Source organism: Ochotona princeps, chromosome 2 (genome assembly GCF_030435755.1).
Source record: "Ochotona princeps isolate mOchPri1 chromosome 2, mOchPri1.hap1, whole genome shotgun sequence".
NCBI classification, from domain to species: domain Eukaryota; kingdom Metazoa; phylum Chordata; class Mammalia; order Lagomorpha; family Ochotonidae; genus Ochotona; species Ochotona princeps.
In genome coordinates, this window is record NC_080833.1 from 5,053,423 (window position 1) to 5,193,025 (window position 139,603).

The 139,603-nt window shown below is 57.0% G+C and overlaps 2 protein-coding genes across 6 annotated transcripts; both read left to right on the forward strand.

Moving 5' to 3' along the window:
* Positions 1-23,356: 23,356 nt before the first annotated feature.
* H6PD (hexose-6-phosphate dehydrogenase/glucose 1-dehydrogenase) lies at positions 23,357-46,573 on the forward strand. Of its 3 annotated transcripts, none has more exons than XM_004596071.4 (5): positions 23,357-23,571; positions 30,879-31,515; positions 33,332-33,449; positions 43,188-43,457; positions 44,128-46,573. In XM_004596071.4, the coding sequence occupies exons 2-5, from the start codon at positions 30,898-30,900 to the stop codon at positions 45,489-45,491; spliced, it is 2,370 nt and encodes a 789-aa protein (XP_004596128.2). In that variant the 5' UTR covers positions 23,357-23,571; positions 30,879-30,897; the 3' UTR covers positions 45,492-46,573. The 3 variants fall into 3 exon arrangements, with proteins under 3 accessions (XP_004596128.2, XP_058530789.1, XP_058530784.1); XM_058674806.1 differs by lacking the exon at positions 23,357-23,571 and adding an exon at positions 23,616-23,696; XM_058674801.1 differs by lacking the exon at positions 23,357-23,571 and adding an exon at positions 27,827-27,843.
* A 17,808-nt stretch (positions 46,574-64,381) lies between these two features.
* Positions 64,382-108,683, forward strand: SPSB1 (splA/ryanodine receptor domain and SOCS box containing 1). Of its 3 annotated transcripts, none has more exons than XM_058674820.1 (3): positions 64,382-64,582; positions 100,243-101,059; positions 108,284-108,683. In XM_058674820.1, the coding sequence occupies exons 2-3, from the start codon at positions 100,366-100,368 to the stop codon at positions 108,409-108,411; spliced, it is 822 nt and encodes a 273-aa protein (XP_058530803.1). In that variant the 5' UTR covers positions 64,382-64,582; positions 100,243-100,365; the 3' UTR covers positions 108,412-108,683. The 3 variants fall into 3 exon arrangements, with proteins under 3 accessions (XP_058530803.1, XP_058530808.1, XP_058530797.1); XM_058674825.1 differs by lacking the exon at positions 64,382-64,582 and adding an exon at positions 88,287-88,535; XM_058674814.1 differs by lacking the exon at positions 64,382-64,582 and adding an exon at positions 88,542-88,678.
* Positions 108,684-139,603: the final 30,920 nt, after the last annotated feature.

Consider the following 139,603-nt stretch of genomic DNA (forward strand, 5'->3'; position numbering starts at 1 on the left):
CTACTGCCTGGGGCCAGTGTCCCCAGAGAGACACCCCACCTGGGAGCATACACCACAGGGTCCCCGGAGCAGCCTTGCTGTTCCACAGGGTGATGATAACCAGGGTGGGGGGTCCCGGCTTACCCTCCAGCCAGAAAGGCTGCCTGGCCTTCCGCATGGCGTCCATGGTCCCGGGTAGCAGGTGCAAAGCCAGGGCTGGACACAGTTCTTGCGGAGACCCTTCAAAGCCTTCCGAAGGCGCTTCTGGAAATCCATGCAGTTTTCTCCCGAAGCACGTCCACGCTTGGTGAGGCTCAGTAGGCAGCGTCTGCGACAGTGACCATCCCAGGCTGGTAACCGCTGGCCGCTGCGGGCACCCGCAGCTGAGCGCTCCGCTCGCCGTCCTTCCCTCGCGCCGGCGCCTGCTGCCCCCAGCCCTCCACTGCAAGCAAGTCAAGTTGTCAGGACAAGGTGGTCTAAATAAAGCCGGGGACTCACTCGCTGCACCAATCAGAGCAGCGCGTGCGGTCCGGTGTCGGCGCGGGCTGCGCGCAGCCGCCAGGCGGCGGCTGTCGGGACGCGAGCGCGGGCAGAGCGCGCCGGCCGCAGGCAGGCAGTGGTGCAGGGGCTCCGCAGCCACCAGCAATGCTGACTTGGCCCGGGCTGGCGGGCGGGGGAGGACCTGCAGCAGCTTCGGGCTCAAGCGCTCCTGCGCCAGGAGCCCGGGCGCACCCCGCAGCCCCGGGCCAAGGCTGGGCCAGTTGGCGGGGGTGGGCGAGCAGAGGGTTGGGACAAGGGCTCTGAGTCAGCATTGGCGGCGTCCCAGGAGTCCTGCGCACGGGACCGAAGCGGGCACCCTCCCGCGCGTCCCCGGCCTTGCGCCGCCGCCTCCCTCCCCATTTCACCCTCCAGACACAGAGAGAGAGAGACCCTTTTCAAGCCCAACCCAGGTCTATGGAAGCCCCTGCATGTTACTGCATGGAGGAGGGGTCCTGGCACCTGGGCATGGGCAAGGACACCTGGGGAAGCTGGTGCTGGAAGTAGTCACCACTGCACTGCCCCTGCTGCCCCTGCCAGCCCCCACGTGGCCACTCTGGCCCGTCAAGCTGGAGAAGCCAAAAGAAGGCTGGCAGCCGCCCCTCCAAGTACGTTTGTACCTTTCCTGTGTCGCTTGACCTCCCCATAGGCGACCAGGGGCTCGTGGCCCTTGGTGGCAGGTTGCTGCGCAGGCTGTTCCCTTGGCTAATTGCAGGAAGGGAGCTCGTCTGTCACTCAGACCAGGCAGGTGGAGGCCCTTGCCCGGGAATGCCAGCTCTCACCCTGAGTCCCCGCACTGTTAAGGTCACAGACAGTCTGCATCCTGTTGATGCGGCGTCAAGTCCACAGACAGCCACTCCATCTAGCCTGGCAGCTTGAGGAAGGGGGCTGGGGTTGTGGCTGCTCAGGCGAGTCACCCGGATGGCACCAGGCCACGCTGACCTCAGGAGACCCTGGTGCAGGGACCTCCAGACAGCCTGGTGGACACACTGGGCTCAGTTGTTCACACCAAAGGTGTTCCTGTGGAACACCAAAGTTGCTGCTGTCGGCATTATTTCAAAGACGAGCTGAGAGGAAGGGGGAAGTGGCAGGTAGGGAAAGCAGCTGAAGGGGGTTGCACCTCACTTGGGGCAAGCTGACAGCATTTGACCCAGGGTGCTTTCCGCCCCAGAAGATGATTTGGTCTAAGACTGCATAAGGCGATTGTCTAGGGGCCATATTGTGCCTGCAGGGTTTGGGACAAGTGCCTCCTCTGCTCTGCGGAGCTGGGGAGCCTCCTGCCAGCGTGCAGGCAGGTTTTCTGAGGGGACTGTCATGTAGGGACCCACAGAGGTCACGTCTTTCTGCTGCCCTTGGCCATCATCGCCCAGAGGCTGTTGCTCGGGCTTGCCTGGGACATTCATGTCAGACAGGTTTGCTGCACACTCTTGAAGTTCATTTATCCCAGACCCAGAATTGTGTGATATTAAAAAAACGACACCTTCTTGCTTTGGGGGCAGTGGTGGGATTTAGGAAAACGTGGGACTTCAGTGCCTGGGACCACCTGGGTTAATGCCCGCATTGGCACTGCAGGACATTGTCCCTGATGCAGACCCAGCCCTGAGTGAGCCCAGTGGTTGGTGCCCCTGCCTTTGAGGAGGCCCTTGGCTGTGTGCACAGGAGTCTGGGTCCCAGGACCTCAGGCTTTCTGGGTATCCCCCCAGAAGGAGTGCCTCCCTGAGCTGTGTTCCCAGCTGCTCTGGGAGGGCCTCTGGGGGACCAGCCCCTAGTGCAGCCCCTCTCTCCAAGGCATTTAACAACCGCCCTGCTCTCCTGTAATACCGCAGCCTGCACCCCTTCAGTCACAAATCATCCCCTTTCGAATTTCTCTCCACCGCCCTCCTTGCCCATGAATAGGGCAAGGCGGCTGCACCTGCGTGCTTTGTACCCGAGGTTTAAGGTAGCCTGGAGAAAGACAGAGCTGAGGGCAGCGCAGCGCAGCCCGGCGCTGTCCCTGGGCTTAAAGAGCCAGCGAAGCCAACACAAACGCTCGTGGCACGAGGATGCGCGCGCAGGCTGAAACTCCCCGGTAAGTCTGCGGGTGTCCCCGCCCCCAGCTGCTGCGTGCAGAGAAACTAGCAGAAAGTGAACAGACGCCGTGATGCTGCCTCGCGTTTGCTTGGAGCCCAGCGCTCTGCGGTCCAAGGTCCCCAGCTAGCTGGACCCGGAGCGGGTATCCCCTTCTTCCCGACCTCCTCCTCATCCTCCCACCCCTCCCCTCCTCCTCCTCCAGCTGTCTCCTCCCGCGGCTGCTGCAGTCACTTGAAGGAGAAAGATTTCGCAGTACGGCATTCTTAAAGCTGCAGTGTCCAAATTCCCCTTCAAACCCCCAACTGCCACCCACATCCATTCACTTACCAGGGTCCGTGGCAGGGGGTAGGAGGCGAGGAGAAAGCGAGCCGGGGGTTTGGAGTCTTCCCAGGGACTGGGGAAACCGACTCTCAGGCCCCAGCAAGGATGAAGAGGAGCAGAGACCACGCGGTGACAGCCACTGCAGTTAAAGCAGCAGGGACGGACCGCAGCGGCGACTGCAATGGAGCCCGTGACTTTTTTTTCCTTTAATCACAAAATCCACAGTAAAATCTCCTCCATAAATTTACATCCTCGATGGTGCAAAGAGAAAACCAACATGAGAAATCACCCCGGTTTTTTTTTTTAACCGAGACATTCCACATGGTGTTTGCCCAGTATTTTTCATGGAGTGACTCCTGACTGCTGTGGGAAGGAACGTGCTGGAATCCCGGAGCCCAGAGTTTTTGTGAAGTGCAGCCCACTTCTGCCCACCTGCCTGCTCCTTGGAGGAGCAAGCTTTGCAAAATCCAAAGCAGAGGGCTCCCCCCTACACCAGGGGTATCTCCAGGTTGTGGGGGACCGGCAGAAGCATAGCATCAGCTGGGCTAGCATCCCAAACCCCAAGGCACCCCTCTCCAGAACTTACCTCCGAGGTCTCCAATGCCAGAGCCGGCAAGTTATGGACTGCTCGCTGGAGAGGCAGAAGCCGAACTAAGAAATGTCAGCTGGGTCCCTCCACCAGAACAGTGCCAGAGGGAGGCTGCAGCAGTGGGGATGGTCGGCCCCCCTCCCCCAGCTTAATTTAAACCCCTGACACTGCAAACCCCGCAAGAGGCACCCCTGCCAAGATCTGCTTTCCTCCCTGGCACATCCAAGTCCACAGCTCTGCTCCACCTCCTAGACTGGTTCACCTCAAGACGCTTTTGTTGCAAAAAAAAAAAAAAAAAAAAAAAAGCCTCCGCAGAACCCTTGAGCCGTCATTTTGGAGCAGGTGGGACTTGTTCAGAAGTTTGAGAATTCCAAGAAGGGAGAGCAGAAGCCAAGAGCAACCCGGAGCACGGGGTTCTCCCATACCCAGGGCAGAGAGGCAGGGACAGGCTGAGCCCTGGCCACAGGCAGACGCTCCACCGTGAGTGACCTCCCCGCTCTCCTTCAAGAAAAGCCCACTGAGGACACTCTGCCAGCCTGGGAAATGTACAAGATGGCCACTCAGGGCCCAGCGTGTCTTGCCCCCTCTGCTATTCCAGTTTCTGTACCGATCTATGGGCAAGTTCGTATAATTTAAGAGGGAGTCAGGAATGTGAGTGGGGACAGGGTAGCAGCCTGAAGTCCTACACTGGCAGGTGCGGTTCAGGTCGTGCAGGCTAAAGTCAGCCAGCAGCGGCAGGATAACGCAAAGCAGGTGCAGGGGGAGCGGGAAGATGGTGTGGCTGAGGCAGGGAGTCCCAGGATCACACAGCAGAATGAGAAAGGGGGCAGTGTGTGCAGGCTTTGGGAGAAACAGCAGGAACTAAAACTGTCCACCCAAAGACCTGGCTCAGAAGGAGCAGTAGGTAACACCAGTTTCATTTCTCTACTGAAGTGGGCCAGGAGTGTGTTTCTGGGTGTCTGAAGTGCCTAGGATGCAGGCAAGCTGCATTGCCCCAGGCCAGCCCTGGGCACGGCACCGTGCTGGCTGCCCTCACCCCCTCTCCCTCCTTCCTCTCGGACGTTGGTGGACAGGTGAGGCGCTATGCTGACAGACAGAGCCAAGGTCCAGGCTGCTGTATTCTCTTTCTCCTCGTCCTATCCGCATCCCTCTGGCTGCAGTGGGGGGAGGGTGCCCAGATTCACGGGTGTCATTATGGAAGACACCCCAGCGAGCATGTAGTCAAAGCTGTTTCACCCATTAAGAAAACTAAGACCTGAGAAATAGCCAGGCATTCCCCAAGGTCACCTGGCTGGTGCAATATGGCACCTGTGTTCTGTGGTCTTCCCTCCCTGACCTTGACAGTCACCTACTCCTTTGTTCCCCTCAGATGGAGGGAGGGCAACCCTTTGCCACCTGGGGCAAACCACCTGGAGCAGGATCAGACTCAGACACAGAACCCTAAAGACACGCACTCCGTTGTGCACACTCAGGACGGTCCCCTGCACCTGCTTCTTAGGGCTTCTTATATACTGCTGTCACTGTGGGCCTGAAACAGCTACAGGTCACTGTCCTGGAGGCCACGATTCCACAGCCAAGGCTCTGAGGGAGACCCTGTTCCCAGCCTCAACCCCCTTTCTGGTGGCAACGGCAGCCCTCGGCCTGGAGATGGCCACATTCCAGTGTCCAGCTTCTCTGTGTGTGTCCCCTTCCCTGCTGTTCCAGTCTGTTCTTGTACACACTTGCCATTGTCCTTGGTCATGGGGCCCACTGTAACCCAGGACCATCTCATCTGCAGACCCCAAACTGGCTCACACCTGCAAGTGTCCCTTCTCCATCCCCGGGGTCCAGCTGCGCCTTTGGGGGGGCCTTAATCAACCCATGACATCACACAATGCCCATTTTCATCTGAAGATCATGGCAACCAAAACAAATGCCCAATTCTGTTTGTGTCACGCAAAGCATCCCAGCCTGGAGTCCCAGCCACGCACCTGCCCCATCGCGCTGCGGCTCCCGAATCCGCACTGCTGACCTCACACCATTGATTTTCTACCCAACCCACAATACACATTGGCATCTTTTCCTGGCATTTGGCACTTCTGAGATGCACACTCGGTGCTCATCTAACCCAGGGCATCCTTCTTTGCCGTCTGTTAGCGTTCTGTTGCTGTGGTGGAAGACCTGGAGGTAGGAGGTAGGACCCAGAGGTAGGAGGCCCGAAGAGCACCACGTGAGCTCTTGGCAGGTCCCCTTGCAGTGTGCTGCATGGTGTTGGGATCAGAGGTGTGTTTCCGATGGGTGGCCCCTGTCTGTCTGCATCAGGACGCAATCAGGGGCTTATTCAAATCACTCTACAAAGGCACTTCAACGCCATCATCAGATTAAGTTTCCTCTTCTTTTTAAATGTATCGATGTATTTGAAAGGCAGGGTTACAAAGAGAGGTGTAGAGAAAGAAAGAAGATCTCTCATCTTCTGTCTGTTGGTCCATTCCCAATGCCCACTAAGCCAGGAACCAACCAGGCTGCAACCAAGAGCCTGGAGCCCCATCCGGATGGGTGCATAGTCTCGAGCACTTGGGAAACCTGCTGCTGCGTTCCCAGGTGCATTAGCAGGTTTCTGGATGGGAAGTGGAGCAGCCAGGCCACGAACCTGCACTCTGCTACGAGATGCTGGCATTGCAGGTGCTGACTTGATCTAGTGTGCCACAATGCCATCCCCGAGTTTTTGTTCTCTTAGGGACTAGGTTTCTGCCTAGTAAGGAAGGACAAACATACAAGTGCCCACTTCACCAGGCACGTCAGGAGTGGGGATCAACATGCAAGATCATCTGGGGTGGGGGAGTGGAGCAGGGACCATCCCTGTACATCTATGCTGACTGGTGGCAACGAACAGAGCACCCACCGGGGCAGTCAGGAACAGGCCACAGGCCTGCATTTTCAAATCAGGAAGGAGGAACACGGAGAAGTGTTGGGCTCAGAGATTAAGATGTGTGCGTTCCATATTGGGGTACCTGGGTTTGAGTCTCACCTCCACTTCAGGTCCAGTTTCATCCCCTGCCCAACCCTGGCTGTTGCTGCAGGTGTTCAGAGAGTGAGCCAGTGGAGAGAAGCTCTTTCTAGTTCTCTCTGTACCCCCAGTAAATAAACTGTAAGTCCTACTGTACAAGAGGTCTTCAAACACCTCACAGTTCACTTACATGGATTTCAATGTTTTTGGCATTAAAATGGGCTTACCTTTTAGTTCCAGCTTTCATGAACTCCCTGAAGTGCCTGCATGTGTTCGATTTCTTTGTAGTCTACATTCTTGGAACTTTGGCACAAAACAACCCTGTCCACTTAGACCTCGACCAAAAAATAAATAGAAGTGTGGTGTCTCATTCCTTCCTGGGTCTTCTAAGCTGGCACCCATGTGGGTGGAAGGCAGGTGCACCCCAGTATCTTTCTGCTCGCCTTGGGTGGGGCTCACACCGGTGAGCCATGGTCTCTCTCACTTTCAGTACAGCAGGCAGAAGCTATGGAAACGGCCAGGCAAGGACTGTCTGGAGCTGTCTGAGTCCAGGGGTGACCTCCAGCACTGGGGTCAAGGTCTTTCCCTCTCTCAGCTGAGGCAGAATTCTTGCGTGGCCAGGAGCAGGGCTGCCTGGATCCCAGGAGTAGGCTGGATGAACCCACGACTGCCAGGAGGTGGCCCACGTTTTAAAGCATGAGACATCTTTTGACCTTCTGAAGTGGGGGGAGCGCAAAGTGGGCCGATCCTGTGTCTGCCTTCCAGATGACCTCTGTGGCCTTGGCCTTCTCCACCCACACAGCACCACAGTCCGGGGATGGGAACAAGATAGTGGCTCCTGCCCCCGTCAGCAGCAGATAAAACCTCACCCGCCTCCCTGCCTGGGTCTCTTACGCAGGCCGCCTTGATAACTGGCCTTTGTTCCACCTTGAGCAACACAGTGTCAAAGCCAAGTGCATTCTGCATTTAGGAAGAAGCCTCATGCCCCTCTCCTCCACCCCCCTTTAGTCCCCAGGCTCCGGTCCTCCTCGTCCACAGTTAAGGGGAGGCAACCTGCTGCCCCCGACCATCCTGGGCCCCTCACACCCTTGCAAGCACACAGAAGCAGACCCCAAGTCTACGCCACCTTCCCCTGCTCTCTGACCCTGTGCACGGTCATGGACAACAGGGACTGCCTGACCTCATCAGAGATTCTCGCTGAGGGGTCAGTGTCCAACAGATCAAAGACCCTCGTGACCCCTGAGGGAATGCCGATGGCAAGGATGGCAGACCCCTGCAGCCACAGGAAAGGTATCTATGTTGCAGGGAAGTGTCCTGGAGACGCCTGACACCCCCTGGCTCCGGGCTCCTCTCTCTGTCCCATGTACCCCACATCTCTGGCCTGTGTCCCAATGTGCCCTGGCCACACCCTCTTTGGAGTAGCAGGGCTGCCATGGCAGTGCGTAGTTGCATGGCCGCACCCCTGCCCCGCTGAACTCCTGACTCCAGACATGCCTGGAATTCTGAATGGGATGCACCTGCCTCCCCACCTGCTTTGCTGGCTGCCACGGCCCCCGAGCTGTCTCTGGTCCACAGTAGGGCTCCATCAGAGCTGTGCCTGGCACACAGTAGGGCTCTAGCAGCATTTGTGATTGAGGGATGGAAGAATGGGCAGCTGCCCTCACTTCTCATCCTGGGCCCAGTGGGATGGTTCATGGGCCCCAGAAACCCCACTGATGCCCACTACCTGTAGACCTCTGGCCCCGGAAGTGACAGCTGGCTCCCCTGGAGTCCATGGCATGGCGCCCGGCTCGCCAGCTGCAGGGTCGCTGCTCTGGCTTCTTCTGCTTTTTTTTTAAATTTTTTTTAAGATTTATTATTTTTTTTTTATTGGAAAGTCAGATATACAGAGAGGAGTGACAGAGAGGAAGATCTTTTGTCTGCCAATTCACTCCCCAAGTGGCCACAATAGCCAGAGCTGAGCTGATCAGAAGCCAGGAGCCAGGAACCCAGGGTCTCCCACACGGGTGCAGGATCCCAAGGTTTGGGCTGTATTCAACTGCCCTCCAGGCCATAAGCAAGGAGCTGGATGGAAAGCTGGGCCGTCGGGATATGAACCGGCACCCATATGAGATCCTGGTGCACGCAAGGCGAGGACATTAGCCATTAGGCTATCGCACTGGGCCCCGCCGCCCTGGCTTCTTGATGTGCAGACACAGACCTGTCTTGAACTGCTCATCCTTGCACCACACACCCCTGCTGGTTCTGTTCAGAGGGCTGTGTTGGTCCAGGTCAAATCAAGGAAACCTGAACTCCACCCAGCTCTCCTGCGTGGGTGCAGGGGCCCAAGCACCTGGGCCATGCCCCACTTCTGTCTCAGGTACTTGGGTAGGGAGCTGGGTGGGCAGGGAGCTGACTGGGGAGTGAAACAGCTGAATCAGTGATCATATGGGGTGGCACTGGCAGCAGCTTAGGTCACCGTGTCCCTGGTTGCCCAGCTTCTGACCCGCTCCCTGCGGACGCACGCTTTGGAGACACAGACTGAGTTCCTGGCTCCTGGCTTTTGCCGGGTCCAACTTGGTCTCCTGTGAGCATCCGGGAATGAAGCATTTGGGAAGAGCTTACCCTCTTGCCCTCTCTCTCTCTCTCTCTGCCTTATTTTTGAAAGAATGCCAGTTGTGTCAGAGGGGGGCTTTCCCTAACAGACTTGCTGCTTACTGACTTCCTTAAAGACCATCCCCTCAAACAGGTGCAGTTACATTCTGAGGCCCAGGGTGGGCTTTGGTCTATGGATTTGGGGGACATCCCCCTAATATCTAGCCTGGCTGCCAGGCCCACCTGACTGCAGTTGCCCTCAGCTGGGTGTGGTCCCTGGGCACAGTGCCGGCCCAGCCCATTCTGCATCAGAAGCAAATTTGGCCCCTTACAGCCCTGCAAGGTCACCCTCACCACCTACACCCATGGTATACAGGAGGGGCTCTGGGCCCACAGAGGTCATAGGCATGGACTCCAGGCATGGGCTCTGAGCCCAGCTCCCATGGAGCCCCAGGACAGGTGCCAACAGAAAGGGAGGTAGGGCAGACAGATGGACAGGCCACACTGTGGACAGGAGCTACAACAGACAAATGGACAGGCAGTCTAGAGAGCAGATCAGTAGACCAGAACATGAGGGAATCGAAACGGGAAGCCCCGGCCCATCTCAGAGATGACCAAGAGCTTTGTGGGCCTCACAGGCTGTCTATGCCCCCGGACACAGCCCTGCAGTTCCATGGGAATTTTAGATACACAGGAGTGATTGTGTGTGTGTGTAGTTGGCACATGTTTCTACTGAAAAAAAAATCATTTGTTGTTGATCTGAATTTCAAATTGAATGGATAGCCTATGTTTTCTATTATTTTATCTATTTGCCAGACAGACCCAGACTAAGAGACCTGCCCTACCCTGGTTCACTCCCCAGTGCCCACCGTGGCCAGGGCTAGGCCAGGGCTGGAGCCCGGAGTCAGGCTCTCAACCGGGGTCTCTCATGGGGTGCCAGGAACCTGATTGCTTAAGGCATCGCCCCTTCTGTCAGGGTCAGTGCAGCAGAAAGCTGGAGCCAGTGATACGGGCTGGGACTTGATGAGAGATGTGGGTGCCCACCCCAGCTGCCTAACCACAAGGCCTCGCACCCAACCCCACCAGCCACAGGTTCACCATATGCTTGGTTTAGGATGGCAAAAGAGTAAGCAATCTATTCTAGAGAGATTTCCTTTCAAAATGGGTAAAATAAGGTGCCAAAGTGATCTTTTATAACATATGTAATCCGTAAGAACTGTGTAAATAACAGAAGCCAGAAATAAATTCTTAAGTAAATTAGAAGTTTGTCTTGTACCTAACCACCTTATGGGGCGCTGAGGTCCCTGGTGGACGCCCGCCCGGGGGGTCATCAAGCACCTGGCCGCCCCCCACCTGCCTCCTCAGCCTTCCTTGGCTGTGGCTTCCACCTCGCAGCTGCCGCATGAGCCCTGGGAGTAGCTGCAGGCCCAGCAAAAGATGGGGAAGGAAGATTATGAAAGCAGCACACGGCAGGCATCTGCGACAAGGCCTACCTGACAACTTCCACTTACATCTTATTGGCTGCGTTCAGCTGGGAGAGGGGGTTGGGGATAAAGTATTATCATGCACACATTCTCACACTGTATCAAATTACAGGTCTGTCACTCACCAAGAAAGGGAAGATGGATATTGGAGAGGACACAGAGTCCTGGATTTTTCTGGTGGAGGAAGTTCGGCGCCAATTTCCGGAACAACACGCGTGATTCTATGGCACCAGCTATTCTGTTTCATCCACTGTGTTCATTAGGGTGCTAAGCCAATGATGGCACAAGCTCATAGAACAGGGATGGGAGCAGGGATAATAAGATGACGTAGCAGAGTGAAATCTAATTGCTCCCTGAAGAATACATTCCTGAGCCCCTGCTATATATCCTTAGGTGGGAATTCAAATCAGGCTCTGGGCAGATCCCACTGAGTGGTGCCAGGCCCAGGTGTGTGTGTGGGATTCCTGCTAAGGGAAGCAGGTGTGCCGAGCAGGCTGTCCTGCACGGCCAGGTGAGGTGGGGACAGAGGCTTCCCCTGCACTGCAGTCCCCACGAGGAGGCCGCCAACACTGCTGGCAAAACCGAGGCAGCAGTGAAAATTCCCGCAGATGCACCTCGTGTTTGGGAGCAACTTCCTGCGCTTCCTGCGGTGTCCTCTGCCTCACACGGGTCCCCAGCATCCTGCTGGGAGTCTCCCATGGAGAACAGAAATCCCTGCCTTGCCTATGTTCCTCTCAGAGAGGGCAGGGGCTCCTGGCTACAGCAGTCCCTGGAAGTGACATTCTTCCCCTGTGGCAGGTGCAGGCTGGCGCTCCCTAGTGAAGGACAGGCCTGGTGTTTGACAGCTTGTCTCCAGGACAGATGAGAGAACCCCTGGGCTCCTCCCCCGATGGGCCTCCTGTGGAAGGCATCTTCAGAGACCATCCCTTGCACCAAGGCCCTGTGTCCTCTGCCAGTTCTCTGCTCATGGTCCACCAGTCCCCTCTCTGGGGCCTCCATGTTGCCTGGCAGCCTGCAGGCTGTACAAGGCCCGCCCGGCAGAGCCGCTCCTGACTGGACTTTGGAGTAGGAGGCCACGGGAGTCAGGGCTGGTCCAGGGGCGTGGCAACAGGCTCAGGCACAGCGGGCAGAGTATTCTCCAGCTGCTGCTCTCTGAAGCACAGATTAGCACCTGCTCCATTCACACTTCCTGCCTCACCTCGGAGCACCTGCCAGGGTGGAGGCGGTTCTCCTTCCTAGCAGTAGGTATGGGGTGTGGAGCTCCCCAGGCGCATAGGAGAAGGGGGACTTCGCACCCTCCTCACCCAGCCCACGGAACTCACAGAGCCCTGTCTCTGCGGTGCTTCATTTCTGGAGGGTTAGCGAAATACCTGCAATGGACACCCCGGCCCTTGGGTTCTGGGAATGAAGGTTTCGGAGAGCTTGGCACATACTTTAATTTCTGTGACAGGAATGCTTGCCCACCACCATCTCACACACACACACACACAGGATGTACAAGTAAGGCAGAGTCTGGGCTAAGCAAAGCCATGATTTCCCTTTCTCATCAGGCTGCAGACATGACGGGAGTCGTCCAGGCACTGAGAGGGGTGCGCTGTGGAGAACTGGCCCTTGCAGAGGCTGCAGCGTGGACTTGGCTGCTGTCCCGGTTCTGCCAGACAGCAGCCTTAGAATCCCCGTGTGTCCACCCCAGCCAGTAGGAGTGCGGAAGGATGCATAGTGGCCACCTGAGCTTGGGCAGCATGTAGGAGAGCAAGGAGCATCCTGGCCGGGCGGGACCATGTGAGCCAAGCCTGTTTCAGGTGTCACCCGTGGGATGCGGACTGAATCTGAGTGCCTTGTCTTTGCAGTGGGAGTAGTAAAATATGCAGTGCTAAGCCACCACTGTGATGCTGGCATCCATGTGTGAGCCAGTTTGAATCCCAGCTGCTCCACTTCCCATCCAGCTCCCTACTAATGTGCGTGTGAAAGCAGAGGAAAATAGCCCAAGTGCTTGGGCCCCCCCCCACCCACGTGGGAGGCTGGGACGAAGCTCCAGGCTCCTGACCAGCCTAGTTCCAGCCACCGAGACCACTTACGGAGTGAACCAGCAGGTGGAATAACTCTGTCTCTCCTCTCTGTAATTCTTTCAAATCAATAAGAAGTAATCTTTTAAGATAATTGACACGTTTGGTCTTGCTGAGTTCAGTGGTATTTAATATTCAGCTTGGAAGGGTCAGCACCGCCGTCTTTTCTAGAACTTTCTCATCTGTAAACACAGACGCTCTCCCTCAGACCTGGCTGGAATGTCTCACTTCTGGCCCTGCCCTGGCCCAGCACCAGCTACCATGAGCATCTGGGGGAGTGGACCAGCAGATCAACACACTCTCTCCCCAGATTTATTACCTTGAAAGAGAAAAGGAGAAACAGGGATATATCTGGTTCATTCTCCAGATGGCCACACAGCCAAGGTCAGGAACTTCTTCCAGGTCTGCCACGTGGGCATCTGGGACACAAGCACTTGGGCTACCTTCTGCTCCCCCAGTCCATTAGCAGGAGCTGGGTTGGAAGTGGAGCAGCCAGGACATGAACCTGTGCCCATGTAGATGACAGCTCTATACTACCACACCAGTCCTGGCTCCATTTATCTCTCTCTGTTTGTGTTGTTGTACCTTTAAGTAAATTACGATAGATAAATAAGCATTAACGATGAAAGGAAGACTTTGCACTGTGTAGGGAGAGAGAGGCCGGTGCCAGACACTGTACCTGCTAAGCACTTTGGGCCACATGGACACAATGCAGCAGAAAGGCTTCAGTCCATGAACTATAACCTTTTCCCACCTAGGGACTTCTGCTGATGCTCCCGCATCAAGGGACACCTAGGAGGCTTTTGTCACCTGCCCCAAGCCACACGGTCAGATTTCTCACCAGCGATCTGTGACTCCCCTGACCCAGGAGCCTTAGGTGAGCTGTTGTGACCTTGGGCAGGTTGAAGTTCTTCTGCACGGGAAGCTGTGCTTTGTGGCTTTGCCAGGCGCATAGGCGCCATCTGAAGATTGCCAATCTTAGACACTCTATGTCACGCACATTCCATTTTCTGAATCTGGATTTGAAAATCAATGACAGGTTGGGCCCGGCGGCGTGGCCTAGCGACTAAAGTCCTCGCCTTGAAAGCCCCGGGATCCCATATGGGCGCCGGTTCTAATCCCGGCAGCTCCACTTCCCATCCAGCTCCCTGCTTGTGGCCTGGGAAAGCAGTCGAGGACGGCCCAAAGCTTTGGGACCCTGCACCCGCGTGGGAGACCCGGAAGAGGTTCTTGGTTCCCGGCATCGGATCGGCGCGCACCGGCCTGTTGCGGCTCACTTGGGGAGTGAAACACCGGACGGAAGATCTTCCTCTCTGTCTCTCCTCCTCTCTGTATATCCGGCTTTCCAATAATAATAAAATCTTTAAAAAAAAAAAAAAAAAAAAGAAAATCAATGACAGGGACCGTCATTGTGGTGCAGTGGCTTAAGCCACCGCTTGCAATGCCAGTGTCCTGTGTTAGAGTGCTGATTTGAGTCCTGGCCATTCTGTTTCCAATTCACGTTCCTGCTAAAATACCTAGAAAAAGCAGCAGAAGATGTTCCAAGTGCTTGGGCCCCAGCCTCTCACATCGGGAACTCAGATGGAGTTCCTGGCCCAGCTCCGGCTGTTGGGGCCATTAGGGCAGTGAACCAGGGGATGGGAGATAGTCTGTCACTTGGACTTTCAAACAAATACATTAATCAGCTTTTAAAAACGCAACCACTGGGATCCAGTGCAGTAGCCTAGCGGCTAAAGTCCTTGCCTGGGGCCCAGAGGCGTGGCCTAGAAGCTAAAGTCCTTGCCTTGAATGTGCCAGAATCCCATATGGGTGCTGGTTCTAATCCTGGCGGCTCTGCTTCCCATCCAGCTCCTTGCTTGTGGCCTGGGAAAGCAGTTGAGGACGGCCCAAAGACTTGGGACCCTGGACCCGTGTGGGAGACTCTGAGGAAGCTCTGGGTTCCTAGTTTCGGATCAGTGCAGCTCCAGCCGTTGCGGCCACTTGGGAAGTGAATCATCGGACAAAAGAGCTTCCTCTCTGTCTCTCCTCTTCTCTGTATATCTGACTTTCCAATGAAAACACTAACTAAATCTAAAAAAGAAAAAAAAAGAAAGAAAAAAGGCAGCCACCGACATCACTCACAGCCCATCCTCGTGTTTTGAAAGCTTTGCTCTTAAAGCCGTCACATGCTGCTGTCTGCTCACACAAACAAGGCTTGTTTCTAGAAGAATCGGTTCCCAGACCATGGCACACACGTTCACTATGGAGGTGTCCTGGCCTTGGTGAGAAAAAGCCAGAAAGAAACGGGAATTGCAGGACTGCTGACGCCAGCACATGCAGGAGACACGATTGCTAAACAGGAATTTCTGCAGCCTGCAACTTTTTTCTAGCAACACATCTGTTACTCCGGGCGAGGTCACCATCCCCCACCCCTCCACCCCCACGCACTCCCTGCTTGCTTGGAGCTCCCCTGTGTGAATCCAAGCTCTGGAAGCTCTCCCCGAGCCTCTCCTGTAGAGGACAGAGCTCTCCTAGCAGTGCAGAGCCTAGGCAGCGGCTCTCACCTTCACTGTGACCCTGGCCACCTGCAGCCACACCCAGCACACCCTGTTTCCTTGCTTTCCTAGTGTGTCAACCCCTGTTGGTGCTTCCCTGACCACCAGGCCTTCTCAGTCCTGGAGGGATCACTCCTGCAGACAGTACGGGACTCCCTGGGAGCCAGCTCGCAGGTGCAATCCAGTTGACCAGACCACCCCCCATCCCCACTTCCCCGGGCCAGGTGCGGATGACCAAGGCAGCCCCTCTGAGCTCTGGGTGTGGTCTCTACCCCACCAGAGCTCCCATGCTGGCTACTGGAACTTCTCACTGTGGGGGTGGGAAGTGGTGTACCCTTTAAGAGGAGGGTCTAGAGCCCAGCATGATGGCTCAATTGGCTAATCCTCCTGCTTGCAAGCACCAGGGTCCCTTATGGGTATACGCTTATGTCCCGGCTGCTCCACTTCCCATCCAGCTCCCTGCTTGTGGCCTGGGAAAGCAGTTGAGGACGGCCCAAAGCCTTGGGACCCTGCACCCACATGCAAGGCCTGGAAGAAGCTCCTGGCTTCAGATTGGCTCAGTTCTGGCCGTTGTGGCCACTTGGGGAGTGAACCAGTGGATGGAGGATCTTGCTGTCTCTCTTCTCTGTAAATCTGCCTTCCCAATTAAAAAAAGAAGGGAAAAAAAAAGAGGCCTAAGCGAGGTGAGAGAGGTGATCACGTGGTTAGGGGTGCTGCCACAGAAGGGATTAGGTGGTGAGACCCTTACAAATTGCAAGAAGGGAACAAACTTTCCCCACCCTTTTCTGGTTCAGTGTCTCACCACGTGAGCTGTGACCTGTGGCCACCACAGTGCCATCCGCCCCCAGAGGCCAGTGGAAGCCATGCCAACATTGAGTTCCAGCAATGCAAAGTGACTCACAGCCCTAGGCCCCAGAGGCCCAGCCTGCCTTCAGCCTGCGAGCCGTTCCCACCTGCTCCATCGCAGGGATGCATGGACGGGCTCCTGCCCACGCTCCCACTCCCCTCCCACCCTGGCCCAGGCACAGAGTATGTACTCGCCTCAGGCTCTGTGTGCAGGAAACCAGGGCCACATCTGCTGCTCTCCGGGCCTTGCCAGAGCTGACGGCTGCCAAGGTGCAGCCCACATGCACACAGACCCCGCCGTAGCACGGAGCCCCCACGTAGCCACCAAGGGGCTCCTCTGCAGGCCCGAGGCCCGGGAGCCTGAAGGGAGAGAACAGACTGTGTATTTCTCTCATAAGGCAGAACGAACCTGCACTACCCACGACAGCCGCCACCCAGCTCCATGGCCCAGGCCAGCTGGCTCCCTCCCAGGCTGCCACCTGCCCCAGGGCCTTTCTGTGTGCTTTTCGCTTTTTCTTCTGCATAAGCAGGACTGGCCTCTGGCCCTTTGGTTTCTGTCCGATGTTCCCACTGGGAGGGGCCCAGCTAGGATGTCTTTATTGCCTTGGTGGCGCTGTGAACTGCAATTATTCACAGCCTGGTTACCGGCCTTCTCGCCAGATACATCCCCTCGGGGTAGAATGCAGCTCTTTGAGAATGGGGCTGTGGGCCCTGCTGTGCCCCCCAGAACCCAGTCTGGGGCCAATGGCTAAACACACAAGAACCCTCTCACCTGTATTTCCCACCTGGAGATGAGAGGGGCACACCGACATCCATCTACAGGGCTGGCCTCTGCAGTGCCCCAGGAACCGCCGGCTCGCTCACCAGAGGCTGGCAGGTTCCGGCCCCAGACCAGACGACTGCAGGATCAGGTCGGGGAAGGACCAGTGGGGAGCGGTCCCCTGCCCATGAGCTCCAGATGACCAGCCCCATGTTTCCCAGCAAGGGTGCCTTGTCCTTCCCCCAGACGCCAGGTGGCTGCAGCTCTCAGCCGAGCCCAGGCTGCGCTTGCACTTGGCGCGAAGGAGGCGATGCAGCTTTTGCTGCTGCAGTGGTGGCTGGGGTGGCTGCCAGCTCTTTTATCTGCTCATTTTATCTCCGGCCAGGAGCTCTGCCCTGCTCCTGCCTCCTAAGCTCCAGGCCGGGAACGCTGACCTTGAGCATTGGGGCCTCTTGCTCCCCTGTGCTGCAACACAACCAGGCTCCCCCTTCTTCTTCCTGATTCTCCCCCAACCCCCATACGGCCCCCCAGACAAAGCCTGGGGCTCCTTTCCTGAGCTCCGCAGAGGTTGCAGCAGTAGCACTAGTGGTCAGCCCTTTGACCTGGGGGCACAATGGGGGCTTTGGATAGTGTCCAAGAGGCCACTTGGAGAAAACACTCTTAGCCATGACCCAGCGAAGGGGGCTCCAGCACCTGGACCAGGTGGCCTTGGTTGTACAGGTGGCACCACATAGTCCTGGGGCAAACCCCTTTTAAGAACCAACATTTGGGCCTGGCGGCTAAGATGGCCTAGTGGCTAAGGTCCTCGCCAGGATCCCATATGGTCGCCGGTTCTAATCCCGGCAGCTTCACTTCCTCTCTGTCTCTCCTTCTCTCTGTATATCTGACTTTGTAATAAAAGTAAAATGAAAATCTAAAAAAAAAAAAAAAAACCTTAAAAAAAAAAAAGAACCAACATTTGCAAGAAGTGGAATCAATTGTGTCCATCAACCACTGCTTGGATCAACAAATTGTGCACTACCCATCCAATTAAATATTATTTAGCAACACAAAGGAACAGGGGGCTGACATGCCACCGTGTGGATATATCATGAGCATGGTGTAGAGGCGCCCACGGCTACAGCAGCCCTTCACTGTCTACTGGGGATGTGTTCCCAGACCCTCACCCTCAACCTGCGTCTGAAGACAGGGCAGGACCAGAGGTTAGATGCCTTTTCCAGCTGAAAGAAGTGCTGTGGTCATAGGTTTTGCATAGGTTTAAGGCATAGTAGCCAAACCTGCATGACTTCCTCATAATCCCATGGATAGATTCGTTCTGGGACTAGTGTTGTAGCACAGCACGTGGAGCTGCCACACTTGGGACGCCAGCATCCCACGCTAGTTCAAGTCCCAGTTAGTCCACTCTTCCAATCCAGCTCCCTAATGCACCTGAGAGGCAGCACGTGATGACCCTTGGCACTTATACAGAGACCTGGATGGAGATCCTGATTCCTGAGTTAGGCTTAGTCCAGCCCAGGCTGTTGTGGCCTTTTAGGGGAATGAACCCATTGAAGCTCTCTCTTTCCAATTTCACCTTTCAAAAGCATTTTTAAAATCTATTTTAAAAAAAATATTTAGTTGCAAGGCAGAGTGAGGAGTGCTGGCTCAGTCTCCAGTGGCTGCTATATTCAGGGCTGGGACAAGCTGAAACCTAGAACCAGGAACTCCGTCTGGGTCTCCCACACATGTGGCAGAGTCTCAAGCCCTTAGGCCATCTTCCACTGCTTTTCCCAGGAATGGATTGGAAGTGGAACAGCCAGCACGTGAACCACACTCTGCTATGGGGTGTTAGTATTGCAAGCCATGGCTTAAACTGCTGACCTCTGGGCTGGCCCTGCAAGAATCACCCTTTCCGGTAACTTCAGCATACAAACTTCCACCTTGTCACGTGAAGGCAGCGGGCCTGTGGCCTCTCTGAGCCAGCAGCATCATGGAGCTTGCGCATCGGGGCTGTTGTTGAGTGAAATCTGGGTCACGTGCACACAGAGCTCTGACGCTCCAACATGGCTGCTTAGCGTCCTGCTCGGGCAGCACACGCCATGTGGACGCACTGGGAACCGGGAAGAAGTACCACAGCCTGGGCAGAGCACAGTGGGATGGCATGAGATTTTATTTTATTTTATTTAAAGGTGATAAACTCTTCATTTCTAGAACTTCCTACTTAATATTTTCAGGCCACATTTAATGGTGGGTCACAAAGGGGGGTGGTTCTACTCTGTAAGGATGCTTCGAACAGTGGGTAGAAAAGGACAGTAAAAGATACATTTATTTTACTGCAAAAAATATCCAGAAACCCACACACAGGAGGCACTCTAACATAAAAAGTCACATATTGCCTGATTCACGTGTGAGGAACATCCAGAAAAAACAAAGACATAGGGCAGAGCCTGGGCAGTGATCCTCCATGTTTGCGGTGACTAGGGCTGGGTCAGGCTGCAGTCAGGAGTCTGGTCTCCCACATGGGTGCAGGGGCCCAAGAGGTTGGGCCATCTGCTGCTTTTCCAGACACAGTAGGGAGCTGGATGGGAAGTGGAACAAGCAGGACTTGAGCTAGCCCTCACATGGGATGCTGGTGTTGCAGGAAGCGGCTTAACCAGTGGTACCCCAATACTGGCCCCCTGTAGTATACTCTTTAAACGGGTGAGACATCGAGCATGTATAACATACCTCTGTGAAGCGCCCAGAAAGCCCACCCCCACCCCCAACCTCTTGACCATCAGGAGGGCCTGGATCCCACAGCGCCCTCAAAGTCCTCAACAGGAAGGACTCTTCTGCATCCGGGTCAGAGAGTTGATGCCAGGAATGGAAGGGGCAGGACTCAAAGCGCACACCTGGCACTGTGACATTGGAGATGGAGAAAGGAGGCTGTAAGCCAGCGGGGCTGGGAGTACCTTCCTCGGGAGCCGGTGAGGAAGCTGGGGGGCAGGGTAGGGTTCAGGCCCAGGAGTACAAAGCCCACAAACGGGTTCAACAAACACCAAGGAAACAACTCCCCAGGGAGACACAGCCCTGAAGGCCACCATGTGGCCCGGTGCATTAAGGCACCGCCTGCAACAGCAGCATACCGTAGCAGAGCGCTGCCTTGAGTCCCAGCTGCTCCACTGCTGATGCAGACCCCTGTTAATGTGCCTGGGAAAGCAGCAGGGGCTGGCCGAGCCCCTGGGCCCCTCACCCACAGGGCAGACCCAGATGAAGCTCCAGACTCCTCTGGTTATTGCAGCGGGGAGTGAACCAGCGGATGGAGGAGCTCTCTTTGGGTGCCATTTTGCCTTTCAAATAAAATAAATCATAAAGATAGATAGATAGATAGATAGACACAAATTAGCTCTGCCAAACTCTTACTTTAGGCAACAAGGCCCAAATCCTCTGACCTCCACAAATGTACAACAAATTGCTTAAGATGCTTATGCTACGAAATTGTGGTGATTCGTTGCGGCCGCAGTTGGAAACAGATCTGTCATCACATCATATAGAGTTCATGAAGCCAGTTGTACACTTGATCTTAGCCAAAAGGCCGAGAAGCGATACGAAGCCAGTTGTAAAAGCAGAGTTTAGAGGTTTGTCACACAGGGTGGGACAAAAAAGGTCTGATCATGGCTGACCGTGGATGGATGACCGCTGTGCCCACCCTCTCCAGCCCAAACACAGCAAGGAGCCAGCAAGGAGAGCTGACACCCAGAGGGAACCTGGAAATAGAAGCTGCGGTGCAATTTTATTCTAACTCCACGCCTGCCTGAGTCATTCATCTCTTTGGGTCTTCCTTTCCATGTCTGTGCAGCTGGCTGTACCAACAACTGCTTAGGCCTCCCCATGTTCAAGGCCAAGCAGGAAATAGTCAGGAAATAGTTGGAAAACAGGTCATTGCTAAAAACTGCTTCCATCACAGAACCCCAGGGTGGGAGATGAAACATATCCCTCATTTTCCCAACTTCCTTCATAGAGTTTGGGTTGCACCTTGTCCCTTGGGCCGCAGCACTCTTGGGGTGCCCCAGGATGAGGATTCAAATGCTTGTTTTGGGGAGCTATGTTCTCACACCCGGATCAGGGTAGTTCAGCACCGCCCAAGGGGGTTGCATGGAACAGCCCAGCTGGGGCAGAGGTGGAGAGTAACGGAGATGGAGGGGCGAGGTGTGGGAAACTGGGATGGGGACTCCTGCTGGGGAGCAAGTGCTACACCCTCAGCCCACGCCCAGCGCAGTGGACATACTATAGGCTCCTACCTGGGGTGATCACTGGCCCAGCAGATCTCCAGAGATGCCCTCAAAGTAGCAGAAGCTCACCCTTGCAACAGTACACAAAGCAATCCGGGAAGCTCACTCACCTCTCCTGGTCCTGGCGCTTATGGCCCAGGTTCTAGAGTATTCACTGTCCTGCAGGGATGGACTTGGTGCACTGAGCCTGAAATTGTTTTGCCCAGATTTTTGAGATCCCCAGAAACCACCAGGAGTCTGAAGCTGATCCAAGTACACAGGATGGTTTATTCAAGTTCAGCATGTCCGAGCCTGGGTTCTTGGTTGAGAGCAGGCAGCTGGCTGACCAACTAGCCAGATGGGACCAACACCCGTTACTGGAGCATGGTCCTGAACAGAACATTCATAGGGTTTTTATAGGGGCAGTCTACAATAGCTTGAACAGGGACAATTCACAATAGCCTGCAAGATGAGGAGAAATACCACACACTCCCTACCTGTCTCAGCTGGACAGCCCATGCCTCTAGCAACTAAGGTAAGCACCTATTTAATTACTTGGAGCCACCTGTGAGACTTAGGTGGGCCTTGATTCATTAAAGGTCATAGAGGCTGTTTGGCCTGCAAGCTCACGCGGTTTCTTAATAGCAATGAGCCATCAGCAAATGGTTGGGATTTTGATACTGAGGTTCCTCAAAATAACACGTGTGGACTACTGTCTTGATGAGGTAGCCGAAGTTTATTAGTGGCATCAGGCTTTTATAGACTGAGGCTCACGTAGGATAAGGGAAGAGGTACTGAGGAGCTTACGTAGTTCCCATAAACCTTTCCACGGAACCCATCAATTGTTTCCACACCCAGGTTTAAAACTATCTTTTTGTTTTGTATATCCCATTAAGTGTTCTCATTCAAATGATATCAAATCAGTTATTCTCATAAAATGATATCCTATCAATTGTCCTCCTATGTTCACTGTCCTTCTACGAATCACAATGTGCTTCTGCAACAGAGCATGGGAAACGCCCTGGTCAGCCTCCCCTTCAAGGGCAAGACATAGAGACAGACCAAGGACCTGCAGCTACAGCATGTTTACTCAGAGTGAACCCAGGAGCAGCTCCTGGCCAACACAGCAGAGATCACACGTTCTGGTGCAGCTGGGCTGGGGCTTATGCAGCACATGCAGTAGGTAGGGCTTGGGCTGGGCTGCAGCTGGGGCAGGGTCCACACTTAATCTTAGCCAAAAGGCCCAGAAGCGATTGGAGCAGCGTCCATTGAATTGACAAGCACAGGTGGTTGGGATCTGCCCTCAGCCAAGCCGACAGGGAACCAAGACCCATCCAAGGCTTCCTGCTCCTTCGCTGACCCCTGCTTTGGCCCTTCTGGCTCATTCCCAGCTGTGGGTGGTGCCAGAGGGCACCAGCTCCTCATCTCCCTCCCCCAGCCCCTACTCCGCGTGACTCAAAGCCTTCCTGTGGCCCTGGCGCCCGCAGCAAAGCCCTGTTTTCCCCTCCCTGTCTTGCCTAACATCCTGTGTGGTCATCACACTCAGGGCCAGCCACACTCAGTCCTGTGGGCAATGTCCATGGCAGCGATCCTTCTGCCACTTCCTGACACCATCTCCCCTCACTCCAAAAGGAACTGTCACTAGTTCCTTTAAAAGGCTCCGCGGAAAGGTCCGCTCCGACTCAGCAGAGGCGGCCACACCAGAGGTGGGTCTGAGAAAGGGAGGGCGCTGGGACCCCCTAAAGAATGGGCATGCGACACTGGGCAGTTTGGAGGGAAGGGCGCCGAGGGATCTCTGGTGGTGCTGGAGGTTTGGGAGCTGCGAGAGATGAGGCCCAGGCTGCAGAATAACGCAGGTGCAGGCTGTGCGTCTCCAGGAGGGAACGCTGACCCTGTGGACACCCTTATACACCCAGGCCGGATATCCTTCCCTGGCGCTTACAGCCATGGGGGTACCAGCCACCATCTACCAGGCACAGATCTGGAGGCAGGGCTCCAGTTTCCCCTGACCCAGATGAAGGAAGACTCAAAATCCCAGAGGTGACAAGGTAGCAGCAGAAACCGGAAGCTGTCTGGTAGGAGGAGGGAAGCGTGTGGCACTAGCGTGGGCCGTGACGCCTGAGTCACCATCCTTGGGCCCTGGAAATGGCACGGTACCGGCGTCTCCTGCAGATGGCAGAAGGCGACAGGCCTGGGGAGGTCAGGTGATCACTTCCGCGTCCCAGGGTCGCAAGACCAGGTCTCCTGCTGGACAAGGCCTGCTCCCTCGGCCACTTCCGGGGAGACCTTCCCCGAACGCCCCCTGCTCGACCCGCGGTGGACGCGGGATGCGGGCGTGGCCTCGCCTGTTTCCCCCGCCTCCCCCGCGCGCCCCGGTCCCACCCCAAGCGCGCGCCCCTGGCGCCCGGGGGAGAGCCTCGGGTTGCGGTGGGCGGGGAAACGCGGGGTGCCCGCCTCTCGGGTCACCCCCAGGCCTTGGGGAGCCATCGAGCGGCCCGCGACGCAAGCACCTGCTGGAACAGGGGGCGCGGGGAGGGCCCGAGCCCGCCAGAGCCCGGCCCGCAGCGCCGCGGCCCAGTCGGAGGAGCGCGAGGAAGTAAGCTGCCGCCCCTCGGCCGCCGCGGCTGGCCCGGAGCCCGGCCCCTGCTGGCTGGCGCACCGCCTCCTTCTGTGGAATAAAGGCCCCTCCGCCCTCTCGGAGCCCGGACAGCCGCGGCGCGGGTCAGGGTCGCGTCGGGGGTGGGAGGTGGCCAGGCGCCCTGCAGGGCAGCCCCGAGGGGCCGGCACGCCTGGCTTCTAGGCCAGGTCCGGCAGAGTGGGAGCCGCGTCCGCGCCCCTGGCATCGGCCCATCCAAGGCCACCCCGCGAGCCTGGGAGAGGTTCCCAGGGGTCGCGTTACGCCGGACCCAGGAACTTCTGCAGACGCCACGGCTTGCGTGGCCCACGCAACGGGCAGGATCGCGGGCTCTGTTCCTCGCAGTGATGCATGGTTGGTGGGGCTTGGGGTCCTTAGGGGGCGCATCTTCCGTTTCAGGAACTCACTTCTCCAGCGGCTTTCGGCGTCATGGTGCGTGTGGTTGCTCCACAGACAACTGCAGGAGGCGGAGGGGAGATCTCTGTTGTCTGCGGCATTGGTTAGGGCCCTGGCTTAGAGGCACACCAAAGAAACTCAAAGGAACCGTGCTGTTTGGTGGCTTAGTAGTTTCCAACTTTCCTGATGGCAATTGCATGGGGGCGAAATATCAGTCCACCAGGCTCGGGTCTGCCCCCAGAGCGCCTGCGTGGCTTTTCTGTCCCTGACCGGCTTGGGTGCTCTCTCAACCCATCTTCTCCCACCCACTTCCGCACCAGGACCCACACATTAACATGCGATTGGTTGTCCCCATTTCACAGCCAAGCAAAAGGCCCAGAGCTGCGGAGGGAAGAGGTCAGGGCTGCACAGCGCAGGCTTGGCCGCCTTTCTCTTTCATTTTGAGCGCCATACCAGGAGCGCCTATGGCCCAGGGGCATGTTTTCACAGCCCCAGCCCCAGCGCTCCGCCCTTCGGGTCACGGTTTCCCTTGTGGCTTGGCTGATTGACCTGGGGCTCGTTGTTCCTGGAGCTGCTGGTTCAACGGTTGAGATACAAGAGGTAAAATAACAGCTCTGGCCTCTCACTTTACCAGATAGCTTAAATTCAGAGTTCTCTCACCTCACCAGTTCTTCCAAGGGCCTGCCAGGTTTGCTCGCTTTATTTATTTATTCAGTAAAGATTCTTCATTGATTTACTTATTTGATCAAGAAAATGAAAGAGGGAGAGGGTGGGCAAGAGACCTTCCACCTGCTGGTTCACTTCCCAAAAGGCCACAGCAGCCAGGTCTGGGAGCCAGCAAGTCCATCCTGACTTCCACCTGAGAGGCAGGGCTTAAATACGTGTGCACTCCTCCACTGGCTCTCCAGGCCCCTTAGCAGGAAGCTGGAACCAGCTCTCTGACATAGGATAGCAGCAACTTTACGTGCAGCATTGCAGGGGAGGTCCTGCCCCTCTGGGTCTTGACAAGGCAGCTGAGCCAAGCACAAGATGCCTCCGTGGCGTCAGAAAGAAGGAGACTCGCTATTCAGCAAAGCAATCACAGGAGACTGAGGCTGTGCAGGCGGCCAGGACTTGGCAATGCGGAGCTCCCATGAGGGTGGGATCCCCTCTGCCTTGAGCCCAGGCCCTGCTGTCTCAGAGGAGCAGCACTATTGCCTGTGTGAACGCAGCACCTCCTGTTTGTCGTTTTGGGAATATGGTCAGACGTCTTCCAGGGAGGGAGGGAGGCAGGAGAGAGGTGGGCTCTGGGACCAGCCTGCCCGGATTCAAATCACACCCCCTCTTGAGCTGCCCGACCTTCCTTGAGTGATTGAACCTGTTTGCGCTTTCATCTTCTCCCACTGTCAAAAGGGGGTCGTCTAGTACCTGCGCCATGGGGATGGGGTCAGAATTGAGTGGCATGGTGTGTAGTTGCGTACAATTCAATGTTCTCTTAATCAGCCTTCCCTGTTGAATCATGTTGTCACTAGTAGCAGGCAGGTACTGATGTGTGCTGGGTCACAGAGCCAGAAACCACCATTAGCCATTGATTCCTCTGGATCATCATGTACATGTGTCAGGGAGAGACCATGTGTCAGGGAGAAACCTTGTTTGTTTGTTCAGCAAATATTTGTGGAGCTCATGGTGTGTTCTGGGCCCCATGTTGGACACCGGAAGTACCTGCAGTGAGCAAAATAACTAACAGTCCCTGTCCACATCAGCACGGGATGTTCTTGGGGGGAGGGGTGGTGGATGTGTTAGCAAGTGATGAGAGCTGTGGCCGGAGATACAGCCGGAGACCAAGAGGTGCAGGGGAGGGACGTACAGCTTCACTGAGTGCTCCAAGCCAGCCCCACTGGCAAAGAGGGAGCAGACCCGTGGACGGCTGCAGAACGGAGTAAGCCAAACAGAAAGAACTGCAAGTACGAAGGGCCGAAGACAGGGGACAGGCAGCGGGGCTTGGCGACGGCAGGCCAGCAGGTGGAAAGCCAGAATGGGGAAGCCTGGACAGGGACAACATGGTCCCAGGATGCCATACAAAGACACCTCTGATGGCTCTGCTGAGGATCAGGTACCAAGGGACCAGGCACAGCAGCAAAAGGCCAGTCCAAGTACCTGGGGTCACTCCAAGGGGGTGAGGATGGAGGCAGGGCTTGTGAGCAGTGTTTGGGGTGGGATAAATGAGGTGGAGACTGGAGGACACATCACAGGACTTCAGGATCTTTTTGTAAGAGTTAGAGAGAGAGAGCGCTAGCCCTTCTTGGGCTGCTTTACTCCTCCAAATGGCTGCAATGGCTGAGGCTGGGCCAGGTTGAAGCCACGAGCCTAAAGCTCCATCCGGGTTTCCCATGTGTGTGGCAGGGGCCCACATACTTAGGGCCATCTTTTGTTGATTTTCCTAGGTATGCTAGCAGGGAGCTGGACAGAAGTGGAGCAGCTGGGACTTGAACCAGCACTTGGCCAGCATTGTAGGTTGTGGCTTTACGTGCACCACAACATGAGCGCCACTCCCAGGTCTCTGGCCTGAACCCCTGAGGGATGGTGTTGCGTTTACTGAGGATGGGGTTAGGATGACTGCATTTGAAGCAGATAGGGAGAGAAATTGGGTTAATTTTGAACCAATTAAGTCTGGCAGCTATCCAAGAAAAGTCATCAGGGAGTAGCTCATGTGGATTTCCAAAGGGAAACGCATGTTGGGCATGGCAGCCTGGGCATGGAGACGGGCCATGTTGGTGCGTGTTTAGCCACAGACTCTGTGGAGGCGGGGATCACTGAGCTGGCTGAGTGTGGACCCATAGCTGTGCTGGGAAGCCCCTTGCAGGCCAATTTCAAGTTCGCTGTTAAAGAGTGTCTTCACTTTATTGCTATTGGAGCTGTGAACCCTAGTAACATGTGGTCCAACAGTGAGAAAGTGACTGGGTGATGCTTCAAGAACTTGTTACTTTTCTGTTAAATATAATCTCACTGAATTATAGAATGACAAATAGACATCTTGATGGCTCCTATTTAACAGCAACAACTGGCTCGGAACATTCTTTTTTAAGATTTATTTATTTCTGTGAAAGGCAGAGTACAGAGGGGAGAGATCTTGTATCCGTTGGCTCACTTCCCAAATGACTGTAACAACCAGGGGTTGGCCAGGAGGAAGGTAGGAGCCAAGAACTCCTCCTGGGTTTCTCAAGTGCCTGGCAAGGGCTGGAGTACTCGGGCCGTCCTCTGCTGCTTTCCCAGGCACTTTAGCAGGGAGCTGGATCAGAAGTGGAGCAGCCGGTATCTGAGCCAGCATTTATATAGGATGCTGAAATTACAAGCAGTGGCTTAACCCACTGTGCCAGGAACCCCTAGCCCTCCCTGCTAAATTATTGAAAAGTTAGTAACTACATCTTGTATGCAGGTCCACAATGGCTCTGGTACCATGCTAATTATAGTCCACCAGGATTGGCACCTGAAGGGGACAGGAATGGGGATTCTCTGGGGTTAGGGAGGAGTAAGGGCCCCCGAGCCCTGGGTGGTGTTTCTATCCCCAGTCTGGCCCCACAGAGCAAATGCGTGTTCACAATCGTTGGCAATGGTTCTTGCCTTGTGTCTCCATTGGTGCTCTTGGCACAGGGAGGTCTGGGGAAGGGAAGCGGGCTGGGGCCACCCCGGGCCAGCTGCTGCAAGAACAGCCAGGCCCCCGGCCCACCCTGTGCTTTCAACTCATTTTGAATCTGAGGACTTGTGGTTTTTTACATATAGGATTTTCTTTAAAAAAAAAAATTTTTTTTTTTTTGCATGTACTTGAGAAAGAAGAACAAGAGAAACAGAGAGAATGAGGTGAGATCTTCTATCTGCTGGTTCCCACTCCCGTAGTTGCTACAGCCAGATTAGGGCCACGCCACAGCAAAGGAACCTTGAACTTCATCCAGGCCTCCTGAATGGCTGGTTTCTGGGATGGTGGCAGAAGCCCTGAGGAGGACAGCCTGGAGCCTTCAGACTTGGAGTTGCTGCAGTGGCTGGAGGCTGAGAGCAGGGCCCTGGCCGTGTGGGAAGGTGATGCCTCTTTTTTGGGGAGCAGGACAGAGGATGGGAACACCCCACCAAGGCCTTTGAGCCTCATCCTGTGTTCCCAGAGAGGCAGCTGAGGCCCAGCAGGTGAACGACTCACTCAAGATTATGGGCTGGAATGGGGCAGGAGTCAGCCCATATTTCAGTTCTTGGCCTTAAGCGGTTCATGAGGGACTTTCTAATTGATGAGAAAGGATTTGTCATTGGATCAGCGATGAGACCAGGCCCTGCACTGCAGTTTGGCCAACCTTCTGTCATCTGGGAAGGTTTGCTTCCTGTCCTTCCCAGAGCCAGCCAGGAGGTGGCGGGGGAGGGGTGCTTTGAAGAAAAGCCTCCAGACTAGCCAAGTCAGAGAGGAGGCGGGTTGGGGTAGGCGGCTGGATCCTGATCGGACCAGGGAACTTTAGGGCAGCTGGAGGGGTCACCCAAACACCAGACAACCTGGCAGAACGGTGGAGCCAATGTGGCTGAATTGGGAGTTACCGAGCGGCCAGTGCTTGCAGGGCTGTGGGCAGGAGCAGCTATTATGGGCTGTGTTGGGCTCCCTGGATTTGCTGATTCAGCATCGCCTTATCTTGGTGAAGTGGCGGAGTGTGGGTGCCCGAATGAGTGCATTTGGATCCCACCCCCACCCCCGTTCTGGGGTTCTGGACCCTGTTACCCAGGGTCTGAACATGCTGGTGGGCTGACAGTGGCCCTGAGCCTCCTGCATCAGAGTCTGCATCATCACACGCTCCTTGGGACAGCGCATGCGGAGATGAGTGTGAGTAATTTGGCCAAGGTTAAGAAGTCACGGTCATGCCACCAGGGGCTGATGGAGGTAGCTGTTCTGCGAGCTGTTTAGCAGAGCCACCACAGGGTTGAGATACCTGGTGTCCTCCAAGTGCAAGGGGGTGGGGGGTCCCTGAGCAAGGGGGAGGGCAGTCGGCCTGGGACCTGGGAAGTCAGAGGAGGCTTGAGTGCAGGCGTTGTCTGCAGTCTTTTGGGGCACCCCCACCTGCTGGTCCAGGGCTAGGAGGTTCCCAGGCCCCTCCCCTTGTGCCAGACGCATCTGGAGCCCTGGCTGGCTGGCAGAACGCGTCAGGAGCTGTGGGCTGCAGCTTGCCAGCTGGCAGCTGCTCTCAGGGCTTCACATTTCTCACTGCCTCCCTCTCTCCCGCACTGACCTTGCAGCTTTTCCTTCCCTCTGGGCAGGGGCACCTACCAGTGGAAAGAGCAATGCTTGCAGGGTGAGGGCAGGGATTGCAAGGCGGAGGAGAGTGGAGGGCTCTTGTGGTGTGCAGTTGGGGGTGCATGCAGATATGGGGTGGGAGCGGAGAGGAGAAGGGTTGGGGACTTCATACAAGCTCCTTTGCTGCTGCAGTTACGGCTCTGGTTGTGGGAACCTCAGGTGGCCTGTGGACACAGCCACCAACTCTGGTGTCCAGGGGTGTTGGTGTGGCTTGGTAGCAGGAGAGATGGTAGGAGGGGTCTGATGTCAGTCAAGGTGGAGGTGTGGTCCCCTTGGGGGTGGGGGAGGGGCAGCCAGTTTGCTCTGCAGGGCCCCATTATCTCTTTCAACCTCCCGTTTCCCCTCTCTGCACAACCATCCACAGCCTCCGGAGGTGCTGAAGATCCTGGCTGTCCCGCAGGACTGTACTGGCGCTATCCCGCAGGACCTTTCACACCTTGGCCCCCGACTGGGCCCTTTTTTGCCCCGTCTATTGCTGGGGACCCCGTGGCTGGCCGGTATTCCTTCACTTTCCACTTCCACCCTTCCTTCCAAGCGTGGGCTTTGGTGGGAAATGGGCGAGCCAGACAGTGAAGGAGGCAGAGTTGAGCACTGTGAGCCCCACAGCCCTGGCTGGAGCAGGAGGCCGGAAAAGCAACAGGCCCATGTGTGTCTGTGCCCCGGTCGGGCCTCCTGCCGCTCCAACTCGCCATCTGCTTCCGATTAAGTCAAGAGCCAGCCTGATGGTCAGCTCGCCCTGGGGGAGGTCAGTGCATGCTCTGCCAGGAGCCACGGAGCCTGGCGCCAGTCCCAGGCCCTCAGCCCTTCCCACTGTGGGGCCTTTAGCTCTTCCTCTGCTCTGGGGGGCTTTATTCAACTTCACCTCATGTGGCTCCTTCCAGATTCAGTGGGATCTGCTATGCAGGAGGACTCGATTCAGCACACGGCACATGCCAGCATTGTGTTCTGCCATGGGGAAACAACAGCTACAGCTTCCACCCCCATGGTGCTTCCTAGGTACAGGGACTGTTGTCCTAAGTGTATCATTTGCATTAATTTGTATTGTCATAAGCATGCTGAGATGGGAGTGCCATCTCTCAGGGGGCAGAGCCGGTGTCTGTGTTTGCGACCACTGCGTGTGCTGTTGGACCCGTCAGTCTGCGCTGACTCCTACAGATATGGAAAAGTCAGGAGTGAGAGTGGGGAGCAGGTGATCAGAGTCCCCCTCAGTTCCAGCAGCATTCTGGGGTCCTGCTGGTCTGGGCTTCCAGTGTGCACAGATGACATTGGCCTTGCCCAGGGGCTCCCTGTGGCATGTGCTGCTACTTTGCCATGTCCCTCAAGCAGGTGGTTGGTGGCTCTCCCAGGCATGGTGCCTGCTGCAGGGCAGGCTGCTTACCCATGAGCCTGCTGGAGCAGAAGTTGAGCTGCCCTGTGGGGAGGGGAGGCTGTGGGCCTGAGCATTCTCCCAAGAAACAAGTGGCCATTTCTTGCCAGGTAGGAAATGTTGGGCATGCTGGACATATGTTGGTTTCCCTTTTTGAATCACATCTGATGCTTCCTGCTTCCTTGTCTTTCTCTCCCACGTACCTAGGTGCCTAGGCGTCTGGACGATGCTCACTGTGGCCATGTGTGTGGCCCTTCTGGGCTGCCTGCAAGCCCAGGCGCTGCGGGGCCACGTCTCCGTCATCCTGCTGGGAGCCACTGGGGACCTAGCCAAGAAGTACTTATGGCAGGGGCTATTCCAGCTCTTTCTGGATGAAGCAGAGCAGGGCCACAGTTTCCGCTTCCATGGGGCTGCTCTGACGGCCCCCAAGCAGGGCCAGGAGCTCATGGTCAAGGCCCTGGAATCCCTCTCCTGTCCTGAGGACATGGCCCCTGGCCGCTGTGCAGAACTCCAAGCCCAGTTCCTGCAGCTGAGCCAGTACCACCAGCTGAAGACGACAGAGGACTACCAGGCCCTGTGTGCGGACATCGAGGCCCAGGTCCGGCAGGAAGGCCTCAGGGAGGCTGGCAGGCTCTTCTACTTCTCGGTGCCACCCTTCACCTATGCCGACATTGCCCGTCACATCAACAGCAGCTGCCGCCCCGGGCCAGGCACCTGGCTGCGTGTTGTTCTTGAGAAGCCTTTTGGCCACGACCACCCCTCAGCCCAGCAGCTGGCCACTGAACTTGGGAGCTTCTTCCAAGAGGAGGAGATGTACCGGGTGGACCATTACCTGGGCAAGCAGGTGCGCCTCGGCTCGGACTACACCACTCATTGCGGGTCTGGATCCCTGGGTGCTGGGGATCTTAAGCCACCCCGGCCTCCTCTTCCTGCAAGGGAACAGGAATGGAGGGTGCCTGTGAGCAATGAGCAGCAGGCAGGACCGCTGGGTGTCATCCATGTGTCCCGCCAGGCTCTATTCGGATGGCCCGGCATCCACTGCAGAGATGGCCCTGGGGCCGTGGTGTCTGGGCCTGGCTCCCTATTGAGGATGCTTTTCCTATGTCCATTTGCCTTTTCTTTTTTTTAAAGATTTATTTATTTTTTTTATTACAAAGTCAGATATACAGAGAGGAGGAGAGACAGAGGGGAAGATCTCTTCCGTCCGATGATTCACTCCCCAAGTGAGCTGCAACGGTCAGTGCTGCACCGATCCAAAGCCGGGAACCTCTTCCAGGTCTCCCACACGGGTGCAGGGTCCCAAAGCCTTGGGCCGTCCTAGACTGCTTTCCCAGGCCACAAGCAGGGAGCTGGATGGGAAGTGGAGCTGCAGGGATTAGAACCGGTGCCCATATGGGATCCCAGCGCGTTCAAGGCGAGGACTTCAGCCGCTAGGCCACTGTGCCGGGCCCATCCATCTGCCTTTTTACAAAAGCTGAGTTCTGTTTGGAGCCACAAGGCTAGAGACAAAATGCTGATACCCAGTAGCAGGGAACAAGCTCGTCTTGGCCAGGCCCTGGGGTAGGAGGTCCGGCAGACCTCCTAGGGGAGGAGGCCGAGGGGGGTCCACGCTGCTCTGGCCTCAGGCGCTACAGCCATCTCACTGCCCGTTGATACCGAGGCCACTGAGCCTGAACACAGGTTGGGTGCAGGCTGATTGCCTGGGGGAGGGGCATCATCTTTCTTCCAAACCCCGAACAGCAGCCCCAGGTAGTGAGGACAGTCCCGGGGGAAATATACCAAATGTGTCTGATCAGAAGCTTTTCTTGATACAGTTCTAGCGGGGTTTTGTTGTTGCTGTTATTGTTTTTGTTGTTGTTGTTATTTTATTTAATTGAAAAACGGGGGAGAAGCAGAGACAGAGATCCTTCACCTGCTGGTTTACTCCCCAGATGGCTCCAACGGCGGAGGCTGAGCTCATCTGAAGGCAGGAGTGCTGTTCAGATCTCCCACATGGATGCAGGGTCCCGAGGACTTGGACCATCTGCCGCTGGGAGCTGCGTCAGAAGTGGAGCAGCTAGGACTCAAATCCCCCCGATATGGAATGTTTACACTGCACCACAGCACTGGCCCTGGCTGGGATGTAAAATACCATTTTATTAAAAGTTGACGGTTTAGTACATTAAGCTTCCACTTGCTGTGCCCGCACCCATACGAGTGCTGTTTCTTGTATCAGCTACTCTGCTTCTGATCCAATGGTCTAGGAAAAGTAATGGAGGATATCCCAGGTACTTAGGCCCCTGCCACCCAGGTGGGAGACTCAGGAGAAGCTCCTGGCTCCTGGCTTTGGACTGGCCCAGCTCTGACTACTGTAGCCATTTGGGGAGAAACCAGCAGATCGAAGGTCTCTTTGTGTCTCTGTCTCTCTCTATAACTCTGCCTATTACATAAAAATAAAATAAAAGTTTATTTAAATTGGATAGTAGACGATGGGTGACTTTATGTTTCTTTCTTAGCAAAATATAAAGCTGGTAACCCAGTGAGGAGTCTCCTTAGAAGTTTCTAGAGCCCCTCTGGGCTGTGACATTGAAGTCATCACTGGAGGGGGGCGCTCGCTGGCAAGCAGGCACGGAGGGATCCATGGCCCTGGCTGCCTCCTCACCACATCTCCTCCCTGACAGGCTGTGGCTCAGATCCTGCCCTTCCGGGACCAGAACCGCCAGGCCCTGGACGGCCTCTGGAACCGGCACCACGTGGAAAGAGTAGAAATCATCATGAAGGAGACGCTGGATGCAGAAGGTGCGTGCGTGGTCCAGCTCGGGCGCCTCAGCCTTGCCTGCCTACGGGATGCCCACCGCACTGCGGCACCCAGCCGCTTCAGCCGCTCAGAGGGGAGCATCTTGCTGGGGTCTGGACCAGGCTGACCCAGGGTTATCACTGTCTGTAGGCAGCATGTGGTGCAGTGAAACAAACCTGGCACTGACCTTGAAACTCACACCAGACTGCCCAAAGTGGAGGCTACTGCAGGGAGTTCAGGTGCAGTGGTCACGGGCAGGGCTGGGCAAGGGCTCCACTGACATCTGTCCCCCATGAGCCAGCCATGCCCCATCCTGGAGCCCTTCCCACCCCCCTCACCAGCCACCTCTCTCTCTTCTGTCTTCTGTGTTGACAGCCTTGACCCCCACCAGACTGTGGGTTCCAGTCCTAGACAGAGCCGGGGTCCACCTGTTCTGACAGTGGGGGACCCAGTCCCCTGCCCTCACCTTGTGTGAGGTGAGCAGGTTGCAGCGTGCGCCCCTCCTTGAGCACCAACCGTATGCATGTGCACACAGGTTCTTCCCCAGCAGGGAGGAAAGCAAGTCCTCACTGCGGCCTTGGCCTCCAGGAGCGACATGGGGCAGGCTATCATTTGCTACCTGGTACAGTCTGGTCGGTCCTGGGAGTAGGGGCTGGTCCCACAGCCGGGGAGGAGCAGCGGCCTTTCATGTCCAGCTCAGCTCCTGCGGAGGACTCCCGGAAGCCGTTGTCCCCACCTGCACCCGGCAGTATGCAGCAGGCTGCAGGCGGAGCCCCCCACCTGCCAGTCATTTTCTGTTCTTTTCCCTCTTGGTTCTTTTTTTTTTTTTTTTTTTTTAAGATTTATTCATTTTATTACAGCCAGATATACACAGAGGAGGAGAGACAGAGAGGAAGATCTTCCGTCCGATGATTCACTCCCCAAGTGAGCTGCAACGGGCCGATACGCGCCGATCCAAAGCCGGGAACCTGGAACCTCCTCCAGGTCTCCCACGCGGGTGCAGGGTCCCAATGCCTTGGGCCGTCCTCGACTGCTTTCCCAGGCCACAAGCAGGGAGCTGGATGGGAAGTGGAGCTGCCGGGATTAGAACCGGCACCCATATGGGATCCCGGGGCTTTCAAGGCGAGGACTTTAGCCGCTAGGCCATGCCGCCGAGCCCATCCCTCTTGGTTCTTCTCCCCACCCTGAGCTTGTGTTTCACACTGATGGCTCAGAGTCGGGCTGCAGGGCTGCAGGGAGGTGAGACTCCACCTGGAAGCACGGAGGGTGGGGGTGGGATGAGAATAGCACCCCCCCTTATGCCATCCAGTGTGCAACTGTGGCAGGTGGTGCCAGAGAGGTCAGGAGACCAGGCCTTGGCACCGCGGTATTCCAAGATTGCACCCCTCTACCACCCACATTGGCCCTGCAGTGAGCCTGCGTGGGCTTCAACCCTTTCCTGGTCGCCCGCGAGACTGGGCTGCAGCTGTGCTGTGTCTGTACTGTCCTTGTCCCTGCCTCCCTGTGGACAAGGGCTGCTGAGCTGGCATGGAGAGCCGGGCGCAGACTGGGATGCCTCCACCTGACAGGGCTGGGAGACAGGTCTCTCTTCCTTTCTCCTCCTCCTCCTCGCTCTTCCTGGCGGGTCCTTCCTGTGCCCACCTGGGCTGGGGAAGAGCCGTGATGTTGGGGCTCCCTCCCATCCCGCTTCCTTCTTGGCACCATGTGTCATCTGTGGGTTCTTCACAGGGTCCCCGTGCAGCAGGGCCAGGCTGCAGCCCCCAGGCCTGATTACCCTGGCAGAGGCACCTTTTGCCTTTTAGGGAGAGGAAAAGCAGATTGATGGAAGGACAGGCAGAGGGCCGGATAGGTCATCTTGCTGTGGCAAGTTCAAGTCTGAGGCAGGCAGGAGCTTGGGTTTGAACCGCAGCAGAACAATCTGTGCTGGCCAGCCTTGGGGTCACAGAAGAACAGATCTGGGGCTCTGTCTTCAGGCTGCCGCGTGGGACCAGAATGAAGTCCAGCTTGGCCTGTAGCGTGTAAGAACAGCTTTGCCGTGCATCTGGGCATGGCGCCTTCAGCCCAGAGCAGGACAGACGGCCCAAGATGCACCAGTCCGGAGGGGCCTGAGTCAGCAGGGTGTGGCCACCTGACTCCGCCCTTGTTCTGGCAGAGGCAGCCAACAAGCCTGCTGTCCTGGGCTTTGTGTCTCCTGCTTGGCCTGTTCTTGGCTGTTTACACACGGACCCAGCACAGCCAGTAACACCTGGAGGGCCACTTGCTGCTGGCCGCGTCCACAGCACACAGAGCCCTGCAGGGAGGCGCGATGCCGGGACAACCAAATGAGCTCCCACACCCCCACCACGGGCATGTGTGTGCCAGAGGACAGCTTCTGTCTGCTGGAGTCCTGGCCGGGCTCTCCTTGAAGCCAGTCGCTCAGTGGGCCCCTGGGAGACCCTTGTTCAGGCTGAGGAGAGGGGCCGAGAACTGTGGTCTGCAGTCCCTGCCTTCCCCTGCACGCCAGGAGCTTGCTTGATCCAGAGCTGCTGCAGGCTTGCGGGGATGGGGCTTCTGAGCTGCACTCTGCCTGCCCCCCGCCACGATTCTCCCACATCCAAAGGCGCAGCAGCAGCTTCCCCAGCCCATGGGGTGTTTCTGCCGCAGCCTCTGGCCCAGCGGAGTTTGCTGCAGTCTGGGGTGGGAGGGGACAGGGAGCAGGAAAGGAAGTGGCCAGGCCCCAGAGCCTGGCTCCCTCACAGACTGACCTGGGGTGTTCCTCCTTGGAGGCCTGGCCCCTGAGAGTCCAGGGTGCCCTCGGGTCCCTGGCCAGGGTCCCCCAAAGCAGGAACAGGGACAGTGGAAGGAGTGCCCTTGAAGAGGTCATTCTGCACCTGTGTGGCTATGACCCCTCAGTGCTGAGTGGAAGGTGGGGGGCTCTGCCGGCAGCACAGTCATCGGAGCCAGGGGCCAGGCTGTCTGGAGGGTCTCAGCCGAGGGACTCAGACGTCCCATCTCTGTCTGCAGCAGATGTGCCCTGGGGGCCGTTTCTGCTGCCTCCATTTCCCTACCTGCCCCTGGCAGGAGGCTGCTTTCAGCAGAGGGAAGGAGGGGGGCTTCTGAGCCGTCCCTGCCCTAGAGGGTCCCGGAAGTGACTGTGGTGACAGGAGCCTGCTGCAGGTCTCTCTGTGGGCTGGGCTACCCACTCTGGGCCTCTCACCTGGGGCCCCTCTCCTGAGTGCGGCAGCTGTCCTGAGCTCTGGCCAGGGGCTGGCGTGTGCTGGGTTCCCTGTCCAGCCGTCTGCAGCGCCGGCTGCCGGGGGAGCTCCGGGCGCCTTGGCCCTCTGCTGTCTTTGTTTTTAGTAGCCAGGACAGGCCTGGGAAGGACTGCAGCTGGCTCCAGGCGTCTTCTTTTTATTTGTAAAGATTTTTTAAAAAATCTCTGATTGGGCCCGGCGGCGTGGCCTAGCGGCTAAAGTCCTCTCCTTGAAAGCCCCGGGATCCCATATGGGCGCCGGTTCTAATCCCGGCAGCTCCACTTCCCATCCAGCTCCCTGCTTGTGGCCTGGGAAAGCAGTTGAGGACGGCCCAAAGCTTTGGGACCCTGCACCCTTGTGGGAGACCCGGAAGAGGTTCCTGGTCCCGGCATCGGTTTGGCGCGTACCGGCCCGTTGCGGCTCACTTGCGGAGTGAAACATCGGATGGAAGATCTTCCTCTCTGTCTCTCTTCCTCTCTGTATATCCGGCTTTTCAGTAATAATAAAATCTTTCAAAAAAAAAAAAATCTCTGATTTTGCTGGGAAAACGCAGATGTCCTGGATGTAGGAACTGTGTGTCTGTGTGTGTCTGTATGTATGTGTATGTGTGTGTCTCTGTGTATACGTGTGTGTCTCTGTGTATGTGTGTGTGTGTGTGTGTCTCTGTGTGTGTGTATATGTGTGTGTCTGTGTGTGTATGCGTGTGTATATGTGTGTGTGTTTGTATGTGTCTCTGTGTGTGTATATGTGTCTGTGTGTGTATATGTGTGTGTGTCTGTGTGTGTATGCGTGTGTGTATGCCCCACAGCTCGCAGAGCCCCGTGTGCTTGCCTGGTTCTGTGGACGCCGCAGAACGGGTGTGGTGCAGCCTGTGGCAGCTGCTCTGGCTGTTTCCTGTGTTGCTCCAAAGAGCATCTTGTGAGCTTTGTAAGAGGTTGAAATCAATTCCATATCCCATGTATTCCTCCTTTGTAAAGCAAGATTTATTTAAAAGTCCAAACAACACACACAGAAACAAAGCAATGGGAGAACTGTTCTTTAGAAAAAAATAAGATTTAGGGGACCCAAGAGTGTGGCATGGCAGGTACAGTTGGCATCCCATGTGGGCACTGACTTGAGTCCTGGCTGCTTCATTTCCAATCCAACCCCTTGTTAATAGCCCTGGAAAAGCAGCAGAAGCTGACCCGAGTGTTTGGGCCTCTGCTACCCACATGGGAGACCCGGATGAAGCTCCTAGCTCGGCCTGGCTCAGGCCTGGGAAATGAACCAGCAGATGGAAGAACTCTATCCCTCCCTCTCTCTGCTGATGCATTTATTTGAGAGGCAGAGTGACAGAGAAGGATCTTCCATCTGCTGGTTCGCTCCCTGAATGGCCACAAGAACTAGGTCTTCACTAGGACGAAGAAGGAACCTGAGATTCCATCTTGGGCTCCTGCGTGGCGGGCAGGGGCATACGTCCTTGGGCCATCTCCTGTTTTCCCAAGTGGATTATCAGGAAGCTGGATTGGAAGTAGAGCAGCTGGATTCCAAAGGGTGCTCTGCTATGGGATGCAGACACAGCACACGCCAAGCTAACCCATTTGTGCTACAATCCCAGCCCCAGAATTGACCGTTTTGAAGTATATGACTCAGTGGCTGGCGCTATGGCATAGTGGGTAAAGCTGCTGCCTGCTACTCCAGCATCCCATGGGGGCGCTGGTTCATGTCCCAGCCCCTCCACTTGTGCAATAGCATTGCTGGGCACAGGCTAAATTGGAGTTCCCATCAGACCGAGAGGCAGAGCTTGTGAAGTTGCAGCTCCCCTGCTAACACCCAGCAGCACCCTGCTGGGACTGGCACAGACTGGTGTCTGTTTTGGGGGTCTCTCTCTCTCTCTCCCCTTCTTTAGTTTGCTTCTGCTCTTCTTTGGTGGATTTTAATCCTCCACGTTGAACCTGGGAAGGGCTACCAGGAGCCAGGGCCGATTGTTCTTAGGAAACAAATCCAGCCAGGGTAGCTGGCAGCAACTTCACAGACATGAGCATCCTTCTGCACCCTCTGACCTTCAGCCCCTAACCTGCAGTTCCCGGAATCCTGGCTCCTGCCGGGGCGTGCAAATGCCAGCGGAGCCCACACACCTATAGCTGGTATTGCACGTGGCAGTGGCAGCAGGGTGATGGGTGGGAGGGACTGCACCCCCTGGATCTTGACAGGAGAGGGTAAAGAAAGCTGTGTTTCACCCAGCAGGCAGCAAAGCTGCAGCAGACAGCCTCAGGAGAACCAGAAAGAGGATAAAAATAGGAAAAGGGCCACTCTGGGATTTGCAAAACGAGCGATCCTGGGCTCTTAAATGCTGTGCTGTTTTCTCCATTGAACATTCACCTGCTCTTAAAATGTCGACTTTCTTTACGCTGAAATTTGGGAGCTCACTGATGCCAGGAAATAGTTTTCATGTTCTATTTCCAATCTAGCTCCCTGCTAAAGGCTTAGAAGAGCGGTATAGGATAATCCAAGCACTTGGGCCCCCACACCCACATAGGAGACTTGGAAAAAGCTCCTGGCTTAAAATTGAACCAACTCCAGCCTTTGTGGCCATTTGTGGAGTGAACGAGTGGATGGAAGATCTCTGCAACTCTGGCTTTCTAATAAATATGTGATGCTTTAAAAACCAAAAACCAGCGGCTCCAGGGCCCATGCTCCAGACCCCACTATACCGCCTTCCACGGATCTGCCTGGGACCAGGGAGTTCATATCCACTGACTAAAGAATGGCTTTGCATTCATCCTGGCCTTGGAGTAAACACTGCTTCAAGCTCATTCCCACTGGTCAGCGAATCCAACTGGCTGCTCATCTCCAAGGTCTGCTTCCCTGCTCCAAAATAGGTTGTGAAATTATTTTAGAGAGGGGGAGACACTGAACTTGCATTGTATTTCTTAATGTTTATTTATTTTCATTTTCTTAGAAAGGTAGAGAGACATAGAGAGATCTTCCATCTGCTGGTTCACTCTCCCAGTGCCCGCAACGGTCAGAGCAGGGCAGGGGCCACGTGGGTGGGAGGAAGCCAGTTACTGCCAAGACCTGCATGAGTTGAGTCAGGAGAAGAGCTGGAGCTCCAGCCCAGGCCCTCTGATGACATGGTGATGTTGCAGCTGCGAGGCCAACTCGCAGCCCCCAGGAACCCTTAGTGCTGTTTGGATTCTTGGTCAATCTCCAAGGTCCTATGGTCTTTTCAGAACCACAAACTGGTGCCTTCTGCGGCCATTGTCACTTGAGCCCTGTCAGGGGGAGGGCACAGAGGGGAGGGAGCATCTTGCTCCTGCTGCTCCCCCAGCTGGAAAGGCCCCTGGACAGAGTCAGTCCCCATACACTTCTTTGAAACACAAGGGCATTCTGAAGAATTTAAGTTATGTGTGCATGTTTAAAAATCATAAGATTAGGGGCTGGCATTGTGGCACAGCAGGTACACACCACTGCCTTTATGTCAGCATCCCATCTGGGCACCTGTCGTGTCCCAATTCTGCTCCCTACTAATGTGCCTGCAAACAGCAGCAGAAGATGGCTCCAGTGCTTTGGCCCCTGCACCCACATGGGAGACCTGGAAGAAACTCCTGACTCCTTGCTTCAGCCTGACCCAAGACTGGCCATTGCTACCATACAAGGAGTGAACCAGCAGGTGGAAATCTTCATCTGTCTTTATCTCTCCCTGTGACTCTTTCAGATAAATAAATAAGCCTTGAATACATTAATTAAAGTGAAATCATGAGATCAGACTGAATGCAAATGCTTACACTTTCCAGAAAAACTGGAAGATTTGGTCACTAGAGACACAGCTTGACTCTGGCCACCCGCTCACAACAACTTCCGTTCCCCCAAGGGACACAATCCCCTGCCCCACATATTTTCCCTGGCCCCTCTACTGCTTTTCCTGGCCACAGGCAGGGAGCTGGATAGAAAGCGGGACTGCCAGAATTAGAACCTGCACCCATAGCGGATCCCAGCACATGCAAGGCAAGGACTTTAGCCACTTGGCTATTGCTCTGGGTCTGAATGCAGCTCAGGATTCATGGGCCAGAAATTTGATCCCAGAGTTTTTGCTGATGGTGTTTGGGGTGGAGCCTTTGGGTCTTGGGGCTGGGTGTCCATGATGACATCAGTGTTTTTCTGCTGTGTCACCATGGAGGGGGGATGGTGCTCTAGGCAGGCCTTCATCATCTGCTGGCCCCTGGGTCCTTGCTTCTCAGGATCTAGGACTGTTTTTTTTTTTTTTAAGATTTATTCAGTTTTATTACAAAGTCAGATATACAGAGAGGAGGAGAGACAGAGAGGAAGATCTTCCGTCTGATGTTTCACTCCCCAAGTGAGCCGCAACGGCCGGTGCGCGCCGACCCGAAGCCGGGTACCAGGAACCTCTTCCGGGTCTCCCACGCGGGTGCAGGGTCCCAAAGCCTTGGGCCGTCCTAGACTGCTTTCCCAGGCCACAAGCAGAGAGCTGGATGGGAAGTGGAGCTGCCGGGATTAGAACTGGCACCCATATGGGATCCTGGGGCTTTCAAGGCGAGGACTTTAGCCGCTAGGCCACTCCGCCGGGCCCTAGGACTGTTCTTAATAAACAGCCTGCTCTGTGGTGCCCAGTCACAGCAGCAGAAAATGGGCTAAGCCAGTCTCCTGTGGGCCCTGCCCAAGCCCCGTCCCAGCTCTTCTTCATGGGTTCTACATTTGGTGTATGTTATTCCCCAGGTTCTTTTCATGTTTTGAGTATTTCTGATTCCATAAGCAATTATTCCATTTGAAAGTCAGGGTGAGAGAGAGAGAGAGGAGAGAGGGGGATCCAGGCACCCTACGTGGGATCCAGGCGCCCTGGCGTGGGATCCAGGCGCCCTGGTGTGGGATCCAGGCGCCCTGACGCGGGATGCAGGCACCCTGACATGGGATCCAGGCGCCCTGACATGGGATCCAGGCGCCCTGACATGGGATCCAGGCGCCCTGACATGGGATCCAAGCAGCCTAGGCTGTGACTTAACCATGACTGCTCGCTGGCCCTCATGTTGAGTTTCTCATTTCCAGTTTTGTTTTCCCTGCATTGAAGTGCTGCTTGCTCTGGTCATTCCCCGTCTCATTCGCAGGTGGGATCATGTTTTTCTGTCACAGCATCTGTGATGATGTATGTGTCTGTTTAATCTCTGTGCTGCCCACCTGTGGCTGGCACACTGCCAGGTGCTGGGTGCTGTGGTGATTAGAGTCTAATGAGACTTGAGGTGCAACAGGGAAGGAAGTAGGGCAGGTGCTGGACCACAGCCAGGGGACTGGGCGAGGAGCTGGCCTCTGGGGAGCGGAGACTGCAACGGTGAGCTGGAGTTGGGAGGCAGTGACCCCATGGTGCAGGACCTCCTGTGCACTGACTGCTGCGTCCATGCAATGAGTGGAGCTGGCTGTTTGCAAACTAGTGGCAAGTCAGCTGTACCACGTGATGTGCTGTGTACTTGAACCCTGGACTTGGAGCCCTGTGGCCTGGCCCTCAGAGCGGCAGAAATGGGTGTCTCTCTCAGGACTCTGCCCTCACGAGCCCTGGCCGCTGTGTCCTCCGCTCTGGGCCGAGCAGCCCTTCTTCTCCCGCTGTCCCTGTCATGGCCCCCGCTGGCCAGCCTGCTGCTCAGTCCTCAGCTGTGCTTACACGTGCCCCTCCCCTCGGCCTGTCTGGTGGATTCTGGCCCCCAAACGACCCTCACATCCCCTGCAGCTGGGTTTCATTGTTTCCAGGGCAGGCTGGGCATCCAGGCTGAATAGAACTTGGGTTGCATTGTGTCTGCGTCACACCATGGCTTCCCCTGGAGTTAGAACAAAGCCCAGTACCCTTGCTTGGTCCTGGGAGACCCCAGAGCCCTGGTTCCCCCCAGATGCATCCCATCCTGCCCTTGTTCTCCCACCCAGGTCCCCCAAGCACCTCTTTACCCCAAATACACTCTCCCTGGATTCTCCTGGGACTGCCTCTTCAGGTCCTAGAGACACTTGCTGTTTTTCTTTGGCAGGCAGAGAGGGAGGTCTTCCATTTGCCATTTGCCATTTGCCATTCACCACATGGCCTCCATGATTAGGGCTGGGAGTGGCCAAACCAGGAGGTGGGAGCCTCATCTGGGTCTCCCATGTGAGTGGCAGGAGGCCAGGAACTTGCGCCTTCCTCGCCGCTTTCCCAGGCTCATTAGCAGGGATCTGGATGGGAAGTGGAGTGGCTACGACTTGCACGTATGCTCTGATTGGAACGCTGGCATGGTGGGTGACTCATCCTGTTGTACCACAGCACTCACCGCCTCATTACTTCTTAAAGGTCCCCCACCAGTCAACACGGCTGCACTGGGGCCAGGCAGCCAGCACAGGGATGCCGGGGCTGAGTGTGTGAGAGTTTCATCTTGCTTCAGACACCTGGGGGGGCCTCTTTGGACTGAGCTGTGAAGATGCCAGGCAATGGTGGTGGGTGGGGGGTCTCCGTGCACCATCCTGACCCTCTTCACCTCCTCCCTCCCTCCGTTACAGGTCGCACCAGCTTCTATGAGGAGTATGGCGTCATCCGCGACACGCTGCAGAACCACCTGACCGAGATCCTCACACTCGTGGCCATGGAGCTGCCGGCCAATGTCAGCGCCTCCGAGGCCGTGCTGCAGCACAAGCTCCAGGCCTTCCGGGCGCTGCGCAGCCTGCACAGGGGCAGCGCCGTGGTGGGCCAGTACCTGGCCTACAGCGAGCAAGTGCGCAGGGAACTGGGCAAGCCGGACAGCTTCCGCAGCCGGACGCCCACCTTCGCAGGTGACGCCCAGACCCATGTGCCCTTCGGGGTGGGCTCATTGATGACGGAGGGTGGGTAGACACTGCCCTGCCCTTTGGTTAATCTGCCAGCAGCAGCTCACACAGGCCATGCCCATGGCAGGCGACCATCTCACTGCCAGCCACATGGGGAGGTTCGGACCTGGCTCCTGTCCCCAGGGAGCTGACACCTGCCTTGTCTGTGAGGCCTCTCAGTTTTGTCCAGGCTGGCTAGAGGCAGTGCCATGAGGGTGTGTAGATCTCCTCCAGACAGTTCTAGAAACTCAGAGTGACAGAGCTTGGGTGTCGAATCCCTGCTGGCCCACAGGCCCGCAGTGGGAGGGCCGGTGAGACCCCGGCTCACGGGGGCAGATCTGGGCTGAGGGGCATGGCCAACAGTTGGTTCCCCAGCTGTCTGCCTACGCCATTGCTGTCTGATCTCACTGTAGGCATCCCCAAAGAGAGGGGACGTCTCCCCCTGTGGGACTCCCCAGCATCAAGATTCCTGCTCCCTGCTCACCCTCTTGGGAGACTTCTGGGGGGCTGGTGGGAATGGTAAACATCAAAGCTGCAGCGATGGTCCCCGAGGCTGGCGTGGAAGGGTCGGGAAGAAGAGAGGGACAGGGCAGCCGCCCCCCTGCTGCGGGGTCACCCTCTGCTGTCCTCATCGTAGGCGTCCTGGTCCACTTGGACAATCTGCGCTGGGAGGGCGTCCCATTCATCCTGGTGTCCGGCAAGGCCTTGGACGAGAGAGTGGGCTACGTGCGCATCCTGTTTAAGAACCGGGCGTTCTGTGCGCAGAGCGAGGAACACCGGGCCCCAAGCCAGAGCCCGTGCAGGCCGCGCCAGATCATCTTCTATATCGGACACGGCCCGCTGGGCCAGCCCGCTGTGCTGGTCAGCAAGAACCTGTTCAGGCCCTTCCTGCCCACCAAGAGCTGGAAGGAAGTGGAGGACAGGCCCAGCCTCCAGCTTTTTGGCCAGCCCCTGTCTGATTTCTACGCCTTCAGCCCCGTGAGAGAGCAAGATGCCTACTCACTCCTCCTGTCGCACATTTTTCATGCCCGCAAGGAATCCTTTGTCCCCACGGAGCACTTGCTGGCCTCCTGGGTTTTCTGGACACCGCTGCTGGACGGCCTGGCCAAGGAGGTCCCACGCGCTTACCCAGGGGGTGCTGACAACGGCCGGCTGCTGGACTTTGAGTTCACAGGTGGCCACTTGGCCTTCTCCCTGCAGCAGCCGGAGCAGTTGGTGCCAGGGCCAGGCCCTGCCCCGCAGCCCAGCGACTTCCAGGTCCTGGGGGCCAGGTACCGAGACAGCCCTCTGATCTCGGCCTGGCCCGAGGAGCTCATCTCTAGGCTGGCCAGCGACATTGAGGCGGCGGCTGTGCAGGCAGTGAGGCACAGTGGCACCTTCCACCTGGCACTGTCTGGAGGCTCCAGCCCCATCGCCCTGTTCCAGCAGCTGGCCTCGGGCCACTATGCCTTTCCCTGGGCCCACACACACCTGTGGCTAGTGGATGAGCGCTGCGTCCCACTCTCAGATCCCGACTCTAACTTCCAGAGTCTGCAGGCCCACCTACTGCAGCACATCAGGGTCCCCTACTACAACATCCACCCCATGCCCGTGCACCTGCACCAACGACTTTGTGCCAAGGAGGACCAGGGTGCCGAGACCTATGCCAGCGAGATCATGGCTCTGGTGGCCAACAGCAGCTTCGATCTGGTGCTGCTGGGCATGGGCACAGACGGGCACACGGCCTCTCTCTTCCCACAGTCGCCCACTGGCCTGGACGGGGAGCAGCTGGTTGTACTGACAGAGAGCCCCTCCAGGCCACACCAGCGCATGAGCCTCAGCCTGCCCCTCATCAACCGGGCCAAGAAGGTGGCGGTCCTGGTCATGGGCAGGATGAAGAGAGAGATCACCCTGCTGGTGAGCCGTGTGGGCTGGGAGCCCAGGAAGTGGCCCATCTCAGGTGTCCTGCCCACTTCTGGCCAGCTGGTGTGGTACGTGGACTATGAGGCCCTGCTGGGTTGATGGACGGGGCATCTCTGCCCGCAGCTCATTCCTGTGCTTTCCATCCCCCATGCTCCTGGCCTCTCACCTGCCCAGTGCACCTGCTGCCTAGTCAGACCCCGAAGAGGAGAGGGTGAGGCCCCAGCCCCTAGGGTGGTCCCATGCTACCTGGATGTAGCAGACAGACACGAAAACCAGGCAGAAATGGGATCTCTGTTCTCGAGTGAGTTCCAGGCCAGGAACGAGGCCTCCAGAGAAGGCCTCCTCGGCCCACCAGCAGCAGCCACCAGCACAGAGGAGGTGGACCAAAAGTACCCATGTCCTGGAGGGGGACCAGGGAGCTGCCCGGAGAAAGCCAGATGGATGAGGAGGACGAGGCAGGGTGGCTGGAGGCCATCCCCACACTTAGGTCTGTCAGGCCCCTGCCTCTCCCTCAGACTGTGCACCTGGAACCCGCAGCCCGCTTCTCCGGCCTGCTTCTCTGGGTCCTTCCTGAGCAGCCTGACAGCAGAGCTGCCACCTCCCGGGAACAGCAGCCAACATGAATGTCAGCAGGGCTGCTGCCCTTTGAGAACCACCATGCCTGGAGGGGAGCGGTCTGGGCCCCAGTTGTGCAGTCTCTCTGGCCAGCCTCTCACTGCCAACACACACACACACACACACACACGCACACACACAGCTGGACCATTCTGGGGAGTCCTAGCCTGGGAGAGGCCACCAGGTGGGTGTCTCCTGCCCTCTGATGGTGACTACCGTGACCTCAAGTGGTGCTGGGTCATCCAGCAGCTCCAACCAGCAGACAGGAGCCTGCCAGGAAAGCCACAGGCACTCCTCATGCTACCTCATGGCGGCCTACAACCTACGACTGCCTTCTGCAGATCCCTGCCTCCCACCACCCCCGCCCACCCTTCCTGGCGTCCCTGGGAGCCGAGCTTGGGCCTCTGCTCCATTGCTAGGGCTGTCCATTTCCTGGAACCTCCTGACCCCACCCAAGGGGAGCTGATATTTTTAAAAGAAAAACCAGCAACAAAGAGAGATCCCAGGATAGATGTGATGTTTGTTTCAACTTCTCAAGTAGCGGAGCAGCCGAGGGGGCTATCTGAGGGGCTGAGCCTCCGTGTCTAGCAGGTGGCCAGGGTCGATGCCTGCAGGTTGCGGTAGGAGGGTGGGGGTGTGGAAGGAGTATTTGCTTGGGGTTGCTACACTTCCTCCAAGGCCTTCTCTTTTCCCCAGGAGCTGCAAGGGCCACGGGCTCTCACCTTGAGAGGCAGGCTTGGTAGAATTCCATCCCCTAGGGGACAATCCAAGCCGTTCTGGAGGATTCGAGATCACAGGTATTGGAGTTCCACCTGTGGTCACCTGGGGGCGCCCGCACACAGCCCCTACCTGGGGGCCTGCGGGCAGCTCCTCCTGCGTGAGCGGGTTTTAGCCCTTATGTCATCCCTGGGTTTGGGTTCCTCAGGAGTCCTCCCCATCTTGCCTCCGTAGGGCCAATGTCAGGGACAGAGGCCTTTCTCAGAGGCCCCTGAGAAGAACAACAGGGATACAGCATCCTTACCAGCCCGTGCCTGCTCCCCACCCTTCCCCTGGTGTGGGGAAGAGAGATCCCAGCCCCGGGGCCACTGTAGTGTTGTTTGTGGGATCGAGGCCCATGTGACCCAGTCTTGAGTTTCCCAGAGGCACCCCTGCCCCTTGGTGTTCTTCCATTAGAGTTTGAGAAGCAGGGCTGTCTTCCCATCTCCCACCTGCTGGCAAACCGGGGCATCGAGGGACCCTACAGGACCTGAGACTTGGGACTTTTCAGGAATTCCAGAAGCTCAGGCTCCCTCAGGGAAGTGAGGAAAGCCTTGGTGCACCGTGTCACAGGCCTGGACTCGCAGGCATTCGCGGTGTCACAGGCCTGGACTCGCGGGCATTTGGCCCTGGGGCTGGCTCAGGCAGGCGGGAGATCCGGGGACGAATATTCCAGAATATTCCCTCGAGGGTTTCCATCCCCACATTGGCATCCCAACCCTGGGAGTTCCCCTTAGCTCTGTCTTCGTCATCCGTACAGGAAGCCGGGACAGCAGGACAGAGCAGGGACGAGCAGCTCTGCTCTGGGGTAGGAAGGTGCCAGCCTTGCGCGGCTGGTTTTCATTTCCAGGCCTGCAGGTGGACACTTTGACCCTGTCAGCTCAGGGCCAAAGGGGGAGGAAGTTGTAGGAAAAGCCCGTGGTGGCATGAGGCGAGTGGCCACCGTGCCAGGTCAGCGTAGCCAGCACCTGTTCACTCTTGCCCAGGAAACTGCAGAAGGGGAGAGGGGAGGAGAGGGCCGTGCCTCCAGGGCTGGATGGCGCCAGGGTGTGGCACAGCAAGCTAAGCAGCCGTCTGTGGTGCCAGCATTCCGTGAGCACTGGGCGGCAGGTTGAGTCCTGCCTGCTGGGCTTCTGATGCAGTTCCCTGCTGATGTGCCTGGAGAGGAAGGCGGCTGCTGGGTTTCAGACCTCAGCATGCACATGGGAGCCCGGATGGAGTTCTAGGCTGCTGGTTTTGGTGTGGTCTCATTTCTGGCCGTTGCACCCATTTGGGGAGTGAACAAGTAGTTGGAAATTCTCTGTGTGTTTTGCACAGACAAATCAAGGCGTGCCTGGGCGGGTGTAGTTCGGCCTTGGGAGGTGCTGGATGTTTCTGTTGCAGTCCTGGAGTCGCCTCATCCGGCTGCACATTTGTGGTCTGAGGTAACAACCGTTCTCACTGCACACCTGTGATGTGGCAGGTGGAAGTGGCACCGTCGTCGTCTGTGTCTTTTTTAAAGGTTTATTTTAGTTTTATTTGACAGGCAGATTTACGCAGAGGTCTGCCACCTGCTAGTTCACTCCCCAAGTGGCTGCATCAGCTGGAGCTGAGCCAATCAGGAACCAGGATCTTTTTCCGGGTCTCCCATATGATTGTAGGGATCCAGGGGCTCAGCACTTGGGCCAGCCTTCACTGCTTTCCCAGGCCATAAGCAGGCAGCTGTGTTGGAAGTGGAGCAGCCAGGATTTGAGCCGGTAGCTATGTGGGATGCCGGTGCCACGGGCAGAGGATTAGTTTGCTATGCCATGTACCGGCCCCACTGTTTCTGCAAGCATATGGGTTGGACACGGTGTGTTCTCTGCTTTTTTGTGCCATCTTCCTACCCCCGAGCAGAACCCACCCTCCCCTTCATATCAGACCTATCACATGCCTACCGCTGTGTGATATGGCAGGACCCCAAAGCAGTTGAAGCTCCTGGGAAGACAGCAGACCTCCTCCAGGAAGTCCCATGCAGCCCGCTCCCCGGTTCCCCAGGCTCCCCAGGCTCCTGGTCCCTGCGGTGTGAGAGAAACTCAGTGGACTCCCCGAGCTCACAGTAAAGCAGGGAACATATTCCCAATGCTGCAGCAGCATGAGGCACACGCACCACCACTGGGGATGCAGTTCCTGCAAGCTGGAGGCTGGGGCAGGGAAGGGGCCCTCTGATGGAATGCCCCCTTTCCCAGCTCTGTGGGGCAGGGGTGCACCTGTATGCACAGAAGGTACCTGGGATGCCTGTGCGACCCAGCGTGGGCAAGGGGCAGGTGGAAAACGCAAGGCCAGGGACGTTTCTTCGGGATCTTGGGTTCTCAGGCCCGGCCTTTGATTCTGCATGCTTTCTGCAGGGGGATGGGCCCTCTTCCAGGGCTGAGAGCAGCAGGGCTGCCCCGAGCGGCCAGAAGCCAGCATGGGCAGACAGACCCGGATGACAGATCAGTCCTCCGTCTACCTCGCACAAGAGGCGAGGGGCCCCAATCGGCTTGAGCTCAGAACCTGGGGTGGGGGTCAGGCTCCTTCTCTCCGGGACGAGATACAAGTGGGTTCCTCCCCCAGGATCCAGCGTGAGGGCTCTGCAGGTGGCTGTGAGCATCTGAGCTGCAGGTGCCTGGGCCTAGAGCCAAGACCTGCGGAGGTCAGGAGCCGAGGGTCTGTGGCGCCATGTCCTCTGTCCTCTGTCCCGTGGGAGTGAACTCAGGTTTGGGGCCCTGGTCCAGCCAGGGGAGGGCGGACGAGGCTGTGGGGTGGGAGGGTCCAGCCAGGGGAGGGCGGACGGGGCTGTGGGGTGGGAGGGTCCAGCCAGGGGAGGGCGGACGGGGCTGTGGGGTGGGAGTGCAAACCACCCCAGGGCAGCATTGCCAGTGTGCCCTGATTTTTCCGGGGCCCTGGAAGCACACCCAGAACTAGTGCCTTTTGAAACTTTTCAAAATGTTTTATAAAAGCATTTTTGTATGTCAGGTATAACATTTATTTTTTAAACAATAAAATTATTTTGCCCAAATCTGTGCTGTCCTTCTGTCTGAGGGAGGTGCCATGAGTCGCAGGCCTGGACTTGTCCTGTGCTAGAGCTTGGAGGAACGAGGTGCATGCATGGTCCATTTATAGGGGAGACCTGGGGTGGGCCGTGGCGGGGCCTGAGAAGAGGCCCCATTGGATGGGGAGGGGGTTCCCCCACTGAGAGTGCCAGGCTCAAAGGAGGGTGGGCACTGCAGCTGCTTGCCTCTGTCCCTTGCCAGAAGCCCTGTTCCCACTGTCTGTGTTCCCAGGAGCGTGTTTCAGGGAAGTCAAGTGGACTGTTGGGGCTCCTGGGTGCAGATAGACTCCAAGAGGAGCAAGGGGCAAGGTGGCTGGGGGCCCATGAGGAGGGTCCTCCTAGCCTCTATGCAGCCCAGAACTGGGGGAGGGGGTCATTGTCCCCTCTCTGACAGCTACTGCTCCCCTCTCCTTCCAGGGATGTGGCACGTGGCTCCCTGCACCCCCGCTTTGCTGGACTCCCCTGGCTGGGGCAACCCCTGGTGGCCATTCACCTTTGGAAATCAGCCAGTATTTGAGTGCATTCTGGGAATGCTAATGGCAGGAGCAAACACTCCCAATTCCAACTTCCTGCCAGTGCAGACCCCCAGAAGCAGCAGGGGATGGCTCAAGCGGCCAGACTCCTGACACTCACGTGGGAGATCTATCTTAAATAAATGAAGTATATATATACATATACATATATATGTTTACAAATACATAATGCTTTTACTTCAGATTAAAGGAGCTACAGAACTTGGAAACAACACTTTGCTACACAGTGACTGTACTCCCCACGGCTCTTTGTACACTGGGGGTGTGGGGTCAGGACTGCAAAGGGGCTGGCATCCTGGGTGGTTTTGAAAGACCCCCAATTCCCCAACTCCACCACATCCGGTCTGCTGGCCTTGCCGCTGTGGACCTGGGCGCTGTTTGTTCTTTGAAATTCACGTCACCTGGTGGCAGTGTTGCTGGGCTGATCGGCCTGGCTCTGCCTCCTGTACATGACAGTGGCTGTGTGGCCTGCAGTGCCAGGCAAAGAGAAGGGACTGGGCTCTGAGGTTTGGCTTTGTCTAGGTCAGCCCGGGGGGCTCTCGGCCAGGGGTAGTGGGAGTCACTATGGTAGCAATGCTAGGACTGGCTAGGGACCTCATTCCTTCCCTCCCTCCTCGACCCTGCCCACCAGTGCCCCTACTAGTTCTTGGGTGTGCCAGTTGATTGCTTCTCCATTACTCTCAGGTGCTGAGCTAACGCAGCTTGCAGGCATCCCATGGGGGATTGATCTGGAAGAGGCCAGAGCTAGGCATGCATGCACCCTTGGGTGCCATCCCAGCAGGAGAAGGTGCAGGACCAGGTGGGTCCATCCTGTTCGGGAGCGTGGAGCACCTGACCACGCACCTGTAGCCCCCCGGGAAATGAGGCAGGCTCCATGATCACCTGCAACGCAGAGAAGGGCTCAGCCAGAGTTTGTCTAAGCATGAAGCTAAGTTGGAAGTGGTTCAGCCCCCTGTAGCCTGGGGGTGTCCGCTTGCTGCCCTGCCAGGGTCTGGGCAGACCTGCCAGGGGAGGGCCCATGAAGCCTCCCTGGGCTCTGACGCATGCACCCAGGCTGGGCTGCTTTCCTTGGCTCCCCGCAGCAACAGCTAAAATTACTCCTTGTGCCTCAGAAATTCCGAGGCTGCCACAGCCTCTGCATTCTTAGCCACGGCTTGATTCCTAGTAAATATTATGACTTTGGGGACAGTGGGGGGGCGGGGAGAGGATTTTGCATGAGCCTGAAACAGAGCAAGCAGGCTCATGCACAGGGGGCTTGCCACGGCCTTGCTAGTTGGGGGCCACTGAGTCAACTGGAAGCTATTGCGGCCATGGGGGCCTCAGGTGACCCAGAGGCAGCCCCCCACAGGGGAGAGGGCAGCGGGCTGCAGCTACATCCTCCCCTGAGGGCATTGCATGCCACTGCCTTCCGCCCTTCAGAGAATGTTCTGCTAACTTCCGCACACCCAGGATTCAGTCTGCTTCCTTCTGGCTGTTCCCTCCTCTCTGGACCCTGAGTCCACTCAGCAGCTCTCTTCAGGATGCCCCCTCCCAGCTCAGCTCGGCCTGGCAGGGAGGTGGCGCAGGGACCCGGTCAGGGAGCAGCGACCGTGGCATTGACCCCTGCAGTCGCCCTCCCCTTCTCCGGTTCCAACCTCCACTGCCCCTCCATAAGAGAAAAGGCGCCTGAAGCTGCACCTACCAAGGCAGCTCCCAGGGCGTGGGGGTGTCTTCTGTCCACCCATTAGCTGCCCCCAACTCGGCTGTGACTTGTCCTCAGCCAGATCTGGGATGGGTCTGTGCCAGCCCCCGCTTACCCCCGCCGCTTGGGCCAATAGGATGAAGCTGTTGGTGAATAAGAGTGAAGTGGGCTGCTGCCACTGCACAGGCTGCTGTGCCCACGTGGCTTCAGCACCTGCTTCCTGCCCTCAGGGGCATGCCACCCCCCCATGGCCTTCTAAGAACCTAGACTTTTGTGGGGGGCCCTTTCTAACAGCTCCCTATCCTTAGGTGGTCCTAGCTTGGTGTGCAGCAAACCCTGTGATGGGCACTCATGGAACTTTCTGGATTTTTTCTTTTAATACAAGGCTGCTAGGGAACATGCTATCTTTCCTTTGATCCAGAGCTGTTCAGCAGTTACAGTCTGGAATCAGGATGGGTTCCAATCCCGGCCCTGTTGTGCGGCTGAAGGGCAACTGTGCCCCATGGGCCTTGGTTTCCTGCTGTGTGAACTGATACAATCTGTGGTCCTTGCTACAGCTATGCCAACGGTCCAGTGCCTGTGAGTGAGAGAGGCCCAGAGGGCCGCCCCCAGCCAAGAGCACCCTCCCCTTGTGGAGATGGGCTGTGTATATACACAGGATAGGCTCAGGTCTGCCACAGGCCAGGTCCTTGTGTGGCTCAGGGACCACTAAGACAGGAAGTGACGGATGAGGAGTGAGATGTTGGGATCTTGTGAGATGACTTGGGACAGGGCCCAGCCAGGCCTGTGCAGGACGGTACTTCTGTTGCGGCGCGGAGGATGCACTGAAGAAATCCCTGCTTTGAGAAGCTCTACCTGTGCTCCGGACTGACCTCCTTGCCTCCCATAGGTGCCAGCATGCTCCAGGCAGCAGGAACCAGGGAGACCCGAGGAACAGGGTGCTATAGGACACCTGCCGGGGCACCCTGGGGGATGGCATCCACTGAGGTTCCATCCTGAAGGAAGAAGCAAGAAAAGTTGTGCTGCATGACCTAGGCCAGTCCCCTCTACTCCCCAAGTCTCCTCTCTGCAAGCCAAGGGGATGAGAATCCGGCAGCTTTGATGGGATGAGACAGCCAAGACCCCCACGACCCACTCCCCCCCCACACCCAGCAGCCTGGAAATGCTTCAGGAGCTCCGAGTCCTTGGGGCATGAACTCTCAGCTGTAGTGGGAGCTGACAGGCGCCTTCACCCCAGAGGCAAGCCACTCCATCAGGAAAAGACTTTCCTTTGGCTCATGCTTCTGCAGCTTCAGGACTGAGGGGCCGCCTTTGGTGATGGCCTGGCTGGCAGTGTCCCCAGGGCATGTGGAGAGAGACAGGGAGAGGCAGGGAGAGACGGGGAGAGGTAGGGAGAGACGGGGAGAGGCAGAGAGAGACAGGGAGAGGCAGAGAGAGATGGGGAGAGGCAGAGAGAGACGGGGAGAGATGGGGAGAGGCAGAGAGAGATGGGGAGAGGCAGAGAGAGACGGGGAGAGGCAGAGAGAGACGGGGGAGGCAGAGAGAGACGGGGGGAGGCAGAGAGAGACGGGGGGAGGCAGGAGCAGCTGGTCTTCCTCCCCCGCCTGGTAAAGCCTCCAGGAGGATTCAGTCAGGGCTGTCCACCTCCCTCGTCTCATTGTTCTGCACAGGTGAGTCAGGTCACGCTCCCATCTTTGGATAGCATGATCATGAGACTTGGAGACCAAGGGGCCATGGCAGGCAGGTTCACCCATGACATGGCCTAACCCCCTGTGGCTGCATGCACCTGAGCCCACTGCCAAGGTTGTGCCCAGTCTAGAGCCCCCAGAACTCCCCAAGGGAAGGCAGAGATGTTCTCTGAGCCACAGAAGCATCTGTGCACTTTTCACGGTGGGTCCGTGAGGCCAGCTCTGATGTTCAGTCTTGGATACAGCTTCCAGGCAACGCTTGGCCCCATCTTGGCAAGTGCCACCTGCCTGGGTGGTCTGGTATCTGACTCAAAGCCAGAGACCAGAAAGACTCCAGGTTCAAATTGCCACCCACTTCCTGAGCATCCCTTCAGGAGCTGCAGGCCGAGCCACCAGCGGAGCAGAGAGGGAGCAGACATGCACTTAAAACCAGATGTTGGTTGGCGAGACTGCAGCCGTGCCTCCCGCCTCGGTCAGCAACCCTCAGTGTCAGCACAGCAGACGCTGCAGAGGAAACCACATCTTAACTGGCACCTAAAAATACTGGCCTGTGCCTGTCCCTTAAATAGGAAGCCACGCCTCCTCCTCTGGCTTCCGAGTGGGTGCCCAAGGACCCGCCCTGGGCACCCCTGGCTCAGAGCAACATCGCAGGTGGGGTATTGCATGGCCCCCTGAGAGGTCTTCTACAGTAGGTACTTGGCATTTGAGCTCTGAGGCATTGCTTATTAGAGACGGAAGATCTCTCACCAGCACCCATGGACCCTTGGTGCTCAGAGAGCAAGAGGGACAGGGCTGAGTTGACCGATAACAGAAGGAGAACAGTGGAGGTGCTGATGTTTTATCCAGGGCTGCCCACCTGGGCCTGCGGGGCTGTGGGAGGCAGGTGGATTGGCTGGGTCAATGCCAGGGTTCCGTGCTTGCTTTGGGCATGGGCTCTGCTCCCAGGTCCCCGTGCCTCCCAGACACAGAGGGAAGACGCTCCCACTCCCCCACCCCAGAGCCTTGTGCCGCTGTGAGACCTGACTCAATTCTGAGGCACAAATGTGCCAGAGACCCTGGGATGGCTTAGGGAGGGGGCAGGAGGGAGGCGGGTGTGGTGTGCAGGAGAACACTCAGGAAATCCTTGCCTCTGGACAAGGTGGGGGTAGAGGAAGCCCCAAATTTGTCTATTCTGCTGGAATCTCCTTTTCTTGATCTGATTTGCATTTCAACCAAACTGATGCAAAGGACACCTACTTCTGTAGCTTTTCGCTCCCCAAAAGCAATCACTGGGGTTGTAGCCCCTAAGGAGATGGGGCCCTTGGGAAGAAATGAGCTCAGGGGTCGGGGTAGGGGTGGTGTTCAGGAACGTGTGCAAAGAAGTGACATGCGTGCGGTCATGACGCAGGGATGAGATCCTCACCTGAGGCTGCCGCCTTCACCTTGACCTTGTAGCTTTCAGGGCTGGGAGAGAGAAATTCCACCTCACAGCAACGGTCTTTCACCTCTAGTTCATGGCCCACATGTCTGCGATAGCTGAGGCTGAGCCAGGCAGAGACCAAGAACCTAGGGCTTCATGCAGGCTCCCCGCGTGGTTGACAGGCATCCAAGTGCTTGGCTCATCAGCAAGCAGCTGGACCGGAAGCAGAGCACTGTGCTCTGATACAGGGATGTGAGCGCCGCAGCACTGGCCCTTAGTCCTGATGGGCCCAGGACACACGCAACTGCAAGCGAAACAAAAACACCAGCAATTTCCTGTTCTACCCCTTCTCGCGCCTGGTTGCTGTACCCAGAAAGTGGCAACCACTTGAAATCTTGTAAACTGTTTGCTACTACACTTCTCAACAGCCTGTTTATATTACCGCCCCACAATAGTTTCATTTTTGACATTACCGAAATATCTACAAATCTAAGTGGTTAATATAGAATATCGGCTAAGACACTGACTTGTGAGCTGGATTACCTGGGTTTGAATCCAGCCCCCGCGGCTAGGCGTTGAGGTGCAGGTGAAGTTGCATCAACAGCGCCAACTTACTCAGTGGTCGGAGAACGGGGCGGGGGAGCCCGGCTCACACCTGCTGGGGGCGGAATCACAGAAATGGGGCAGGAATACTTCAAGCGATGGGAAGAAGCCTCGTGGAATTCTGGGGGAGGAGCATGGTAATTCTCAGCATTGAGGTGTCACCTTCTCTTTCTCCTTGTAGGATGGCCTCCGGCGGTTGCCATGGTGATCACCAGCCATCAGTGCAGGTGGGAGCATTCTTCAGCCTGGAAATGCGATGACAGGGCGTTTCCAGCAGGGTAGAAGCCCACCCAGGCCACACAGACCCTAATATGGGAAAGCGGCTCAGGTGAGAGCCAGAGGAGGATATGTGCGTATGTACCCTGCGTGGGGCCAAGCACGACCCTTTGGTTAGTGCTGGTGCCCTGTCCTCCTCCTCCTCATCCTCCTCCAGGAGGAAGAAGGAGCCACACTCTTCTCCAACTCCACCTGACCAGGGAACTTCTGAACACTCATGGAAATACAATTCAAGGAGAAGTTTCGTATCATGCAAAACATTTTGAGTCTAAACAAAACTTTTCAATTATACGCATTTTTCATGATCTTTTAGTTTTTTTTTTATTTTAGAGGCAGGAGGATAGAGGAAGAGACAGAGACTCAGAGAAGAAAGTGGGGGAGGGGAGAGACAGGCTCCCACTGATTCACTTCCCTACGATGGCTGGGATGGCTGGGGTGGCTGGGGCTGGGACAGGGCGAAGGAGAGACCCAGGGAGGCAATCCAGGTCTCCCAAGTGGGGTTGTGTAAAGGTTTGTTTTATTTATTCGAAAGGCAGAGTGGCAAAGAGATGGGAGAGAGAATCTTCCATCTCCTGGCTCACTCCCCGAATGGTCACAATGGCCACAGTTGGTCCAGGCTAAAGTCAGGAGCCAGGAGCTTCTTCCAGGTCTCCTCCATGGGCGTCAGAAACCCAGGCTCTTGGGCCACCTTTCGTTGCTTTCCCAGGTGCATTAGCAGGGGGCTGGGTCAGAGTTAGGGCACCTGAGACTTGAATCAGTCCTCTGGTAAGAGATGCCAGTGTTTCAGGCGGCTGCTAACCCACTGCACCACAGTGCTGCCCCCTACCTGCTCCCTCCCAGAGTCTCCCTGGGGAGCCAGGACTCAAGCCTGGATACTCTGATGGACCTTGCAGGTGTCCCAGCTGACGGTAACTACCAGAACAAATGCGTGCCCCTTAGCCAATGCTTTGAAGACTTTCGTGTACGTGGATTTCACAGACATGTTTTAAATATCCACTTCCTTTTCAAGTTAATTTAAAAAGCGGAGAGTCTGAGAGAAACGCACACACATGGAAAGAAACTGACAAAGACCACCCCCCCATGTGCAGGCTGACATGGTGGGAGAGCAAAGGCAAAGTCAGGATCAATCCACACCCTCCAGGTGGCAGTGGCCGTGGCCATGGCCCTGGCCATGCTGTGGCCGTGGCCCTGGCCATGCTGTGACCGTGGCCCTGGCCTGCTCTGGCTGAGTGCGTGGGCGGCAGGAAGGCAGCAGAGCCGTCATTACTATCTCCCAGGGGCTGCAGTGGAATAGTGGGGGCAGAACCAGCCTTAGGTCCAGGAACCCCAATACGGGGTGTAGCACACTGAGTGTTTTCACTACGACTTCAAACACCCACTCCCGAATTTCATAATGTGTTTTCATCAAAACAAGTTTAACTTCTATTTGCCACGAGCTATTTGAAATACCTTTGTCTTTCACTGTGCCCATGACCGTGCCTCTGAGAAGCTGTGTACAGCTGGGCCATCAAAGAACTGGGGTCACTCTCCCTTTCTGGTGTGGGATGTCATTTTTGCTTTGTTCCTCCTATAGTAAGTTGCTGCCTGATTTTTTAAATTTTATTAAGATTTATTTATTTGAAAGGCAGAGAGAGACACATCTTTTTTTTGTTGGTCCAATACCCAGACGGCTGCAATGGCTGGTGCTGTGCTAGGCCAAAGGCAGAAACCAGGACCTTCTTCCTGGTCTCCTATATGGCTGGCAGGGACCCAAGCACGTGGGCCACCCTCTGCTGCTGTCCCACGTGCATAAGCAGGGAGCTGGGCTGGAAGTGGAGCAGCTGGGACTCAAACTGGTACTCGAATGAGATGTTGGTATGGCAGGCAGCAGCTTTACCCACTATGACACAGTGCAGTCCTTTGTCTGATCTGAATTTTCTATTGACTATTCCTGTTTCTCAGGTCAATCTGTTCCACTCCCAGAGCCTTCTGGATCCTCTCTGGACTGGGGTTCCCCAAGGACAAAAGCCAGTGAGAAGTGCAGCCTGCTCCTGGGTCCTAAATCTTGCTAGAAGAAGGAGTTAGGGCTCCCGGGGAAATGGCTGCTTGCGGAGCTGGGGCCAGGATGGTGTCATCGGGGCCTGGGGTGATGTTTCACAGGCAGCTTGCAGCGGGGCCCGCTGGCCAATAGGGCCACCATGTGAACGCTAACAGAGCTAGCCAGTCAAGTGGATTGGTGTCCTGTGAACGGGGACTCCACTGTCCACACTGCTCCAAAAAGACAAGGGAAGTTTGAGCATCACCTCTGAGGGCCTACCCAGAAAAGACCTCCTAGTTCTTTGGGGAGCAGTGTCACGTGTATGGGATACATCAGAAACAGGCGCCATTGGGCAGGAGACAATGAGGCGAACGTGGCATCACTTCCCGCCAGGCGTGAGGCTGGTCCAACAGATGCTGGTTGCGGTAACCAGTCTGCGCTCTACAAGCAGCCAAGAGGGAGGTTGGCACCTGGAGCTGCTGCTGGAGGCGAGCCCATGCAGGTTCTTGTTCCGTGCACACAGAGCAAAGCAAGGCAGCAAGAGGGCGGGGCGCCTCTCCAGGCAGGACCTGAGACAGGAGGTGCTCTCCTCAGACTGAGGGAGGCAAGGGGACACGGTTGAACGGTTGTTGGCCCCTATAGAACAGGGCTTCCCCTTGATGGGTGCTAAGGAGGGCCCCCAGGGAGGCCAGGGACACACTGGGGGATCACTCCCAGGTTATACCTGTGGGATGAATGGGACAGTGACATCTGGGCCAGGGGATTGGCAAGCCAAGAAAGAGCTTGAGACAGCTCCTCCCAGGTGTGCCTGTTCTTGTTCCTGGGCTCCAGGAGGAGGAGGGATTAGTGTCGTGGAAGTCCAGATCGCGCTGGAATTGGAGCCGGAAGAAGAGGAACGGGGTCCACTCAGCTGTCCTGCCTACCTTCACTGGGTTCCTTTGGGAGTTGAGAGCTGGGCTCTGGGTCCCAGGAGGGTGTCCTCAGCACTTCCCAGCTTGGGGATCCCCAGAGAGGGTGCCTTGCACCTGAGTCCCCCCTCTGCAGCCACTGGCAGGATCAAGTGTGTCTCACCCTGCAAGGGCCAAACTCTCACCTTGGCAGAGTCCCCTGGAGACACCGTCCTGAAGGCCCCACAGCCCAGGCTGTGAAGTCTGGGACCGTCCACTTGCAAAGTGGCCAGTTCCATGTGCCACTGTCCATTTATTTCTGAAGTTTGCTCAAGCAATTGTGTGCATTGATTCAACAAATATTGATTGGAGACAGTGGGAGATTATATTGTTGTTAAGAAAATATTTACTGCCCCCCTTCCGCCCCCACACATACAATTCCACGCCATAGCAGGCCTCTGTCTCTCTCTATCCCATGGTGGCCAGGAGCTTGGCCACACTGGGCAGTGGGCAGACGAGACCCAAGCAGAAAGTAAAAGTTGCACTTGTGCCCTCCAGGCTCCTCCCACCACCCGGGTAAGGCTGACCCAAGTGTCCACCCCCTACCCCCACTTTCAGCCCAGGCCTCCAGCTGAACACACACAGAGCTAATCTGTGGGTGGAGCTCAGGCAGCCCTACAATCCAAGTCCTGGGTTATTAGTGGGCTGGGGTCTCGTAGCTTGGAGACCCTGGATTTGAAGGTGACTGGCTGGGCAGAGGTGGCTGACCCTAGAGCCGCCAGTGTCCTGGGATTCCCCGATACGCTTTGACCATTTTGGGGGAACCACCCCACCCTCACCACCCTGGAATGCACACTGTAATGAGCTGCAGATTCATGGAGGAATCAGAGAAGGGAGGATAAAAGCCACCCACGTCCAGGGGAAAGCTTGCAGCGTTGGCAATGACCAGGCAGGGAAGGATGGAAGCAGGCGTGGGAGCAGGGAGTGGGGGTAACCATGGAGGGGGCGATGCTCAGGAGAGAGGACTGGAGGTACGGCGGGAGGGAGGCTGGCACTTGAAGAAGCAGGGGGCCGAGCCAGGAGCGGTGCGAAGGTGCCCTGGGGACAGATGGCAGGTGTATTAGCTTCCTGGGGTTGCTGAGGTCAAGTCCACCATAACTGCTGGGACATATTTTCCCTAAAAGCCCTGGGAAGGATCCCTCCAGGGCACCGGACACCGGCAGTTTTCCTATCCAGTGTGACCTCACCTTCACTTGGGTACGTCTGCCAAGACCCCTTTTCTAAAAAGGTCCCACTGCTAGGTTCCTGACGGGCACGAAGTTTGGAGGTACGCTATTTATCCCAGCACGGTGTGGGTGACAGAGGTAAGAGGGTGGACAGAGCTGGGACTTCTCAGGGCTGTCTGCTGCTCTCTCTTCGCTCGGGCCTGATGCTCTGACGCCGGGATGGGGGCAATGAGGCAGTAATTCTGGGCTCAGGTGCCAGTTCTGCCACCCACTGGTTGGGTGACCTGATGAACATCCCCTTCATAAGTGGGGAGAAGTAACAGCCCCACCCCGGACGTGTCATGCAGATGTCACAGATAAGTACAGACTGTGTGGCTGTCACCCAAGAAATGTCAGGTTTGAAACAATGTCTGTTTATCCTGTGGGCTTGGACACCTTCATTCTTTCTTTTCCCAACATGATCTCCCCTGGAAAAAAAGATCCAGAATACACGCCCTGCAGCAAGAGCCCACCCAGAACTGGCATCTCCAGCTGCCAGGCAGGGGTGCCAGCCTCCACGCAGAAGGGGGTAGGACTGCTGATCAGAGCCCCTCCCTGAGGGATCTCCAGGGGTGAGGCAGTGTGGGCGCTGAGCTGTCCTCCCTCTCCACACTGCTCCCCCTCACAGTCAACACCAAGTTTACACTCGGGACAGAGCCGGGCCCACCAAATGCCCCTCCACCCCCCTCCCCGAGGGAAAGGGGCAGCTGCCTGCTGGCTGGGCACTGGGGTTCGTCCAGAGATGAGGATGGGGCAGAGGTCTGACAGGTGAGTCTGGGCCCACGGGTGGAGGCATCCACCCTACACAGCAAGCCCACAGTGGGGAAGCAAGTCTTTCATACCCCAGGTCCCAGATGTGTCCCTCGACACAAGAGTGACCTCTCTGGAATCTCTCTAGAGAGTCGTAACGTTTGACCTGAAGCCACCACACATTTCCCCTGTACCCCCCACCCCAAGTACAAGAAAAGCAGTGTCAGCAAATCCAGGTCTGGATGACCCTTTGTGGCTACCTGCCCCTGCTAGGACCGTCTTACCTGCTGTCTCTCCCACTTACCTGAGGCTAAGGCCAGGACCTCGTCCACTCAGACTCCCACTCCCAGACCTACAGGCTCGTCCGCTCTGTGCATGAAGCAAATACTGAGGAACCACGTGGATAAACACCTGAACGGGATTCATGCCTGGTGTCCTCCCAGCCTTGCTACCACAGCCAAGGTGCTGTTCCACGGAGGGACATCCCATGGAGCGCTAAGAAGGCACTGCATTCAAAACGCTTTGGGAAAAGTTTGCAATTATTTTGTCCCAATCTCAAGATCATCTCCTTCTTCACTACCTGAAGTTCTAGGAATTCTCTCCAGGCCTGTTTATCACCCAGTGCCACGTGACAAACTACTGAAAATGTGCTCATGATTAAGTGTCTGATAGAGCCCTCCTGCAATCTCAAATTCAGCCAGCAGGTGGCACCATCCAATAATAGAAAGTCGCTTCAAAAATGGCCAGATGGTGGAGTTAAAAGATATTTATTTTTGGTGCAAAATTTTGAAATCCATTTATAGTTCCCTCAGTGTATGCATTTGGGAAACTGGAGATTTCTTGTATGCATAAATTTTCATTTTGGATTGCCAAAGTAAACATTATGTAATTCTATTTTCCATGAACATTTTAAAGTAGCCTTCTTTGAAATCCTGTGAAAACCCACAGCTATTGAAGGCCAAAAAGTCATGACATTAACCAATGTACTACTTCACAAGTGCCAAAACATCCAAACTATAAGGGAAGAAGCACTGTACATTAGGGCTTTTTAAAGATTTTTTTTTTAATTGAAAAGTCAGATTTACAGAGGAGATATGAGGAAAAAAATCTTCCATCCACTGGTTCACACCCCAAGTGGCTGAAATAGCCGGAGCTGAGCCGATCTGAAGCCAGGAGCCAGGACCCTCCTCCAGGTTTCCCACGCAGGCGCAGGTCCCGAGGCTTTGGGACGTCCTTGCCTGTTTTCCCAGGCCACAAGCAGGGAGCTGGATGGAAAGTGGAGTGGCCGGGACTAGAACTGGTGCCCATATGGGATCCTGGCACGTGCAAGATGAGGACCTCACCCACTAGGGTGCCACGCTGAGCCCACTGGATATCAGTTTTACCTGGTGGGGGGGGTCTGTTCCGTGCCAGAGTTCTGTGATGGGCTTGGGTTTTACTAACATGCTCTAAAGCCTCTTGCCACACTTCTAGGATGAATCCCATGGATTTTCTGGAAAGTTATTTGGAAATATTTCAAAACCCTTGATTTCACCCTCCCGTGATGCCCTGCATCTGCTGTGCTCAGTGTTTGTTGAAAGGTTGCAGCCCCCACCCCCTCCGCCCCCTGGGAAATATGGGGCAATGGGACAGATAAAGGAACAGACATGCAGCAGCAACACTAACCAACGTGTTCAGGTCACGCTGCTGATGAACGGCAGAGCCGGAGTTTGCAAGCGGCTGGTCTAGTCCAAACCCTTGGGCCGTTCCCTCTGGCCAGTGAGAGGGACTCCGAGAAGATGGTGTGCCCCACGGGATCCTGCTCGAAAGGCCTTGGTGTCGGAGGTCCGCGTACACACCCCAAGCGTAGTGGGAAGGCAGTGCCCGGGCTTCCTGCTAGGAGAGCCTCTTCTGGTCCTCTCCATGGTCCGGAGGGGAACAGGGACGAGCGGGGCAGAGCTGGGGGTCGGGGCCACCACGGAGAGCTTAGGGTCACGGCTGCCTTACTCATCATCGCGTTAAGGCTTGAGTCAGGCTTCAGATCCCTGCACAGCGTTTACTGCTGATGTCACAGAACTGCAAGGTCCTGCATTGTTTTAACAAACAACAGTACCAGCCCCAGTAGCATGAACTGCCACCAGTTTCACACTCATCGCGACTGAACACTGCGCCCCACTCAGCAGTTACCGCTGTAGGACCAGCGGCCAGGACACCTGCCCGGTGCCCCAGGGATGGATGGCGGGCTCACTCCTCGGCATACCTTGAAATTCGTGGGTCAGCGGGACCCCAATGCTCACTACATGTTCCAAATCAATGCTAACGGGATGGGGTGGTGGCAATGTGGGTTCTGAAGACTTCTAAATGGGAACCTTTTCAGGGCCCTTGCTTCAAAGCGGTGGGGGGGAGGTATCTATGGGGCCAAAACAAAGCCTGAATCAAGAGAACCACTAGGGAACTCGCCCAGGTTGTAGACAGTGGCTGCTGTGCTGGTCCAGGGCTCGGCCCCTCCACCTCTAGACAACTGGACACAGGAGGACCACTTAGGTCAACGGGGAGCCCCTGTGTCTGGGGTTCAACCCTAGAGGGATGTGCAGCACATGGAGACGAGAGAAAACCAGACCTTGGGATATGACCGTGGCTGTCCGGGCTCTGAGGGCTCTGACGGGCCACCACCACCTCCCATCCTCACAGCACCGCCAGCATGTGGTTCCAGTCGATCACGGCTTTTCCAGGAAGGCGAAGCTGCACACAGCCAGGTGTGTGTGTGTGTGTGTGTGTGAGAGAGAGAGAGAGAGAGAGATTTCTGTAAGATCTTTCCCGTCTCCAGTGACTGCTCTGGGGCAGGAGAGGGACATTTCCTGGATGGGCTAGGGTCCCAAGATAGCCTCCCTATGCCAAGTCCTCTGAGAGCAAGCTCTCATTCATTCATTCAACAAACATCCAAACAGCACCTGCCCAGGCCGAAGATCTAGCGCTGCGGGTGCCCAGGTGCGGTCCGACAGTCTGCAGCCCTACAGGTGCCCAAACTGACCAGCCACAGGCTCCCGCAACGCTGTGGGCGGAGTCCTGGCATCCCTCCCCTGCGCCCTATACCCAGCCTAGTTCTGTTAAGAATTCCAGTCAAGGTAAGCCAGGTCTTGAGACAACTCTGTCTCCAAATGCGTTTCCCCTGGCAGGAGGGCCTGGCACCACCGCAGCCCTCCTACGGGGGCCACCCAGGCCTTTCGCCCGGCCTTTCCCAAAGACGCCTCGGGAGGGACCGACTGGGAGCGGACAGCGTCGAGGCCAAGGCGGAGGCCCCCGGGCCGGGGGGTGCACGTGACGCCCGGTGCGCCCCGCACCCGCAGCCCCGCGCCCGCGAGCGCCGCGCTGCGCCCTGTAGCGGCCAGGGCCGGGGCGGGGTCGGGCTGGGGCGGGCCGCCCCGCCCCCGGGAGCTGCTCCTTTTTTTTTTTTCTTCACTTTAAAGCCCGCGGTTGCTTTCTCTTCTCGGCACTGCGGCGGCGCTCGGGCAGCCCGCGGGCTCGCAGCTGGCGGCGGGAGCAGCGGCCGAGGCTCCTGCGCTGGCGCCGGGGCCGCGCGGAGGAGGCGGCTTGGCTCCCGCGGCGGGCGCGGCCCGGGCGCCCCAGCTCCTCGGCCCGGGAGAGCGAGCGGCGGCGGCGGCCTGCCCGGGCGCGGGACCCGGAGGACGGTGGGTGGAGGAGCGCGCGCGCGCGGGTGGGTGGGCGCCGGGCATCGCGGCGACGCGGGGGGACCCCAGCCCGGACCCCGTCCCGCGGGAGCCCTGGGCTCGCCACGGGTCCCGGGAGAGAGGGGCCGGGCGCCGCCCAGAGCCGCTGCAGGCGCCATCGGGTCGCGGCCGTGCGGGTCCCACCTGCGGGGGCGAGGCTGGGGCAGGGGGTCGCGGGGGCAGCGGGGGCAGGCGGCCGGGCCGGGCCGGGACGCGGGGTCTGCGCCCCGGCGGCTGCAGACTCGCGGGGCGCTGGTGGCGGCGGCGGCGATTCCCGGGGCGCCCCAGGGCTCCCCGCGGCCTCCCGTGGACGCGACCAGCCCTCTCCCGCACCCGGGCAGCTGCGACCCCGCTCGGCCAAGTTAGTTTCGCTTTTCCCGCCAGTTCCGGCCCGAGTTGGCAGCGCGGCCAGGGTGCCCCCTCAGGGCGCCTCCCCTGGGCAGCCCTCCGGGTGGCGCCTTCCTCCTGCGGCCGCAGAGGGCGAGCCCGAGGTTCTGTCAGGAAATCGGTTGAAAACAGAAAAACAAGCGTAGCCGGGCCCTGGGCTCGGTCTGTGGAAGCTCGGGATGGGTCACTGGCGCCGGGGCTTGGTCACTGTCCTGCTCAAGTTCAGGGATGGGTGTTGGGCGCGGCTCGGATGAAGTGGACCGAGCAGCCACAGACTGCTGGGCTCGGAAATGTGTGTCTTAGTGCGAGTGTGTGTGAGTCTGTGTGTCTGCTGTGTGCGTGCGCATGTTTAAGGGTGTGTATGTGTGTGAGAGTTTGTGTATCTGTGTGAGTTTTTTGTTTGGTTGTGTGTGTGAATGTGGGACAGTATGTGAGTGTGTGTGTGTGTGTGTGTCTGTCTTGGTGCCAGTGTGTGCTTTGAGAGCTGCCCAGCCAGCCTTTGCTGCATGGTCCTGGTGCCCTCACCGAGGGTGCGGGCACTCACCCCCTCCCCTCTCTTTTTCTGTGAGTTGGCAAGAGTTGCTTCCTGAATGAGTAACATTTAATGAAACACTCCGGGGTAGCATCAGACTCTGGTCATGAGCTGAGTTTTAACAGGTGTTCCTGGTCAGAGCGCCATGCGGGTGACTAAGGTTTGGTGGCCTTGCAAGAATGTTCTCCGAGGCAGGATGGCTGGGGGGTTGGGGGGAGGCCACAGCCTCAGCCCTGCTGGACAGGGGTGAGGAGGGTGAGCAAGGAAGCAGGTGGAAGGTGCTAGACGAAGCGTTTGCGGCAAAGGCTCATCTCCCTGTTTGGTCGCGGACGCCCTGTCTTGTGTTCAGGGCATTCAGCTGGCACAGCCCTGCCCTTCTGGAGGCCCAGAGAGGGTGGGTCACTTCATCAAACTGCACAGCCTGGGCTGCAAACCAAGACTCCCTGGCTGTTGCTGTTGGTCGCCGTCCTCGGCACTGAGCTCATGGCCAGGCAGCTGCAGAAGGGTGGGTCACGTTGGACCGTTTGAGGCTCTGTTCCCCCGATCTTGCTCCTCCTCTCTCCAACACCGTTTCCATGTGCAGGGAGCACTTGTCCTTGTAGAGTGTGCGTCTGTTCTGTCTTTGTAGACAGGGAGCCGTGGAGACGCCCAATCTCACGACTTGATAAGTCTTGCTTTTCCATGCCCGGCTAAGCCACCAGCCTAGGAGCCCAGTGGCCAGGTGCAGTGGGCGGCCTGGGCTGGGCCTCAGGGTGGGGGCCTGGGCAGCCCCAGTGGGGTTCAGAGCTTGTGGGCAGGAGTGGTCTTGCCCGGGGCCCTGGGTGATGTCACTTTGGAGCTGGGCGAGGCCGCGTAGCTTGGGCTGCTTGGGCCAGGCTGGACCCGCCCTGCAGTGGGTTCCCAGGGCTCTTGCGAAAAACTCACCCCCTTGGAATCAGCACAGATGTTTAATTTTCTGGCGGAGCTGGGGAGCCCTCCCTGAGCCTCTGCCAGGAGCTGCGCCAGTTCCCTTCTGGGCCCTCAGCCTCCCTGCCAGGTGGGTGAGGACTGGCCTGCAGCTTTGTTTTCAGAGTTGGCAGGAACTCCACCTCTTTGGGTCTTCCAGAGTGGAGTGCAGGCATCTCGCAGCCGTGGTCGGGGCTGCCGGGAAGCCTTGTGTGTGTGTGCGTGCTGTTTTTTTTTTTTTTCCTGCAAAATTTTATCAGGTCAAAGTGAGGAGCAGGTCTGCCTCAGTCTGCCTAGGAGTATGTCCTCTTCGTCCCCCACAAGCCGCAGGTGCAGGCTGGGCGGGTGTTTGATGCAAGACTCGCACCCACCCTGAAGTGCAGTTCTGGAAGACAGGCTGTGCTGCTGTGTGCTCTGTGCACTTGGCCTGCCAGGAGCCCTACTCAGAAACAATGTGTTGTTGTTTCACAGGCAGAGTTATAGAGCATGAACAGGATCTTCCACTGCGGCTGGTTTACTTCCCAAATGACTGCAGACTGCTGGGGCTGAGCTGGGCTGGAGCCAGGAGCCCGCAACTCCATGCACATTTCCTGCATGGTGCAGGGCCATCTTGGGCCATCTCCCATGCTTTCCCAAGTGCATCATCAGGGAGCTGGATTGGAAAGTAGAACAGCCTGGACTTGAACCAGCTCCCGTATGGGAGGCTGGCATCGCAGGCGGAGGCTTGACCCTGTGTGTCAGAGTGTCGGCCCGAGAACGGTTCTATGGCACACGCTCTTCCCAGATTCCAGCTTGATCCTGGACCTGTGCTTCCCGAGGTCCAGGTGACAAACTTCCCCTCACGCATGTTCTCCAGAGGCTCCGGGCAAGTAGGGGACATGGCCAAGGTCTCCCTGCTCTGCAATGGTGGACCCCAAAGAATAATAATAATCCAAACTTTGGCACCCCTGTCCTGAGCCGGTACTGTTGATGTCATCTCCACCAGCCCGTTTTTGTTATGGCGTATTGCCAGTGTAACCCAAGATGAGCCCCTGGACCTTCCCCCATTAGCTTCAAATGTCACACGTGCATGTATGTGTACCAATACATACATGTGCACATAGGTATTTACACATGCGCAGGATTATTCTGAAGTGAGCACACGATGTCAGGTCGTCTGTAGCTACTTCCTAGGAAACATTGAAGGCAAGAATCAGGTCTTAGGCTGCCTGTACGTGGGGCAGAGGGCAGAGAGGGCCCAGCCTTTCCAATTGGGAGGTCAAGGGCACTCGGCAAAACCCGTGGCCGCTTGGTAGGCCTGTCGGCTTGCCACCCCGGGAACCTCTGATGAGCTTCAGGCTTGTTTGGGGTTCTGTTCTTCACCCAACATTAAAAATGAACGAGTTTGCAAATCATGAGACCAGCCACGTCCAATACAGGCTAAGCTCTGTGGCCTCGTTCTGGGGACGGGGAAGTTGCTGGTGCTTACCTGGACTGGCCTATCCTGGAGGCGTGGGCAGGTGCAGCAAGGGCTTGGGGATGCACCATAATGCCAGTGGCCAGAGACACGGGCAGGGTTTCTCAGCCAGTGCTCAACCATATCTGTGCCCAGCTAGGCAAATGGTGGGTAGGAGAGTCTGGGAACCTCTTCCTTGTGCGCCTCCCAAGGTGCCTCTTGGAAAATGAGGGAGTTTGTGGGTGACTTGGAGGTAGGGAGGTGAACCCCAACTTGAGAGGGGACTGCTGAGTGAGTTCTTGGTGATGGAGCTGGAAGGCCGCCTGGCTGTGACCACACCTTTCTGTTCATTTCCTGGGCACCTTGACTACGACAGGTGCGCATCTGTGGCCTCTGTCTGCCCTTTGGCCGGGCTCTGCAGAGGCCCAAGGTCTGTTCGTGAGGCACCAAGTGTGACCATGAGGAGGGGCACTGCACTCCAGAGAGCCACTTGAGGCTTTAAACTCAGACAAGTAGAAAGCTGGGGGTGTGCACAGGGGTGGATCTGAGGGCGTGGACACTGGTGGAATGGACAGGAAGCTGGGTCAGGCTGCGTCCATCGAACTGGGCATGCTAGACAGAGGTTTTACATTTCAAAGTACCCTGGGGCGCTAGGCAGGAGCCCCGCAGTTTGGTTGGCTAGCTGGTGAGACTTGCATTGATTGAAAGGTGGCTCATGTTGGCACGTTGGAGAGGCCCATCTCCCTGAAGTTTTGGTGTGGGTATGTCACCAGGGACCCACCTGTGGGCTGAGGGTGGGGTTAGCACGTGTCCTCTCACTTCCCTGAGGGATCCACTTGGATCGGGAGCCCTGGCAGCCTCGTGGAGTTCTGCAGTGGAACCCACAGGCACTGCACTGGAAAACCAAACACGCGCACCGGGTGGCTGTATTTGTTGTAGTGAAGGGCAGAGGCCAGGCCTCGGTCAGAAAGCCGTTGGACTCGTGTGGTAGACCCACATGTCAGCCGGCCGTTAATCGTGGAATCGAGAGGAAACCAGCTGGATTGTAATACCTTGACACAAGCCGAAAAAGGAACCAATGTCTAACTTGGAAAATCAGGACCCCTCCATCGGGTCCCAGACTCGAGCCAATGTATAGGTTCAGAATCCCTGAGTGAAGGGGGACTGCATGCCCGTGGGTTGGAATCCTGGTGCGCTGTAGAAGCTGGTACTCAACCTTTCCCCTGCCTTCCCTCAAGGGACTCGGGGGATCCCTGTGGCCATTGCCTGTCTTCCAGGATACTCAGGGGTCCACAGAATCCACGCTTGGTTTCCTGACCCGAGTGATGGGAAAGACCAAATGACACACTTGCTTCTCCCTGGGAAATGGGCGCTCAGAAGCCACAGCGCATGCCTGGAGTCATTGCAGCAAATGGACTTGAAGGATGGTGGGTTGATGGTCCCATCAGCAGCCTGGTTCAGCCCTCTTGGCTGGCCTGGACGGAAGACAGGTGCGGTCTGGAGGTGACAGGGGGTCCCTAGGGGAGATTGGACAGCTGCTCCCCAACGATGCTGCGCAAAGAGCGAATCCCTTTGGGCAACTCTTGGTATACTAGGCCCTGGGCTCATAGCCCTACCTGGGCAGCACAGCATGTGGCCCAGACCTAGAGGAATGAAGATTTGGGTCTGCGGAGGTGGCTATTGCATACACAGGAAGACAGAGCAGGTGGCGAGAGGTGGTTCTGAATGGCAGCCTGCCTCGGAGCAGCAGGTGGCCAGGGGTGTGAGCATCTCCTTGCGTTGATAAGGGTGAAGTCTGCGAGCACCCGTTTGTTTCATGTTCCTCATCCTCGAGCATACGCTGCAGTGAGTGTGTGTCAGGAGGTGAGCACTGTTCATTGCCACAACTGGTGTAATGTCAGGGGAGGTGTGGGCCTGTTGGCTGAAGGGAAGCTTGACAGGTTGGCCTTGGATTTGAACCACAGAGCTGCACCAGGCGTATCTGTTACCAAGTTGCCAGGCTAGACTGAGCATGGGCGGACCGGGCAGGGACACAGAGCCACAAGAAGATGTTGCTGTGGTAGGATACCCAAGACCAGTCACTTCCTGAGATCTGGGCTGTGGGGGCTCGGGGTCCTGGAGCTGGGTGATCTGGAGCTTCCAGTGAGGGCTTCTCATGCTCCCACATGGCGGGGAAGGGCGTCACAGGGCAAGTCAGACAGGGTCCACTGCCTCTTTTAGTTTAGGGGTTTTGTGCTTTTTGTTTAAACAAATTGTGGTGCAATACAAATGCTGTCAAACTTACCTCCTAGCTGCTTTAAGAAGTGTGCCATGGAGACTTTCCGTCTGCTGGTTCGCTCCTGGCTGCAAGAGCTAGCACTGGACCAGGCTGACGCCAGAAGCTCACAGCTTCTTCCTGGTCTCCCACATGGATGCAGGGGCCCGGGTAGTTGAGCCATCCTCTGCTGCTGATCAGGCCACGGCAGGGATGGTCCCTGGCAGGTGTGGGTAAGAGGCAGTAGCCAAGGCTGAGCAGGGAACAGCCTGGTGTCATGGTTGGAGCACTGTGCCCTGGATGGGGCATACTGAGTGTGTTGCCTCCCAGAGTGCACTTTAGCAGGAAGCGGGAGGTGGAAGCAATACTGGGGTTTGAACCCAGGCACTCCAGGAGGACAGTGGAAGACAGAGAATGGTGGTGGGAGGAGACACACAGAGAGCATGAGCCTTCATCTACTGCTCCACTCCTCAAAAGACTGCAGCAGCCAGGGCTGGGGCAGGCTGAACCCAGAAGCCAGGCGTTCCATCCAGACCCTGCACAAGCTGTTGCTGTCCTAAGTGCGTCTGCAGGAAGCTGGGTCGGAAGTGGAGTGGTCAGACCGTAAACCATGGTCAGACGTGGGATCTCAGCATTGCACACAGCAGCTTAACTCGCTGCACCACAACCCCAGCCCCCTATTAGGTTTCCTTATTCCCAGTTTACAGATGAAGAGACTGACATCCAGGGAGGCTAAGCTCACTCGGTTGAGTTTGATCCCTGAACCAAGGCCATGTAATCGGTCAGAGGTCCCCAGGCCTTGTAACCAACCACCCAGTGGTCCCTAGGTCATGTAACCACCCAGTGATACCTAGGCCTTGTAACCACCCTAGGTTGTGTAACCGGCCAGAGGTCCCAGGCCTTGTAACTGGCCAGTGGACTCCAGACTGTGGTACTTAGCAGCAGAGGACACTCTTGTCCCAGAGCCAGCCACCTGGTCTCCAGCAGGTGGATACTCTGACACTGACTCCCTCCCTGCCAGGGCTTCCTGCCTCCCAAGGGGCAGTGGCAGGCAGGGCCGCCTCGCCCTCTCTTGGATCCGGAGCCTCGGGACGGAATGCCCTGCCGGCAAGGCTGCTGACTGAGTGTGTGCGCAAGTGGTTCAACCTCATAGGCTGAGTTTCCAGTAACTGCGTGGGTGGATTTGTTTCCTTGAAGGGGAAAACAGAATGAAGCGCGAAGGGGTTTTCTCTCCCGAGAAGTCTTGCTAAGCGTAGGTTTAGCGCGTATGGCTCCAGGCCCCCAGTACAGGGCCAAGCCCGTGGGGGTGAGGGTCCTCTGGGCGGATGGCCTCACAAGAAATCACCAAGTCCTTTTTAAACCATCCCAGGTGCCAGAGGGTGGGGATGGTGGCAGGCTGCAGTGTCACTCTGTCTGCAGGCCTGCTGGGGGGGTGCCCTGGGCACCCTTGATTCTGCAGATCAGCCCTGCTCCAGGCCAGGCAGGGAGAGGGGTGCTGAGAGGCGGGGAAGGGTGCCAGTGAGCAGCCAGCCCCACCCTCCTGGGGACCCCTGCCCCACCATTACCTGGTCTGGTATAAAAACGACTGACTCCCAAGAGCCGAGCTGGGTGGCCTGGGAGCACCCAGCTGCAGAAGGGCCAGGGTGAGCCCTCTGGCTGCTGGATGTTGAGGGCTGGGCTGTGGTGTTGCTCCCCCAGAGCACTTGCACGTGTGGGTTCTGTGATGTCCCAGCAGCACACCAGTGGGTGGCTGTGCTGCAGACGCTGGTGTCTCCTCGGAGGACGCTGCCCCAGGAAGCTGTGTTTAGTCTGGGGCCGGGGCAGTCACAAGCCTGGCTGGGAGTCCCACAGGTGGCTGGAGTCCCACGGTGCTACTTCTCAGTGGTCTGGTTATCCCATTTAACCTGTGTGAGCCTCCGTCTCCCATCTGTGAAATGGAGGTGTAAGAGTGACAACTGGATAGCAGAAAGGGGTGCAGGTGAGCTGCCTGGTGCTGTCTGGGATCCAGGAGCCTAGGGGAGGGGTGGAAGGCTCACCTGCTATGGAACTTGTAACCCTGAATTCCAGCCTTTGAGGGTTTGCCTCACACGCTCTCTAGAAGGGAGGAAGACAGAATTAGGTCTCAAATAGTCCACTAGTAGGCATAAGGCAATAAAAAGCAACGAGAAGCCAGTGGGGCTCTGGTAGAGTCTGGGTTTTGTTGGCAGCTGGCAAATCTGAGAAGGCTTCCTGGAGGAGGTGATGTTGAAGCTGAACCTTAGGATGTGTGGGACCTGTAGAGGGAGGAGGAAGGGAGACAGGCAGTGAGTTCACCAGTGAAAGAAGGCGCATGTGTAGGAGGTATAGTTGGGATCTGAAGTGTGACAAGTGCTCAGTGTGGTTAAGTTCATTGTGGTCCCAGGGTGTGCGTGAGAGAGAGGGTGAAGAGGGTTGGGGGGCCTTACTTGGTTGCCGGGCTGGGGACTGTTCTCCTCCAACCTCCGTTCTGAGGGCTGGTTCTGCCCCAGCGTCCCCTAGGAGCCAGAGGAAGTGGAGGGGACAGACTCAGCTTTGGACGAGCCAGGTGGGGGCAGGAAGCAGCTGTGCTCCGTCTCCCTCCGGGTAGGTCAGGGAAGCGCGATTGTTCTGGGAAGCTGCAGCTTGGGGAGTGAGGACACCGCTTCCTGTGGCCTGGGGAGCTGTGCCCAGGGGGCCAGGAGCGAGGGTGGCCGATCCCGGTCCTCGCTGGGGAGGTAGCCACCGCAGGCCCATGTCGAATCCTGCCCAGCCAGTCTCTGCCGACTTCCTTATGCTGATTTCTCAAGCCTTGGCTGAGCTGTCCCCGGAGCAGGTGCACAGGCAATGGGACAGCGTCCTGCTCTGTGGCCCACAGGGTCTCCCTAGGGTGTTCCTTCTTGACCCGCAGGCCACCCTTCTGCCTGTACTTCCCAGCTTTCAGCATCCTGAGAAGACTGGGAGTTTTGATTCTGGCTTCTGACCTGAATCCCGGGCGAGCCTTTTGTATAAATGGGTACAAGACTCAGGTTGCACCTGAGATGGACAATGCCTAGGGGGCAGCAGCTCCCATCACTCAGATCTGCTCTCCTGTCTGATCAAAGCCTGGGGAGAGCTCACACAGCCAGACAAGGCAGGGCGTCCCTGACCTTGAGGACTGCCCCTGCCCACCCATGATGGGGAGTTATGACTGGTGCCAGAAAACCTCGCCAGGGGAGGGATGTCCTGCAGCAAGTCATGAGCAGGTAGGACCTGGAGACAGGCAGGTTGTGGTGCCAGGGCTGCGTGGCCAGACTCCTGGGCCTGTGCTGTTCCCCGAAAAACTGAGTGGAGGAGAGAGGGGTCAGTGCCCTGGGGAAGCCGCTGGCTCAGCCCAGGCCTAAGTGGCGGCAAGAGGTGGAGCCAGAGCTGCACCCTGTGGCCTGAACTACTGGCTACTGGTGGCTGCCTGCAGGAGAAGGGCGGACTTGAAGTGTGGGCTCCTCCCAGGCCTGGGGGGTGCTGCTGTGGTTTGACTGGGGCAGGGATGCTGTTGGGTGTGGCTGCTGAGACTGGGCAGTCCTTGGCGGAGATGCCCACATCACACCTGCTGTTCTGCGGCTGGACCAGCTTCTGCCCGATGCTGCCTCCCTGCCTTTTCTGACCTCCCAGGAGGCCCACGGCCCAGCTCCAGCCTCTTCTGGTACCTGGGTCAGAGGCAGGACTCCGGCCACAAAGGGCGGGACTGGGGGTGGGGGAGCATGTCCTTGGAGCCTGCTGGGCCTGCTGACTCCTGCTGAGCCCCCAGACTGAGTGGCTCAGGTCAAGGCCAGAGTCCCCTGCCTGGGACGCCATAGTCCAGGAGTGGTGTCTGCTCTGTCCCCACCCCTCACCACAGCTTCTTCCTCTTGCAAATATTTACCCAGCACTCGGTGAATGCCACACAGCAGTGCAGCGATGGGACAGACCAGAGGACAGTTAACCATTGTGATGCCTGGGAGCAGGTCTCTGTGTGCGTGTGCACGTGGCCTCCTTGGGGGGACTCTGCCCCTCCTCCCTGCCCCTGCTGGCTGTGTGCTCTGCACCCTAGTGCCCTGCGGCTCAGGGTCAACCAGAGCACGCTTTTAGGCTCCGCTCACTGTTGCTGGGGAGTCCCGAGCGAGGAGCTTGCTCCACACACCTCACACATCCTGTGAAACCCAGAAGAGCTGTGCACCCACTCGCTTCTGCCCTGCGTGCCAGGCAGAGGTGCAGGAGCAGCTGAGGCAGCCCTGGCGCAGAGGTGGGCCTGGGCCCTGGCGCGGGGCCTGCCGACGGCCTCAGTGGAGTCAGGGATTTGAATGGAGGTAGGTAGGAAAAAATCCATGTGTTGAGCTCCCCAGCCACCTTGGCTCGATGAGAGCTCACTGTAGGTAACCCAGTGACTGTGTCCTGGAAGCGGGGATGTGTCTGTCCCCCGTGATCCACAGCCCCTGTGCCTGAGACAGTTTAACACCTGGTGGGTGTTTGATTCTATGACTGGAAACATTGGGTGAGCTGGGCTGCCACTGTTGCCCAGCTGTGGGGACTTGGCTGCACCCTGGGCCTGTCTCCCTGCTCACTCAGGCTGACCATGGCCATGGCTGTGGCTTGTGTTTCTCACTGCCCCGTGGGGGGCTGTCTGTGTTCTGTGGCCCTGGTGTTCTTGAAGCCAGCCCCTCCCCAGGCCGGGTCAGGTGGAATGTTTGTTTCAGCTTGGGTCAGGAAGGGTCAGGCTGCAGGGGCGTCTTGCCTCTCATCCTCTCTGCTCACCTCTTGGAGTCCCCGAGTCTCAGACCCCCTACACTTTTGGCCAAGGCAGTGACTTTGCTGGGGAGTCTGGCTGGACAAGGCAGCTAGCTACGTAATTACAGGTGCTGGAAATAGGCCTGCTTCCCTTTCGACCTTCTCCTCCTAGCCCCCTCCAAAAAAGAAACAAAACCCAAAAAATCCCCCAAAAACACACAGCTTAAAAAAGCTCTTCAGCCTCCTGAGTTTAGTCTGCAGAGGCGTCTCGGGCGGTGGCCTTGGCCTTAACCGTCTGCGTGTCCGGCGCTCAGTCGCTCTTCCAAGGAAGTGATGGATGTCTGGGTCAGGGGAAAGCCGCGTGAAGCCAGGGCAGCCGCTCCCACACCCAGCAGCCCGTGTGTCGTGGGTTCTGGATACCCCCATCTATGGCTCGGGCCTCCGAGCTCCAGGACAGAAAGCAGTTCCTGTTGGGCTTGATCTGAACGGGCGCAGACCGCGGTCCCCAGGACATAAGTGTTGATGCAGTTCAGACCTGCAGGCCTCGGTCGACCATGGCTCAGCATGCGGCTGAGAACAAGGGGGAGGGTGTTGGGCAGGACAGCGAGGAAGAGAGGTGGCGTGCAAACCATGCTCATTGCATCCAAGACCCAGCCAGGAGGAGGGTCACCTTCTGTTTGCGTGCTGCCGTGTGCTAGCTGTTGTTGCTGGGACCAGCCCACTGGCGAAGGTGTTAAGATGGTAATCCCGTGAGAGGTAGAGGGTGGCAGTGAGCCGGAGGGTCTGCCGGGGTCAGGCAGAGGTTGTGTAGCTGCAGAAGGTGTCTCAGGTGGAACGGGGCCAGGAGATGTATCAGGTGCCAGCCCTAGGTTCCCAGTGCTCCTTGGGATGCAGCCTCAATGTCCTTGAGTTAGAGACGGGCAAGGCTGCCCCCAGGTGATGTGTACCTGGGAATTGGGTCACACTCTTGATTGGCTGTGTATTAGCCATTAGCCTCTGGCAGTCCAGGCTGGCCCCTTTTCTGTCTCACACCCACCTTTCTGGCTTCTCGTTAGCCAGCCCATGTTATATAGCAGGTACAAGCCCCATAGGCTATGGCATCAACTTGCCTGGTCCTCAGACCACCTCCAGGAGGCAGGGTTGTTGTCATCCTTGGCAAGTGGGGACCCTGGGGCCTAACATCTCAGGTCAGAGCTGGGCTTTGAACCCAATGTGGTCAGCTCCAGAGTCCAACCCTAACTCTGCATTTTGCAACTTCTCTGAAAAATCCTTGCCTGTGATACTGGGAGAATGTCGGTCTACCTGCCGGGGCTGGGTCGTGTCCTCAGCTAGTGGGGTTTGCCAGGCCTGGCTTGATGGCTTAGTGAGAAGTGGGCCTGGGGTTCGTGGCTGGTGAGTTTTCTTGCAAGCCTTCTGAGAAGTGACAGCATTGTGGAACACGGTGGGTGACCTGGGAGAGTCCAGGGCCACAAGTGAGGAGACCAGAACCACCATGGCTGAAAATGGGCAGAGTGTCCTGGGTCAGTAGGACCCCCCGCATACAGGTGGCACCTGACTCTGAGGGACATTGGCTTGTCCCCTGGCCAGTATGATGGCCAACAGGTGGCAGGAGCGCCTGTCACGAAGACGAGAGTCCTGTGAGGTCACCAGACACCCTAGCTCCTCTCCCTGCCCTGCCCTTCCTGATGCACTTCCCAGTCCGGTCCTTTGTTGTCTGCCTGCGTCAGCTGGCCGCGCCTGCAGGCAGGTTCCTGAATGTGCTTGGGAAGAAGTCCATTCCACTCCCTTCCCGGGGCCGCAGGCGCTGACCCAGAGGTGACCTTCCCCGTGGTGACAGTGTCTGGCCATCACTCTTTGATGCCGGCAGCCAAGGGGCCAGCCTCTCCCCAGCTCAGGCCTAGGTGGACTTCCCTGCCTTGGCTGCCACCTGCTGGATGTTGCTCCCAGCGGCCCCTGTGCTGCTTGGCCTGGTGGGACAGGAATGCATCCTCGGACACACACGGCCCATGGGGCAAGAGCTCAGAGAACTGGGCAGTGAGGCTCACCGTGAACCCGTGGACTGGGCCCAGGGCAAAGGTCAGAAGCCAGCGGTGGCCTTCAGGGACCCAGACAGGAATAAAGCTGGCTGGAAAGAGCTCAGCCCTCTAAGGGGCGGTTCCCTCATGTCCTCCAGGCATGGCACCTGGGGTGGCAGATTCTGGGCCAATGGCCTTTGTGCATCCTTCAGGTGGCCTCCAAGGCCATGGTCAGACAATGTCACCTCCTCCCTTGACGTGCCCTGCCAGGTTTCCAGGGAGATGAGGACTTTGCTCTGCCATCGCCTGAGGACAGCCTTGCCCCTTGGGACCTTGAACCCTGGCTTTTTGTCCCTTCCTGCCTGGGCTAGAGGAACTTTTCCTGCAGGATGGAGAAGTAGCACACAGTCCCTAGGGGCCTGGACGCCAAAATGGAGCTGCAGGTACATCACTCCTGGGGATGGCGGTGGGGGGTGTCCTGGTGGCCGCGTCCTCTCACCGTGCGTAGTCTTCAGCCTGTCTATCTTGGCATGACTTTTTGTGAGCTGGAGATTTCTGGCAGGTGATCATCATACTTCTCAGCCAGTGTGCTGCTGATGGGCGGGTCTTGGTTCTCCTCAGCAGGTGGACCCGCCACAGGCGTCCATGGCTGGCATCTCAGTTGACCCACTCAGCAGGGGTCCTCTGCTGCCCACCACTTGTCACTGGCTGCTTTGTGTCCCTTGGTGTCTCTCCGTGCCCAGTCTGGAGGCGTCCTGGGCCCAGCACCCACTGAGAAGGTTGCGGGCGGGGGTGGAGCAGAGTCAGGACAAAAGCCTGGTTGTGGACTTGGAGAAAAGCAAACCTGGGCTCTGGCTGCCATAAAGGGAACTTTGTGGCTCCTGGCACCCCAATGCCCTAAGAAGGGCAAGGCCACCTCCAGGCGACCACACGATGTCACCCTCACTCTGGTGGCCCCTGACAGCTCCAAGCTCATGTTAGGCCAGAGGTCATGTTCAAGGACACTGAATGTGCTCCTCAGGTCGTGGGGCCTTGTGGCCAAATCCAGACCGGCAGATTCTCTTTTGGAAAACCAAGTGCGACTGGGGAGGTGGAGGGGCGGAGCCCACAGGCAGGCCTGGGTTGGGTGGGCAGCCCAGGCAGGAACCCACTATTGCTGGCTGCTGGCCTCTGTATAGGGGCATGGCCCTGTCTACTGTGGTATGTCCTTCAGCTGTGAGCTGGGCTTCCTGGGATGTGCAAACTGAGGGGCACCCTCCTCTGCTCACACTGTAGCTGTGGACTTCCTCACCCAGGGACTGGGTATCCAGAAAGCCCCCTGTCTATGTGTAGCCTAGCTTTGGGCCAATGCCCTGGATTCTGGCTCTGTAGGGGGTGGAAGGGATGGGACCAGAGCTGTCGCCTGGCTGGGGCAATGGTTGAGCTGTGGCAGCATTTGGGGACTGGATTCTGCAGAAATGAAGGGCCTAAAGGGCCCGGGCAGGAGAACTTGAGAGTGCTGGGGAAGGTTTTGTAGCAGGCCAGGGACATGTGTGCTGCTTGCATGGGAGTGACATTTCTGATGAGCATGCCAGTGTGGACATGGGGCAGAAAGAGGCATTCATTCGCTCAGCATCTTTTCCTGAGCAGGAACCTGGAGCCGGGAGCGCCAGATCCAGGGCGTGGTCCCCCCGAGACCTGGCTGCAGGCCCCAAGGCCCAGCAGTGCCTGCCAGCGTGGACCAGGCGTTCAAGTGGGGACACGCCTTCTTTTTCTTCTTCTTCCTCTACATCCACTTCCTCCTCCTCCTTCTTCATTGTATTTACTGGAAAGGCAGGGATACGGAGAGAGGAAGGCGTGCACGCACACACACATACACACATCTTCCATCTACTGATGCACTCCCCAAATGGCCACAACAGCCAGGGCTAGGCCAAACTGGAGCCAGGAACCAGGTATTCCAACCAGGTCTTGTGCTTGGATGCAGGCGCCCAAGCACTTGGGCCATTCTCCACTGCTTTCCCAGGTGCACTGGCAGGGAGCTGGATTGAAAGTGGAGCAGCCAGGACTTGAACCAGCACTCCTCACATGCTGGTGGTTTGGCCTCTCTGTGCCACAGTGTGGGTCCCCCTGGGGATGGGCCTTTAGCAGGTGATCCTCAGAGTGAACATCTGTGGCAGGTGCCTGGAGACACACAGAGTGTGCCACAGGGCAGAGTGGTGACCAGGGAGCACAGGCCTGATGGGGGTGAGAGAACCTCCCCCTGGGCACTCATGCCCAGCTTGGGAAGTGCAAAGGCCCTGGGGTAGGAACTTGGCTTGTGTGTGCAGGAGAAATCAGGCGACATACGGGGCGGGACGGGGGGTGTGAGGGGAGAGGAGGGGCGGGTGACAGGAGGTCATCCCTGGGATGTGGGTGTTTCAGAGTGGGGCTCCAGGGAGTCTAGGTGGACTTGGCCCGGAGGGGAAGGGCTGCTGCGGCCACCAGGTGTGAGGTGCTGAGCCGGGAGCTGCTGGCAGATGTGGCCAGGTTCTGATGGTACATCGGTAGTAGGACCAACCAGGTTTGTTCCTAGATGGGTGTGGATTTCTGCCCTGTGACCTGCCCATCATGAGGCCTCTGGTAAGGGCTGTCTGATGTTTCTCTGGCTCCTTCTGTGCGCCAGGCCCTGGGCCAGACTCTCAAGCCACCAGCCCCTATATTTCAGGAGGGTGCAGCTTGCTGATCTGAGCTGACCCAGGGGCAGGATCCGTGTCCAGCCCACATTGGAGGGCCCAGTGGGTGAGCAGAAAGAAGACCCCAGAGCTGAGAGCACACAGTGGGAGCAGAGCCGGAAGACGAAGCCAGCACATTCCAGGGAGAAGGGAGGGGTGGCTGAGCCAAATGCTGTCTGGTGAAAGCTCACCTTCATAGTCAGGGAGATGTTCCTGGTGGCAGGGGTCAGAAAATCCAGTCCAAGCAGGCTTGAGTGAATGGACTGCTTTATTGATCTGCACATAGCTTTCACGTCCGGGGATCTCAGGCACAGCTGGATCCAGGGACTCAAACCTGGTGTCAGCAGTTGGGTGTTGCTTTCAGCTCCTTATCTGACAGTCACTTAAGCACCCCAGGACTGGCTCTAACTAAACCTGAATATGACCCTAGGGGCATGGGAGGCCCTGATGCAGCTGGCTGGGTCGTGGTTCCGCCCGCAGAGTTCACCCTGAGCGCAAAGGAGAGGTAGTACCATGAGGACCAGCCTGACCAGGGCATAGGAGTTGGTACCCTATCCCTACCCCATGCAGCTGGTTGGAGACACCGCAAGTACTTTCTTAGGGTGTTTGTGTTGGGGACAGGATGACTGTGCGGCTGGATAGTGGAACCAGGTCACCCGGGATTTTTACATTGGGTCACTTTGGCTGTTGCCCTGAAGGTCGCCCTGCTGTGGTACTGGGCACACTTGCCAGGATGACCTGCAGCAAGGCGGTGCCCTTTGCAGGGGCTGGGCTGAACTGGAGGCTGCTGGGGGATGACGGGCAATGTCCGGAGTGGCCTCAGCATTGAGCCCGGCCCAGCAGCCCCTCTCCCCCATCCCCCCTGCTTCCTCTGCAGCGCTCCAAGGCCCTCTCCCTCGGGGCCGCCCGGGCACGTTTGGGTGGCGGGTGGTGGGAGCCGGGCCTATCATTAGCTCGCTCGCCCTGGTTTGGCCTGACGGCGGCTACCCTCACTTCCCCATCTCAGCAGCCAGGCAGTGTCTGCAGCCACCACAGAGGAGCAGGCCAAGTTTCTAAAAGCAGCAGTGGCCTGCGGGGGCCACCCTCATGCTTGCGTGGCTTCCTGGGCTGGCCGAAGCTCCGAGGCGGCTGTGGCTTCTCAGATGCAGGGGGACCTGAGAGCTCACGCTCCATCCGGATCCAGGAGACTCCTGGGGTTTGTGAGGTCGGCGGGCCTTGCCTCCCTGCCCTGCACCTCCTCTATTTCTCTGAGCTGGTGGGGGGGGCGGCCTGAGTTTGCTTTTCCCACCGTGGGTGCTCTGAAAAGATGTGTTGGGCCAGCACCCCCTGCTTTTTCCCCCTGGACTGGTCAGCTCACTTCTCTGTCTCAGTCTTACCCCGACTATGGACCACTCAGACTTAACCTTATGGGAACACTCAGAGCCGGTGGGACTGCCCATGGAAATCAGGGTGACAGCCCAGTGATCATGCCAGCTGCCCCAACCAGCGACCAGAGGCCTGGCCCCGTCTGTGTGAAGGAGTTACTAGCCACATGTGGCACCTGTTCTACCTGGCAGTTGGGTGCAGGGGCTGGGTCCTGGGGGGCGGGCAAAGCCTCCTAGGTTTAGAGCCACCATGCTGTGGATGCTCAGGAGACTGCAAGGGGGAAGGGAGACATAGAGGAGGCACCCCAAGCAGGTTGCTTGAAGAGGCCCAGGCCCTGACACACAAGGCAGTACAGGTAGCTGCAGGTGGCTCAGTTCTGCCCCAGGATCCAGGGCCTTCCTCCTCCTCCTGCCCCCCAGTGAGGGGTCCACAGGTGAAGGGGTCCACAGGGGAAAGGAGGTGAAGGCCCGCGGGGGAGGGGCTGCCCCAGTCTGGGAGCCGACACCTCAGGCAGCAAAGTGTTGGCCAGTTGGGGGAGAGGTGACAGAGTTGGGGAGTGGGAGCGAGGGAAGCCAGGGTGTGTCCAGAGGTTTCAGGGAGACGGGCCTGACAGCCAAGCCAAAGTCGTGTCCAGGATCCAGGAGACCTTGGGTTTAGAGGGCCAGAAGGTGGGACACCGTTCTGGGGGTGGGGACATCCTCAGATTCTCACTCCATGATGGTGATATTCGGAAGGAATCACAGGAAGTTGGGGCCCAGGCAGGACGTTGCCCTGGGTGATGGAACAGCAACTGCCCAGAGGGGCCTAGGGACAGGTGGCCAGGCCTTGCCTGGAAAAGCAGGGTATCCTGCTGCCGAGACAGAGGTGCGGGCGGCTCTTCTCGCCCCAGTGGCTGGGTGTCGGAGCCGGGCCAGCCAGGGCAGGGCACGTGGCGGGGACTTGTTGCTAAGTGGGATACAAACTCCTGTGGGGGGCTTGTGGTGGGGGGCTTGAGCAGTATCCTTCCACACAGAAGGGTGGGATGCTTTGTCAGCCGTATTGGCCATCAGGGGTCTCGGTGAGAGCTCAGGGAAATGAGAAAGCCCTTGTGATGGAGGGGCCAGGCTGGTGAGGGAACAGCCTCTGTCATTCAATGTGGAAATTGGGGGTGGGAACCTTTTCCCTGCCAAGGGCCATGTGGATGTGTACAACGCAATTCGCAGGAAATACAAAATGAATATCTTAAAACCTTTACTCTAATTCCCACCTGCAGGTGCCTTGGCAGCCAGACCCTAGGATTTCATGAGCTAGGTGTTCCTCCTTCCTCTGTAGGTGCAGGAAGCCACCAAGGGTCTCTGGGCAGGAGCTGGGAATTCAGTGCAAGGTCTCACGCAGACACGGGCAGCGGCCTCCCAGCGGGAGCTGTAACAGGGAGCTGGACTCAGGAGTGGGACTGGGCCTGGAATGTAGGAATCATGATGTGGGAGGTGGGAGTCCTAAGTGATGACTTTGCCCCAGGGCAGACACCACCCTGTTTAAAGGCACAGTTCAGTTACTCAGTGCATTCATGTTGCTGTGCCACCTCCACCACCATCCGTCTGCAGAATACAATTCATCTGCAAGCTGTGTCCCAGCTCCCTCCCCCATCCCTGGGCAGCCACTGCTTCCGGTCTGCATGGAGGTGCCTGCCAGTGACTTTGGATGCTTGGGAACGTTCTGTCTTTGCCTTTGACTATAGCTTCTTTCATTGAGCCCCAGCACTTCCAAGCTCCTCCAAGCTCGGTGTGTGTCAGGGTCTCCTTCGTGCTCAAAGCGGTTGAGTGCCCTGCACACTCTCACGAGTCTGTCCGTCCACGGATCTTGTGGCTCTCATGGACACGGGCACTGTGAGCTAGCTCACAGGTACACACACCTTCCTGTCGAATCACAGGCTCAGTGCTTGAGGTTTCAGAGGCGTCACCCAGTTTCCATGGGGACCACAGTCCTTTGCAGTCTGTGGTCTCTCCCCATCCTAATTGACACCTGTCATTGCCTGTGTCTTTTTGATTCAACATGTACCTTTTAGTAAAGGCTAATGCGCCCAGAGTAGTTCCAGACCTTCCTGCCTGCTGGCTGCTGTGTTTACATCTCTAGGAACGCCATTGCTGTGTTAAAATGGGCTTGCCACGCCAGGCGTTTAGTGTAGTGGTGAAGTTGCCACTCGGGTCATCCGTATCCCATACTGGAGTGCCTGAGTTCGAGTCCTGCCTCCACTCCTGGCCCCAGCCTCCTGCTAGCACCCCACCCCAGGAGGAGCAGACGGTGCTTCCAGAAGCTGGATTCCTACTTGCCCACATGGAAGACCTGGCTTGGGTTTCTGGCTCCTGGCTTCAGCTTTGGTTCAGCTCTGGCTGCTGCGAACTTTTGTGCTGGGAAGCAGTGGATAGGAGCTGCCCACACAACTGCCTCTCTGCCTTTTGTTCACAGATGGGCCTTTCCCGTTGTCCCCTGCGCTTCGCTGGCCGCTTGTGGAAGCCTCCAGGTCCCTGGCGTGGTTCCGCCTGGCCTCTTTCATTGTGGGGTTGTGGTTGGTGGTACAGACGTAGCACAGTCACCCAGCGGCCGACCTTCCTTCGGGGAGGTTCGTCTCACTTGGAGAAATGGCAGCCGTGCCCTTGCGCAGGTCCTTCTGCTCTGCTCTGCTCTGTAAATGTTGCTGTTGTCATTACTGAGACAAGCGCGCACACACTAGCTAGCTCCCATGTTCTGATTCACTCCTAAATACCCATGATGGCTGGGCTGGCCAGCCTGAAGCCAGGACACAATGCAGCTCCTGGACTTGGGCCGGGCCATCTGCCTCCCAGGGTACCCAGCAGGAGGAAGCCAGGCTGTCTGATACAGGATGCAGCTACCGCAACCAGACACTCACCTGCTATGCCAGTTGCCCACCCCTGGTGATTCTGCCATTATGGAAGTTTCCCATGTGGGTTGCCTGTTTGAGATCATCCTACCAGTCACTGATGGCTGGGAGGCTTGTTCCACTCTTCTCCCAGCAGGAGGCGCTATCTCTGTATCCACAGTAGGAGCCTGGGGTGGGGAGTGTTGCTAAGTGCCTTCTGGTCACTTTAACAGTGTATCCGTCTGGGAGGTTGAATGACTTCCCCATAATCACCCCCGACCCCAAGTGAGTGATCATTTGCATTGTGCTTTTCTTGGAACCCTGGCTGTTGGGCTTCTTGATGGTAACATTACCCAAAGCAAACATGACACCATGTTGACAAGGGTTTACTTTCAGTACAGAAAATATGCAAATATCTTATACATTTCAGTTACCCATTTTTGAGAAGAAATTGCTGTGGGAGTGGGTCTGGGTGGGTTAGGTCCCTATCTGGAGAGGGTTGTCATAGCGCTGGAAGTGACCGTGGTCGGGGAGGTGGAGTTTTAAGACTGGTGTGGAATTGATGGTTAGTGGCCCGTAGGAAAGCTTGAAGTAGGAGTCCACAGTGATGGAGGGGTGAGGACAGACCAGGGGGAGGGCGGGGGCAGGGTGACCTCAGTCAAGCTGAGAGGGCTTGTTGATTGGGGGCAGGTGCTTCTGGGGGGGCCTTGGAGGTGGGGGCCTAGGTGTGGGTGGAGGAAGAGACCCTGGAGAAGGCGTGGGGTGGGGCTGTGAGAAGAGGTAAGAGTTCTTCAGGTCAAGGACATGGTCGGTGCGTTCAGGTACTGTTGCCAGGAAGAGAAGTTTGTTTTCCCAGCCTGATCAATGTATTGATCAGGAGGTTGTGACTTTGGCAGGGCTGTCTGCCTGACAGAGGGCCTCATGTCACTTTGCTGTTGTACTCCAGCAGCCCAGAGGTGACAGAAGCTACAGGGAACGTGATTGGTGGCAGGAGAGGCCTCGGGAGCGTGGAGCGGTCTTGGTGTCCGGCCTGTCTGTGCAGCCCCCGTCCCCTTCCCGTTTGCTCCAGTGTGGGCTGAGCCTCTGCCCGTAGGTCAGGGTGGATTCCATAGACGGCCCTCTCCAGGTGTCCGCGAATTGGCCTCCCAGGTTCACAGGGGTGGGATGCCAGAGACACAGCCCCCACCTTCCCGGCGAGAACCTCTGTTGGCCAGTTCTGCTCCTGGCGCAGTCCCATGAGACCAGGGGAGCTCATGAGTCATTTCCTGGATGGCAACCTGTCCTGGCTGCTCAGCCATTTAGGGCTTGGCCTTGTAGACGGTCGGCTTTTTCACATCCCCTTCTGCTTCCTGCCCGTCGACAGCCGTGCTGCTGCCTGTGCGGCCCAGTGGGGCAGAGGAGCGGTGTAGTCAGTGGTGCAGCCCAGGAAGACCCGGGAAAGGAGGCTGGGGACCTGGCAGTGGCAGGGGTGGGGCTTTGCTCAAGCTGGGCACAGCCACTGGGGATGGGCAACCTTGGCCCTGGGGCTCCTTAATGAGGTAATGGGGCGTGGCTGAGAGGATGAGCCATTTTTTTCTTTTTTAATGATTTTGTTTATTGAAAGGCAGAGCTGGGGGTAGGAAGAGAGGGGCTCTTCCATCCACTAGTATATGCTTCACTGACCCAGACCAATGCCAGGAGCCAGAAGCTTTATACAATGGCAGGAGCCCAAGAACCTGGGGACCATCATCCTTTGCTGCTTTCTCGAGCATCAGCAGGGAGCTGGATTGGAAGTGGAGCCATGGGAGTGCTCCCATGGGTTGCCAACTTTCCTGTGCCTTGGGTATAGAAACACCAAGCACTGTGTGTGCGTGTGTTTTAGCCAGCGCAGGGGGTCCTTACACGGCCACTGCACGCAGCCCTCACCATCATCCACACAGCATCTTCTCTTTCTCAGCCAGGGCACTGTGGTCACGTACTAATGCTCAGGGCACTGTTGTGGTGCAGTGGGTGAACCCTCTGCATGGGATGCCTGCATGTCTTATTGGAGTATCTAGGTTGGAGTTCACTTCCATTTCCAATACAACTCCCTGCCAATGTGCCTAGCAGGCAGCAGGTGATGATCCGGGTGCTTGGGTCCTACATGGTAAACCCAAGTGGAGTTCTGACTCCTGGCTTCAACCTGGTCAGGCTGTTGCTGGTACCTGGGGACTAAATCAGCAAATGAAGATATCTTTCTCTGTCTCCTTCTTCTGTCTTCATCTCTCTCCCTTTCTCTGCCTTTCAAAGAAGTTAATTTTTAAAACAATTCTCCATTTCCCTTGTTCTGTTTTCCTTGTACGCTGTATAAATGGAATTATCCTGCGACGGGCTGTTTCACCTCACCGAATGTCCCGAGGTTCATCCCTGTGGTAGCTTGCATCTGAATTCCTTCCTCTTCGTGGTTGCATAGCATTCAATTGCACCAATAGACCTTCTGCTGTCCATTCCTTGATCAGGGGACACTTGGGTTGCTCTGTCGTGGATAATATTGCTGTGGTCATTGTCTGCACATGCAACATGTTCTGGATCCTTCTTCCAGGTCCCTGGGGGACATGCCCAGCAGTGCTCTTGCTGACTTAGGAGGAATCACCATGCTGGTTGCCATAGTAACCACACCTTTGTACGCAATAAGGCATTTTGAATATGTGGTCTTTGTGCTCAAACTGCTGAAGTTCCTGGTCCACTCACTGGTCCATGGCTGGAAGGTAATATTTGGAGTTAAGATTTTACAACCTGAATGTCACGTGGCCAGCAACAGCTGCCACCTGATGCTTCTGTGTGTGTCTCATACAAAGTGAGTGTGTTTGAGAGAGCCGTGCCAGCATCCGGTGGTGTTTGCAGCCCTACTGTGTGCTGGGTAGTGGCCTCCCCACAAGCAGGACTTGCCCTTGGTTTCCATCTGCAACCTCAGGGGTGGTAGGAACCTGGGCGGAGAGAGGGGACGTTCTGGTGTGTTCCCCACTGCTCCCCACTGGAGACCCCTGCCTGCTGGCCTGGGACCCCTGGTGGCACTGTAGCCTGTCTCCAGCGCTTCTCCTTCTCAGGCACACTCTCTCTCATTCTTGCCCCAATACTCCTGGTATTCTAGGAAACTTCCCATCCACTTGAGTGAGAGGAGGTAGATGAGCAGGCTTTCTGGTAGCTTCTGTTTGTCCCAGAAATGCTCATTTTCTTCCCCTCTGCAAGCCCCCACCCCCACCCTATGGAGAGCTGGCTCAGTCCAGCCCTCACAGCAGATCGGTGGGACTGGCGTGCTTCCACTCAGACCTCCGTGCTTTGAGAGAGTGAGACAGGCCTCCTCCGCTCTTCTGCCCACTGAGAGCCTTGAACCCTCTGCCCTGGCCCCGGCCAGAGCCAGGACTGAGCCCCTGGGCACGGGAGCTGCTACTACATGGAGCAGCCTCCCCTTGGAGCTCAGCCCTGCTCTCCTGGTGAGCATGCAGGCTGCAGGGCCCCAAGCTGGCAGCTACGGAGGGGTGGCGCCTCTACCTTCTATGCCATCCTGTATCCTAGGACAAAGCCAGGTGGGTTCTTGTAGCTGAGACCGCTGTGGCCTGGGAGAGGCTGAAGAGGAGCTGAGCCAAGCGTGCTGGAGGCATTTGGGGAGGGGGAGCAGCCTTTAAGGGGGGCAGGCAAGTCCTGCTGGATTCTCCCCCATGTAGGGTTTGGACCTGGAGCTGTCTCAGGTCAGGGGCCTGACCTTCAGGAAGACTGGGGTGTTAGGGGGATGCTGCCTCTGGAAGTGTTGAGGGACTCTGGTAGGGGAAGGACCAACACTCTCTGCCCCCCACCCTGGGCCTGGAACACAGGATGTGTAAGAGTGAGTATTGCCACCTAGCCCCCCTGCACCATTATCATTCAGACCCCTCCCAAGCCCTGCTCAGCATGGACCCTCCATACTGCGGGGAGGAGGGATCCCAGCCTAGGGGGTGCTGCAGGTGGGGGGCTGTGATGGCCGTGCCCGAAGCTACACCACAGGACAGCCCTGGACATAACCCCGTTGCCTGAGTGTGTTCCCCTTGGTGACTTCGCTTTGGTTCCAAGTTGCTCAAGTTGCAGAACTGGCCTTGGCTGGCGGGTGGAGGTGGGGTCTCATGGGGGCATACCCTGCACAGCTGTCTGCCTTCTGAGGAAATAGCTTTGGAAACTTGACCTCACGGCTGGGAGAGGTGTCCAGTGCTGGCCGTGGCCCTCTGAGCTCCAGCCATGTCGCTGTTCGCTCCCTTGTTTGGGGTGGGGAGGGGGTCTCTGTGTCTCAGGGAGGGCCCTGGACCAGGAAGTGGTCACAAACAGGCCTGCCTTGGGCCTGCAGCTCCATTCTGGAGGCGTTTTCGGGCCCGGCGATTACCCTGTAATTGGTCCCAGCAGTGCGTGGAGTCCAGCGGCCAGGAGCGGCCTCCAGTGTTTGTTTTGCCTTCTGTGCTCTCCCGGCTGCGGTAACCAAGGGCCGCTTCCCCTTAGTGACGGGGGAGCTTGCGCGGGCCAGGGCTGAGCCAGGCCGGGCAAGCAGGCCTGGGGCGCCCGGCGGGGCAGCCACTGGTCGTGAGGACGGTCTGCTCTCCAGGCCCTGCCTTCTTTTCCTTCAACCTACCCCTACCCCAGCCTTTAAGGTTTGGTTCCTGACTCTTTCTCCAGGCACTTGCCTGGAACATTCCAGAACTCTGGATCCTGTGGTAGGTGTCTGGGAGACGGTGAGGCCACTCACTGACCAGCCACATGGGGGTGGGTCTCGGGCAGGGAGGTGGACTTCAGCCAGGAGTAAGCACCAGGGTGACCATCTCCTGCTCAGGGTCCCCGAGGGACATGAGGTCTACAGGTAATGCTGGGGTCAGGGGTGGAGGAGAACAGGCTGAGACAGCTGCCAAGGTAGCTGGAGGAGGGGGCAGGCAGATGGGGCGGTCGGAGCTCCACTGGGGTGAGGCCAGTCCCATGCCAGTCCCATGAGTGTAGGGATCGGCAAGGCTGGTGTGCGCAAGCAGAGGACGTCTTGCTGGGAGCCTGTGAGCAGCTGGGGGCAGAGGCTGTGTCCCCGTGTGCTGTGGCCATTGCCTTTGGCTTCTGGAAGGTCTGGGACAGAAAGCAACCGCTCATTTCATGTGCCCTGCCCCAATCTCTGTGAGTGGGGGTGGAAGGGCAGGGGACCTGTCCTGGCACGAGAGACACTGCCCACTCCTCCTCTTGCTCAGCGTGGCCTCTGGGCCCTGTGTTTTCAGGACTGGCTTCCTGGGGGAAGGGGAGGAAGAGGGAGAAAGCCTCCATGCTGGCTGCCCTCTGGTGTTTCCCCGAGCCTCCCAGGACCCAACCTGACAGCCCCACCTCTGGGCACTGGGGCACCTGGGGTTCTGGAGGCTGGAGGCAGATGGTAGACTGCGCATCCCCCCCCCCCAAGCTGCCAGGTGATGCACACGCTGCCTGCCGGCTGATGGGGGTCACCAGGTACAGAAGGCTACGTTCTCCAGAGAGGGAGCAGAGAGGCTCTGTGCCCAAGGGTTCGGTACTGTGGGCACTGACGTTTGGGGGCACAAGAGCAGGTGCTGGGGAAGGGGGCAGGGGCCCTGGGACAGGATGGGAAGAGGGGTGTGGGGCCGTGGCGTGCGTGCATGCGTGTCGGGGAACGAGCTGCCGGTGGCTTGTTTTGTCTGCAGGCAGGTCTCGCTGCCTCAGCAGAAAAGAGACGCCTTTGATATGGGAACGGAAGCCTGGGACAGTGCTAGAAATAGTGTGTGCTGCAGGAGTGGGCTGTGGTCCTCCCTCAGCTGCTGGCTGGAGGCTCGCCTGGCGAGGTCCAAGGAAGGGTCCCCGGGCCCCTCTCAGCTGGTGAAGGTGACCTGCCAGGGGAGCACCACCCTCCTGCCCATCGCCCGGCATGGAAGGAGGCGAGTGGAGCACCTGGTCTGGCTTCAGGGATCAGGCCTCCACAAAGCTGGGAGAGCCATCCCCCCATTGCCCCTCAATCCACCTGCCCTCCCGTGGAGCAGTTAAGTGGATATGGAGCCCATTTCTGGGTTTCCATTTCCCTGTTCTTCCCTGCTGTGTCATCAGGAAGTGGTTGGTGGAGCAGGCTCCCCCAGCCACCTCTCCTGAGAAGCCAGTCCTGACCCTGAGGTCCCCGGGTCTCAGATGCTACCGCAGACGGGAGTGGCCTTGGCATCAGCCCCCAAGGGTAGGGAAAGGGCTGAGAGGGCAGAGACAGCCACTAAACAAAGCCTCAGGGCCCAGAACAGCTGCTCTCAGGCAGAGGCCACACTTGAGGCAGGGAGCAGGTCCCAGCCCTTGCCATAAGCCTCCCTGCCTGTCTGTCCTCCCCGCCTCCTCTCCTCCATCCCTCCACTATGGTATAGCACGGCCCTAGGGTTGGCTTAGCGCTTGGGGCATCCTTGTTTTATCCCAAAAGCAAATGATGAGACTGAAGGCCTGTGCCACCAGGGAAGAGCTCAAGGCCCAGAGAGGCAGGGGAATTTGCCCAGGCTCACCCAGCCTGTGGACCTGAACTTGAAGCCCAGATAGCCTCCCTCCTGGCCACATCCCTTCTGCATCTGGTTGGTCGTTGAGGACGCACCCTGTTTGGGTTCCAAGGACTTGAGGAAGGAGGCTGCCTGGCTTCCTTTATGTGGACACCAGGGAGATGGGATGGACCTTTGGGTCACTAGGGCCCAAGAAACTGGGTCCTCCCCTCCGCAGTATGTCCACTCTTGGTACCTCTGCCAGACTCACAAGAGATGGATGGATAAATCCAGGGTGCTTCTTCTCATTCATAACGACCAGAAGTCAGGGGTGGTTAAGGCTGGGTTCACCGAGGAGCGTGGCAGGTGGACGGAGCCTTGCCTAGGTCCAGGGAACCAAGGCAAGACCCTGAGGACTCAGGCCGCACAGTGGGTAGTCTCCGTGGTTATCTTCAAGGGTAGAGAGGTTCCTAGGGTGGGTCAGGCCATCGTGTCCCCAAGGCTCTCTCAGTTCCTTCTCCAGCAGCACTTCCCAGACGGCCTGTAGCCCTGCTCACTGGGGTCTGGCCAGTTGGGGTTCACTCTTGGACCCTGCTGCCCCTTGTCCTCACATTGTCGCTCCTCCCCGCTGGCCGCCCTGTGTCACTCTGCCTGCCCACTTCCTATTAGCACAGCAGCTGGAACGTTCAGTTGGAACGGAGGTCGGGCCTCCTCCTTGGTCCCTCATAGCCCTCCCGAGGTCTGGGCCTACTGCGCACCAAGCCCACAACCCTGCTGGTGCCCCTAAGGCCTAATATGCCCGGCCCCTGGCTGGCTCCTTATACCACCCCTTCCCTCCCTCACTTTTCCCCTCCCTCCCTCGCTGCAGCCACCTGGGGCTCTCTTGCCCCGGTGGGCATGGCCCATTCCCTCTGCACTTCCCTCCTGGCACACAGTCCTGGACGAGGACACATTCTGAGATGTGCCTGTCAGGGGATATTGTCACTGTATGCACCTCAGGGCGCAGCCCATGCATGGCTGGATGGTGCCATCAGTCCTTGGCATGGAGAGGTGCAGGAGTCCCAGGATACACTCTGGGCAGTAAGGTTGCTTTTTATGTATTGGAAGAAGACACCTCAAACCACAGTAAGTTCAATGTAAATACACGAGCCAGGAGTGTGGTGGTTGTTCATGATCTGTCACACGGTGCCACCATGCCCTCGGCTGGGCAGGCAGGGTCTGTGCTCACACCAGCATCGCCCCAGCATCTGGAAGTTGGCCCCACTCCTGGGGAGCTTGCCAGAGTCCCATCACACAGGTGCACTTAGGAGCTTGCAAGAACCCCATTGCACATGCGCACTGTGGCAACCATATCAACTTTGTGGCGCAGAACAGCTGCCCGTGGTTCCCATTCCCTTCTGCTGTCCTTGTCTACAGCACAGGGACCTCCCGTCCCCTGCTGTCCTTGTCTACAGCACGGGGACCTCCCGTCCCCTGCTGTCCTCGCTGCTCTGATTCCTGTTTATTTGATGCGTGTGCTCTGAGCCTCTCCCAGATATTCATTCATTCGCTCAGCACCAGCTGTGTCCCAGGCCCTTGGAGTTTGTGTTCATTGCTCGAATGCTTGAGTGTGGTCAGACTGCAGTGTTTAACCTGGTCTGGGTACACAGTAGGTGCCTCACGAGTATTGTACCAGTCCCGAGGCACACTGCCTGGGGCATCATCTGTGGTGACAGCCCTGCGTCGGGCTGTCACTTCTGTGTGTTAGTATAGTGATAGCATCCACCCAGCAGGGGAAGATGTCTCCTGCTGAGACAGGTGTTCACATGGCAACCAGTCCAGTCTGCGTGTGTGTGGCCCCTTGGGCACCTGTTCTGCTGGGTGGCACCCTGGCTGGCAGCCAGGCCCTGGCATCATCAGCAGGTAGTGGGCAAGGGGGGAGGAGGACTGAGTTGATTCTGACATCAGAGACCCTGAGTGTTACGGGTGCTGTGAGGCAGTAGGAGTGCAGGAATCCCAGCAGGCCCCTCCGCAGTATCCCGCTTTGTTCCCTGAGAGCAGGTGCCCATGGCCCACCCTGATGTGTTCTCATCCTCGGATCATCTCTCGCTGGACCACGTTCAGGGCCCAGGCATGGCGGTGTAGACACGCATTCCCGATTCCTCCAGAGAAGTTGTCTCAAGGCAGGGAAGAGCTGCCAGATGCAGCTCTAAACGTCTTTACTGAGCGGAGCCAGGGCAAGGGGTGGAGGGTGGGCCGTGTCCCCGGGTGAAACCCCTGCTGCACCTGCCAGCCCGGGTCCATCCTCAGCACCCCAGACCACAGCCGCCGCTACCCATGCGGGTTTCCGAGGAACAGACATTTTCTGGCCATTTTATTCTTTCTGTTTATTGAGGTGAAGAGCCCACCACCATGTAACCCTGACCTTGATGAAGAATGCAGTCCAGTGGCACGATGACTGTTGTGTGGCCATTCCCTGGGTCACCCGAGAGAGGCCCTAACCCCGAGGAGCCCCTCCCTGTACCTCCACCTTGACCACCAGCCGCTGTGAATCTGCTCTGGTGGATTTGCCTGTTCTGTTTTGTGGGAATGGTCCCTGGAATGTGTGTGCACCACACTCACCAAGCACAGCATGGTGGCCTGCCCTGGCCCAATTCCTCATCGTGGCCGGACCCTATTCTGTAAAATGGATCTGCCCCCTTTGCTCCTCCGTCTGGGGCTTTGCACTGGTGACAAAGCTCCAGGGAAAAATTAAGAGGAGAGAGAGTGAGACCTCAGCAGGTGAGTGGTGTAAACCAGGGTGGAGAACATTCCGCTTGATAAGCTCTCCAACCACTGGATCCGGCCCTGGCGAGATACCTGATCAGAACGTCACCAACTCTACGGCGGGCTGCTGGATAAGCCAGTAGTTCTGTGTGGCCCATGAATGATGTTGCAAATACCCAAATGTCTGTTGGCAGAAAAAGCAAAAAAGCTCCCTGCCCTGCTTCTAAACAGAGCAGTGTGGTCGCTGTTCCAGGCTCCTTGCCACCTCTTTGCCCACGCACTCTTTCTAGGCTGCAGTCCGAGGTGCGAGGTGCACCTGTCTCCATTGCTTCTCTCACTGCATCACACTTTACCTGGCTTCTTGGACACTGGTCCTGCACATGAGGAAGCTCGCTTTCTGTCTGCTGTGCACTGCCAGAGGTGAACCCCACACCCTTCAGCTTGCTGACAAGTTTGGAATCAACTTACTCATAGTCTTTGGACTCTTGGAGACCCGCCCCTCTCCAGTGTGGCCTCACATATCAGGGCTCTCCAGGTTGCTGACAGGGCTGGAGAAGGAAGAGTGGCCATCTATAATGGAAACGGGAATCAAAGATATGGGATTAAGGGGCCAGCATTGTGGCACAGCCTGCACTGCTGGCATCCCCTTTGGGTGCTGGTTCAAGTCTTAGGTGCTCTCTAGCTCCCTGTGACTGTTCCTGGGAAGGCAGAGGAGGATGGCTCAAAGGTATGGGCCTCTGCCACCCTCAAGGGAGACCCAGATGGAGTTCAGACTCCAATCTCTTGAGACCAGTGGCTCTCCCACACTGAGCAGCCTGATCCCCAGTTGGGTTCCCTGGAAGGCAGCGCCCAGGGAACCACCTGAACCACTGACTCAGAACAGCAGCCAGGGCCCCGGATGTGCGTCCCTGGCTGGTTCCCGGGTGACACCATTGCTGCGGGCCTGGGAGACACCCTTGGGGACCCACTTCCCCATGGAAGTTTTAGGGGATGCCCACCTCGGCCTTTGAACTTGGGCCTTTGGACCTGATTAATTTTGGTTTACAGCCTCAGTCATACTGGGCCCTGCTGTCTCCCCCTCTTTTGGGACAGGAGAGGGGCCTGCAGGTATCACGGGTGCCCCTTGTTCCTCCCATGAGGCCTGCCGCGGTGCCTGCCATGACGTGCGCCGGCAAGGAGTGCTTCATGCTGCTGTTGGAGAGGGTGGGGCAGCAGGAAACAGCACCTAGTATGCTCCTCCTGTGTACCTCATACTGTGTGGGGGGGCTTTCACTACAGACTCCATGTCAGGGTCACAGGCGTCCTCTTTCCTCTGCCTCATTGCCCCCAGGTGGTGTCCAGGCACCCACAGGGGTCCACTCTAACTGTTGGATCAGCCAACAGGGCCCCTCCACTCTGCAAACTGGCTGCTCCTAGTGCCCAGTGTCCTGCTGGACTCTTCTCTTGCTTGCTCCCCTTAGAGAAACCTGGGGCTTGGGGTGGCCTGAGAGATCCCCCAAGGGGTGACCTTCATGAGTTGGCACACCCCACAGAAAGAGGTCAGAGTGTCACCTGCTCGTGCCTGGAAGCCTGGGCCTGGGCAGACATCCTGTCCTTGAGGTTGCTCCTGCCTCCCTGTCTCAGGCCAGGCAGGTCTGGAGCAAGGCCTTCCAGAGTTGAGGCAGTCATGAGCTGAGTGTCCCCAGGAAGCTGCCTCCTGGACGTGCTGCTCCACGGGCTGCTCCAGCCCTGCCTTTCTGCGTCCACTCTTGGGGTGCCCCAACGCCCTTGGGGGCCATGCAGGCCCAAGACTGGGCAGTGTCATGTCGACAGTGGGGGGTGTGTCCTCATGCTCAATGGTGTGACTGTCCCTGCCTTGGGCAACCACCAGAGAGGCCGTTGTATGTTACTGGGGGCCTCCCAGGAAGGAGGCTTCTGGTCGGCCGGGACCGGGTTGTCCCGAGCCTCACTGTTTCCAGTACCGAGTCTCTGTATGAATAGCAGGCTGACTTCCCAGGGCACAGCTCCACGGACGGGCACGCTTCTGAAAGCGCCTGAGTCATCTGAGTCCTTCCATAAGTCTTTGCGGCAGGTGCACTTGTGGTCTCTTGAGATCAGAGCCTAGAACTCTGGACCATGGGAGATTTTCTCTCCAAAATTGCTTGACAGGACTTTCCAGAAAGGTCTGCTCATTTTTGTTGATTCAAGAGGCAGGGGTTTCTGTTTAGGCCACTGCTTGAGGGGTGGGATGGTATGTGCTCGGTGCACAGATCTGGCTGGTAGAAGCAGCTGTGCCAGGAGCTCCATGGCCCGGCATGCGCAGGGCACGTCCTGAACGTTGCCACTGCCAAGTGCGCGTTTGCTGGGGAGCGCAGGGCGGTAATTAGAAGGTGGAGCTCAGCCCGGCAGCCAAGATGCGTCTGAGCTAATCACACAGCACTCTGGGCCTGTTTGTCTTTGGTAACTCTGGGCTGCAGCCGCCCGTGCGTGTGCTGGGGAGGCTGAGGGAGGGAGGGAACTTATTTGATCTGCAGGTGAAAGGAGGCTTTATAAATAGGTCACCTTGTTTCACATCCTGAAGTTCATTCTTTCCCCGTCTTGGGTCCAAACAATGGCTCTTCTGTTCTGGGGCAGTCAGACGCGCTGAGGGGGAGCTGGGCCTAAGGGAAAGGGTGTACCTCTGCCACTCAGCAGTGGCCTGCCTTCCTTGTGTCTTCCGTCTGTCCCCGGTCAGCACCTTGGGTGTGAACCAGCTGACCTGGAAGCATTGTGGCAGAGAGGAGGGGTTATGGCTTTTGCTGGAGGACATCAGCAGGTACTGTGTGGCCACCCGAAGCCGAGTGCTGTAATCTCATCCTTCTGCTGTTTCTGAGGTCCTCACGGTGTCGCCACCTCCCCCCTGGCAGCCTCACCAGGCCCTTGCCAGGTGCTCAGACTCAGGCCACCTGCACACGTGCGTTTGGGACGAAGCAGCTCTTATCTGTGGGAAGACAACACCTTACTGGGCAGGTGGAGAACAGTGATGGACAGCGTGTATTCGGGTATCTTGGGAGAAGGCGCTGTGTAAATACTGTCTCTCCTTGGGATGGTCTCCCAATGCCCCGCTGACCCCCGTGATGGCCATCTGTCCTTCGGCCGCCCTTCCAGCGACTGTGGTGTCAGGTGCCTCTTTGTGGTGAGCGTCTGGGGAGAGAAGGCTTGCTTGTCGCTTTCCTGGGCTTGCTTTGTAGGAAGCCACACACATGGGGAACGTTTAGAAACTGCTTTGTGTGAGCGTAGTGTGTGAAGTCAACCTTGGGTTCTGATCTGTGCTCTTAAAAGCTCATTTTTCCGGAGCAAAAGTCTTGGCCTAGCGGATAGGATGTGGTTGTCCAGAACACCTTCATCCAATGTCGCTAGATCTCATCCCCAGATCTAGCTCCTGACCCCAGCATCCAGCCGAGACAGAGTCCAGCGGGGTGTGGGGGCGGGGGGGCGGCAGCAGTCATGGTTTGAGGGAGACCTGGTTGCATTCCTGGCTCCTGGGTCCAGCCCTGGCCACTGTAGACATGTAGACATGCTTGTCTGTCCTCCTGCCTCTCAAATAGAACCTTCTTTAAAATAAATCCTTTTTGTTACCAAAGTAAAAAATGCGCTTTGTAAACATTTTTAAAATTGAACATATGTTCTTACTACCCCTGATGAACTGTTGTAAGAGGTCTGGGGTTTGCTCATTTAGATCTTTCCTTGTCCCCATGCATGCAGCGTCCAGCACGTGCCTCTTTGCCACCCGCTACACGGGGTGCCTTTTGTGTGTTGAGTCAGCAGGCCCCAAGGACTGCCCCCGTCTCTCCCAGGGTTAGGGAGTCGCCCTACGTTGTGCCGGCTCATCAGGCTTGTAAGCAGAAAAGCCATCTGGTTAGGGACTGTCCCGTTGCACCTGCCAGCAGAAGCTTGTCCCCGTTTGGGTCTGTCTCTCTGGGACACACCCCCACGCCTGGCGCAGCGACCTTTCCCCTACATCCTCTCTGGCCCACGGAGCACCACTTCCCATGAGAGCAGGCGTGGGCTCCCCAGGCCCCGCCTCCCTCCTGCTCGTCCTGCCGGGCCCTCGTGCCTGCGTTGTGGCCCCTGCCGCTTGCAGAGCGAGCCACAGCCTCAGATCCTTGAGGCCTGGGGCACAGAGGGGTGCACTCTGCCCGTCCCCACCACAGCACACTTGGGCTGAGGCTCTTGACCTTCTCCCCTGCCCTCCAGGGTCACTGTCCCCCCACCCAAGCCCACCAGAGGATCCTGGGAAGACAGAGGGGTGTCCTGCTGTGGCCTCTGGTCCATGGACACAGACCACCTGCAGTGCCGGCTGGGCCTGCAGTGGGAGAATCCAGCTATAGGGAGCCCATCTGCTGACTGGGAATTCCACCACACAACCTTGGTGGGTTCTTGGGTTCCCAAGCCACCCCTGTCCCTCGGCAGCTGTCAGGTACACCAGGTTAAGGGCTTTAGCCCCCAGGAGGCACAGCCTTGCCCACCGTCCCCTGAAATGACTTCAGAGGGGTGTATGTGTGGCAGCGGTGGGGGTGCCATGGGGCAGGTGCCCACACCTAGGTGCGGGACTCAGGGCAGCCTGGCTAGGTGCAGATGCCCCTCCCTTCTCCTCAGAGCTCTCGGTCTCACTGGTTCTGGTGCTGTTACAGGTGGGACCTTGCCAGCCCTGCCAGGCTTGGAGGGGGTGTGTGGCTCCTGTGTGCTCTGCAGGGCAGGGGGGTCAGCTCAGAGGCCTGTGCAGGGACAGGTGTGTCTCTGCTCTGGCTTGGACTGCCTCGCTTGTTTATGAAATAATGCTCCTTGTGCTGCTGTGTCGGGTCCCAGGGATGATCTGCCTTCATCCGGACACCGGCGCTGGGCCAGGCCAGGCAGACTGTTGAGCTGTGCCAAGGGGAGCAGAAAGACACCAGCAGGAAAGGGCCGAGGGGTGCCACAGACTCAGAGCCACCGCCAGGGCTGCCCGTCCTGACGAGGACAGCATGTGGGTACTGTCACTGGGGTGACCTGCACACCTGTGTGCCATGGCAAGGAGTCACCACCCTAAGACTTTGACCACCCTAAGCCCAGCCAGTAGCTTTGGAGCTGGAATTCTGGCCCCGAATTGAAGGCCACTCAGAGCTCCCTTCCCTTCCGGGCCCCACAGCCCTCTCAGGGGGCTGCTTGCTGACCTTGACGCTGATCTGAGCCTACCTGTAGAAAGCACTACTGGGTGAATTCCCACCAGAACAGTCAGTGAGACAGAGTGGGGCAGTGAAAGCTCCTGCGAGCACACACACATACACACACACGCACACGCGTGCCTACATGTGTCAGGCAAACATGGCACTAAGAGCTCTGACATGGCACTAAGAGCATTCCTGTGAATGGAGGGTCTTCCGAAGTTTGTGGAAAATGCACATTATGAAAAAAAATGTCAGTTTCTAAAGCTTCTGGCACCACATCAAACTCATTTTCTAATTTTACTTTTCAGGAGCTTTGGCAAGTCTGCACATGCGCACACAAACCACACGCTTGCACATGCGTTTGCTCTCTGGTGGCAATGCCCGCTGCCTCAGAGCTGGGCACAGCGAGTCCCCTAGTCTCAGCTGTGCTCCTGGCACCCTTGGTCTCACAAGGGGCTGCCCAGACAAAGGTGCCCAGACAGCTGTCACTTTGGCCTGGGACCAGCTTCCCCAGCCCAGAAAGATGTGAGAGTGGGGGGTCAGGTGCCCTCAGAGAAGGCCCCACCAATTGTTACTGTTAGTGAGGCTGTTTGCAGCCTCCCCTGGAGCCAGCCCCGAAGCCACAGGCTACCTCTTTAGCAGGGCCACCCAGGGCATCCTGGAGGTTTAGGTGGTTTCCAGGGGAGGAGACTGAGTGGGATTGTCCTGGGAGATCCAGGATGTGAGAGCCTGATGTCCACAGAACTTTCCAGAACTTTTCCAGTTTCCACAGCTGCAGAGGGAAAGCTCAGCTCTGCGCAGGCTTTGCTGACTTTGGGGTGCAGCGGACTCTCACCCTAGAGAGGGGAGGATGAGGAGCAGGATCCCCCCGCCCCCAAGGAATGGTTCTGCTGCGAGCCAACCTCATCCCAGCAGATGGGGGGGCAGTGCAGGTCACCTACTGCCAAGCCTACTCCAAGCAGGGGGCCAGGGCTGGGAGCCCCCCAGGGCTGCCTTCTTCGTGTTTCAGTTCCATCACCACGTGCAGCTGTTCCCAGAAGCCCGGCTCTGCAGCTGCGCTGGCCTCCTCTGCCTGCTACCTTGGCTCCATTTATTCAGCCAGGAGCCAACCTTCCCTACACTGTCTCCAGGATCCCAGGAGCCTGTCCCCCAGCCTGGCCAGCCAGGAGTCCCCTGGTGGCCCAAGGAGGCATTTCCATGGCAGAAAGAACCTTGGCTCTGGCGCAAGGCACAGGCCACCCAGAACACCTTGGGTTTTTTCTCCTCTGAGGCTACAGGCCTGGGTGGGAGGCAGTCCTGTGGCCACTGCCCCCTCCAGGACTGCTTCTGGGGAGAAAAGAGCAGAGGTCGTGGCCATGCCCTTCAGCATGCTCTAATGCAAGCTGTGGGATGGGGCCTCATGCAGGCTGAGGGTGAAACGAGGTAGTGGGTAGAAGCTGAAGGTACATGGTCATCCAAGTGTTCTCCGTGACTACCTGGGGACCTGGGCTGAGTGCCACCAGCCCCATCTGAGCTGCTCCCTTCAGAGGAGTGTCACAGTACGGCAGGCCCCTGCTCCGGCCCGGCACGTGCTGCAGCCTCGGGGAGCCTGAACTTCCAGGCTATACTGGGCTGACAACATCGACTATACTGAACTTCCAGGCTGTACTGGGCTGGGACTCTGTCTCCTCTACATGGCACAGCTAGGGCAATGTCCCTGCCTTTGTTTTGGCCAAGACGGCATCCATTATGTTGCAGCTGAGTCCCAGTTCAGTTCCATGCCTCCTGGGAAACCCCTCTGGGGGGTACCTGAGGGGGATTTTCAGCATGCGCTGAGCCCACCTCTCCATGCAGACCCTACAGCAGATGGCCCCTTCCTTGTGATAGCACGGCCATGGGCACAGAGGAGCATTTCATGCTGTGGCCAGGCCCCAGCTGGTCCCACACCAGGTGTGATGTGGTAGCCAGGCCCTACCCACACTGCCACTTCCACTCTTTGTCCTGCAACCCCACTCACCTGGCCTTCTTTTTTTCTTTTTGTCCATCAGGCAACACGGAACTTACCACGGCGTGTGGGGGTCTCCTAGCAACAACCCTCAGGAATTCTGTTTGGCCCCTAGATTGATGCACGTGCCTGGGAAGTGGCAGCGAAGGTGAAAGCCAGGGCGGCCATGGGTCAGAAGGTTCCCGGAGGGTTCAAGACTGTAGGCATGAGGGACCCGGTGTACCGGCCCCTGAAGCAGGAGCTCCAGGGCCTGGACTACTGCAAGCCCACGCGGCTGGACCTGCTGCTGGACATGCCCCCCGTGTCCTATGATGTCCAGCTGCGCCACTCGTGGAATGACAATGACCGCTCGCTCAATGTCTTCGTGAAGGAGGACGATAAGCTCATGTTTCACCGGCATCCGGTGGCCCAGAGCACGGACGCAATCAGGGGCAAGGTCGGGTACACACGTGGGCTGCACGTGTGGCAGATCACGTGGGCCATGAGGCAGCGGGGCACGCATGCTGTGGTGGGCGTGGCCACAGCGGATGCCCCCCTGCACTCCGTGGGCTACACGACTCTCGTGGGGAATAACCACGAGTCCTGGGGCTGGGACTTGGGGCGCAACCGACTCTACCACGATGGCAAGAACCAGCCGAGCAAGACGTACCCTGCCTTTCTGGAGCCAGACGAGACGTTCATCGTCCCCGACTCCTTCCTGGTGGCCTTGGACATGGATGATGGGACCCTGAGTTTCATCGTGGATGGACAGTACATGGGAGTGGCTTTTCGGGGACTCAAGGGCAAAAAACTATATCCTGTTGTGAGTGCCGTCTGGGGCCACTGTGAGATCCGCATGCGCTACTTGAATGGACTCGATCGTAAGTATCCCCCATACGGTCCACACCAGTGCCTTCCTGTGCCCTGACTGGGCCCAGGCCCAGAGTTGACACTGTTGTTGGAATGTAAGTGTCTTGAGTTAGATGTCCCAGTATATCCATACCCTCAGAGGCAACTCTTGCCTGCATCCTGTTAGATGAGCAGTTCTGGCTGGTGTTTTCTAGATGACCTGGGAAGTGCCTGGTGGATTGACTAATGAATGAATAATGTGGAGAGTGAACGAATGGACAGATTGATGGTTGGATGGATGATGGGTGACATGTGGATAGACAAATAATGGGTGGATGATGGATAGCTAGACAGATGGGTGGCTGAATGGAGAGATGGATGGATAGATGAGTGGGTTAATGCATGGCTTATGGATGGACAAATGGATGGATAGATGGATGATGAATGATGGATGGATGTTGGATGACAGATGGATAGGTAGATAAATTGATGACAGATAAGTGGATGGGTAGAAGGATGTGTGAATTGACAATAATAGGTGAATGGATGACAGGTGAATAGATGGGCAAAGGGATGATGAATTCATAGATGGATACATACATGGATGAATGGATAATTATGGATGGTCTTTGTCTCAGTCTGATTGGTCTCCAGGTTCGGTCTGCCCTTGAGCCACAGTCCTATCCTTGGTGACACTAAGCCCTTTTAGATGCACATAAGCTGCTGACCTCTCCCGGTCAGGTCCAGGAGCCTCCCTCCCGGGGCTGGGGCTTTCTGAGTGGGTGCCTCTGAGATGGTCCCTAGAGCAGCTCTTGAGCTGTGATGCCAGGAGGCTGTTAGGGAGGTACATGTGGATTAGAAATAACTGAGTCAGCAGTGATTTCTTCCCTTGCCAAAAGGAGTGACCTTTCTCAGACTGTGCTGTGTGACTGGGAAGGGACCCATGGCTGTCTCGCTGAAAGCCTGTGACAGTAGGAGGTCCTAGTGTTCCGGAACCATCTACACCTGTGCTAGGCCTTTTTGCTGGGAGCTTCTGGCCTGCTTTAATCTCCTCTACCTTTAGCAAATCCCACTGTTGGAAGAGGGTAGACCAGAAGGCTCTGTGTACTCGTGACCTGTCACCCTGCAGGCCCATGGAGCAATGGGGGAGGCCCCTGATGGAGGATCAGGAACAGTTATTGGGGTCCCCAACATACAGTTTTTCCCCCTCCCTGGCTCTCCCCATTTCAGGATTTAGAGATTATTGGGTGAAAGGGATTGCCAGGCCTGAGCAAACCCTTCAGCACTTCTCTTTGAGAGCCTCCCTCTCCATCCCCCATCTGACTTTTTTTTTAAAGATTTATTTATTTTTATTACAAAGTCAGATATACAGAGAGGAGGAGAGACAGAGAGAGGAAGATCTTCCGTCCGATGATTCACTCCCCAAGTGACCACAACGGCCGGTGCTGCGCCAATCCGAAGCCGGGAATCAGGAACTCTTCCGGGTCTCCCACACGGGTGCAGGGTCCCAAAGGTTTGGACCGTCCTCGACTGCTTTCCCAGGTCACAAGCAGGGAGCTGGATGGGAAGTGGAGCTGCCGGGATTAGAACTGGTGCCCATATGGGATCCCGGTGCGTTCAAGGCGAGGACGTTAGCCACTAGGCCACGCTGCCAGGCCCCCCCATCTGACTTTAACGGTGGTGTCAACAACTGGATGTGATGTCACCCGTGCAGCCTAGCATCTAGGGTCCAAGGACTGCTGGCCAGGATGGTCGGTACACACAGCAGGAAGTCATTGTGGAATGGGATAAGGGCACCAGCAGGGCAAGTTCTGTGGGTCCATCACTCCATCACTCCAGGAGACAGAAGAGTGGTAGTTGGTCCAAAGTCAAATTTGCAGAGCAGGGATGGACCCAGGATTGGGAGCTGAGGAGGACATCATGGCGGCAGCAGGGTTGACTCCATGCAAGCACTGCCTGAGACTGGTCCATCCCACACCCACCAGGATGGCCAGCCATGCTCACCCAAGCTCTGGGAGCCAGCCCGGCTATACCTGAGCTCGCATAGCCCATGCAGGCCCCAGCATGACCAGAAAGGGCTGGGGCAGCAAGCTAGGACACAATGCAGAGGGCAGTACTGCCAGAACAGTGTCAGAGTCCCACATGTGGTCTGTGACAAATGATGGCCCCTTAGGGAGACGGATGCATCTGTAAATTCTGGTTTGGAAGACTTTAGAAGCAGTGGGAAGGTGGGCTGTGGAGCAGGTGTTAGCACAGGCAAGTGGGGTTGGGAATGAACCCGAACAGGAACCTGTGCCATGAACGTCCTGCCTTCCGGCGGCACAGTGATGCCGGGCACTATGGCTTCTCGTCTCCCCCAGTCCCGGTCAGGGGTCAGGGGTTCTGCTGCACACGGCCAGTGGCCTTTGGAGGTGCAACAGAGGAAATGAATGTGGTCAGTCACTGGGACGCTGTGCATAGTGTCCTAGGGTCGTCATCAGCCCCACAGGACAAGGGCTGTGTCAGCCTCTGCTCACCTTGACCTGCCCCTACTCACATCTTGGTGCCTTCATGGAGGAGGTGGTTTTTGTCCTGCAAGGCTCTCCAGCTGCTGTGTAGACAGGGGAGGTCAGGGCAAGTGTTGGCACAGTGACAGTTGTCCCCAGGTGAGAGGTCCTAGGGCTTGGGCCTATGGGAGCCATGCAGGTGGTGGGAGGTGCCCAGCAGAGGACTGAACATGAGCAGAAGGGAAGTGTCTAGATGAGTCCCAGCTTGAGCAGGGGGGAAGACGGGGCTGCTGCCCACCAGGGTTAGAGGCAGGACCAGGTGAGCAGCAGCTGGCAAGTTGGAGTTCGGGACAGTGGTGTGTAGGTATATGAGCCGTGCCCTTGCTTGGGGTCATTGAGAGTAGGGGGTGTGAGTCAAGGTTAGGAGGGCTAAGGACAAGTGGCCAGGTGGCCGGAGGGGGCTCTGCAGAGTGGCCTGGGGAGCCAAGTGAAGAAGGGGTTTCAAGAAGGACAGGTCCAGTGCACTGACAGCTGCTCTGGGAACAAGGAGTTTGCCCACCTTGCCTCGGTGGGGCGAGGGCTGAGCCTGAAGGAGAAGCAGGATATTGCATAGCGAGCCACTCACTAGAGTCTTCACACAGCAACTGTGTGTCCCTCCTGGATCTAGGGTCCTGCGTCCCAACTGAAGGTGTCCCCCAGGCAGCTCCGTGTGAGCCTCGGAGCGGTAGGGAAGCCATCCTGCACCTCTCCCTGCAGCTGCTGCTGACCACTGGCCATGCTGGATGTCGTGGCTGGCCTGTGCGTCACTCTCTGGCTCTGTCCCTTTGTGGCTTCTCCCTGGATGTCGCTGTGTCCTCTCCTCCTCGTAAGAAGGTCAGTAGCCTTTGATTTAGGGCTCTCCCTGAACCCAGACGACCTCCACTTAACTAAGTAGACTTGCAAAGCTCCCATGGCCAAAATCTCTGTTCTGAGGTTCCAGGTGAGCATGGAGGCAAGGTGCTGCCCCACTGCCAAGGTGAGGAGGCTACCTCGCCCCGAGGTCTTCCTTCTCTGTCCTACTACCTGAGGCGATGTGGCGGTCAAGCTGGGTGCAGTCAAAGGCCACAGGACTCCTCTGTGTCAGGGGCACAGGCCTCGCTTCCAGGGCGGCTGAGGAGGAGGGGGTGGCGTGGTGAGAGCAGGTTCTGGAGTCCCCAGGGAAGCTCTGGTTGGGGCTGTTCCTTCGTGGACAGGCCTGACAGCAGGCTTTCCTGCCACTGTCTGGGGGTATCCAGCACCACTCCCTGGGATGTCTGGGACATTGTCAACGCTGCACCCCCACACTGAGCTAGACCCCCCTCACTGTCGGCCAGAGCAAAGACCGTGAGCATGCCCCATGTGGCCCCGCCACCGGTCAGCCCATTGTGTCCACAAGCCACTTGCTGTGAATGCGTTCCGTGAGCTGCTGTGTGACTCTGCAGGAAGGAGGAGGTGTGAACCCCACTAGCAGGTGGAGGTGGTGGTTGCTGCTGGGGAACAGGGTGGGCTGGGCCCCAAGGCCTGCCATCGTTCTCCTGAACAATGTTCTCTCGGGCAGCAGCTGGCTGGCTGCCATCTGTGGAGGGTCCCTGTCCTCAGGGGTCCTCCTTATCCGTCCCCTACAGGGGACATCTTCTCCCCTGTGGCTCAGTGCCAGGTCAGTGCACTGATCGAAGGCAGCAAAGGCCCAGCGCTTCTTCCCCAAGCAGCCCCAGTCAGCCTCCTTGGCTGCCCTGCTGGGCACCCCTGCCTCCAGGGCAGCACCCTCCTGCCCACGATGCCGTGCGAGTCTGTGGCCTCTGAGTTCTGTGGGTCTCCTTCTGCTACAAGACTAAGGGGGGGGACTGCATCCTCAGGCCCCCTGGGGTGCCTGGGTGACTCTTGTCAGCTCCTAACTGCAGCCTCTATGAAAGACCCCACTCCCATGCCAGAAGGGGGATTTGGGGTGATCCAGGATGTCCCTAACACCATACGACTGCTCTCAGCATGAGTGGGGCCTCAGCCTTTGGGTCCTAGGTGCTCAGGCCTTGGCCCCCCAGCTCTCACCTGCTCCAGCCCAGTAGACAGTAGGTTGGAGGCCACAGTCCCCACCAGGCACAAGTCACTGTTGGTGCTATGCTGCTAGCTCCTGAAGTAAGGACAGGGTTTGTAGCAGCCTCTGTTGGCCACAAATTAACTGGAAACCTGTTAAGACAGTAGCAGTGAGCACTCTGCCTCGGTCCTCACCCCCACAGCCTGCCAAGGTCCTTGCTTTCCCAGGTGCCTCCCAGTGGGTGGGGCCTGGGACAGCCCTGGGCCTTGGGCCCCGATGAGCTGCAGGTTAAAGAGAGGCCTCAGAGCAGACACACCCTACACTGGCCTGCAGAAGAGCCACGCTCAGTGGCCAAGCCCAAGAGCCACCGGAAAGCCTTTTGGACTCTGGGGACCTAAGCTGGTGGAATTCAGAGGAAACCCCTGGTCTGGATCCCTGTTCTGACAGATAGAGAAACTGAGACCCTGACAGGGAGTGGCCTGCACTAGGGCAGGCTGCCGTGCAGGACAGAAGGGGTCACTCCAAGGCCCAGCACTCTGTCCAGTAACAGGTGGAGGAGACCCGGGCCCCCACCACTAGGCGTCTGTGACACCCTTGACCCTCAAGTTCAGAAGTTCATTGAATTCATTCTGCTGCCTCGGAGCAGTGGCCTCACTGCCCAGGAAAGGCCTCCTCCAAGCTTTAAAATGTTAAAAACATTTGCCGTTCAGCTACTCTCCGGGCCCACCTGCCACTGTCCTCAGACCACCCACAGGACAGGAAGAGCTGTATGCCCTTTCCAAGTAGGGACTCAGTGAATCCAGTGTCAAGCATAAAATCAATTATGTTTGTTAAAGATATATTTTACGGGATTGACTCCGTGGCATAGTTTGTTAAGCCGTTGCCTGTGGGACTGCAGGCCATGCAGGTGTCAGGTCAAGACCCAGCTGCTCCATTTCCAATCCAGGTCCCTCTAATGTTCCTGGGAACGCAGCAGATGACCCACATCCTTGAGCCCCTGCTTCCTGGAAGAAGCTCCTGGCTCCTGGCTTTGGACAGGCCAGGCTCCGGCCACTGCAGCCACTTGGGGAGTGAACCAGCACATGGAAAATCTCTCTGTGTCTTTCTCCTTTCTCTGTAACTCAGCCTTTTCTTTCAAATAAAAATAAATCTTTGGTTTTTTAAAGGTGTATTTTATTTGAGAGAGATCTTCCCAATGGCTGCAAGGGCTTGGGCCAGCATCTGCTGCTTTCCCAGGGGCAGGAGCAGGGAGTAGAACCGGAAGTAGAGCATCCTGCTCTCAAATCAGTGCTGCTGTGGATGCCAGTGGCCTCACAGGCCACAGCTTGACCCACTGTCCCACCACGCGGGCCTCCTGCCTATTAACCCTTTTAAGGCCCACTGGTGAACATGAGAAAACTTCATTCCACTTTGTTGGTGGTGTGAAATGGCTTTCCCATGTTGTGGTCTTGTCTCATGGTTAAGGGAAGACGAGGGATTAAGACGTAGGTCATTTCCTTCCACCCCAGAACCCTGGCGACTGGCCCCAAGCACTTCCAGGCACACTGGCCTGCACCTGGTTAGCGAGAAGAGCCTTGAGAGACTCCCCTGGGGGAGGCTGGCAGGGGGGGACCTGCCACACCCCCAGAGAGCCGAGGAGGACACAGCCGGTCCTTGGCTGCGTCTCCCAGCTGCAGGCTGAGCCGAGCCTTGTCTGGGCAGCAAGGCTAGCCCCTCTGGTGGGGAGTGGGCTGCCGCCTGCAACCACTCTATTGGGGGGGGGCAGTGTTTCTTCCCTGCTGTGTGGGCAGGAGGTGGCCTGGACCGCCACAACAGCTACAACCATGCTGATTGCCGTGGTCCCCAGGGCTCCCGCACGGCCTGTGACCTGCCATGGGTGCCTCTGGGCCATTCCCTGCTAGATCTTCACGGGCAATACTGCTTGCTGGCAAGGCACCGCCTGCCTTAGAGCCCTGCCCTAACCTGAGTACATCTTGCTCTGTGCCTTGGCATTCAGGAGCTCTTGGATCACAACATGTTGCTTTGTGGAAGCCTGCAAGGCATGTGCTGGGGGAGCCGGCACCCGCGGGCCCCAGACTGGCACACTCTGCTGGCACTGCTCCTCTGGATGGGGCAGTGGCATGGCCCGGTAGGGAAGGAGCTTGGATGGGCAAGACTTAAATTCCAGCTCCAACTCCTATAGCCTCGTGATGCTGGGCACGGTGTTTGGACTGCATCCGTCAGTTTTCCTCATCTGTGAAATGGGTGTGACCACAGCAACATCTCTGGTAATTAAGTCACCAACAGTAAATTACTAAGCACCCGTGCTATCTAGGATTTTCCAAAGGGCCTGACTCTGAGTTGGCTCTCAGTTTTGTTTCATTTCTTTTCTTTTTAAGATTCATTTATTTTTATTAGAAAGGCAGATTTACACAGATATAAAAGAAAGAACTTCTATCTGCTGGTTCACTCGCTAAATGACCACAATAGCCAGAGCTGAGCCAATCTAAAGTCGATTCAAAACCAGGAGCCAGGAGCTTCTTCCCCGTCTTCCACATGGGTTCAGTTTCCAAGGCTTTGGGCCATCCTCTGCTGCTATCCCAGACCACAAGCAGGGAGCTGGAAGGGAAGTGGAGCAGCTGGGATACAAATCAGTATTCTTGCAGGATCCCAGCACTTACAAGGGGGCGGGGGGGATTAGTCAATTGAACCATTAAAAAAGCTCCTCTCTCTCTCCCCAGCTGAGCCGCTGCCGCTAATGGATCTCTGCCGGCGCTCGGTGCGCCTGGCCCTGGGCAAGGAGCGCCTGGGTGCCATCCACACGCTACCGCTGCCAGCCTCCCTCAAGGCCTACCTCCTCTACCAGTGATGCCGCACCCTGGGACCGCCACCTCCACAGCCACCTGGTGCCAACTCACTGAGCCGCCGGGGCTGCCAGGGCCACTGTGCCTGCACCTGGAACTGCCAGTTGCAGCCCTGGACAGACGTTCCCGCCCCTCTTCATCCTCCCTGGCTGTATCATTGGCCCTGGACCGATGGTGACGCAGGCTCCTCTTCCCCCACCCGCCTCCCGACACTGGCTGGAGGCAGTGTCCCTGCATGTGAGAAAGAATCCGAGAATAAACACCTACCCAAGCCCTACATGGCACTCCAGTCTGCTGTCGGGTGGGCACCGGGGCTCCCCACACCCTTGGGGTCAGGCTGGGGTTCCCAGGGTGATGGGAGGTGATGCTCCAGCTTGGGGAGCAGACGCCAGGATGCTCATGGTGCTCGAGAAGGGGCACGCTGTGCCGGGGATGCCCGGGCCATCCACAGAGGCACCTGGCACACTCAGGCCGAAGCTGGAACAGAGACCTTCCGTGGCCACATGAGCCCCAATCCCAGCTGTCAGTGCCCCTGTCCCCGTATTTATTCTGGCAGCAGTAACAGAGGTTGGTTATTTATTTCACATGGACAGAAACCCATGCTTTGGTCGCCGTGTGCCGGCAATTTCTGTTGCTTTTCTCCCACCTGCCTCTTTCCTTAGGATGTACGTGCCTCGCCTGTCCTTGTCCAGGGCCACACCTGTGGCACACATGCACATGCATGTCTGGGCCCGAGGGTGTGTGTGAGAATTTGCCTCCAATCTGAGAGTTGAGGGAGCCTGCGGCAGAGGGCTGGACACTCCCGGGGGGCTCCAGGCAGCCTCTCAGCCTCTGGAATCGGAACAGCTCGGCACACAGTGGAAGTTCTCTGGTCACAGGTGCTGCTGCTTGGGCGCTGCATTTGCGTCTCTGCAAATGAGATTTCCCAAGTGCATCTCACATGTTCTGGGGGATCCCAGGAGGGGGAGCCCCAGAAAGAGGGGGGGAGTTGAATGGGTCCCCAGCCTGAGACACCAGAGGCAGGGAGAGACTTCAGGAGGAAGCCAGCAGAGCCTGCTCAGGAGGGGTGGCTTGGGGCAGCCGGGGGCGGGTAGTGTTCTGTCCTGCCAGTTCCATCCCCAGTACCCCCTAGCCTGGCCACCACATTGTTCCTTCTGTCATCAAGTCTGCCTTCAATTCACTTCTACACAGGTACAATGGATAACTTTATTTGTTTAAATGTCTAATATATATATATATATACATATATATTTGTAAGAGTTTTGTTTTCAACAGCTGCTGTAGGTTACTTTAAAAAAAAAAAAGACTTTTCCAGTGAAGTATATATATTTTTTAAAGCACACAATTGGTGCCAAGATTGGGTGAGGGATGTTAATCCCCCCCTTAGTGTCTTAAGGGATTTTTCCCTTTCAGGACAGGAATCCTGGCCTGTCGGACGTTGAGCCTGGCCAGCCTGGCCCCTGCCTCAGGGTGGCTCGCGTTTCCACCACCTGTGCCCATCACAGCCTATGGCCTTGACCCCATCGTCCCCCAGGGACACCAGGGCCATTGCCCCCAGACCCAACCTTCTTTCCTATCAGCCCAGAGCCTTGTGGCTTGTACAGTTCTAGCTAATGACGGTTGGTAAGAGTCAGTAACCCAATAAAGGAACATCATTTGTTCAAGTACAGCGGCGCTGTTGAGTCTCTCCTTTGTGTGTTGGGGGAGGGGCTGGGGGAGGGGCTGGGGGAGGGACTGGGTGTCCCTGGTCCAGCCTCCAACCTTGGCTCAGCCCTGGTCTGTGCATCCTCACTGCCAAGTGCAAGGTGGTGCTTTTTTTTTTTTTTTTAGGGAAGAAAAATGTATTTTTATTGGAAAGACATTGGCTTTGTGGCCTTGCTCAGTAGAGTTGGCAGGGGGCGGGGGGCCACACCTGGATTTGGTCCTTGGTCCTGCCCCTCACCTGCTGGTGGTGGTGGGCAGACCACTGCACCTGTCTGAGCTGACAGCCTCACCCGCTCTGCCTTCCCCAGCTGGTTGTAACAAGACCCAGAGCCAGGGAAGGGAAGGGATCCCACCGCTGACACGGGAAGCAAACGCTCTCCTGGTTCCCTCTTTGGGATCTGTCCGGCTAAGGATCTGGCACCTTCATCTGAAGCCAGGAGCTCGTGCCACGACCCTGTGCCTGGACCTCCTGGACCCTGTGCCAGGCTCCTGGACCTCCTCCGTCTTCGGCCTCCTGGAGGGTGCCGCTTCCCCCAGCTGGCGGCCATGATGTCATCCAGCGTACAGTCTCTGCTCACGCTCACAGCCGCCAAGAGCTCCAGCTGACTGGAGCTCTTCCGCCTGCCCTTGAGGTGAGAGTTCCCAGCAGAGAGCATGGGGAAGTGTGGCTTAGAGGAGCAACAAACAAAGTCTGTCAAAGCGATCCACGTGGTTTGTGACCACTTGAGCAAGAGCTGCTTCCATCCCCAGGGGCATCAGGACCAGTGGCTGCTGGCACGAGTGCCTGGTCTGTGGGCCCCAGAACTCTGCCACCAAAGCCCAGGTCCCTTCTTCTGGGAGTCTCCCGATGGGCCCCCTTAGATGCCTGGCAGCAGCCTGACCTGGGTGGCCTTTGTTGAAGTCCATGAAAGGCGTGGAACCAACATCCCTGGGGATCTGCGTTCTCCCCCAACTCACCACTGGGACAGCGTCAGCCCTTTGGCCTGCAGGTTGCGTTGGTGGCGCAGCACAGGAATGTCTGAGTCAGACCTGGGTTCCAGCACTGGCCTTATGGCCCTGCCCAGACTTGTGTGACCATGGCTGTCCCTGGAGTGCTGCCTCGTGAGTGGGCAGCATGGTGTGGGTGGGCAAGGTCCCAGCAAGATGGCATGTCTGCATAAGTACAGCTCCTGCTCTGGGACTTTGATCTCCATCACTAACTTCCGAATAAACCATTCCTTCCCAGGGCAGGTTTGCAAGGATCAAGATGGGATTGGGGGTGGGGAAGAACCCTTAGGGGTGGTCTAAAGTCATTCTTCAGTTGAAGCTCATGTTTGAGTCGCTGTTGGAACACCGGTGTCCCTGAGAGGGAGTTGCAGGGGAGGAGTGGGTCAGGCGTGGTGGGCAGGGGGAGCAAAGGCAGAACAAGGGCTTTAGTGCCATGGAAGATTCTAGGGGAGTGAAGTTTTTGTCGAGAGAGCGGGATTAAGAAAACCGGCTGTGCAGACTTGGCCCATGTGGTTGTAGTTAACCACCCCCCCCCCCCCGCCTTCAAGCAGGTAGCCGCCCTCGGGGCTTGGCCATAGATGGGGCGCATCCTCCTGTCTGAGCCCAGAGCTCTAGGCCCCCGCTGCCCTTCCTCCTCCTCCTTCTCAGTGGCCACGGGATGAGGAATGTGGAACTCCACTGAACCATAAACTATGCTGGGAGAGCTGGGGAGGGGGCCGAAGACAGAGCAATTAGTTCATGCTCCAGTCCAGACACCCAAACATGGTTGGATTCCAGCTGCAAGGAATATTTGAAATAAATGAGCTGCCCGGGGCCAAGAGCTTGCTGTGTTTGCTCTTCGGGGCCATGGCAACCAGGCAGGAAGCCATGAGCTGCGGGCCGAGCTGCAGGATCGACACATGATGCCCTGGTCGAGCCTGTCCCGTGAAAGCTGCTCACGGTGCTCCTGGGGTTTCTGGGGACCTGGATGCCGACAGCAGGACATAGCCTGGCCATCCTGGACTCTTGGTCCTCAGCGTTGTCTCCTGTACTCTCTTCGTAACCTTTCTTCTGGGGCGGAAAACAGCAGCTGTTGTGACTGCTTGTCTGATAATGACTTTCCTGGGCAGAGAGAATGTTCTTGAAGGGAAAGCCCAGGCTGGGGCAGCTGGCTGGACAGAAGGTAAACACTGACCTCTGGCCTGGCCCTGGCTCTGCCCCATGGGCAGCCGTAGCTTCAGCCTCTTCTGGGTCTGCCAAATCCCAGGCAGGGCCGTGGGTGGGGCCTGGGAACCTGCGTCTTTAGACACCCAGGGGTCCTGGGTTGCTCTGCTACTCCCACTGGTCCACAATTCTGTAGGAGATGCTTGGAGACCACCAGGCGTCATCTGCTTTGTCCCAGCACATGCCGAAGCCCCAGCACATAGGGTCCTGGGCAATGTCAGCTTCCCCCCACCAACATAAGAGGGTTTATCTCAAGAAAGGACAGAGCAGGAGCCAGCACTGTGATATGCTGGGTAAAACCACTGCCTGCAGCACTGGCATCCCATGCGGGCACCAGTTCAAGTCCCAGCTGCTCCACTTCTGATCCAGCTCTCTGCTAATGTACCTGGGAAAGCAGTAGAGGACGACCCAAGTGCTTGGGCTCCTGTACCCATGTGGGAGATCTCCAGAAAGCTCCTGTTTTTTTGATAGATCCAGTTCTAGTCATTGCCATCATCTGGGGAGTGAACTGACCTGTAACCATGGCCCAGCAAGGCCCTCCCTCGGGAGCCAGTCTTGACAGCAAGCATGTCCCACCTCCTCCTGACCTCCCTGCCCAGGGCCAGGCTCTCCCAGCTCCTACGTCCCCTTCTACAGCCCATTCCTCTTCCCACTCCAGCCTGGACCCCACCTCCAGAAAGAGTTTTTTTTTCCGACACCTCCACCTTTCTGACAACTCCCGTGGTGCATAGGAGCACCTGGCGTTTTGGATGCCCACGGCAGACCAAATCCCAGCCAAGTTGCAAAGGGGCTTACTGGGCTGGGGTGGCTTTACTAGGAATCAGGGTCCAGCCAGCCCCTGCTTGCTGTGGGGTCGATAACTTGAAGCTCCAGAGCCTTGCCATTCCCATCTGTGAAATGGGACCAACGTTTAACCTGCCCAGGGGTGCTGAGGCCTACATGCTTGGGGCCTGGCATGCCAGGGCCTCCACACAGGCTGCCTGCTCTTTTCCTGCCCTTCTACTTGGGAATTGCGTGAAACTCACATGATCTAGTGAGTCCCATTCAGTGGCCTGTAGGACAACCACAGCAGCGGGCAATGTCACCACCACCAATGCCCGACAAGGTCCCCCAGCCATGAAGCGGTCCCTCTCTAGGTCCCTCCACCCCGGCCCGTGGCAGCCACCATCCTGCCTTCCTGCTCTGTGGACCCTCTGTCCTTCATGTCGGGCTTCTTCCACTTGGATGAGCTTTTTGAGGAGCTCCTCCGACACCCTCCCCCGTGGCGTCCCTGTGTCTTTGCCAGGTGCGATCCCTTCTTCATGGGGTGTTGGTGAGGATGGGCGAGTCAGCGTATGTGACAAGTGCAGGACGCAGGGTGGCCATTGTGCGGGACTGGTCACAGCAGCTGCTGCCGTGCCCTGCTCCCGGAGAGCCCGGCTTGTCTCTGCCGCCCTGTCAGCCGTCTCCATGTGGCCCTCTCTTAGCCCTCTCCCTGCATCTTGCAGGGACATGGAACTTAGCGATTTGGGACAGTGTTTTCAGCTTCTCTGCCCCAACACCCACATGGCATGCATTGCCGGGGTTGTTGCCACACAGCTCAGGGGGTGGCTTAAAACAATACATGCACGGGAAGTCCGGAGCACAAAGTCAAGGTGTGGGCAGGTGGTCAGGGCTGAACTGCCCTGTGAGGTCTTCTGTGGACCCCAGCTCTGAAGGTCTCCCATCTCTGCCTCTGTCTTCACACACCTTGCCCTCTGTGTCCACGTCTGTCTCCTATAGACATTTGTCCCTGGGTCAGGGCCACCCTGATCACCCAAGATAAGATCCTCTCTGGGTCCTTAGCTTGTGACGTCAGCTGAGACCCTCTCTCCTGACCTGGGTCCCAGGGTCAGGGCTCCAGAGCAGGCGACAGGCTCCAGGGTCAGAACACCTCTGCAGGTCACCATATGGCCCTCTGCACACCCCAGAGTGCCCCGAGACAGCCGCACCTAGGGTGATGTGGGTATAAAGTAATCAGTCCCTGGGTCTGCAGCAGGTGCTGCCCAACAGGCAGGAAGGCCTGGGCTGTTTCCTGTGTGCCCTGGCCCCTCGTACCCTGCCCCACCTGGCCGGAGCCACTTTGAAATGGATCTGTGCTCTCCAAGGTGGATGCCAGGATTGGCATGTAAGTCACAGGGCTCATCTTGAGCCAGAACAGGACCTGCCTCTTTGTGTCTGTCTCCCCTCTGACCAGCTACAGCAGGTGGCTCCTGGAGACTGACAGGGCCTAGCTCAGAGATCCCTGGAAACAGAGGCTGAGCCTGAGGCACCGTGTCCCCCACGCCCAGCTCCCGAAGAGTCTCAGCACTGTGCGCCTGCATCTTGGACCCAGGGATGAGGCCTGCATCCATGAGGCTTCTCCCGCTGGCCCGGAGGCTGGGTGCTCTGAATTGATCGTACAAGGAAATGGAATGTGAGCTCCGGGCTATTTAAAGCACAGGGCGGCCAGAGGCGCAGCTGGGGCCAAGCCAAGCAGGGGTGCCTGGGTTGGCCCCAGGCTCCTCCATGCACATGGTTTGATTTATCGGGGAGCCACAAGCAACTCCCGCTTCAGACAGAGAACTATTTGAAGCTGCTGCCAGCTGTTGTGTCTAAGCTTCATTTTTACAACTCGCTTACTGGTTGGCAGCCTGCCTCCTGCCGGAGTTCAGCATGCCCCAGCGGGTTCAGCACCCAGGCTGGGTTCCCTCCTGCTGAGCCCAAGTCTGCCAGCCTCCAGGAGGGCCTCTGCCTCCCTGGGGTGGCAGCGTGGTCCTGACTGCTAGACATCTCTCTGACACCCAGCAAAGTGCTGTTAGGCCCTTTGGGAGCAGGCCCATCCTGCCACTGCAATCCCCAAGCACCCAGTGACCCGGGGCGTGTCTCACACACACCGCAGGGCCTGCTTCTTTTCCTTCCTGTTCTTCCCTCCTTGTCCCTCTGGCTCATTCCGCTTTGGCCACCTGATTCCAGCCTCTTTAGATGGACCATGTGAGACCACAGAGGACCAGAGCTGAGAACACAGCTCAGCCAGGGACTTCTGGAAGGTTCCTAGCCCTCTGGAAATCCCAGCAAATCCGGGAAGTCCCAGGGAGGCGCCAGCGACACTAATCTGCCACTCGATGCCTCTGTGTTAGGTCAGGTCAGGTCAGCCACGGCAGCGTGGCCAAACTTTCCCCAGCACCAGACTATTGGGGTTCACCGCAACTGTGGGGTGTTTCTCAGCTCCTCCCCCACCCGGGGGGCCAATGATCCGACGCTGGTTTCCCCAAGCCACAGAAGGGGCTTCTCAGAATCTCGGCCTCTCTGGGAAGGGGCAGGTCTTGGGTCATGTGCAAGTCCAGGACCCGCGTGGAAGCCAAAGTGGACCGAGTGTCCCACCCCTCTGGAGTGTGCCAGACTTGCTTGTCCACTGGGAAGGAAAATATCCCCTGTTCACACCAGCCTGAACTACCCCCTGTGTCAGGGCTGCAGTGAGGGGAGGGGCAGCCCCCAGGCCTTGGGGACCCTGGCATCTCGTGCCCAAGCAGAGACCCCTCCTCCCTCCAGCCCGCATCTGTGGCAGTCCTGGACCCTCTACACCCCCTCACACTGAACCCTACAGAAAAGATCAGGGTCCTGTCACCCTCTCCCTAGGGCCAGCCAAGAAATGACAGTGGAATCCAGAAAGTTCCCAGGCTGGCCTGCTGTTGGGGTGAAGCTGGTCGCAGCCTGCAGCTGTGCCAGGCGACAAAGAGCAGGGCTCAGGAGGTCAGGGATGTGGACACTGAGCTGCAAACAGCTGCCTTCCTAGTCTTGGCCTCAACGGACTCTTCCATAAAGTGGGCATAAGTGGGCTCTCCAGCCAACTCATGGTGTTGCAGGGAGCAGCTGGTGCCCTAGGGTGGGGCCTTGAAAGGCTACGGAACCCATTCACACCCAGTGTCTTACTACCACATTTGTTCATAGCAAAGTGGGGTAGACTTGCGTCTGGGAATGGGCGCTTCTGTTGGGAGCTCAGAAATCAGGCCCCGACATGGTGAGTGGAGAGAACTTTCCAAAAAACTGCTTCTTGTACAATGCGGGAGCATTTTTAACTCCTTCACCTCAGGGAGTGTGGAAAGGCGGTAACAGATGACACGCCTTCTTACCCGCAGTCTTCACCTGAGGCAGAGGCTCCAAGTTCATCCCGGCTTCACACAAGAGACTGCTGCAGCTCAGGTGCATGGGCCAGGGTCACACAGCCAGGAGTCACAAGGTCAAATCTGTCAGGCTTCCCACCCCACACTCACACCCAGGTCTTCCAGGAAGACACCAGGGTTCTGCACAGGGGTTCCAGGAGCCTGCCAGCGGCAGGGACGACTGAGATGGAGGCGATACGGGAGGAGGTCCATGGGGAGAGTGGGATGTCATCCTGGGCATAGCGGACAGGTGCATGGGCAGGGGCTGGAACGAGCAAGAGATGAGGACTGCAGCGCCCAGCCACCTTTGCCCCATAAGCCCCGGTCTCTCCATCCACATTGGATAGGGCACAGTTTTATAGTCTCCCTTTTGTCTGTCTAAAACAAGGCTCGAGTTGCTGCCTGTATGCACACAGCCAGCGCCCAAGGTACCAACCAAGAAACGAAGCAAGAGTGGAAAACGAACCCCTCGTCAGCAAGGGATGACTGAGCTCTCCCCCAGGCCCTGGCACCCCCAGGGAGCCCAGCTGGCTGGGGTGATGGGTGCTGGCCTCGGAAATGAGACAGGGAGGCTACCCGTACACCCCACATCCTGGGAAGTCCAGCTCCCAGCACACAGAGCCCTGATGTTCTGGACAGCCTGTCCTGGGCCGGGGGGCCCTCATCCCTTCCTGCTTTGCAGAGAGTGGCTTCCGTGACCTCCCCCCGCTGTCTGTGTGCCAGGGGACACCTTCCTGGGCTGACATCACTCCTGTTTTCTCTGAAAACGTCCCCATGTCCAGGACAAACAGGGCCAACCGCCCCAACCCTTCGGCCTGGCTTCCTTTCGGGGCCGTCTGCATGGCCCTCGCTCGGCGCATTCCAGGATGGCCTTGAGTGATAGCAGCGGCTGTCTAGACAGAGGTGCCCCACCCCTCGACTCTATCATAAATAAAGTAGCTCTGGGCTCCCGGAAGGGGAACAGACACCCTGCGTGTGGGCTGGCCATGCAGGGAGCCCTGCAGGGGGGGAGGAGAGGCCTTGGGCATTCTGGAGTGGCCACAGGGGGGGCTGAGTTCTAAAACATCCGCCCTTTTTGGGCCTCCTATGGGGACTGCTTGGCTAGTAGACAATGGGGGCTTTAACTCTGGATTCCAGGGTGCTCGTGGTGGCACAGCAGGTGTAGCTGGTTCCTGAGATGTTGGCTTCCCTTAAGAGGGTCAGTTTAAGTCCTGGCTGCTCTGCTTCTGATCCAATTCCCTGCCAATATTCCTAGAAAAGTAGCAGATGATGACCTAAGTGCTTGAACCCCTACACCCATGTGGGATACCTGGGTGTAGTCCCTGGCTCCAGGTTTCAACCTGGCTCAACCCTGGCCTTTGTACCCATTTGGGATGGAAGGTCTCTCCCCACTCTCTCTATATATCACTCTGCCTCTCAGATCAATAAAATATGTCTTTTTAAAAAGCAATCATTTTGGACTCAAGGCTGGTGCTCTGCCCGCTGCTGCCCGGGAGGGAATTCCCAGCCCCAACCTACCCTCGCCAGGCCCTGCCCAGCTCCATTACTCCTGCTGTTTCTGTTCAGACTCAGGACCCACCCATGGGGACCCAGGTGAGAGGAGGCGCAGGCCCTAGGGCTGCAGGCAAGCAAAGAGACCTTGAGGTATCCCCTGAGCCTGGTGGACACGGCCCTGCTGCTGGAATGACACAGGTATGTCAGGGGTGTGTGTGTAGGGGTGCCCAGGCCCACGAGCAGACCACGGGCAGGAGCTCACCTGTTTCAAGACTTCTGTCCACACTAAGGATGGAGGCTTTGTATGGGGCAGTCCTCTTGTGCAGTGCCAACCTCGACACCTGTATGGGGCAGCTCTGTGCGACTTCTGCTTCTTCCCCCAGAGTCTGTGGAGCACAAGGGCTAACCCCTAATAAAGTCGGGGGAGTCTGCATTTTGGTCTCTAACGAGGGGGTGGCCAGAGGAGATCTATACAGGGCAAGGAAGATTCCCGGACATGGCCCCTGGCTGCAGCTGGGGCACTGGGAGCTGGATTCGGGAGGCTGTAAGTGCCCATGTGGACACAGTTTCTCCCCATAGGTGGACAGGCCTGTGTTTCCTCTCCCGGAGACCCAAGGACAAGATCTCCATCCCCTGACCCTCCATCTTCACAGACAGGACCTTCGAAAGCCGAGCTGGACCAAGGTGAGCCATAGCTGAGACTGCAGGGTCAGCAGCTGGACCCAGCACTTCCCATGATGCACCAGGGCCAAGCCAGTTACTACACAGGGGGCCTTCCCCCGGGGTCTCCCTATTGGGTCTAAACAGTCTGTTTAGTGCTGGGGGCGGAGTGAGTCCTGCGGTGCCTCTGGCTGCACACAGACCTTGGCCAGAGCCAGCACAGCCAACAGTCCCGCCTCAGCCTTGGTGCAAGAGGTGGTGCCACTTGAGACCCCTCCTCCTCCTCTCTCCTTCACCCACGTCTGGCTCCAGGGTCCTGCAGGAATGACCTAAGAGAGGGCAGGGGACACTCTTCCCCATGGAATCCAGGCCACCCCCACCTCAAGACACAGCCAAGCACCGCAGCCAGTGGACTCGCCTTACCCACCGCCACAGCACCCAAGTATCTCCCTGTCCTGCTCCAAGGAAGGGGTCAGAGGACATCATGTGAGGTAGAGTGAGTCATGGAAGAAAGGAGAGATGCTGGGCTGGCCTGAGAACCTGCACAGGCAGGTGGGGAAGTTGTGAGAAAAGGAGTGGTAGGGCCAGACCCTCCAGGGTAGACCACCTGCAGGTGGCACCAGGTCCTCAGTGCCTGGGAAGCATGACCAGCGGGCGCTCCCCAGGAACTGGGAGAGACAGAAGGGAACATAGCTCCATGGAGGAAGGACAAGTCCCAGGCAGCTCAAGTCTCACACACCTTGTGACTTGTCACCACCTTGCCCTGCCCAACACACTGGAGGAACTGAGAGAGAAGCCGAAAGAGGGACACACATACAGACAGAGAGAGAACCTTCCATCTGTTGGTTCACTCCCCAAATGGCCACAATGGCCAGCACTGGGCTGATCCAAAGCCAGGAGCTTCATTCAGGTCTCCCACGTGGGTAGCAGGGGCCCAAGCACTTGGGCCATCTTCCACTGCCTTCCCAGGCCATTAGCAGGGAGCTGGATCAAAAATAGAGCAGCTGGGACTTGAACCAGCTCTCTGATACAGGATGTTGGCTTCTTGGGCTATAGTTTAACCCTCTGGTCTGAGGTCTACATTTCTTAAAATGGAAAATATCAAAGGGGTTTGACCAGCTGTGGGGAGCAGTGATTGCAGCAAACTCAGATCAGCCCAAGCTGCTGAGTAAATCTGTGACCGAGGCAAGGACTCAGGGACAGTGACTGCACCCCAAGCTCCGTGTAAGCCCTGAAACACACACAGCCCCTCCTGGGGTCTGTGTTCACTTTGCAGGCACAAAAGGAAGGCAGCTGGCAGGAGGCCGGGCCAAGATTCAGACAGTGACAGCTCTGACTGGCTCCCTCTCCACGTCGTGTACCGCCTGGCACTGCGCTGGCACCAGCTGGGTGTATTCAGGGTCTGGGGCAGCCGGAGCCTTCTCCACCTCACCCTGAGTGTAGCTCTCACATGGCAGCATGTGCCTTTGGACAGGCACTGGCTGAGGGTGCTGAAGGTGACAAGGAGAATCTGGGCCCTGTGACGCTGTCTGCTGGGGTCCGGGAGACCAAGGGGAGCCAGCCAGAACCAGACCCTGCTGGCAGAGCCCTCGCTGCACAGCCACCCCCGGGCCAGACCCTCAGGGTGGGGTTTCAGATTTGGATGCGGTTCTGGTTGGAGGTCCCCTAAGGCCTGGGCAACCTTCTCCCACTGGAGTCTTTCAGAAGAGGAAAGCAGTCCCTTTCACAGCAGAAGGAGAGGAGGGTCCGAGGCCACAGAACCGTGCCTAGGCAATGCGGCTCCACACTGCCGGCTCGTGGTCAGAGGCCTCAGGGAGATCTGACCAAGGAGGGCAGACTGGAAAGCAGCAGCCGGGTCACCACAGGTACATGTGATATGTGCTATGGAAGGATCTGTGGGGTTGTAGTCCTTGGCTTGGGCCGGGGCTGGGCAGTTCCCATACTGTGACCTGAGCCACCTCTGCCTGGAACACTTCCCCTCCCCAGCAGCTTCCATCTGCCCCGGCACAGGAGGACACCAGATGAGGAAGCCCCATATCCATGCCTTCAATCCCTCCTCCTCTCTTCCCTTGTAGCCGCAGTTGACCCCTGAAGCCTCCACCCACTTCTCTTACCTGCAAGAGCTCGGGAGCCCAGGCTGCACCTGCTCCATCCAGAAGTCTCCGAGGCAGCAAGACTTCCCATTCGATGGAAACCCACTTGTCAGCACGTGACCCAGTCCTCAAGTTCCCTGAGACCCCTCCAGGCCTAAGTGCCCTTCCTGTTGGGAGCCCAAAGTGGAATGGGCAGGAACTTAGAGCCATCACAGCCCTCCCAGGCCAGGGGGCTGGACAACAGGTTGGTACAGGACCAGCTTGAGCCTAAGGGAGTGGAGGGCGGGGGTCTCTGCTGAGCCATTGGCTCACCTAAATCCAGAGCTACCTAAGGCCAGGCCACCCTGGCACTTCAGGATCCACCAAGTTCTCCCTGCTGTGGGCAGGCTGGACCCCACTCTGCTTCTTCCCCACCCCGAAGGATCCACAGAAACAAATGGCTTATCCCGAGACTCTGGAAGAAGGGCGCGGCGCAGCTCAGCAAAGCCCACAGGGCAGGGGCACAGATCTGGCAGCCAACCCCAGGGTCACGGCTCAGCTGTGTGGCTCTAGACAAGTTACTCACCCCATGCTAGACCTGTTTTTCGTCCCATTAGGAGGGAGGAAGGAGACAGGGGACACACTCGATTCTGGGCGTGATTGTCAGTGTCTCTGCAGGACACAGATGGTGGCTCTGGGGCAAGCCGGGGCAGGGGCTGGCGGGGGAGATGTTTGCAAGGTGGAGGTGCAAGGCAAGCTCAGGTGCGGAGCTGCCAGCTAAATGGTGGTGGTAGAAGCAGGACCTACCCAGCACAAGACAGCCCTGTGGGCTCAGGGAACAAGACCTCAGCCGGGTGAGCTTCCCCACAGGGCCCCACCCGCCCAGAGCCTCAGGTATGACCTTCCCTGGACACAGGACCTTGGCCAATATAGCCAGCTAGGGGTCTCGAGGTGAAGTCACATGGGGCAGGCCTACCAGGTTCGTATCCTGTGTCGCTAAAGGAGAGGACGGGGCCCGAGCCACAGGAAGAGTTGGAGATCAGAGCAGGGAAGCCACAGGCCAAAGATGATGAGGCTGGAGGCTCCCCAGGAGCCGTGGCGGTTCCATGACTCCTAGCCCCTTGCTTGGGATATGTGGGCCCAGAGCTTGCAGCAGACCACGGTGGTTCTAAGCCACCCTGTTTGTGGTCATTTGTGTCAGCAGCTCCGGGAAGTACAGGCCTGGAGGAAGAATGTGGAAGAAGCCATACCCTATCCCAGCCCCCTCCCTCTCCAGCTGGCTACAGGCTCCCCAGCCTAAGGATGGAGGGGAGAGGAGCTGCAAGAATTTTACTTTGGTCTTTTCCAGATCCTCCATCAGACGCTGAACACCAAGCCCCTCATACCTCCCTGACCTAGGGTTCCAGGAGATGGGTCCTCACAGCCTGGACTGGCCTGCTGGAGGGGCTCCGGCCACACCATGCCCAGGAACAAGGCCACCAAGCACCAGCATCCACCCTGGCACCTCTCTAGGCACAAGGTCTCTGTATGACCCCACCTGGAGGTAGATTCAGCCCCAGGACCCAGTGGTGCCTGCTGCCCTAAGATTACAGACATGCTTGGCACCCCAGGGGGAAGACGTTCCTAGGCTGTCCTCACTTTTCCCCCAGTGCAGCCCTGGGGACTCCAGGTCAGCTGAACTTCAGCTTCTGAGTTTTCTAGCCCTGAGCGGGATCCCCAGGGGAGCCAGCGACTGGTCAGGCTGTCCTCAGGCCCAGGCATATGGGTAGAGGGTAGAGGCAGTTTCCCAAAGGAAGAAGCCGATCTGCCACCAGGAGGACAGGGAAGGCAAGATTGCACACAGTGTCCAGGTTCCCAAGGCTGCTGTGACAAACGACACAGACCCGCCAGCTATGAGGCCGGAGGTGCTGTTGGCAGGGCAGGTCCTACCGGAGGTCCACTGAGGCTGCTTCCGGCAGCTCCCATCTGCTGGGGCCACTGCATGCCTCGGCAAGGAGCCTCAGCCCTCCTCTCAGGCAGCAGCCTTGTCTGTCCCTGCCTCTGCTCCCCCCGTAAGGTCCCTTGGGAACATGGTGGGCCCACTGCGACGGCCAAGGGGAGCCTTCTTGTCTTGAGGTCCCTTGTTTACTCCCCTCTGTCCTGTCCCTTTGGTTTTTGGCGGTCACCCATCCACAGTCCTGGGGAACATCTCCAAGGGCCACTGTTCTGTCCTCCACATCCTGGTGAGAGCTGACCTCGTAGCTGTCCGAACATGCCCCTACTGTTGGTAAAGCTGCTTGGCAAGCCCGAGAGGCCCTTCTAGCAAGCCCCTCCCTGCCCCCTAACCTTTGACCTAGGCACCTGAGAGCCAGGGCTAGGGCCAGTGGCAGACAGACAAGATTCCCCAAACACTACGGGAGAGAGGGAGGAAAGGCACAGGCCCAGGGTCCAGTCCCAAGTGGACACTGTGTCCTTCCAGGCCACCACACAGAAAGGCATACCCCGGGGGAAGAACTGGCTGCACAGGGCGACAGCTGCCCTGGGCTCTTCCCATATTACCTGCACAGACTTGGCCGTGAGACAAGGAGCTTACAGTCTCCACTAGTGGGGGCTGTGTTGTGGCACACCTGTGATGCTGACTAGAACAGAGGGCGGTGGAGAAAGTGCAGCTACATCCCATCCAGTGCCCTGCTGACGCACCTGGGAGGGATCAAGTGCTTGGAGATGATGGGATTCCAGGCTCCTGACTTCAGCCTGAACCAGCAAGAGGATCTCTCTCACTCTCCCTCTCTCCCTCTCCTGCCTCTTCCTGTAGCTCTCTCTTTCAAATAAATTAAATAACTTAAAAAAAAAAAAACCTATGGGCATCCATCTGGCTAGTGCTGAAACACCAACATCCCACATGCAAACACTCAGAGTTGATCACTGGCTTCTGAGACCAGCTTCCTGCTAACAGGGACCCCAAGAGGCAGCAGCGATGGTTGGGCCCCTGTCACCCACTGCTGGCTTGAGCCTAGCCCAGTCTCAGGGACATCTGGGGGCATGAAGCAGCAGAAAGGCTCCCAACGTCTCTCTATCTCTGCTTCTAAAAAAAAGAAAGAAAAGAAGAAGGAAGGAAGGAAGGAGGGGGAGCGGGGAGGGAAAGAGGGGCGAGATGGGCCAAGGAAGGACCCTGACGTGGGTTGTTCTTCTCGCAGGTGGTGTCTCTGGCACTGACTCACAAACCTGGCATTGTAACAGCAGCAGAATTCTGACTTGCCACCCTGGGCTGCTGGGCTCTGGCGAGCTGCTTGTTGACAATGAGCGAGTCCCAGCATGGATTCAGCAATCTGGAGGAAGAGACCAAAGGGAGAATGCTGCCCACTGTGCCCACCCACCAGGGGTAGCTGCCTCCCCCGCCCCCACCTGCAGCCACGCTGCCTCCTGCCATCTCTGAGAGCTACCCCATTACAAGCCAAGACTTCCCTGCACCTGTTGACTTGGACCGCAGAGGACTGAGGCTTAGTCACCAGGCACAGCAGGGACCATGTTGTGTCTTCTCAGCAAGCAACATGATCCTGGCAGACACAGAGGCTGGAGGCCTGTTGACTGCAGGCTGGTCCCCACTGTCCTGGTCCGTGAGCCGGCAACAGGAACAATTACAGATGCTTCCTCGAAGTCACCCACCCAGGATGCACAAGCCAGGACCCGTAGGAGCCCTCCGCTGGCACTGGGCCCCTGGCCAAGGCGCTGGTCACACCCTTGGCCAAGCCAGGTTTCTCCCCGGGTGGAATGTACCAGACTTTTCCTGAGTGGAAGTGGGATACAGACCCCCTGTGCCCTGTAAGCCCAGGGTACTCCCAAGGCCAGTCGGCTCTCCTAAGAGGTGGGAAATTCTGACCAAGAGGGATGGAGAGATGAAAAGGATACTCAAAAGCTTCCAGGAGGCAGGTGTGTTTGAGGGGCTGGGGGAGGTTAGGGGGCTCCTCACAGCCTTTGCCGGGTCACAGTGAGGGCAGGATGAGAGATGGACTGGCCGGGTGGCAAGGAGGACCAGGACTGCTGGGAGGAGGAGGATACAGCTGTGGCCGAGGCCCAGACATGGTTTCCTCTCCCCCGCCCCTCCCTCCTCGCCAGGGATGCAGCCACCAAAGACCTCACTCCCAGCAAGCACAGGCAAGCCCCGTCCACAAAGGCCCTTGGGTCTCCTGCTGACCACAAGGCAGTCCACGTCCTGGACCCCCACGCCCAAGGGCTGCCACCCCCGTCCCCCGCAGCTTCTGTTCTAAGATTTCTTTCTTTGAAAGGTCGAGTTATACAGATACAGAAATACACAGATATCTTCCACCCACTGGCTCATCCCCCAGATGCATGCAGTAGCCGGCTGGACTAGACCACTTGGGCTAGTCTCCCAAGTGGATGGCAGGGGCCCAGGCTCTAGAGACACCCCCTGCTGTGTTCCCAGGCACGTTAGCACAGAGCTGCAACCCTGGGGGCCCAAGCTCGTCTGTTCCTAGTGGCTGATGGAGACTCTCTTGGTACCTGCAGCCTGAGGTCACCCTGAGACCCCACCGCATGGGAGACCCCACTATTGTGAGCTGCAACCCCAAGCCCAGGCACCAGCCCCAGGAACTCTTGAAGTCCCCGAGCCAGTTGACAGCACTCCCCCTGTGCCCTCATAGGGGATTCCTCCTGTCTTTGGCATGGACAGCCCCGCCACAGGCTCAGGGAAGTTTCTGCTGGCAGCCACTGAGCAGTGGCCAGGCTGGGACCATGGCTTTCTGCACATGGACATGGCTTTGGGGGTGCAGAAGGGAGCCTGGCAGAAGGGTGCTGGGTGCCTGGTGCGGAACCCAGAAAACTCCATACCTGCTGTTCCCTCTGCCCCTGGGACGAGAAGTTGGATAGCTTGGGCGCTACAGATTCCGAACTCTGTCCTCAGCCACCCCAATGTGGGGGACTTTTCCAAGTGCAAGCCTCAGCCTGGGCTTAGGGAAAGCTGGTGGGCATGCGAGCTGGAACCTGCCCAGTCTACCTGGCCCAAGCTATAGCAGCCTCTGGGAGACCGTGGGGGGAGGGGGCCGGCTTTGGCACCACTGGATCCTGGAGGAGGGCCTGGGTTCCCTCCCTCCCACCCTCAGGCCAGTTGATCCAGAGCCACCCGGGGGCAGGCCTTGCAAGGTGGGGACCTGAGCAGAGCAGCCTGGCTTTGCAGGACCCTGCCGCCAAGGGCAGCTGGCAAGCCTCTGGCAGGGGGTCCTTTCACTGGGCACTCTCTTGCCAGCAGCTGGCAGCATGCCAGGCTCCGGGAGGGCCAGCTGCACATCCTGGACAGCACAATGTCCCTTGTGCCTCAGGAGACCAAGGCCACACCACACCTGCCCAGCCCTTGGCCAGGAGAACCCAGGCTTTTATAGGAGGTTCCCAGGAACAAGTTCCCAAGTTTTATGGCCACTGAAGTCAGCTCAGGGGAGGGCAGGGGCCAAGCCGGCCGGTTCCAATTAGGGGCTAAACTCCTTGTAGCAGCCCGTGGGGCTGAGGGCTGAGGGCTGTGCCAGGATGCTCTAGCAGCCAACACTGTTTTGCACTGTGTCTCCTGGCAACAGGGCCACTCTAGTGGAAAGAGGGTGCCCCAGGAGCCAGCGAGGGCAGCAGCCAAGCCAGCTGTATAGCCAGCGAGTGGGAGGGCTCGGACCCCACTCCTGGGCAGCTCCCTTTTAATGCCCCCTTCAGCGGTTGTTCCCATCAACTTAACCCTGAACAATGCAGGTCCCTGCGGAGCCTGGGGGCAAAGTGCCCTCCTGTGGCCCAGGGCAATGTTTTTAGGGCTAGGGCACAGCTTTGGGCTGCACTCTCTTCCCTGGGCTCCACAGTGAGCACTCTTTAAGGAAAGGGTGAGTGACGTGACAGGTGGACAAGCTCACACATGGCAGAGTGAATGATCAAACGCGGACCTTGCTGGCATGCAGCAGGCACTCAATGCATGTGTTGAACAGGTGGAGAAAGAGGCTTGTCTTCTGCACCACGCAGGTGGCCTGGAGTGTGCACCTGACTCCACATGCCTAGCACAGTACCCAGGCCTGTCCTGGTGCTGCAGGCTGGGCTGAGGGAGGCAGGGCAGGAGTCCGGCCTTTGGATGCTATTCCAGGCCCTCTGATTCACAGCTGTCCCAAGAACAGCCATGGCTGTGTCAATAAAACTAGTGACTCCATGTGACCTCTCTATCTTGCAGGGCTGACCGGGCCTTCTGGTCCTGGCTGTTGCTATAGCAGCCGGCAGTGACTCTCCAGGCCAGCAGGCAGGCCCCGGGGGCTGACGATCCACAGGCACTTGCCGTGTCCCAGAGCTGCATCTTGCTGGGGCCCCTGCGTGTGCCCGACAGGCCTTGACTAGACAGCAGGAAGGTGCCCAACATGCACCCAGCCCACTTCTCCCAGCAGTCCCGCCGGGGTGTCCCTTGTCCCTCCACATTAAAAAAAAGGACAGAATCAGGGCCCGGCACGATAGCAAAGTGGCTAAAGTCCTCACCTGGAACACGCCAGGATCCCATATGGGTGCCGGTTCTAATCCCAACAGCCCCACTTCCCATCCAGCTCCCTGCTTGTGGCCTGGAAAAGCAGTCAAGGGTGGCCCAAAGCCTTGGGACCCTGAACCTGTGCAGGAGGCCTGGAAGCAGCTCCTGGCTTCAGATTGGCTCAGCTCCAGCCACTGCAGTTGCTTGGGGAGTGAACCATCACACGGAAGATCTTCCTCTCTGTCTCACCTCTCTGTGTATCTATCTTTCCAATTAAAAAAATAAATAAATCTCTTCAAAAAATAAAAATTTTTAAAAGAACACAGTTGTGTCTTAGGCTGGCCCCACCTCCATGTAAAGGGAATCTGCCTGTTGTCTTTCCAAAGTCTCCTCAACTCGCCCCTTCACGGAGCACAGGATCCTGCCATGGAGACAGAAGGCTGTCACAGTCTCCTAGCTCCTTTTTAAAAAACCTATTTTATTTATTTATTTTTTAAGGGTTTTTTTTTTTTTTTTTTTTTGCTGTTGTTTTGGGGGTTTACTTTTTTTTAAGGCATAGAGAGAAAAGAGAGATAGATCTGTTATCTACTGGTTCACTCCACAAATCGCCACAGTGGCCGGAGCTGAGCCAACCCAAAGCCAGGAGTCAGGAGTTTCTTCGGGTCTCCCACATGGGTGCAGGTCCTGAGGCTTTGGGCCATCCCCAACTGCCTTCCCAGGGAAGGCATCCAGCAGGGAGCTGGATGGGAAATAGAGCACCCAGGATAGAAAATAGAGCCCATATGGGATGCCAACACTTGCAGCCAGAGGACTAGCCAATTGAGCCATTGTACCTGCCCCTGTTTTATTTTTGAAAGGCAGAAGGAAACACACTCACACATTCGCACACACACTCACACACACACGCACATTCACACACTCTCACACATACACTCACACTCACTCATACACACACACTCACACACACACACACACACACACACACACACGTCACCTAAGCCCAAGCCCACACTGCAGGTGAGTGCTGAAACACCCTCATTACTGCATGTCTCCCACTAGGCTGTAAGCTCTTGCAAGGCCCAGTTCACGGTAGAATAGGACCATGGTGTTTATGGAAAGTTTCAATATTGGTAAATGATCTGTAAAAGTGAACGCTATAAAAAGTGAAAGCTTTATTTATGAAAAAAGATAAAAATGATGGTGGCACCCAGTCTGGCAGTCTCACGATCTATAGGCTTCCTGAACACTTTTGGAACAAATGAATGAATTAATGACTCAGGGGACTGACCCAGTGCCCAGTATTCTGCCCACTAGACTGGACTCGCTCTAAATGTGCCTCTCAAGGACCCCCTGTAGCCTTCCCAAAGTGGTCACCTATACCTTGACCCTGCCCTTCCAGCCCATTCAGTCCAAGCTAACTTGGGGTTCCTGGGCCATCTTCCAATGCCAGTGGGCACTGGATCTGCTCAAACCAGGTGTTTCCTCCTTGGGTGCCAGATAGCTCACCCATGTCCAGGATGCCCCAGCCATTACCACAAGAACCCATTTCTACCTCAGCTCTGCACCTGTTACCTCCCGCAGGGCTCCAGACACAGGATCCCAGGCTGAGCTGATGCTGGGAAGCACTGTCCCTGGGCCAGGACGCCACACACCCGTGGCCACACACTGCACAGTGCTGGTGACGGCTTCATGCAGCTTCCAGGAGAGCACTCATAAACAGCTGTCACAAAATGGAGCACAGACCCCACTGTGTGCAGGTGCCTGGAGCCTGCCTGGCTTGGCAGAACATACAGCTTGTGCTATTGTGGAGCAAGGGCACCTCCCACACAAAGTTTAATCAACATTTCCATTTGTACTCCTGAGGAAGGAGAAATGAAGCTCATGGAACAGATGTGGTGAGAAAACCTGCATAGATTTCAATTCTTTTTGCATCCAAGCAAACTTACCTTTTCATTGCATTTTCCATGAACGTTTTAAAGTATCATGCACCCGGCCAATGACAAGTTGCCTAGGTGACACCAACGACAATCAGGGAATCCACCCTCACATGGTTTCTGCCTTGCAGACCTCAGGAGCACAGACCACAGCTAAACATAATCAAATACTCAGAAACTGATGGCTTGAGGGTTTTGCCCTTTGTTCTCTGTTTTGTTTCTTTGTTTCTAGAACCTGTTCACATTTCCCAAAGACTCCAAAAACTCTTGACAAATCAAGCAACCAACTCTCCTGAGCCGGCTCCAATTTGCCCAAGAAGTCCCGGCTTACTCCCCTACAGTTTTCTACTGCAGGGGCCCGGTGACGTGGCCTAGCGGCTGAAGTCCTAATTTTTTACTTCAGGAAGCTTGGAGACCATGCAGTGAGGCCCTGGGTCCAGGAGGGCTGGCAGCCATAATCTGAAGGTCCCAGGTGCTGGGAAGTCCCAGGGGAACAAGGTGGACACCGCATCCTCTGTCTCTGCTCTATCACACCACAGGGACCCAAGTGCCGAGAGCACAGGGATCTGGGTTGGCTTCTGCACAGCCCACAGAGGATGCTCAGTGCAGACAACGCACCTGCTGAGTACAGCAAGGGAGACAGTTGATCTCAGCCTAATTGAGGGACAGAGAAGGGCCAGACACAGACAGCAGAGGTGGCACAGGACCAAGGACCTCATGGATCCCTGGTCTGAATCCTGAAGGGTCAGGAAGCGTTAGCTAGCTACAAGCACAGTGAGGACCTGCCAGGTGGAAGGCGCTCTTGTGAGCATGCATCTGTTTTCTATTGTTACTGTACCAGACTTCCATAAGCCGAGTGGCTCGAAGCAATACACATGTATTCTCTTACACTCCTTGGGGTCAGGATCAAGCTGTCTCACTACATGAACCCAGGTGTGGCGAGGACTGGCTCCTGGACCAGCGGCTGTGTCGCAGAGATGCCTGACGGGAATGGTGCTGGCGCGGGATGGGAACCAGATGTCCTGCTAGTAACGGCACTCTATAGGCAGGTGCAGCCCTGTGGCGTCCTGTGTTCAGTCCCACACTCGTTTCCGTTGTGGGGATAGCACTGGGCATGGGATACATCTTTGTGCCCAGTGTGTTGGGGCAGTACTGCCCTGCTTTTCATCATGCCAGTGTGTAGGATGTGACTGGGATCCAGGCTTCCCTGGACAAGACCCTCACCCACCCCACAAAGCTTCATCAGAGGCTGTGAGAAACACCAGTGGGTGCCGATGTGCCCAACCCTATAAAGACTAAAATTCAGGAGGGGAAAATCATCCTGAATCATGTGTGTGTTCTTGGTTTGTAATTTTTAAAGGGTTCTTACACAGTAACTTTTGTCTATTGTAACACTGTAGACATTAATACTCTGGTATCAGTACTAACCTTTATGACTGTTTTAATAACACACCCCCAAAAGTTCTCCTTCATGCAAGTTTGAGTATATTTTAATTGCTTTTGCTAATGTTTACTTATTTATTCAAAAGTCAGAATTACAGAGGGAGAGAGAGAGAGAGAGGAGAGGAGAGAATCTTTCCTCTGCCATTTTCTCCCTAAATAGCTGCAACAGCCAGAGCTGGACCGAGCCAAGTCAGGGGCCTGAGAGTCCACTGGCTCCTCTACACGGGCGCAGGGGCCCAAGTACTCCCATCACCTTCTGTTGCTTTCCCAGGTGCATTAGCAGGAAGCAGCATCAGAACAACTGGACTCTAGTCAGTGTTCTAGAGGATGATGACATTTGAAGTGTTAGCTTAACCCACCATGCTACAGCAGACCCCAAATGCCTTCTATTTTTAAAACACAAAGTCATTACTAAGCTTTGCTGTTTTATACATCTTCTGGATATATTTCCACTCTCAGCATGCCAGATTTGGGGCAGGGAAACGGTGAGAGGAGAATATTTTACTGAGAACTACTTACAAAGACTTACTGGTAAGCTTGAATTCAGCAGTACAGTTTTGGCTATGCAGACTAGTAGCTCTGACTTTAAGACTATTAAACTGTTTCTTTTTTTCTGAAGATTTGGTTAATTATTTGAAAGACTGAATGAGAGAGAGAGATTCCAGATGGCCTTGATGGTCAATGTTTGGCCAGGTCAAGGACAGAAGCCAGGAGTGTGTTAAGTCTCCCATGTGGGTGGCAGAGGCGCAAACCGTTAGGCCATTCTCTATTGCTTTTCCCATGCCATTAGCAGGGAGTTGGATCTGAAGCGGAGCAGCCGGGACACAAACCAGCTCCCACAGGGGATCCCAGCATCACAGGTGGCAGCTTCTACCTATGACACCACAACACCAGCCCCTATTACAAGGCCTTTTAACAATGAAAAGAGAAAACATTACCAAAGTTAAAACACTGGTACAGAGTTGTGGTACAGATGGCTGAGTTGCCACCAGTCACACCAGTACCCCACAGGAGCAGAGGTTCAAGTCCCAATGCTCCAGTTCCCATTCAGCTTCCTGCTAACACATCTGGGAAGGCAACTGAAAATGGCCCAAGTAGTTAGCCCCTGCCACCCATGCGGGAAGCCAGGATGGAGTTGCAGGTTCCTGGCTTCATGCAGGCCTAACCCCGGCGGTTGTGGCTATTTGGGAAGTGAACTAGTGGATGAAAAACCTCTCTCTATGACTCTTCTACATTATTAAGTCTTTTTCAAAAATAGAAAAAATGAAGGAATATTTTACCTTTTAGATATTGAATTCTTATGTGGACTTATTTTCAGAAAATAAGTGATGATTGCCACAACAGGAGTTGGTTGAGTAGCATTGCTATATAACGTTTACTTAACGTTTTTAACAGAAGGTAAACCAGTCTCCTCTGGGGGCCACTTCCTACAGGGTAATTTCTTAAGATCCGGTACTGCAATGCTTTTGCCCACAAAAATAAGATATGTTGAGATGATTCTGAGAATCATTCTGGTTCACTCCCAAAATGGCCACAAAGGCTAGAGCTGAGCTGATCCAAATCCAGGAGCCAGGAGCCTCTTCCAGGTCTCCCACATGGTACAGGGTCCCAAGGCTTTGGGCCGTCCTCAACTGCCTTCCCAGGCCACAAGCAGGGAGCTAGATGGGAAGCGGGGCTGCCGGGACATGAACTAGCACCATATGGGATCCCAGCACATGCAAGGTGGGGACTTTAGCCACAGGCTACCGCACTGGGCCCATAGATTTTTATTTCTTAAATGTAAGATGACTAGTTTCTTGGAAGCAAACTCATTGAATTCAAAGAAGGAAAATGGGGCAGTGGGGTGGGGGAGGAACGGAGGGGCTGCTCCTTTTGGAGCTGTAGTAACCACTACAGAAATCATCTCCTAGTTTTGGAGGCTCAAAACTAGCCAGTGTGTGTGTGTTGGGGATTTGGGAGACCGTGAAGACGGGGGAAGAATCTGGGATCAATCTATAAAGACCTTGTTCATCATATTGAGGTTTAAAATTTCATCTCTTCAAAGCCTGCTCCTTGAGAGTACGAAGCCCAATTCACACCAGCCTAAGGTGGCAGGGAGAACCAACCAGCAGGTATCCACAAAAGTTCACAAATGGGTGGGTACTGTGGCACAGTATGTGAAGCTGCTTCGTGGAACACCCATGTCTTATATTGGAGTTGCTGGGCCTGAGTCCCATCTCTACTTCCAATCCAGCTTCCTGCTAACACACCCCCAGGATGAAGCAGATGATGGCCACATACCTGAGTCCCTAACCCACCCACGTGGAAGACAGGGCTTGTCGGATGCCTGGGCCAGCAGGATCCAGGGAGGGGCAGCGGCGGATGTGGTGTCTGAGGGCTGCTGCCCCAGGGAACATTCCCAGGCAGAAATAGGCACTTCCAGATTAGAGTGGGTGTTCAGAGGGATGGCTCAGGGACGGCTCAGGCTCAGCACTTGAGCCACAGCCTCCGCACCACCCAGTGTCCATCCATTGACCTCAGCAGAGGCTAAACCAGTGGGTTACCTCCTCGTAACCTCAGGTGTTTCAAAACTGATCAAAGAAGGGTTAAACAATTAGATGACAAAGTTTCCTTTAAAAGGAAAAAAAGAAAAACACTACAGCGCACAGTGGGTAATGGGATGCCCTTTGGGTAAATTTCCAGCACTAAAAGGGAGCCAAAGTAACCCTCCCTTCATTGTAAAATAAAGCCAGACCTAGGGGCAGGTGTCTGTGTGCCCAGTGCTGGACTGGCACTGGTAGGGGCTTGGAGCCCACCCGTCCCCTCTCCTGCCCTGCTCCCCATGCACTTCCCTCCGCAGTCCTCACTCTGACCCAGCCATGAGGCCAAGGGCTCTTCCAAGTGGAAACAGGGCAATGGGCTCCGGACAGAAGCTGTGCACTTGGTTCATATTGCCTCCCACCTAGGAGGAGCCCTGCTTAGTGGGAGGGGGAACGGGCACCAGGACAGGAGGCGGGTGTGTGAGCAGAGATGTCCCTGAAGTGGACAAGCCCAGAGTCCAGCACAGATGTGGTGGCAGGATGGGACCCACTTGAGTTTGTGACATTTCCTAGAAAGAGCAAAGGGTAATGGCCCCCAACCCTGGGAAGGTGAGCTGGCTGAGTCAACAGCCTGGGGTCAGGAGCCCCACTGAGCTGGGAGGGGCAGGGCAGGGCATGGCAGGCCCCACCAAAGCTCCAGGGCCTGATCTGCTGTTGATTGGCCAACCATGGAACCAGATGGAAAGTCCCCCACGGTGGCTACCAACTGCCAAAACCACTTGAAGGAAAAGTCTGCCACTAGTTCAGGGTTAACTAGCGGACTGCTTGCTTTGAGGTCCCTGGGAAGGCCTTGCAGGAGGCAGGGCCGAGGCCTGGAGCCTGGGTTGGAGAGCTGGACCTGGGGCGCCTGGACAGCAGGCCAGTCCCCTGGGTGCTGAACTGTGGGCTGTTCCTGGCCATGGAGTGTCTCTCACGCCGGGAGCCTGGGCCACGGGCCTAACCCTTCCCAGAGCTCCAGGGGACTTCCAGGGAACCGAGTCTTCCCGGCCCTGTCCTGTCAGAAGACCATCTGCAGACGGGGAAATATGTGTGGAAGAAAGTGACAAAAATCTTAGCATGCTCGTTTTTCTCTTTTCCTGATTCATACTTTTTACAAGAAGTAAATATGACTTCAAAGGTTTTTTTAAAGATATTTTCAAGTGTAATTAATCTCGATAGAAGTGATTCATCCTTGTTCTAGAAAAGTGGAAAGCAGAAATGCGACCTCCCTCATAGGGCTTGCTTTCCCTCGCTGCTTTTCCCGCACCAGGTGTCGGCTGCTGTGTTCTTCGACACTACCAAGTTCACGCCGTATTTTACATCATTAAAAGGCGTTCTCGGTAGCCACAAAGTCTCCATGACGTTTTTAATGATCTACTATTGATCCAACAGATCATGCAATGATTCATTTCACCATTCTCTCATTTCAGGGTGGTTTTCAATTCCTCTCCATTATAAATCACACTGTTGTGAATATCTGGATTTTTTTAAAAGTTTTTAAAATTATAAACATATTCATATGAAACTTCTTTCTTAAGTTCTTTTTTAAATTTTTAAATTTTTCCATTCTTTTTATTTTTATTGGAAAGGCAGATTTACAGAAAGAAGGAGATACAGAGAAAAACATCTTCCATCCACAGGTTCACTCCCCAAGTAGCACCAACAGCCAGAGTTGAGCCTATCTGAAACCAGGAGCCAGGAGCTTCTAGGTCTCCCACACAGGTACAGGGTCCCAAGACTTTGGGCCATCTTCCACTGTTTCCCAGGCCACAAGCAGGGAGCTGGAAGGGAAGTGGAGCAGCCGGGACAGGAACTGGAGCCTTTATGGGATCCTGGTGCGTGCAAAGCAAGGATTCAGCCACTGACCCATCGCGCAGAGCCCGGAAAATTCTTTTTATGAGATTGTTATCTTCAAATTCTCCCATTTCCAGATGTAAGATTATGGAATAAAGTTTTGGCCCATGCTAAGCAATAGAGTGAACTTGAACCCAAGCTAGCCCAACATTCCCACCTTTAATTGTGCCAAGTGGAGCAAGGTTTTGCTGAGGACAGAGGTGGACTCATTCCTGCCTCTAGCGCCTCACCCACCAGCCCACCCAGCTGGGCAACTCAGTTGTCAACAGCAGCAGCCCACCCTGGCCACGCTAGATGGAGTGTGAAGTGGAAGACAGACTCGGTCCAGGGAGCCGAGATCTGCACATACGAGAAACTTAGATCACAGGGGCCGAAGCTCTCATGCCACAAGTGGGAGGGATTCTGGGAGGAAGGGAGGTATGACTGCATCTTCAGAGATGGGTAGGGTGTCCCCAACAAGGCAGAGGAAAGCACCATCCCAGGGCAGCTGTCTGAGGTCCTGAGATGGTCATCATGGCCCATCCAGAGGAACCCATGAGGTGTAAAGCCAGAGACACAAGGTGGGCAAGTGGGCAGGTGGGCAGGTGGGCAGGTGGGTGGGGATGGGGAGTTGAGGCAGTTCCAGGGGGACACAAGCTTAACTCATCACCCAGGGGGTGGGAGGCCAAGTCCCCTCCCCCCCTCGTTTTTAGCATCTCAGAGCATTTCCATTTTCTTTAGCTTCGACCCAGCCCAGTCCCTTGGTTCCCACCCCCACCTGCCCTGCCAGGCCTCCAGGGCACTTCAGCCTCCCTACTGATCACTCACTCACCTTCCCCCTTCTCCCCGTGCCCATTTCGCCTATGGACAACAGCATACAGTCTCAGCTCAGGGAAGGGACCAGGCAGCCAGACACTGTGGGGCTGTGGAGGCTGGAAGGAGGGCAGACCAGCCCCAAGGGGCTGATCCCCAATTCCCCCCGGCCCACATATTTGCATACTCACACACAGGCAGTCACTCTCACTCACACATACACACTCTCATGCCCGCAGTCGCCCTGAACGACCAGCCTTGCCAGCCTCTGAGCCACTCAGAGGAGTGGAAAATGAAGTTCCTGGGTGTCTACCCCGTAGCAGAGCTTCTGCTCCCCTCCAGAGGCACAGTGGCTGCTGTTGAGGGACACAGTTAAGATCACAAATCCAGGTTCAAATCCCAGCCCCACCACTTCTCTGAACCTCAGCCTCCAGCTATAGAGCTGCTGCGGCTGTGTGGTGAGAGTGCTGGCAACCATACCACATCATGCATGCTAGGTGCTCTGCCAACCACACTTCCTAAATGGAAGGGTCACTGCCGCTGCCGGGGCACCCGAGGGCTGAAGCATCCACAGAGTCACCCACAGCATAACCCCATTTCCTGAGAAAAATCCCCTGTCCAGAAAAAGTTGTCACCTGATCCTGCCCTGCCCCCACCCATAAACTGCCACTGTTGCTACAAGCTCATCTGGGTCTCCCTAACTGCCCTGTCTGCCCTGCTCAGCTTCCTGCTGTCAGACACACCTGATCCAGTCCCCTTCTCTGGGGAGGCTTCCTAGGACCCCACGGCTCCCCACACCGGCTCAATGGCCATGGTCAGCCTCCAGCCACCCAAGGCACTGGCTACATGGACAGTCGTTTGGTTACTCTGTTACCCCTGGGGACTGCTGCCTCCATCCCCAGCCCTGGATGCTGGCTTCCCCTTGGAGTCTCTGGCCTCACTACCACTGCTCCTCTCACAGTCAACCCCAGACCTCTCCTCACCTTGCCACCCACCACTCCTCCTCCTAGGGTTCAGAGCCAGCCTGCCTTCCCCCTGGCCACTGCCTCTCAGCCCTCTCCCTCTCTTTTCTCCCATCCCCATCAGTCTGTCACCCAATGTCACCAAACTAAGGTTCCTGGAGCCAGCCAACGAGGGTCCATGCTTCAGGGGAATCCCTTAGCCAACTGGAGGCAGGTTGGAGGTGCTTCCAATGGGGACTTCTGCAGGTTGGGAACAACAATGGCCACTCCTGCAGGTGGCCACACCTCTAGGACCAGACCTCTTGGCCATGGACAGCACCTGCAGAGCTGTGATGGGGTCCCTGGCTTACCTGGCCCACGGCACCTGTCTCCCCAGGCCTGGCTCAGGGAGTGAGGGTATTGCACCAGTTCAAAGGATCCGGCCCAGGCCATGGTGTCAGAGCTTCCTGGGCTGCAGCAAGTGGCCCAGCATTTGCTCCCTTGATGACGATGAATTCAGTGTCCCTGGGGGAGAAAGGTAAATGCTGTACTCTCTGTCTTGTACAAGAAGGGAAGACCAGAGTGGGAGACCCAACTGTGTGACACTGGGCAGGCTACTCAGTGGCCAGAAACAGACCGCGAGCTCCAAACCTCAAGGCCCGGTTGAATAACAGGCACCAAGGACTTCTGCAGGAGATCTTCCCTCCTTTGCAGCTGGGATCCCACTGTCTCCCCAGACCCCGGAGACAGAAAGGAATAGAATATCCATGTCAGATTTGGTGCCCTCCTTCTCAAAGGAGGCCGCCGTGGCTGGCCTGTTGCCTTGCGATGCTGGAGAGTACTGGTAATTCTGGCAAGTTCTCAGGACTAGCAAGGAGACCCATCTGATGTGCTGGCTTCCTCGTGATGCCCTGTTGTTTCATCTGCGGCATTTTTACTGGCAGGTGGCAGGAATTCAGTTCACACTTCCCAGGCAAAGAAGAAGAAATGCTGACTTTGGAAACCCAGGAGTGTAGCAGCCACAGGTGTGGCTGCACCCTGGTGCTCGAGGGAGGCGGCCTAGGCTGTCCTTTCACTCATGTCCTCCCTCTGGTTGGCTGCTGCCATCTCCCAACCAACCCCTTCTCTCTGAGGCATTGTTCCAGGCACACCTGGCTGGGTACCTTTGAGTTACACGTCCATGTCTCCCAGGAACAGGCTTGGGAGAGTCCAGGGCTAACCACCCAACTATGATGTCATGTATGGACCTGCCCAGGGTGGGAGACTGCAAAGCAAGAAAATCAGCAATACAACCAGCCATGTTTCCCCCACGCCACGCCCAGAGCTTCAACATACAGACACATACACAGGGCCAGCGCTGTATGCAGCAGCTTAAGCAACTGCCTGCAACACGGACATCCCAGATGTGAAGCCGCTTAGGTCCTGGCTTCTCCACTCCTGATCCTGTTAACGTGCCTGGAAAAGCAACAAGGGATGGCCCAAGCACTTAGGCCCCTGCCACCTATGTGGGAGATATGGATGGAGTTCCAGGCTCCTGGCCTCAGCCAGGCCCAGCCTGAACCTTTGCAGCCGTTTGGAGAGTGCAGCAGTGAAAGGTAGAACTCTTTCTCTGTGTGTGTTTCCCTCTCTAGCTCTGCCTTTCACACACATAAATAAATCTTTAAAAATGCGGGCATATGGGCCCGGCGGCATGGCCTAGCGGCTGAAGTCCTCGCCTTGAAAGCCCTGGGATCCCATATGGGCGCCAGTTCTAATCCCGGAAGCTCCACTTCCCATCCAGCTCCCTGCTTGTGACCTGGGAAAGCAGTCAAGGACGGCCCAAAGATTTGGGACCCTGCACCTGTGTGGGAGACCCAGAAGAGGTTCCTGGTTCCCGGCTTCGGATTGGCACGCACCGGCCTGTTGCGGCTCACTTGGGGAGTGAAACATCGGATGGAAGATCTTCCTCTCTGTCTCTCCTCCTCTCTGTATATCCGGCTTTCCAATAATAATAAAATCTTTAAAAGAAAAATGCAGGCATACACTAAGCCAAGTCCTAGCTAACCTAATGAAAAGGGAAAAGATGTTCCTTTAGCCAAATGAGCGGAGTACAGGTGGGATAGGAACAAAGCGGGAGTCCCTTCTGCGGAATGCAAAACTGCCTGCATGAATCCACGAAGAGAATCCTCTGACCACCCTCCCACGCCGCGCTCCCAAGAGGACACTGACCTGGCTAAAACTGACCTCCCAAGAAACAGCCAAGCCAACAGGTAAACTTCCAGAAGCTAGGCGCAGGTTTTGCCCCCCCTCCCAATAGCCCTCCTCCCTTCTTCCACCCCCAGCCAGTGCCAGCCACATTCTACAGAAGAGTCGAGAACTTCCAGAGCCCAGCTGCTCACAGAAGAGCCATCCCGCCACCCACCCTCGCCCCTGCTGCTTGCTCAGCCTTCAGCACAGCCCTCTCCACTCGGCCCAGAAAAGGCAGCTGTGGTTTGCTTCCTGGTTGAGCAGGTAAGTGCCGCTGATGCCCCAGTGCTCCACAGAGGAGAGGCTGGGCGCTGCACAAAGATCACTGCTCCCACACTGCTGGCTGCACCCAGACATGGTGGGGTAGCCCTGGGCCATGCTCTGCACAGAGCCACAGCAGCGGGGGTGGCTGCGCACACACCCTTGACCTCTGCTCAAGGTTTTCCTGGCTGTGACAGCCTCCTGTGCTGGGGTCCACCTTGGCAGTCCAGGGCTGCTTGTCACTCGCCATTCCCAGACACACCACTTTCCAATTAAAAACTAAATAAAAGATTTTTAAAAAGATTTATCTTTATTGGAAAGTCAGATTTAGAGGGATACAGAAAGATCTCTCATCTGTTGAGTCACTCACCAAATGGCTACAACAGCAAGAATTAAGCAGATCCAAACCCAGGAGCCAGGAGCTTCTTCCAGGTCT

Coding starts and splice junctions, on each gene's coding strand:
- H6PD (XM_058674801.1), top strand. Junction 31,516..33,331: donor ACCATTACCTGGGCAAGCAG/GTGCGCCTCGGC, acceptor CCTCCCTGACAG/GCTGTGGCTCAGATCCTGCC. Junction 43,458..44,127: donor CCGGACGCCCACCTTCGCAG/GTGACGCCCAGA, acceptor TCCTCATCGTAG/GCGTCCTGGTCCACTTGGAC.
- SPSB1 (XM_058674820.1), top strand. CDS start 100,366: ATGGGTCAGAAGGTTCCCGGAGGGTTCAAGACTGTAGGCATGAGGGAC. Junction 101,060..108,283: donor CTACTTGAATGGACTCGATC/GTAAGTATCCCC, acceptor CTCTCTCCCCAG/CTGAGCCGCTGCCGCTAATG.